Below are 144,179 nucleotides of genomic sequence, written 5' to 3' on the forward strand. Positions count from 1 at the left end.
ATTATTGAATGAGCATCTTACTATTTATTACAATAGAGAATATTTCGTGATTAGTTATTTTAGTGTATAAAAAGAAGCCAAGTGTACAAAGTATGTTTTGGAAACAGGTATATATTTTTGTATAAATTTTCTATCTAAAAGCCATTAAAAAATCACCTAAGAGCATTGCAACATAAAGAGAAATTTTACTTCCTTCAGAAAAATTCAGGTCCGACAGGGTTAAAATAATGGCAAGGGATCACAGATAAACTTCAGAAGCTTTTATAAAGAAAATATAATTGCATTTAAAGCCACCACGGCGTGACACACATAACATCCGTGTACGGAACAAGTGGTACAATAAATCACCTCAAGTGAAAGATTTAAACGAAAAGAATTACGCACGCATGAGAAAGTGTTGTAAAGGGCTCACCACACTATGGTGGATGAATTCAACTGTCCTAATATTCAGATGGATTAATGTAAAACTGATTCTGCGCAGTGCTTTGATATCGGCACACATCATCGGGGGAACGAGTGTATCGTTTTCATATGGATAAGGGCTCATAAAAGATCTAGAAATGCTGTAAATGCCACTACACCAAGTGTTGCACTACAAACCAGAAAACAGGCACACATTTATAACACGACATCTGAGAATGAAGCACAGAAACTGTCTTAATGTCTCAGGCAAGCACAGCAGCGTCTCTGCACACCAACCCATACGGACCGACAGTGTCGAACTAGAACTCCCCTTCTGCATTCAAACTAAAACGTTCCCAGCAGATGACGCGGCGCGTTCGCCGCAGACACCGCCGTAGCCACCTCGTCAGAGTATTTCCTCGTGTACTACTACTGCGTGTGTCAATAACAGTTATGTTTTCACAGATCGATTGCTAGATACAGTAAATACACTGTCCAGTCACATTAATGTGACAACCTGTCACAAGCCCGAAAAACCCACCTTCTGCTGAGAGGACCACTGCGAGACGTACAGGAGAAGAATCAGTGAGGTTCTGGAAGGTACCAACAGGTATCTGGAGCCACGCAGACTCCAGTGTCACGGTCAGGTTTCTCCGCTGACGACCTATGGCGCGAACAAACCGATCGTGGTGGTTCCACACATTCCCAACTGCGGTTCAATCCGGGGAATTTGGTGGCGAGAAGAGTACGGTAGACTCATCCTGGTGCTCTTCGAATCACGCTCGCACACTTCGAGCTGTGTGACACGTCGTATTGTCCTGCTGGTAGATGCCATCGTGCTGATAAGAAACAAACTGCATGCAGGGGTGGAAACGATACCCAGGAATAGATGTATACTTCTTTTGATACATTGTGCCTTCCAGACTGACGAAATCACCCAAGGAAGGCAACGAAAACATTCCCCCAATAATAACACTCCCTACTTGTTTGCTTCCAGCCGTTTCACAACGTACACGGAAACGACTATCTATCCGATGGGGCATAAAACGTGGTTTATCTGGAAAGGCAGCGCATGAGTGCAAGAGCCAGGCGCCTGCTACAGAGGCTCATACACAGGAACGTTGGCTGAATAGTCGTTGAGGACACAATGTTGGTAGCCCTCGGTTCATCTGGGCAATTAATTGTTCAACAGTTGAAAGTCTAGTCGTCCGCATACACCTCCACAACCGTCATTCACCCGTGTCATCTATGGCCCACGCTGCATCACAGTTGCCTCGGTGCCGCTTTCCAGTAGCTCCATTTTATCATGCACGGAATGCTTTAACCACAGTGGCACACAAACAGTTTACAGACTTAAGTCATTTCGGAAATGCTTCCACCCTTGACCCGAAAGCCAATGATCGTGCCCTTTTGGACGTCAAATAAATCGGTCCGTTTCCGCATTACAATGACTACACTGTTTTTCGTGTCCCCCCAAAACACTTTATACGGGTCCGTGGCTCGTGGTCTTGCGGGCGTTCTCGCTTCCCGCGCACAGGGTACCGACTTCGATTCCCGGCGGGGTCAGGGATTTTCTCTGCCTCGAGATGACTGAGTGTTGTGTGTCTTTCATCATCATTTCATCCTCATTCACTCGCAAGTCGCCGTAGTGGCGTTAAAGAACTTGTGGAGCGGCGGCCGAACCGCCCCGCGAGGGGTCTCCCGCCCACCAGTGCCACACGCTCATTATCATTACTTTATACGGGGTGAATGTTAGTAGAACCGACAAACTACACGGATGGATTCTTCATTGGAAATGGAAGAAAAAAGGTCCTAAGAACATGTGTCCGGAAATAGGTGATGTGCGTGCAACGACAACCAATCGTCCCAGAACAAAGTATGGAGCTGCACTGCAGCCACGTCACAACAGATGTCCAAAGTGGCCTCCATGGGACTGCAGGTTACAGGGACAGTACAGCTGTCATGCAGGATACATGTAATCGTACTTTGGTTTGCGCTATGCTGGCGGGCCACTTACCTGGAGCTTGTACAAGGGTTCGTCTCAATATCCTGTAGAACCTGCTCATCCAAATCTGGTGCACGCACAGTTATGGACTGTACCCACAACATCTCTATCGTCTTGGATTAAGTGACACAGGCATATGCACGTGTGGAGAAATCGGCATAGCGGAACACAGCACATTACGATGTGACATTTTTAGACACATACGACCACAACAGCATGACAGTGCCACACGACAAAGGGTAAGACAGCTGAATGACTGGTTAGAACTAAACACCATCACAGACAAAATTTCACAATCACTCCACACAGCATCCATGCAGGATCAACCATACATGAGCCGGAGGATAGGGAATCACCCTACAAGGCAACACAATACATGGGACGATTCTGACAACAACACAACCACTGGCTCGAATGCTTCAACAAACTCAGCTCAAGACAACATGGATATACAGAACAATGTCAAAGTAAATAATAAAACAATGAAAAAGATAAAGGTATATATAGAACACTAGCCAAAGATAGGAGATGTATAAGGATTGTAACTATAAGTAAGTAACATGTAAATGATTGCTAAGCTTAATTTCATAACAGTTTACATTACAGAAATACACTCAGCTAAGACTTCCAGGGGATGTGAGGCTCGAAGAACGTCCGAGGCCCTCCACCCACAAGAAAAGCCATGTCATTGCCAGTAATTATTCAAGAATGTCATATTACTGTCAAATGCCTTCTGATGTTGATGATGATGATGATGTTTGGTTTGTGGAGCGCTCAACTGCGTGGTTATCAGCGCCCGTACAATTACCCAATCTTTGCTCAGTCCAATTTCGTCACTTTCCTGGATGATGATGAAATGATGAAGACAACACAAACACCCAGTCATCTCGAGGCAGGTGAAAATCCCTGACCCCGCCGGGAATCGAACCCGGGACCCCGTGCTCGGGAAGCGAGAACGCTACCGCGAGACCACGAGCGGCGGACAAAATGCCTTCTGAGCTGTAAATTTCCCATAATAGATCATTTTACATAATTCATTACTAGAAATTCCACTATAAAAATAAAATTAATATGAGAAATGTATACTAATTTATTATGTATAGTGAAAAATTTTAAATAACATAATTCAATACAATTTGCACTTAGATCTAAGCAAATTGCTGCTCCGTCTGGGACTGGCTCGAAGTTGTTCCGATGTTCTCCCACCTAGAACAGCCATGTCGTGCATATATTCTATTAAAAACCTCTCTTATCGTCTATTAGCTTCTTCTTCAATAAAACAAATTGTTTCAGTTTCCTTTTTCTCAAATTATGTTCATTTTATAATAATACTAACTCATTATTATTATTATTCTTGTTTTAGTGCTTAAAAAAGTTTGTTAGAAATCTGGAACAATGTACTGTAACATCTAAAATGCTGCTTTTTAAAACAGGCAACGGGTTTCGGTATATGCAATAAATGAAATGTACGCACATTCCACCGCCTTCTTGTGCGTTCGTCTGTCTGGAAGGACCCATGATCACTCAAACGCCCAAAAAGGGCTTGGAATATTGTGTGATGTGGTTAGTGTCTGTGAGGGTACTTGTTTGGTATAACCTTGCTGTCTCTCGACCGTTTCCATCTGCTTAGCCGAACACAAACACCATCCCGGCTCGTTCCCGATATGAATACCGGTCCACTCTGCTGCTTACAGTACGCTGCGTGAATCACAGCGTGCAACACGCAAGGAACACACGGCACGTGGTCAGAGGAACTGTCATTCTTCAGCGCCATCTGTCGCTGCAACCATGCATTTCCGTGCACATGTTCGTAGGACCCTTTTTCGTCCATTTCCTGTCAGGAATTCGTCCCTGCAGTTTGTCGGTTTTATTGATGTTCATCCTGTATACCTTCCACTGCTAGTGCTGCCATCTACCGTCTGTGAGCGGTTACTACATACTCACATCGATTATGGCGGCGGTCACATTAATGTGAATGGACCGTGTGTCTTCGCAGGGTGCCCGTGTGTGAGAAAAATCAGCACTGAAAAGTACGATTATGTGTGTGTGAGTGAGTGAGTGAGTGTGCGAGAGCGAGAGAGAGAGAGAGAACGCCAGACAAACTCCTTCTAGTGTGCGAGAATGGGTAAAAAGATAGCACTTTCAGTATATGTCTGACAGAACAGACACACTCTCTCTCTCTCTCTCTCTCTCTCTCTCTCTCTCTCTCTATATATATATATATATATATATATATATATATATAATTTCCGACTATTCTCTTTTAAGAGAGCGATTGAACTTGACTAGTTATGATTTCTTCTTCTTTCTTCGTTCTTCCCAAATTGTCGTTATACGTTCACTGTGGTCTCTCTTGCGTTCTTCCGACCATCTTTTTCCCGTTCTGTTATCCGTGTGTTCTTGTTTAAGAGTGTGTTTCTGTATGATGTTTCTAAACTGTTCTCTATTGTTTATGTTGTCTTGTGTGATCCCCAGTTCTTTAATGTCTTCTTCTGTTTCAGTGATCCAATTTGTCTTGTATTTGCCCTTGTTTGCTATCTTAAAGATTTGCCTTGTGAGCCTGCTTTTATTCATCCTGAGGATATGTCCATAAATTTTCATCCTTCTCTTTCTAATGGTGTCTGTTATTGTTTCTATGTCTTTGTAAATCACTCTAGTTGGCCTCTTCATCCAAATTCCTTCCCAAAACACTGGTCCATATATTTTCCTCAGAATTTTTCTTTCCTGCTTTTCAGTCTCTCTGATCTTCGTATGACCATCAATCACTGTAGTTTTTGCAGCATAAAAGTGCTTCTGGTAGTACTATTGTGTTGTAATGCCTTAGTTTCACATTGACAGAAATAGATTTCTTATTATGGTGATCCCAAGTGAGCTTATATGCTTTTTGTAATCTGGAGATTCTATCTTTATTGGCTATTGAGTTCAGTCCTGATGGTTGGATTATCTCTCCCGGATATCTGAAGTGGGCAACTTGTGCCACTTTCCCGTATTCAGTAGTAATGGGGAGATTATCTTCAGGTTTGCTTTCCATACCCTGTGTTTTCTCGTAGGAGATTTGTAGGCCAGTTTTCTGTGAAATTTAGTGTAGTGTTTCCAATGCAAGTTTGGCTTCCTCTCTATTCTTAGTTAGAATGGAAAGATCGTCCGCGAAAGCCAGACACTTCACCCTGATTGTCTGCTCATTTTTAATCCCAAGATGATTCCTTTTATTTCCTTTTCCCATGTCCCCGCAAGTTTTTCCAGAACCATGTTAAATAGGAGGGGGACATTCAATCTCCTTGGCGATCACCAGTATGGATATGAAAAGCTTCTGATCTTTCTCCCATGAATTTAACTATGGAAGTTGTATCTGTTAATGCCTGTTGAAGAACTGACCTTGTTTTAGTGTCATCCTGAACTCCTCTAAAGTGTGGAATAATGTTTGTCTATCTATTGAATCATAAGTCTTTCTAAAATCGACAAAAGTTACCACAGTATTCCTTCATCTCCTCATTTGCAAAATTTTTTTAAGTTCTATATCTGTTCGAGGCAAGATCGACCTTTGCGAAACTCTGCCTGATACTCCCCTATTAACTGGTCCGCTTGTGTTTCTACTCTGTTTAACAGGGCCTTTGAAAGAATTTTGTATATTACAGGGAGCAGTGAAATTCCCCTGTAATGATTTGGATAGGTTTTTGCACCTTTTTTGTGGAGAGGGTGAATTGATGCACATTTCCACTCTGCAGGTATTTGTTCAGTTTCCCAAATATTTGATATAACTCTGTGGATTGCTTTGTGAGATTACTATCATTTAATTTCCATACTTGTGCTATGATTCCGTCTTCCCCTGGAGACTTGTTGTTCTTCAAAGAATTGATTATTTCCTTTATCTCTGTAAGTGATGGTGGATTTGAATCGGGATTGGATGTGGGTTTTTCGAAATCTAGTTGTTCTGTCGGAGGCTCGCAGTTGAGAAGTGAGTGAAAATATTTAGCTAAAATTTGACAATTCTTATTAGGATTGGTTTTCAGTGATCCACCGGGCCAGCTAAGGCACAAATTAGGTGGTTGATACCCTGTTAGGTTTTCTTTGAATAATTTTGTAAAAATTTCTGGTCTTGTCCTTGATAAATTCTTGTTCAATTTCTTTTAGCCGGCTTGTATCATATCTACGTTTTCCTCTTCGTATTGCCTTGGATGAACTCTTCTGTATTCTCAAAAACTCCTGCCATTTTTCTGTAGTTTTGTTGCTACTGAAAGTTTTTCATTCTTGTATTCTTTCTTCTATTGCTTGATCACATGCGCTGTTCCGCCATCTGATTTTTCTCTTTCTTGGGGGTTTGCCAAATTTCATAGTGTTTTTCGGTACTTCTGCAAGTTCCTTCCAGTTCGTTTCGTTTGATTGCCCAATTTCCTTGAGAATATGCCTCTTGTTAAGTTTAAGGTATTCTGGATCAGTTCTAACTGTTTTGTTCATTGGTGATTTCTTTCTATTAGGTTGAAATCTACTCTTTATTTGCAGCAGATGGTGGTCTGACTCAAAAAACCCCTTTCTTGTTCGTACGTTGAGTATTCCTATGATATTCTTATTAGATATGGCAACATGGTCTATCTGAAATTCACCCAGAGTTGAATTTGGTGATTTCTGTGTTGTAAGTTTGTTTACATGTTTAAGGAATTTTGTAGGCATGATTTTAAAATCCTCTCTCTCTCTCTCTCTCTCTCTCTCTCTCTCTATATATATATATATATATATATATATATATATATATATATATATATATATGGTGTGACGACCAAAGATCCATTCTTTCAGTGTGGATGCACACCAAGCCTAATCTCTTGCGGGAATCAGAAATGGTGAGTAATGGGTTCATGTGTTGGTGATGCTGCTTTAAGGTATAACAGGCTGGGAATTTTGAACGGGTAAGAAGCGTGCTTTATATTTATTGACATAAAGTACCTGGTAAGAAATTATTGTTATATGCTTTAACTTGCTGTAACTATGCTTCATAAAGATTTTACGAAAAACTAATGAAAATAAATTATTGTTGTATGCTTTAACTTGCTGTAACTCTGCTTCATAAATTTTGTAAAGCAAAGTTGCTACCCTACCTTATAAATCACCATTACTGTACAAACGGCGTGCAATGAGAAAATTTTACTGCTAGCGGAGTTACTGGTATGTACACTTTTATGCATGCCTTGTGGTTTTGACGCAGTCGTCTTTTGAAACACTTCAGGCAGGGGAGAGTGTGGCACCTACACAGAGGATAGTGTACCTAGGAACTCAACTTGGTTTTTGGTCGGTACTCCAGCCTAGTGACTGATTTTCGAATCACGTGAAGGAATGCGCATCAGAGACAGCCATCAGCAGTTTCCGCTATTTTCTACAGTTTTTGTTGTTTTTCTAAATATTTCGAGTTGCTACGCACTTAAGTGTTGTACATATATTAAAGCTATTAGGAAAATATTGTTAATTATTCGGTTACAGAATTTTACTGCAAGTAAAATCCTATGTGTTTTTAAAACTAGTTACATAACATGTGAATGAGTGGTCGTTCAGCTGCGGCACGCGGGCTGCATGCGATCCCAGACAAGTCATCGGTTCTTAACTATGTTTTATAATAACATTCTTCTAGAAAATAGCAGTCGAGTTCAAAAGCGTGAACTAGCGTTAAGAGCTTCTTAAGAGTGTGGTTTTCCTGCTCAGTGGCAAACAAAAATACTTACAGAGAAAGTATTATTTTAAGATACGATGCATTTTAAATGACGTTCATGAATTCTGCGGCGACTAAGGAAAAGTGGGCATTTTCCTTCAGGAGCAGGGGGGTAAGTAGCGCTGCTACTGCGGGGTTAGAGGGTGTGAGAAGGGGAATGTCTTCCAGTGTTGATAAATTGTTGGCGTATGTGCCTCGTACCCATCAGCTGACGTGATAGAAATTTCAGAGGAAAGTAACATGGATTCGTGAATGCTTTATTACAAAGACGGTCATCTTCAAATACAGTACAAGTGTATAGCAAGGAATGTGAAATCAAATTAAGTCTCTTGAAACACAAAGCAATGAGTAGAAAAAAATGACATGCAAAACATTTGGCAAACGTTTGTGACCGTCTTGCATAATGCATTTAAGTATAAGCACAATTACTGTTATAAAAGCTTTGACTGGCAGTTCTGTGAAATGACGACACGCGAAAATTTCGATGGACTGTTGCTTCTGACAAGTGGCGGAGTACAATTTCTACACCCTTTAAACTCGAAACCACGTATGTTGACGAGCTCGATCAGTCTCCACTGTTTCTAAAACAGCCGTTTGATGTATGAAGTTCAGCTGCTGGAGAGTGGCAGTCGTTCAGTGCGTAAAGGAACGAAATACACGGCTTTACCTTGTCCTGCTGACGACGACATTTCGAGTAAGTTGGAGCAAGATTTAGTTAGCAATGGTAGGGAAGGTGACAATATCGAAGATTCAGGTGGTGATCCTCACGTGTGCAAGGAGTGCCGTGTCAAACATCAAGTGAGAATTTCTCGTTGTGATTTTGTAAAACGTTCACCGAAACATTGAGTTCTTTTCTGTTTCTTCGTTTTCTGAACAATGAAACATTTTTTTTGTATAGGCAAACAGGAAAGTCTGCAAAAAAAAAATAATAATAATAATACATACCATTGCACCTAGTGCAAAATACGCATGTGCAAGAAGCCTTGTTACAAAGTCTATCACACATAAGAACTATACTGTACCATGTGAAAGATGTGCGTAACAACTTACATATATAAAATAGTGAAGAAGTAGTGTCAAGCTTTCATAAAAGGTTAGTATCACAGTTAAACGTTGACTAGTGTTCTTTATAAAACACAGTGGCGCAGAGTCTATATTTCGCAGTGTCTCTTAAGTTCGATGCAATATTCCTTCAGACACTGCTGACGATTGACAGCCATATTAAATTATGAAATATATTCGCAAATTGCGAATACTATTGTACATCGGCTATACGATTTACTAGTAGCAGACGAAAACTTGTGTCGGCCAGCCCCAAACTTCGGCACGTCCTAGTGTCTCCGTTCCATAGTGCTAGCATACGAGTCGTATGATTCCCGCACAGGGAGAGACATTGCTTTTGCTAGTCAGATTGCCTTGCTTTGACATGAGACACAGTAGGGTGCTGTCTGTATTTCGTGGCAATCTGACGAGCAAAATCTGACTATGAGTCGTGCACGGACTGCCAAAGTGGTGAAGGAGACTATTCGCGTAAATCAGGTTCGACACAAATTTTCATATGTTACTAGTAAATCGTATAGCAAGTCTACAATTGTATTCGTAATGTGGCACTACATTTCATAATTCTTGATAAAGATAATGAAAAATTATAACGATGGCCGGCATCCTAAGAAACGGCAAGGTTTACGTGGCCGGCAGTGAAAGTGTTATTAATCATCCGCTTACACAGGTGGAACAGCAACAGTTCTTCAGGCAATTATAGTGTCGCAACTACGGGGCCGCTGAGGGTGGTACCACTTTGAAACAAGACCGACTTAACGATCAGTACGTGGGGACCGGCGGCCGGCTTCCCATGCCCTCAGTACAGCTAGTCAGTCGATCACTGATGTGGCCGGTCCTGCACCATTTTGTACCTTGAAACAGAAGATCTTTTACCATGAGATTCTGCAACTTACCTGAGTTTCATTAATGCCTTAACAATTTTACTTGTCTTGAAAATATAAATTTATGTTAGTTTCCAATACCTTCGATATCAAAGTGTATTTATCTTGTAACTGGTTCTCGATAATATTTCTGTTTAATTTGATTTCACTTACTGATTGTCGGTGTGTGGTAGACTAACGATGTGACAGACGACTAATTACAGTACTGACACGATTTTCTCGATGGAAACGCTTTTAATTTTCAAATTGAATATTTGTTCCTACGTACATGACCACGTCGTACCTTGGAGCATATCCTTTCATTTGGGAAAACCTTAATTTTCCGGAGCAATTTTTGTAAGGTTCCTAGTTTTGTCCCAGTTCCATAGTATATTATATCACAGAGTGAGCCACTTAATGACATATGTACCAAGTGTGAGTCAGTTTGCTCCAAGCGCTCTACAATTATGCTTCACATATCATGCGATGCTACCGCCGCCTCCACCCCTAAGGTTAAATGTCAGTAGTATTGTTACCAATCAGCCCAGCGACCCCGGAAGACTATGGATCTTACTCTATAGTAGTTGGTTTTCAATTATTTCTACACGTCACCCCATTCTCATCTCTGTCCCATCCCTTAATATGCTAGAGGATTGATGGTGTGCTTCCGGTCGTTCAGTCCAGTTGCTAGTTCCATTTGTATGCACAATATTTCGACGATGGACCCGGACGTCTTTTCCAGCTGCTGCGAACTGTGTAGTTGTGTGTAATCGCTGCCTGATTTCCAATCAGACTGAGGCATGTATACGTAGTTTCTGTACTTTCGGACACAAAATATATCTAATTATGGCGAGGACGGCCAATGATCACTTCATTACGGATGTACACCAAGATCGAACTCTTACGCAAACCGGCGAAATGCCGCGAGTAATGAGGATAATGGGCAAGGGGCATTACATTAGTAGTGTGTGGATAAGTTGACCATTTTTGTCTGACGGGAACTACGGCCCTAATTTTTCCCGAGGGCATGCAGCTTTAAGTGTCAGGAAGTCGTTTCTGAAAGTATGTGTATGGAGTGTAACCATGTATGGAAGTGAAACATGGACGATAACTAGTTTGGACAAGAAGAGAATAGAAGCTTTCGAAATGTGGTACTACAGAAGAATGCTGACGATTAGATTGCTAGATCACATAAATAATGAGGAGGTATTGAACAGGATTGGGGAGAAGAGATGTTTGTGGCACAACTTGACTAGAAGAAGGGATCGGTTGATAGGACATGTTCTGAGGCATCAAGGGATCACCAATTTAGTATTGGAGGGCACCGTGGAGGGTAAAAATCGTAGAGGGAGACCAAGAGATGAATACACTAAGCAGATTCAGAGGGATGTAGGCTGCAGTACGTACTGGGAGATGAAGAAGCTTGCACAGGATAGAGTAGCGTGGAGAGCTGCGTCAAACCAGTCTCAGGACTGAAGACCACAACAACAACAACGGGAGGTGTGGTAGGATAGTCCGTACAGTTGTGTTGACCTTTGCATGCGGATGGGTTAGTGATTAGAGCATCTCCCTAGTAAGCAGAAAACCCGTTTTCGAATCCCGGTCCGGCGTCAAATTTCAACTTTCCCCATTGATTTAAGTCAGTACCCACCAGAAGTTAATGTCTGTAATTCCTTTGTTGCCGCGGCTCTGTTTATAGCCGAGTTCGACTTCCGGAGCTCGACTCGGTCTTCGACGCTCATTTGTTTTTTCTGAGCCAACGCTATTATTCCGTGCAACGCGCTTTCTCTCAGCGTTTTCCATCTCTGGTGCATGAATAGCCGATGAGATTTTAATAAAATGAGTGCCAGATGCCATGCCTTGTTTAAACTGAAACCTCCGTTCCTCTTCATTAGGTTTTCCAACATCTTTATTTTGATAGACTCCTCAATCACGCTGTCCCAGGAACTTGACGTTTGTACCACGACGAACGCAAGAGATTATATACTAGAGGATTCTTCATCCTAACAGTATATTTTTTGAGATAGTCAACTGACATTAATATATCACTCGGTGTTAACTATTTACTTATTTTTACGACATTCTATTTCCCACTCCTGCCTCCCCAACAGCGGTAAAAGATAGTCGTGACTATTACCAGTCAACTACTCCCACGAAGGCTCTTGGATGTGACACTAATATTAGTGATTTTCGATTGTTTCCCATGTCACCCTGTTCCAACGCCCCCTCTCTCTTTTACTCAGTCAATGTAACGTGTACTATTCAGCTTTTCAATGCCAGATACCATGGAATCGACACTAATATTCGTCGCTTTCGATTATTTTTATGTCACATTGCCATCGCTACCGCCATGTTCACTAAACCTTTAGGGGTGAAAGATGACCAGAACTGACACTTAACTGCCTAACAACATCAATATCTACGGATTAGACACTAATATTGGTAGTTTCCTTGATTTAACATGTCACCTCCATCCCACGCCACCTCTACTCCTAACGGTGCTACGGGTGCCTCCCCTGAACCCTGCCCTTCAACTCTGTATCCCCCCCCCCCCCCCCCACAGTAGGTCATACGTACCTGCACAAAGTTTGGTAGAAATTGATTCAGGCGTTCCAGAGATAATCCCCACACGTAGAGGTGCCTTACTCACTCCTTTTTTTCTCAGATGGTAAGCCATATGTGTACCAAGTTTGGTTGAAAGTTCTCACTGTGTCCTAGACCCATACTATTTTCGTTCAGACAGTGTCATTTATGTACGAAGTTTGGTTGAAATTTCTCCCATCTTTTCGTATCACCCATTCTTGCTGCCAGCTTCATACCTAGGGGTTAAATGTCATGGTGACTACCATCAGTGAGCCAAGTAACCCCAACAATTACGGATTCTATACTAATATGGTTCGTTCTCTATAATTTTACTTGTCATCGCTCCACACCTTCTTCATACCCCTTCTACATCCTGAAGTGTTTTAGGGACGTCTTACCTGTTTTTCTATGTAACATGTTTGGATGAAATTGCTTCAGGCGTTACAAAATCGTGCTTAGATGTCACCAGTTTCTCACCTCCAAAAATATGGGTACTTGGGGGTTTATTAACCGCATGGTAACTGTATCATAACATTAAGTCAGAGGTGTATTAATTTTGGTTGAAATTGCTTCAAGTGTTCGAGAGCTATGTTGTGACATATACGGGAACACGTATATCTACTTCTATATACACAGACGGGTACTTAGGAATTTACAAATACACTTTAATGTGTTAGCTAACGAAAGGAATTTATTGAGCTGAATCAAGAGCTATGCTGTGACATGTACAGAAACACATACATACTTGTCTATGTACATAAATAAGTACACTGGAATTTACAAGTACACTCTATTGTGTTAGCTAAAAAAGGGGATTTGTTGAGTTCAATCAAATAAATAATGTATAACTGTATCTCAATTGTTCCTGTGGTAGAGAGATTCCTATTGTCTCATTCATAAGTGGAAAATATTTAGTAATGAGTAATATTTAAGATATATGCAGCTCATAACATGAGTATCTGATACATTAAGTACTGATAATACCTTTAGTACGCTACAGGGTAGCATTACTAACGCAGTACTACTCATCTGAGACTAATAACAATCAAACCTAATAGAGTATATCATTAAAGAGTAGTGGGTAGCTAAAACTATTCTTTGGTACTATAAATGTCGTGCTACTTTTCCAAGTGATATCTTCTTCATCCTATTTGCAGCTGTTCAATGGTACCACAATACAACACTACAGATAACAAGAGAAGAGATTTGTGGCTACACCTAACAACGTTTTCATTTTAGTACAATGCAAGTAAACTTCATTATATTTCTTAACATTTGAAGCTGAAGAGGTGTTACAATTCAGTTCTTTCACTTGTCGTAACCGCTAGAAAATAACATTTACAAAATTCACTAGAAACTCATAATTAACGATGACGAGTGTTACCAACGACCACATTCTGGTTTCCTCGCGGGTACTAGTCCAGCGAGTAAACCAGGGTAAGCCATTTTAAGATTTCACTTACTATAGCCGAGACTTTTGGAATCCTACGTCATTTTACTAAGGCGCACTAGTGACGTCACTGAATTTCTGCCGTGATTTGACATAGTATCTGCTCATCATCTTCAAGTGATGATGTCAATAGTTGACATCATCGCCTGAAAAAATATTTTGTATATATCGGTATATATTTATTATTACATATTTCATTTGTCATTACATATATGAATATACGTATAACTATAGCACTGTAATGTTTACTGTTAAGTTTTACGAATAGATTTAGACTAATGATAATAAAATCGTTGTTTTAGGGCAAGGAATTGCCCTTTTAATTGTTTCTTTTGTGACAAGACGTAAGACACAGCTGAATTTAGAAACCACTACATTTTCAGTTTTTCTTATGATCCTGTCGCAACACTATAATTCTCGTGATAAAAGAGGATGCCAACGAATTTCAGGCTTCGCTGTTACAAACGAGTGTTTATAAACTTGACATTAAGCACAATTCGTGATAATTGCACTGCTTCCAACAGGTTTCACACTGAATAATGAGATCAAAATAAAGTAAGTTAATAAATTAATAAGCTGAGCAAGGAAGATTACTTTCAAGTAACAGTGTATCTTTCACAGAATAGTATTTATGACACGACAGTGTGCATTAGTAGTAATCTTTTCTGCTGATCGTCTACACAAAAAGTACACCAAACGCTAAAAAAAAGTTAACCACTTGTTTCTGCAGTAACCTGGATAAATTTGAACCTTATTTAATGGTTGCTGTTAATATTTCTCACAAACAGTTATTGTATTAGTCACTTTAAAAGGATAGCCTGAAGCTCAAAGGACTGCTTTATATTATTAGTATGTTAAGCGTGACAACCGTCAACACCACAAGAAATATTCACTTTGTAGATTTATGCTGTAATACAGCCTCTTATATACTGTTTCGCGCGTCGTGATGAATCTTTCTAGAAAAGAACACGATGAAACTAAATTCACTGGCAGACACTCCTTCTCAAGATTGTTATGTTAATCAGAGCAGAGTACACCCTCCGGAATCCTTTTTCTGCACTTAAATTATTTACATTGCCCTGTCGAAACTAAATTCATGCAGATGTATTAACTCCCTTTGTGTTTCCTCACTTTACGTTATTGTGGCATAACTCCCACCAAACCCAATGACACTCTGCTTACAATACCGTACTACACTGGCGACTAATAACAAAGATTTCAAAATGCGGAGTGTCTTGTCAAATCAGTAATAGCTTCGAAAAGTTGGTGAATGACAGTATCCGGTACGTATAATGAAACGTAGACGTCCATCGGAAACAATGCCAACATCGGGTGCATCCTAAGGACGCATGATAAAATTGCCAATGTGCTCCGTAAACGTAAGGGTTACCACCACCGTCGGACTGTTCGCTACCGACGCAGTTGTCTAAAATAATCTTGTTGGATGTTTGGTAAGACACTTTAAACATGGATTCATACAAGATAAGGCATTTAAACAAGTGACAGAACACAACAGCATAAAATTACATTATCATTAATAAGTGTCTGGAGCCTTTTATACCTTCACGGTAAATGATGACAGCCAAAACAGTTGCAGAATAAAGATTTATTAAAATTCTTGACCACGGTTACGGTATATCTAAATATACCTTCATCAGAAGTAAAATAAAACTGAACAGGAAGACACTTTCATTAGCAAAAAGTTAGCATCGGAAATGAGAAAGAAAAAACACTATAGCTTAAGTAACCGTAAAATTACCAGAATATTACAGACACAAAAACTTTTAGTCACTTACTAAAATTACATCCTGCAATGGAGATTAATAAAACAATCATTGCAGGATGAAATTTTAGTAAGTGACTAAAAGTTTTTGTGCTTGTAATACTCTGGTAATTTTACGGTTACTTAAGCTATAGTGTTTTTTCTTTCTCATTTCCGATGCTAAGTTTTTCTTAATGAAAGTGTCTTCCTGTTCAGGTTTATTTTACTTCTGATGAAGGTATATTTAGATATACCGAAACCATGGTCAAGAATTTTAATAAATCTTTGTCCTGCAACTGGTTTGGCTGTCATCATTTACCGTGAAGAATTTCAACAGTTGCTGTTTCAGACATGTTTAAAATCTTGAAACCATGTTTAAAACACTTACCTTTTATACCTTTTAAATACTTCAGGACAACACTAAAAAGCGATATGAAAAGGAACGAATACCTGAGATAAGTAGTATGAAGGTAAATTTGAGACTACGAATTGATGAAACTATGCTTGAAAAGCGCAGCACATTGGTTAAGGAAGCGCATAAAATACAGTAATGCGAATAATGCGTTTGACGTCTTCATCAAGTAGGACTAACGAAAGACGCAGAGGAATACAGAAATGCTCTACTAGGAGGTCGTAAAAGTTCGATATAGTAATGAGTGTCAGAGATGTCCAGAAACTTAAATGGAACTCATCCGAGAACGTGACTTGTTTCGGCGAAAACCTGAGTAAATTTAGAAGTAGTCTACACCTCTGCCGTACTCTGTATACCGAGTAGGTGCCCCTAGAATGAGGAGAAAGAGCCAAGGATGGACAATGATATTTAATTTCCCTCGCTTCCCAGGATAAGAAGTGACTAACGATGGTATGTGGCATCTCCCGAGAAGTGACTTGTGGACGTAGATGGTAAAGAAGAAACGTTGCTTTGTATTTAAGATTGTGATCTCTGGGCTAGTGCATGAGTGTGACAAATCATTTCGAACAGGTGAATGAGCCCTTGCTATGTTAGGAAGATCTTAATAATCTGTCACTACAAATAATGACAAAATGTTATTATAGAAGTAGTCCACAAAACGCTATGTACCTCTGAGAATTAAATTTAGGCCGTGGTCCAAGTCTTATTTCTGTGCCTAACTTTTAGTTTTCCAATGCTGAAGACAATACCAGATTCCATAAAGTCCCAGATATCAGTCTCAAACTTAAACAAGCTCACGAGGGAAGGTCACGGTAGTTGTCACGAAGCGTAGAACAAATATCCTTTTGTTTTGTTATTGATTAGAAAGAAAACTCTAAGTAAAGTTTTAGCTACTATGCTGCAACGGTACTGACAGGAAAGGGAGAGAAAGGTGGGTGGTAATAGGTTTCCCTCCTCTCTACCAAAGCCCTCCATTTACGTATCGCTCTGTGTTTGTGTCTGTGGATCAGATGATGTTTGTGGCGTGGAAGCGTATTTATAGAGTTAGTAAATGTATTACCGTGGACACCCTGGACAACGAAACAGACAGCAACTGTGAAACTGTTGGTAGAGTACTTTGGCATTGCAGAAGAGATACTTACAGGAGAAGAGCGTGTTATTTATGAACAAATAAAGTAACAGTTGACAAAAGAGGCTGCTGCAATAGCAGAGGTTACTACACTTTTCATATACGAAGAGGCATTAGATGAAGAGACATCAGATCAAGAGAATGATTGGGCCATGGCAGTGAGGGATGAAACAGTGCCACCAATGGCGGATTTCCAAGGAAGCAGCGGTTCATCTTATAGGACATAAGCTAGAAGAAAACGAAAGAAGTTTCCAGAAGGATATCTGGCTGATGCGTACAAGATATGGACAAAACAACCAAGGGAAAAAGATGGAAACGTTGATCCTCCCCGTCTGTAATTGCTATGACACCGCGCCTCTGTATTACAACACTGTTGGCACAGAAAAGGAAAATTAAGAGCAAGGCTGTGTTACAAGACCTCGAAAACACGTTAAAACAACTTCATTAGTCAAGCCCAAAAATTATGCTGGATATGATAAATCGTGCATTACGTAATCATTTTATAATAGACAGAATAACGCAGTAATAGATGACTGCACATTGACACTTTTGGCAGTGAAAATAAAGAATAAAATTGACCCTCGCATTTCATTGCAGTTCAAAGCTTTCAACTCGTGCGTAAAGAATTTTAAATAGAGGAATAAGATTGTCTGTCGCAAAATAACCCACAACGTTAGCAAGTGATTGATTGAAGGGGATACAGATATTGAAGAAAAGGTTTGTCAAGTCGTGAGAGAAATCACGTCTATCATTGAGGAAAAAGTCTGTCACCAGATCAAATAATTAATGCGGTCCAATCAAGATTTGATCAAGAGTTATGACCTGGACGGAGTCTCGCATTGAAGCGAAGTATTTGTTTGGTGCAGTTGGATCCTTAGCAGGACTCACACGCTCTTATGTGATAATGGCCGGGATTGTGATAGATGGTACGCTGCTACCCCATTTGTATGTCCTTGTATCGGAGCCCACTGGCCATGTTCCTGCAAATACGAATGTAAGTTTACTGACCATCAAGGCGTTTGCCAGAAAATCTGCTAATATGACGAAGAGGGATTTAAAAGTTGTCCTGGAAATGTGGCCAGATATACAAGAAAAAAACTAAAGCCCTTCTAATGATTAACTACTGGACAGGCATTAGAGATGACGAACTATACAACTCTTGAGTCCCTTAAAGCGTGGAATTCATCAAGAAGCTGATTCCAGCAAAGTACTCTGGCATTGTGTAACCTACCGACGTTTTCTGCTCACGTAAACACAAAAAAATTGTGAAATTTGTCACAGATACAACTATGATATCTCCCGATAATGACATTAACATATGGTATAAAGACCACTTCTTGTGCCTTCAAGCGTTTGTGTATTTCCAGTTCTCAGCGGCAAGATCCTTCAACCTAATCAAATTTGCATTTCTTCAGCACGGCTACACCAATGACTTTCCTGGTGAATCTCAAACACCCTTGTAGTACTGCTTCGAAGAAGGATTAACGGAAGAGTGTTTACATGAGAACTGCCATCAACCTGCTTACATCAGATGTGCACACTATGAGACCTCTCTATACGTTGACCGTGCTGTTATTGCTGACTTGCATAATTTTTACCTAAACAAGTAAATAAACTCTATTACAGAGTGTTTCATGTCATATTATTGACTATCTGTCTCAAATAATCTATTTGGGTAATAAATCATTCCTACTTACAGTATTCTCATCGCAGCATTGACGATTGATATTTCCTATTCTAATAATCCATAGCAGCTACAATTTTTATATCGTATATATATTTTGTTGCTCTATGAGCTGCGCTATGTATGAATATAATTTGAGCGAGAACATGTGAGCCATTGTGAGCAAGCCGAGCTGTTAGTACGTGTACACAAAGCTATCGCTATGACACCGCTGCTTAAGATCGCGGAGTCGTGCCGACGTCTCTTACCAAGTTTGTAATGGGGAAGTGTTGGCTCTGTTTAATTTAACAATAAGGCCCACAACTTGTCTAATTTCAATTCTTCTTCTTTTCTGTAAAGTTGTTTTGTGCTTTTGAATTTCTATGACCTCTCTAAACGTCCTAGCATTGTAATGGCTGGATATCGATAAAACCGTAGCGTCGGTGAAACAAAGTCGGTGGTTACCTACCTGTTCCCATTACATGATCTGGTACAATCCATTTATCCGTCTTTCCCAGACAACTGCTCCTGCATTCCTGAAGTCGAGTGTTAATGCTTCTTTTGTATTTCCTGTGTACACTTGACTGTATGTGCAAGGAATTTCGTATATTCCTGCTGCGGCAAGCGGCAGGCGAAGGTCCTTTGCAGTGTTCAAATATTCGCGTATCTTCCGAGTGGCAGTTTTAAACACTGCGTCTCTTCTTGGTACTCGCACTATGCTCATGCGGTATATGACAGTTTGCACGAATGTGAGGAAAACTTTCTCTTTAGTTGGTTCTTTTTCACTAAAAGCTCTAGATGTTTTAGAGAGTAGTGCTCCGGTTTTCTTTTTGTCAGAGTAGCCGTTGCTTCTGAAAGCAGTTCTTAAATTATCGAGCTCGTCCACCGGGTACTGTGATTCACAGATTCTTTTAGCCTGGTCCACCAATGTTTTGATGACTCCTCTTCTTTGTTTAGGACGATGGTCGAATTTTCTGTGAAGGTATCTATACGAGCTCGTCCACCGGGTACTGTGATTCACAGATTCTTTTAGCCTGGTCCACCAATGTTTTGATGACTCCTCTTCTTTGTTTAGGACGATGGTCGAATTTTCTGTGAAGGTATCTATACGTGTGAGTTGCCTTCCTGCAGACTTCGTAGCTTAAAGTTCCGTCGGGTTTGTTAAGCATCTGCTGAATTGTAGTTTCTAGTGAAAAAGAACCAACTAAAGGGAAAGCTTCCCTCCCATTCGTGAAAACAGTCACAGATCACATCAGCAGATAAGTGTGAAGACGTGATATCGTCACAGTGTTTAAACTAACAAGAAAGATTTGCGAATGTTTGAATACCGTGAAGGACCTACGCCTGCCGCTTGCCACAGTAGGAGTATATACAATCCCTTGCGCATGCGGCCATGTGTGCATAGGATCTGCAAAAACAAGCATTAAAAACAGCCTTAGGGAACACGAGAGCAATTGTCTGGGAAACAAGGATAAATCAGTAGTACCAGATCATGCAATGGAACTAGGTAACTACCAAATTCGTTTCTCCGATACTATGTTTTCATCTATACACAAACACTGCTGTGTTAGGATGTACAGAGAGGCCATAAAAATTCAACGGGAAAGACGAAGGACTGAAATTAGACAAGTTATAGGCCTTTAGTGCCAAACAAAGCAAACAGCGAGAACTCTTCCCCAATACAGACTGCATAACACACCTCGGCGCGATTCTGCGATACTTGGCTGCGGCCCGATGAGGTCAGAAACCGACCGTTGCGTTTACGTTTTTACTGCTATCTGTGTCTTTATAGCCTCTGATGATGGCTTCTGATCTGGAATACGAAAAGTTAGATAGAGAAATATGCCTTGTACCTCGGCCTAACACCCATAAAACTAAAATCACCAAGGTTGCAAAGTAGTATTTATTTTGAGGGCAGTTCCGAAATGTCTTAGATTTGATTTTCAGATTTAGTGATTTATATCTGCTATGACCTCCCCGTCTCGATAGCTTATCAGTGGCTCAGTTTATGTCAAGAAGGTCTATCGTGTTTGGAAAGCTTTAAGTAAGCAGGTATCGTTTCTAAAATAAGTGGAGAAAGTGAACAATTCAGTCTGAAATGTAGTCTTCCGTAGACTTAGAATGTGACAGTTTGAATTTATTTGGCTTTTGGAGCACTGGACAGATATTATGAAGAAGAGTGGACTTTTATGATAAACTCTGAAGGCCTGTGCCTAACTTTCCAATACTTTGTCAGTCATACTCGGAGTCAGTTTCGTACTGAAGTTTATTCAGGAAAATTGCATTCCTGATCTCGTACTCGTGAAGCCGACGTGCCCCTGAATTCTTCCAACATGTCAATGAAGTCGCATGTCTAAATTGTGCAGCTGGCTGTGACTGTTGCTCAGGCAGTGTTGTATTGTGTTGTGTTTTTACGGCTGAATATGGCACATAACTTTCTTCTCCTCAATAGGTCCGAGGGTCCCAACACGACAAACCCCCTAAATCTATTAGAAGCTGGATGCGAAATAAAGAAAATTACTGCATAGTCTGAGGTGCAAGCAACCTTATCATCTCGACTATGGCAGCCAAATTCTGGTGACGAAAATTTCCTCCACCTCTGGGATGACTGCCACCACACTAGCGAGCTTCGCTAAGGAGGCGGTTTGTACGGGATACCTCTTCACATTTCCCCACTGTAAAAATTGCTCTTATAATGGAACTGAATTTGTGACATTCTTATGCCATTAAAGATAGAGGTGAGAAAGCAATAGTGAGTGCATCCTATATTCAAAAGCAGCAAATTACGGACGTTTAAGTTAACTATTCACGGCATATAAAATGTATGCAAAGATAGTAGGCGTAACAGCAAAACCAGTTATACTCGGCATATAATGGTACTGGGCAAGGAAATTCTGCAGCATTTAGTAAGAGTAATACAAAGTATGTATGTTAGTACACATACTAACATTTTTAATGGGATGGCGTAATCTGAAATAAGACAAGGGTTTTGACAAATGTTCCCTCTGTCACCCATTTGTGTGTTGTTGCTGTTATAAATAAATGGCAAAAATTGTTACCGAAGGATATTTATCTTACATACACATCAAACGATGACGTGAGTATTAAGCTACAGAAATTCCAGTACCTATGTGGCCCAACCAAACGTGATGTTAAAAAAAGCAGAAGAGATACACTGCTTAAACTATGACAAATCAAAGCAGTACCAATATTTTTGTACGGTTGTTAATGTTTGACGCTTGCTATACTACAGGTCAAAAGTACAGATGAGATTTCTGGGAGCAGCAGCAGGCCAAACATTAATTAATAGGGAAATAAATAAAAATCTGGAGAGCGAATTAAACTTATTTATTCCGAATGAAGAAATAATTAGGTACAGGAGGAAATGGGAAGAGCATGTAACAAGAATGCAAGAATTCAGAACACCCAAGTCTCTGTTGAATTATAAACTAAAATAAGGAAGAAGGAAGACCGCTCGTCTATAGAAAATATGGATAGGGCAAAGTGCTCGAGAGCAAAAGAAAACCAGAGTTAGTGTAATACTTGATGCCGTCGATGATAATGGCGACGATAATGACGTCCCGTGTTGCATGTGTAAGTATTTATCTACGCCAAAAAAAGACAAAAGGGAAACATGATTTGATTAAAAACAAGTGTCTAGCCTGCGTTGGATAAGAGGTCTTGCCCTTACATGTGAACTGAGCGCACTAATGAACGCTGCGGCCATATTTGACTACTTTGTAGTCAATTACCCCATCCAAATGGCAAGAAAATAAAGAATTTTCGTAACTTTGATTTTAACCTCTGTGCTTACCTTCCCCATACGGGCAATTCCATTTCAGTTCAGACAGCACGAGACCTTGCATTTTTTGCAGGATTCAGTCTTCTGTTATCCAAAGTGGATCTTACGTTAATATATTTTGGAAAGTCGCAGCAGTGATAAACAAATGCTTCCGGATTTTCTTAGTGGTCAAAATTACCATAACTCGCGATTCTGAAACCCGTAGCTCGGAAACTATTCCGTGTAAAATCCTTAAATAAAATTCAAAATAAAGATCCTATTGTACATTTTTAGTTGGTATTTATGAGGTATTTTTATAAGACAAATATTATGTGGTTTTCATCATGTCTCATATTTTTACTGGAAAACGCCATTTTAAATGAAATAAAAACTATGCCATATCGTACAACACTTGATTTAAAAACCATAATAGTAAATATTTTTGTGGTATCTTCAATGTGGAGCCGTGGAAAAAATAAAACGCAAATAGAAGAAGTTGCAGCCCAGCTGGTTGCGCTACATCTTGTGAATCATGACGAAGCCACAGCCGATCGCCTGCGGTTTATGCTTCACGTCAGCCCATAGCAACCTAAGCATAGCCCGAGCTTACATATTTATAATTCAATTATTTTTTTCCACGTGTCAGATTATGGCTTCCATAAAATTTAAAATAGGAATCAATGTACAATAAAAAGAAGTTCAAGCCTCTGTAACTTTAATCTTTATGAAAATGGTTTTATGCTTAATACACGAATAAATAGTTTTTGAAAACAGTATTAATTATTTTATGTTATTATTGTATACGACAATCAACAACAGACAGTCAGCCTCAAAATGAAACGCAGCTCACTGAAATTCGATAAAATGTTCATGAGTTATGCGGCAGACAAAATGTCGCGTTCGGAAAATAAGGAAAATTTTGCCGAATTTTAACTCTAAATGTTGAAAACATTAAGAGATAACGGTATGAAGGGTGTTTACCTTTACAGTAAATGTCACATGTAAAAATATTAGGGATTTCAAAAAATATGAGGTCAGTTTTCTCATTTTTCGTCCGATTTGAGATGTAATAGCCCACCCTCGACAAGTACTTATTCACGGCATATCGGGAGAGGTCATTTTTACGTTCTGCTACATACGGATCGAGCACTGTATTGCTCCTAGATGTCTGGAAGTCACATCTAATCTTACTCTACTGTACATGAATCACCTCAGCGAAACCTGCGAACAGTTGAACACGGTACCGTCTCCGGATACCAAGGAACTTGTAATTGGTTGAAAACTGGGACTATACGGAAGATCAATCGTACAATTATGAGTGCTGGACAGAACATATTGCACACACCTGTACCAGTGTTAGTTTCATCTTACTGCACTTTCGGAAAATCATACCATTGGAGAGTCAATTGCTGTTGCCGTTTCTGAGCAAACCTACTGAGAAATCTATCTGGAATAAGCGAATTCTTAAAATTTATAACTATTTATATTTAATAGTTTGTGATGCGATGCACTCTGAGACGAAAATAATAATAATCTGTAGAACTACAATTTTGCAAGTACTGTCGAAATTTTTATTTTTAAATATGGTTGGCTGATCAGTATCTTTTCCGCAGTTTGATGTGTGCAGCACAGCAAAATTGAGCATAAGACTCCTTTTGAAATAAATTCTGTGTTAAAGAAAACTCAATAAAATGTCTTCATTATTAAAATTGTGGTCTTAAGCACAGAAATTGTATGGATCGCAATGTTTTTGGTATTGTCCATATTCATAAGCAGATTTTAGAACAGATCTAAAGCACAGATATTATGAAAACATCAACTGTACTGTGCATTGCTACTGTTTAAATGATATATTGTAGGATTTTGGAACATACATTGTGTCCGGACATTACGAAATACCTCGTAGAAAACTATCCGTTCACACATTGAGTCGATATTTCCAAAAGGCTTTTGACATTGTTCCTCACAAGCAGGTTCTAAACAAACTGAGCGTCTCTGCTGTGCTGTCGCAGTTGTACGACTGGGTTCGTGACTTCCAGTCACAAAGCTCACAGTTCGTAGTAACTTAAATAAAATCTGGTGTTCCACAAGACAGTATTATAGGTCCTCTGCTGTTCCTTATCTATACAAACGATTTGGAAGACGATTTGAGCAGCCATCTTACATTGTTTGTAGTTGATGCTGTCGTTTCCTGTCTAGCAAAGTCATCAGAAGATCAAAACCAACTGCAAAATGATATAGACAAGATATCTGTAACGTATGAAAAGTGTCAATTGACTCTAAACAATACAAAAAGCGAAGTCATCCACACGGGTACTTAAAGGAATCCGTTAAGTTTCGGTTACACGATAAATCACACAGGTTTAAAGGTCGTTGATTCAGCTGAATACCCAGGGATTATGATTACCAACAATTTAAATAGGAACGATCTCGTAAAAAATGTTGGCGGGAAGGTAAATCAAAGAATGCGTTTTACTGGCAGAACAGTGAGAAGACGCAGTAGGTCTACTAACTATACGGCCTACATTACGCTTGTCCGTCCTCTACTGGCGTGCGGTATGAGATCCGTAGCAGATAGAGCTGACGAAGGACATCGAAAACTCCAGAGAAGGGCAGCTCGTTTGTATTATCGCGAAATAGGGGAGAGAGTGTCACGAAAGTGTTTTGCGATCATTAAGACAAAGGAGTTTCTCGTTGCGGCGAGATCTTTTCACGAAATTTCAGTCACAAATTTTCTCCTCCGAATGCGAAAATATTTTGTTCACTCTCACCTACATAGGGAGGAATGACCATCTTAATAAAATTATTGAAATCAGAGCTCGCACGGAAAAAGTTAATTGTTCATTTTTTCCCCTTTCATTCTGAAAATAGTTGGATAAACCCTCTGCCAAGTATTTCAGTGTGAATTGTAGAGTGATGATGTAGGTGTATCTACGCTTCAGGTTTTATTTTGACCTTATGATGGCTAAGACCGAAACGACTCACAAGGAATAATAAAGACATTGCGATCGAGACCAACTGCGTGTGTAAGTGCAAAGCACGATCGGCGACCTGCATAAGAATCTGTCATATTTGACGTGAATTATGGTCTTCACACCACATCCGCCTGCAGTTTGTGGATTAAGCTCATAGGTTACTACCACTTATCGTCTCCTAGCTCAAGACACTAGAAGTGCTACTTCATCTGCACGCTACTTTTTCAGCCATTTCGGTATCTTTGCTTCATTGTTTGTGAAGCGCCACACGACGTCAGTTAAAATCCTCCCTTCAACACTTACATAACGAAAAAGATACTTGATGCGAGTAAGATGTGCGGCTTGCAGAAATAATTCTCTGAACCCCTCTTAATATTAGCAACATATATAACTTAACTATTTACTTGTTGGTGAAAGTTTGTTTGTACATGGCTTACTTGTCTTCGCCTCACGCAATAGCTGATGGGCATAGTTCCTAGCAGCATGATTAAAGTACCTGAATAGCGAGTAAAGGTCCAAAATCACAATAAACATTGATTTTGTCTATCCAAATACTTCAAAGTAGGGGTAAAACTGAAGTTACTCCTTCATGAAAGTCAAAATGAGATAAATGTAATTTTACTTTGTCAGTAATTTGTGACAAGTATTTTGGACAGGTCAGGAAAACTGCTGGTGAATCCTGTGGATGCCTTGGGCAGATGGAGGGAGTATTTTGAAGAGTTGCTCAATGTAGGTGAAAATGCGATCAGTAATGTTTCAGATTTCGAGGTTGAATGGGATAGGAATGATGATGGAAATAGAATCACATTTGAGGAATTGGAAAAAATGGTCAATAGATTGCAGTGCAATAAAACGGCTGGGGTGGATGAAATTAAGTCGGAACTCATCAAATACAGTGGAATGTCAGGTCTTAAATGGCTACACAGGATAATTGAAATGGCCTGGGAGTCGGGACAGGTTCCATCAGACTGGACAAAAGCAGTAATCACACCAATCTTTAAACATGGAAACAGAAAAGATTGTAACAACTACAGAGGTATCTCTTTAATCAGCGTTGTAGGGAAAAATCTTCTCAGGTATTGTTGAAAGGAAAGTGCGAGTATTAGTTGAGGACCAGTTGGATGAAAATCAGTGTGGTTTTAGGCCTCTTAGAGGTTGTCAGGACCAGATCTTTAGCTTACGGCAAATAATGGAGAAGTGTTATGAGTGGAACAGGGAATTGTGTCTATGCTTTATAGATCTAGAAAAGGCATATGACCGGGTTCCTAGGAGGAAGTTATTGTCTGTTCTACAAGATTATGGAATAGGAGGCAAACTTTTGCAAGCAATTAAAGGTCTTTACATGGATAGTCAGGCAGCAGTTAGAGTTGACGGTAAATTGAGTTCATGGTTCAGAGTAGTTTCAGGGGTAAGACAAGGCTGCAATCTGTCTCCACTGTTGTTCATATTATATATGGATCATATGTTGAAAACAATAGACTGGCTGGGTGAGATTAAGATATGTGAACACAAAATAAGCAGTCTTGCATATGCGGATGACTTAGTTGTGATGGCAGATTCGATTGAAAGTTTGCAAAGTAATATTTCAGAGCTAGATCAGAAATGTAAGGACTATGGTATGAAGATTAGCATCTCCAAAACGAAAGTAATGTCAGTGGGAAATAAACATAAACGGATTGAGTGCCAAATAGGAGGAACAAAGTTAGAACAGGTGGACGGTTTCAAGTACTTAGGATGCATATTCTCACAGGATGGCAGCATAGTGAAAGAACTGGAAGCGAGGTGTAGCAAAGCTAATGCAGTGAGTGCTCAGCTACGATCTACTCTCTTCTGCAAGAAGGAAGTCAGTACCAAGACTAAGTTATCTGTGCACCGTTCAATCATTCGACCAACTTTGTTGTATGGGAGCGAAAGCTGGGTGGATTCAGGTTACCTTATCAACAAGGCTGAGGTTACGGATATGAAAGTAGCTAGGATGATTGCAGGTACTAGTAGATGGGAACAATGGCAGGAGGGTGTCCACAATGAGGAAATCAAAGAAAAACTGGGAATGAACTCTATAGATGTAGCAGTCAGGGCGAACAGGCTTAGATGGTGGGGTCATGTTACACGCATGGGAGAAGCAAGGTTACCCAAGAGACTCAATGATTCAGCAGTAGAGGGTAGGAGGAGTCGGGGCAGACCGAGGAGAAGGTACCTGGATGCGGTTAAGAATGATTTTGAAGTAATAGGTATAACATCAGAAGAGGGACCAATGTTAGCACTGAATAGGGGATCATGGAGGAACTGTATAAGGGGGGTTATGCTCCAGACTGAACGCTGAAAGGCAGAATCAGTCTTAAATGATGATGATGATGAGTAATTTGTTTCAGAAGCTAGCATCTGTCGTCTGAGTTTTATTTTTGCGCTTTTATCAATCTTTTTATCCTTTGTGAGGTCTAAATTTATTTAGAAGACGGCCGTAAAACAAATTATAAATCGTAAACAGCTTGACGCAGTATTTGTTTGTTGACGACGTGTCATTTGTCAACCTATGTCGACTTGACGGAAGAGTTGCTCAGTCAGTAGACCGCTTGAATACAAACAACCAGGCCGGCGGGGATAATCTTTCTGCCTCCAGTAGCATCTGAACATCGAACGAATAGTGACCACATTGTACTAGTCAAGCGACTCGGAGAAATAAGTTTTCTGAGTATTGAGCAATGGAAATCTGGTGCAAAGTGAAATATTATGGGTGAGTGGGAATCACAGTTCATTATTTGGAAACGATTTAAAGCAGAATAATTCACATTGTAAATGTATTGTAGATGCCAAGTTTCGGGACAGTACAACACTTTCTCTCAAAATATGTGTATTCTCTGGAAAGGAAAAGAAAAATTCAGTACAGCGCGTTGACAACACACCTTATAATCATTCAAATATTACCAAGCATCTTCGGTGGGAAGTTCCGTTGTTTGATAGCTTTAATAAAGAAACGTCGAAGAACGTGGGTGTAACTTTGGATGAGCACCTGAGCCAGGAAGAAAATATTGTCGTTATGTCCAAGAAGAATTTTGATTGCCTTTATGCTCTGCATAAGTTTCTGAACATACTTCCACATGACAATGCCGGACCTCCACTGTCACGATGTATCCAACATTGGCATAATGGTGGTTAGGTCTAACGATGTAGTTGTATCTACAACATCCACCTATTTGACATTGTGCGTGTGTCGTACGCTCATTAGGGCAGTTGCCGTCAGTGAAGTTAGTGACTGCCTAACGATGCGTATGTCTACTTCATTGCCTCTCCAGTCTGGGTGTATTCCAGTACTTTGTACCACAGTACCACAGTTCATATACCTATCATCTCACAATAACTGCAAGAAAAAGTTTCTCTTACTTAGTATCCTATCTCTGCCCAGTCACAAAAGAACAACTTTTCCAAATCCCTTCTCCATTTTGCTGCTGCCCCACTTCTGCAACAAGGTACTTCACATCCCGTGTACAATTCAGCGTCCTGCTGTTTTAAGAAAAATCGGAAGCACATAATTTTGTCAATATCAGAACTACACCTTAAACAATAACATATGGTTACATAGTCATTTCCCTTTGTCAGACAGCAAAGCAAATATTCACATCTTCTCCTAGTAACGGTTATTTCTCTCTTACTTTCTCTTTCACTTCCTTTCATACACTGTTCATTACTTCTGTTGTATCACGTTTTTCTTTCACTCCCATCTCCCACACCTTCATTCAGATCCACTGCTGCCAGAGCCCACACTTTAAATCTACCTGCCTTTATCTATAATATATGAGTGTTCATAGATGAATGTAAATTCTGTTTCCTGCTCTAGCTATTACTGCTTTCGCTGTTTATGTTCTAACTCTTTCCTATTGATAGGCTCCATATTATATGGGAGACTATTTATAACATGTGCATCACAATGAATACATTGTATGAAGAGTGTGGTTAGATGCAAGGGGGGGTCTAATGGTCCTAATCGTGCCAGGATAAATAAATGAATAAGTAAATAAATTAAATGATATAGTCTTGTATTGCCTTCAGGTATCCTTGTTACCACACTGAGTGGTCGCGCGGTTAGAGGCACTATGTCACGGATTGCGCGGCCTCTCATGCCGGAGGTTCGAGTCCTCCCTCGGTATATGAATGTGTGTGTGTTCTTAGCATAAGTTAGTTTAAGTAGTGTGTATGCCTAGGGACCGATGACGTCAGCAGTTTGGTCCCTTGGGAATTCACACACATTTGAACATTTTTTTAATCTTTGGTACTGGTGTACGTGCGTTAGTCATTTCAACGATAATTGCTCTGGATGTAACACTGATTATGGTAAACGTGAGTTAGGGGAAAAATCCGGTGTCCAAGTTCCTCTCCTCATATCCGAAGAGTCCAGAGATTCACTCGATAGCAGGGTGGGTGAGTCGAGCCCACTCGGATTGACGCGCGCGGCTGCTGAGCGGGTGAGACGGCGTTAGTTGGCGGCCACGTGCTTCACCTGGCGCACCAGCGAGTACGGCAGGTAGTCGCGGGGAGTCCCCGCCGAGTACAGCGGGGAAGCCCCGCGCGCACAGTCGGCTGGCGCGCAGACTTTGGCGGCGGCTGCGCCTGCACCGCCACCCACGCCGCCTGTCAGTAGTTCGCTCATGAACGAGATGTACGTGATGGCCAGCCGCAGCGTCTCGATGCGTGACAGGCGTTTCTCGTACGCGAATGTCGGCACCTTGCGTCGCAGCTTGTCGAACGCCTCGTTCAGGTTGAACATGCGACGTCGCTCTCGGATGTTGGCGGCTCTGCGTTGCGCCATGGTGGCCACACGCCGGCGAGGTTTCTTGTGGCTACCCGTGCTAGCTGCTGTGCCCGATACGGCCGAGTGAGACCCGAATCTGCACATAACACGAGAAGGCTGGGGGTGTTATTTGCACAATTATAGTTTCTGAATTAAGTAATTACAGGACTGAGTGGAATTTTCAGTTTAATTACTTTTGACATACTGGCTGCTGGCTTTTGTCTCAGGATCTTCATCTGACATCTGTTTAACGATTTTTATAACGTTTCGCGTGCACGAGTAGCTGGCATTGTAACTGGTTCATCCTTCAATTCTGGCGGCAGACGACACGTTGAAACGAGCTTTCTTGGTGAGCGAATTTGTGTGACACGGGAAGTCCAGTCCCCCACCACCAATGGAGGGAGAACCTTAAATAGTGCTAGCTACTCGTCCTGGCGAAACGCCAGAAAATATTGAAATAAGCATCGGCCGAAGATACCGAGACAAAACCCGACAGGCCAAGTGTCAACAAGTGGCATCCTTGTAAGCCTCAACAGTTTTGTAAAATAAGTTTTATTGTAAACTACTGAATATAATTAACGATGCATAATGGAAATACGCACTGAAAATAAAAAGACATGACATTTGCTTAACTGATATTTTGGTATAAAAAATTGCATTAGACACTGAATTTCGAGATCTGCCAATAAATTAAATTTGAGATTTTCAAGGAACACCATTTCACACAAACTTATCAATTTCCTTTAATTTAGGATTCAATGTAGGATATTTCTGGTTTCTCATCAAAGTTTCTTGTAGAATGGCTGCAGTGGATGACGATGATGTAATGGCGTCTGCTTAGATGATGTTTAGCATTAAGAAAAAAAACACGTTAACTTTTGAAATTAGCGGTAATAAATTGGAGATCTTGAGGGGCAGTCGTTTCACAAATGAACTTGTAAATTTCTTTTGATTTATAGATCAATGTACAATAAATAGGATTTAAAGAACCCACTGACGATTGCGATATTGTCGCTGAAACTAGTTTGGGGTATAAATAAGTAAACAAATAACAAAAAGTGTTTTGCGTCAAGGCGGACTCACAATCCCCATATCGTTGTCTCAGATGTTACCGAGGTTCTTTCGAGTACGCTGCACAAGTTTCGGTGGGAAGCCCTTACACGTCCTCCACACAGTCCCGATCTCTCCTCACACTTTTTTTTTGAGCCTGGAAAAAGACGTTCGTGGCCGCAGGTTTGTTTCGGACGAAGAGGTGCACGCACAGGTACAATCATGGTTCCGTAGGCAACAGAAAACATTTTTCCACTGGAAGTATTGACCGTCTTGTCTCAGAGTGGGGTAAATGTATTAACAGTTACGGTGATTACTTTTGAAATAATAAAGAGTCCACTTTTTTCATCTGTCTCGTTTTCATTTGACTACCCCTTATATTTACTGAGGCTGTTGCTCCTTATTTGACAAGGCGAACGCCATTTTTTATGCGTGTAACGCGAAAAGTTTGTGTTCTGTTTAAGTAAGGAAGATTTAAGGCGATCTAACGTACTGCTTTCCGGGCGGGAAGGCGTGCCGGTCCCCGAACCGCACAATAATCCTGGGTTCGGTGTGGGATGGCGGTGGGGTGAGTGGACTGCTGTAGCCTGTTGTGTACCACTGCGGGCTACGGCCGGGACGAAGCCTCTCGTCGTTTCTAGGTCCCCAGTTCCATACAATACAATACAAGGAAGATTTAACGTGTTACTAATATAATGCGACATCATACTATTTTAATTGCTACTAACTACATTTCAACGTGACACACCTCATGGAAGGGAAGAATCGAAAGTCGGATACCAATTTTGCGCAGTCCCGGTTACAAGTTGCGTCTGAATCCGTTTTAAGAACATGAATTGTGTATAAGAATTGTCTCCCCTAAACAGTTGTTCAGATTTCATGAACACAATGAAGTGAGATTATCAAGCCCTTTGGGATTTTTTAATGCAGAGAGAGTACAATTTCCTCACGAATGTCTGTGAACCCTTTAGGAAGATGTGGGGGAGGAAGAAGAGGTCGTTGAAGGACAGGTCCTTGAAAATCCTATCCACGCCAAATAGTGAGAGCGAAGTTATTTTGTTACACCTACCTACATCACGTGCAAAGCAGGAAAAAGTGCAAAGTGATTACTGCACTCAAACATTTTGGAGGCTCTGAATGGCTAGAAAACTTACGACAGAGTGAAGATATATCCCCATTCCTGCGCACCGAATGAACGTTTGTTTGTTTCATCAGATCATGGTTGTAGGAGAGTCTTGACAACTAAAAGCTGCAGTGGGTATAGCAATTTACGCAGGATATGAAGTTGTTGCCAAGTGGTTAGATTTTTCTAATTTAGTGAATATATCTGTATTTAGGGGAAGGTTACTATCGATGGGGCACCTAAAGAAAATGTGCAACAAAACCCTCGGGTTTTGTAACAAATATTTTATTCCCAATGTAGCTTGAATATTTTTGCATTTCACTATATTAGCCACAGAAGACATAATTATTCACTGTTGATGAAATTGTGAAAAACTTTTGCAAAACAGGTTACACTTAATGACCTTTAGAATGCACTTTTTGTCAATACCCACAGCGAAATCGAGCTAGCCCATCGACAGCAACGTTACCGTATGTATTTCTTCCCATCTAATAAAGATGGCACTTGCTTTTCTTCAATTAAATAACTTCTTGGTCAGTACAGTACATCTTGTTTTCTTTCACTCCACACAAAATCATCTCGTCAATGTTAACAAACATTTTACAAATCGGGTATCCAGTTAATAAGTGAGTCATGGCTCAAAAGAAGCAGAGTATGTGTTTACATAAAGCATAAACCGATTGTACGAGCTGAAATCTGGCAGCCACATTTACAAAAATCGATACTGGAGTGTTTATATGAACCAACTAGAACCTACATTGGAATATCGTTTTGCAGACTATTGGATTTGGGAGTCCATGGAAAGGTTCTCATAGCGCTTAATCGAATAATATTCCTAGCTGATCTGTTTCAGGGAGGGTCCGCCTCGAGCAGAACACAATTTTTTATTTTTATTTTTATTCCCCAGACATGCTCCGCTGTAGTTTCAGCATCATCAGTGGGCTTCTATAAAACAGGAAAATGCTTTTCAGTACTGGTACAAACATAAAGTTGAGTTTTTAAAGACAGTATTTACATATTAGAAAATCAGACAAAAATTTGTTTATATACCTTGTCATCACATGCTGTGGATTTCCTGGATTTTATGTAATTTAATGCAGTTGTTTTGTTTCACGGTTTGTCATCTGCAAACGATATAGAACTTAATTTAGAACAATTATTTACTTCGAAAATTTATGACTGGACATGTTATGGTTAAGCCTACCATTAACTTATACAATGTGGAAGATTTTGTGTATGTGTGTGTGTTTGCGTGTGTGTGCGTGTGTGTGTTTCAGTTTTTCTTCAGATAATAGGGAAAACAGACGAACTAAGTGAAACATATTGCAAACACACACATGTACACACACACACACACACACACACACACACACAATCTTCCACATTGTATAAGGTAATGGTAGGCATAACCATAACATTACTACTGGTACAAATATAAATTTACATATTTGAAAAACAGACATAACTTTTTATATATACCTCCTCACTACATATAAAAATTATGTCTGTTTTTCAAATATGTAAATATTGTCTTAAAAAACTTAAATTTATATTTGTACCAGTATTAAAAAGCATTTTTCCTGTTTTATAGAGGATAAAGACCTACCAATGTTGCTGAAACTTCAGCGAAACATGTTTGGACAATAAAAAGGAAAATAAAAAATTGTGTTTGCTCAAGGTGGACCCTCTCCGATAACAAATCAATGTGTAAGCCAACACGGACAGAAGAGCTTCACGCTCAAGATGAATATTCCTAGTTATTGCGCTAATTTTATCGATTTTTATATATCGCCTCTAGAGTGTATTTGTGATCTTCTACCCTATTTGGAGTTTTACGATGGGCCAGGCACGTGATAAGATGGCTTTCGCTGAGTGTTGATTTTACTCTCCATTTCCGCCCCAAATTTTCAAGCTGACTGACATTCTGTGACAGCTTCAGTAGCTTTAATTGAACGTGTCGCTGAACACCATCAGCGTAGAGATTGATGCTTTTCTGTTAATTACATGTTGCTTAGATCATTTGCACGATTTTTATCGAAATGATATGGAATGAGTCAGTTTACAGACTAGGTATAAACGGTTGTTGTTGTTGTCTTCGATCCGAAGTCTGGTTTGACGCAGCTCTCCATGCTACTCTGTTCTGTGCGAGCCTCCATTTCCAAATAACTACTGCACCCTACATATTTCTGAATGCGCTTACTGTGTTCATCTCTTGGCCTCCCTTTACGATGTTTAGCTCCCACACTGCCCTCCATTACTAAACTGGTGATCCTATGACGTCGCAGAATGTGTACTATCAACCGATCCCTTCTTTGGTCAAGCTGTGCCACAAATTTCTTGTCTCCCCAATTCTATTCAGTACTTCCTTAATAGTTACATGATCTACCCATCTAATCTCCAACATTCTTCTGTAGCACCACATTTCGAAAGCTTCTATTGTCTTTTTGTCTAAACTGTTTATCGTCCCTCTTTCACTTCCATACATGGCTACACTCCAAACAAATACCTTCAGAAAAGACTTCCTAACACCTAAATCTATAGTCGATGTTAATAAATTTCTCTTCTTCATATATGCTCTTCTTACCATTGCCAGTCTTTTTATATGCTCTCTACTTCGGCCATCATCAGTTATTTTGCTGCCCAAATAGTGAAACTCATCTACTACTTTAAGTGTCTCGTTTCCTAATCTAATTTTCTCGGCATCACCCGATTTAATGCGGCTACATTCTATTATCCTTGTTTTTCTTTTGTTGGTGCTCATCTCATATCCTTCTTTCAAGATACTGTCCCTTCCGTTCAGCGGCTCTTCCAAGTCCTTTGCTGTCTTTGATAGAATTACAACGTCATCGGCAAACTTCAAGTTTTTATTTCTGCTCCCTGAACATTAGTTCCTATTCCAGATTTCTCTTTGGTTCCCTTTACTGCTTGATCAATGTACGTGCTGAGTGATATCAGGGATGGGCTGCAACCCTACTTCACTCACTTCGCAACTACAGATTCCCTGTAATGCCCCTCGATTCTTATAACTGCCGTCTGCTTTCCGCGCAAGTTGTAAATAGCATTTCGCTCCCTGCATTTCACCCCCGCTACCTTCAGAATATCACAGAGAGCATTCTAGTCAACATTGTCAAAAGCTTTCTCCAAGTCCACAAGTGCTATAAATGTAGGTTTGCCTTTGCTTAATCTGTCTTCTAAGATAAGTCGTGGGATCAGTATTGCATCGCGTGTTCCTACAGTTCTCGTTAATCCAAACTGATCTTCTCCGAGGTCATCTTCTATCAGTTTTTCCACTCTTCTGTGAAAAATTCGTGTTAGCGTTTTGCAACCATGACTTATTAAACTGATAGTTAGGTAATTTTCACATCTGTCAGCAACTGTTTTCTTTGGAATTGGAATTACTACATCCTTCTTGAAGTGTGATGGTATACGCAATACAGGCTACTAAATAGTATACTGGGGTAAGTTTAATAAGGGCAAGCAGAACCATACCTACTGACAGACTTAAATTTGAGAACGACTCCTTATTTCAACCTGTTTTTCAGCTAAGCATGCCACCAGTTTTTAATAAATATTTGTCTGTGAAACAGGGTTTGTTCAGAAGAAATGAATTAGGCGAGATTTAAAATTTTCTTTGCTGCTTGTCAACAATTTTATGTCATTGGGGAATGAATAAAGGTTGTTACGGCTGCAGACTGAATCCCTTTCTGAGAAACTGACAGCTTTAGCAATGAGTAATGCAGGTCATATTTTCTTCCAGTGTTGTAGCTGTGGACATTAATTAATATTCTTATGAATTGTGACTGATTATTTAGGACGAATTTTATTAGTCAATATACAGATTTTGAAGGGACGGTTGAAATGCCCAACTACTTGAAGAGGCGTCTACAAGATGACTGTCGGTAACATCACATGTTACTCCTGCTGCTCGTCTCACTTTTGTGCTATCTGTACTTTCGAGCTAAATGGTGAGTTGCCCCAGATAATATCAGAAGACAGTGAGTGGAAGTATCCACAATATGTTAAAACGTTTACTTGTTTGTTTCTAAAAATAGCAATTATACGAAGAGCAACGACTGCTGAACTTGGATGTTTGAGCAGCGCAGTAATACGATTCTTCCAATGCAAATTATCATCGATATCTACACCCAAACGGTTGTGACGTCCTGTCCTATTTACTGATTCCTGCTCATGTGCTACATCAATTTCTTATGCTATACTAGTGGTTTAACAGAACCAAACAATACGAAGTTCTTTTTTTTTTTTTTTTTGAAAATAAAAAGAAACGGAAGAGTCGAGTTACGGTGAAAGGTTTTCTAATCATTTGAAAAACATTATTAACAGTTTCTTCTTGTTGGTTTCTCTCTAACAGGATTAATTTTACCGCTTATGTAATCGTAGTCTTAGGAAGTACTAATTTTATTCTATGTACGGCAACTAGAAAATTTATTAACGGAAACTCTAAGAGAAAAAAGGAACGGAAATCGGTTGATGTGATGTACACGACTACAGTTTCGAAAAAAAGCCATGATTTCTTGAAGAGAAAGAAGAGCTTCACAAACTGAACAAGTCAATAACGCGTTGGCCCGCACCTGGCCTTTATGCAAGCAGTTACTCGGCTTACCATCGATTGATACAGTAGTTGGATGTCCTCCTGAGGGATATCGTGCCACACTATGTCCAACTGACGCGTTAGATGGTCAAATTTCCGAGCTGGTTGGAGGGCCCCGCTCATAATGCTCCAAATTTTCTCAACTGGGGAGAGATTCGGCGACCTTGCCGGCCGAGGTAGGGTTTGGCAAGCAGGAACACAAGCAGTAGAAACTCTTGCAGTATGTGGGAGTGCATTTTCTTGCTGAAATATAAGCCTAAAACGGCTTACCATGAAGGGTAACAAAACGGGACGTAAAATACCGTCGATGTACCGCTGTGCTGTAAGGGTGACAGCCCAAGAAAATAAATGGCACCCCAGACCATCATTCCTGGTAGTCTGGCCGTGTGGCGGGTGCCAGTCACGTTGGTATCCCGGGGTGTCTCCAGAAATGTCTTCGCTGGTCATGGGGCCTGAGTTGGAGTTAAGACTCAGCCTGAAGACAATGAGAATCCAGGCCGAAGAGTGTCTGAAGATGCGCAGGGCAGCGGCGGGACCCCAACCTGACTGTTTCCAATCCTACAGCAGTGACGGTCTGAGGAGCCATCACGGGACTCCGGTTGTCATCCACGGCAACCTTCCAGCACAACGGTATGTCGATCATATTCTATGCCCCATTTTGTTGCCGTGCTAATCCATCCTGGGCTTATATTTCAGCAACATAACGCCCACCTGCTCACAGAGTTTTTAGTACTTGTCTGGGTGCTTCCAGAAACCCAGTTTGGTCGGGAAGGTCGTCGAATCTCTCCCCAGTTTAGAGCGTTTGGAGCCTTATGGACACGGTCCTCCAAACAGCTCGTCATTCTGACGATCTAACGCCCCGACTGGACAGTGTATCGCCAGGAGGACATCCAAATCTCTATCAATGAATGCCAAGCAGAACAACTGCTTCAATAAGGGCTCGAGGTGGACCAACGCTTTATTGACTTGCTCAATTTGAGACGCTCTTTCTCTCGAATAAGTCATCCAATTTTTCCGAAGTTGTAATCAGTTTTTTGTCTATACATGTACATCACGTCTATCCCTTTCAGACCCTTTCGGATAATGCCTTAGTGGTGTGTCTCTCTTTTTTTTTTTTTTTTTTGTCTTAGAGTGTATACAGGGTGCTACAAAAAGGTACGGCCAAACTTTCAGGAAACATTCCTGACACACAAATAAAGAAAAGATTTTATGTGGACATGTGTCCGGAAAAGCTTAATTTCCATGTTAGAGCTCATTTTAGTTTCGTCAGTATGTACTGTACTTCCTCGATTCACCGCCAGTTGTCCCAATTGAAGGAAGGTAATGTTGACTTCGGTGCTTGTGTTGACATGTGACTCATTGCTCTACGGTACTAGCATCAAGCACATCAGTACGTAGCATCAACAGGTTAGTGTTCATCACGAACGTGATTTTGCAGTCAGTGCAATGTTTACAAATGCGGAGTTGGCAGATGCCCATTTGATGTATGGATTAGCACGGGGCAATAGCCGTGGCGCGGTACGTTTGTATCGAGACAGATTTCCAGAACGAAGGTGTCCCGACAGGAAGACGTTCGAAGCAACTGATCGGCGTCTTAGGAAGCACGGAACATTCCAGCCTATGACTCGCGACTGGGGAAAACCTAGAACGACGAGGACACCTGCAATGGACGAGGCAATTCTTCGTGCAGTTGACGATAACCCTAATGTCAGCGTCAGAGAAGTTGCTGCTGTACAAGGTAACGTTGACCACGTCACTGTATGGAGAGTGCTACGGGAGAACCAGTTGTTTCCGTACCATGTACAGCGTGTGCAGGCACTATCAGCAGCTGATTGGTCTCCACGGGTACACTTCTGCGAATGGTTCATCCAAGAATGTGTCAACCCTCATTTCAGTGCAGATGTTCTATTTACGGGTGAGGCTTCATTCCAACGTGATCAAATTGTAAATTTTCACAATCAACATGTGTGGGCTGACGAGAATCCGCACGCAATTGTGCAATCACGTCATCAACACAGATTTTCTGCTGCTAGAACATGTGCCTTTACAAGTACGACACAACATGTGGTTCATGCACGATGGAGCTCCTGCATATTTCAGTCGATGTTTTCGTACCCTTCTCAACAACAGATTCGGTGACCGATGGATCGGTAGAGGCGGACCAATTCCATGGCCTCAACGCTCTCCTGGCCTCAACCCTCTTGACTTTCATTTATGGGGGCATTTGAAAGCTCTTGTCTACGCAACCCCGGTACCAAATGTAGAGACTCTTCGTGCTCGTATTGGGGACGGTTTGATACAATACGCCATTCTCCAGGGCTGCATCAGCGCATCAGGGATTCCATGCGACGGAGGGTGGATGCATGTATCCTCGCTAACGGAGGACATTTTGAACATTTCCTGTAACAAAGTGTTTGAAGTCACGCTGGTACGTTCTGTTGCTGTGTGTTTCCATTCCACGATTAATGTGATTTGAAGAGAAGTAATCAAATGAGCTCTAACATGGAAAGTAACCGTTTACGGACACCTGTCCACATAACATTTTCTTTCTATGTGCGTGAGGATGGTTTCCTGAAAGTTTGGCCGTACCTTTTTGTAACACCCTGTATAAGGAATAGGAGTCGACCAAAAAACAAGCCCTGCGGGACTTCCTTCGTGGTTTATTACCAGCCACTGCTATTTTCTTCGGTTAAATCATTGAATTATTCAGAAAAAAATTTTGTACTCTTTTCTTCCTGTTCAAACCAGCTACGTGCAATACAGTCAATTTGATAAATGTAAGCATTCGGAAGAGAGCGGATGACTGCAGCGCCTACACGCCCGTTTGGTGGTGGGCGCGAGTAGTCACCTCTGCTGCAGCATGCACTGCGCGCGGTGCTGCGGCGCGGCCGACCACAGCTCGGACGCGAAGCCGATGAGGTCAGGGTGCGCGCCCGGGTAGCCCACCATGGCCCCTGGGCCTGCCACGCCCGCCGCCCCCGCGTGCCGGTGGTGGTGGTGGTGGTGGTGGTGGTGATGGTGGTCCCACAGGCTCGAGTACGGTGCCAACTCCCCGTAGCTCGACACGCCAATGTCTGCGGCCTGTCACACACCGGACATAAAAGTAAAATCTGCTTCTTTTCGGTCACAGATGCTTCGCACTGCATACAGATAAGGTGGCATTTCAACTTTCTCTAGATGATCAATCGTATTACCCTCTGAGCTTAATCCAAAAACTGTAGATGATTGTGATAACCGTAATTTACACTACTTAAGATAGCAGATCCTTACAGAGGTCACTGGTCGTTTTCGGCCCTTACACACAGAACTGGTCTCGAAAGCAAAGTCTTTATAATTGGTCAGCCGTGTGGCTCGCGTGCGGGCACTTTGTGCTATCTGTTGCCCGTCTAGCGCTGCTGGGAGGAGCGGCTCCCGGTCGAGAGGGTGGCGAGCGGACACCCATGACCAGCTCACCCTGCACAAGCTGGCGTTGGGGACAACTGCCACTTTTCGTGTCATACAGAGATTTTATCTAACAAGGGGAGGCCGCCAATTGTGAAATTCAGATTCGATTCATACTGCGCGTAATAGAAGCTCATGGCCAGAGGTGTAATGTGACAAAGCACCAAGATGCACTTCTCAGCCGTTGTCGAGAAAATCGACAGTTAAAGGAAACCGTTACGGTGAAATACTCTCTACGATTAATAATTTCCTACAGCGCCGTGACGCAGCGGTAAGCGCTCGGGTTCGTAATCCGAAGGTCGTCGGATGGAATCTCGCGCGATGCAACCTTTTTTTTTAGTATTTGTTTTTTGTAATTTAAATGTACACACACACACACACACACACACACATATATATATATATATATATATATATATATATATATATATATATATATATATAATTCCCGGCAATCAGTTGCAACAATTATGCATATAATAAGTTGTTGAAAGTCGTTTGTCGTGGAAAAACCGCACACAAAGTTGTATTTCACAAATGTTATTAATTGTCTTCATAATGTTAACCACGTATAGTTAACGGAAGACGTAGAAACGATATTCCGAAACGAATACGTATAGCGCAAGTCAAACCTTCGAATTAGAATAAAGACCCCACGAACACAAATTTGCTGTGTCAGGTATGAAATATAAATTCCGTTACTCGCTCGTTACACTTGAAGGACAGATGTTGAATGGGCCGAAACGAGCCGCCGCATAACTTCGAAAGAAGGTAGATGCAGTCCCTAGCGCAACTTATAACATCGTCGAAAATCAGTGCGGACGTGAGAGCTTTGGCACACACTGTTAAACAAACGGAAAAATGGAGGCGGTACAATTGGAGAGCGATCCGCCTTCACTAACATGCATAAGTAATTCATTAATAGTTTTTATATATATTACAAAAAAAACTAATAATACAAAAAAATCGCATGGCGCGATATTCGATCCGGCGACCTTCTGATTACGAATCCGAGCGCTTACCGCTGCGCCACGACGCTGTAGAAAATCATTAAGCGTAGAGAGTATTTCACCGCAACGGTTTATTTGAACCGTCGATTTTCTCGACAACGGCTGAGAAGTGCATCTTGGTGCTTTGCCACATTGCACCTCTGGCCATGAGCTTCTATTATGCGCCGTATAAATCGAATCTAAATTTCACAATTGGCGGCCTCCCCTTGTAAGTCATTTTACAATTTTTTTTATCTTCTGATGACAAACGACAGTATAATCTACAAACAATATACGTTGGCCCACCCAAATCTTTTGTAGACATCAGCAACAGCAAGGGGTCCGTATCACTTCCTTGGGGAACGCCAGATATTACTTCCGTTTTACTCAATTACTTTCCCTCAGTCACTACGAATTGTGACCTTTTTGGCAGTAAATCACGAATCCAGTCGCACAACGGATAGATACAAAAAAAAAAAATGAAATGAGCGTATGGTCTTGTTGCCTGGGAGGCCCCCATACGGAGAAATTCGGCCGCCGAGTGCAAGTCTTATTTCAGTCGACACCGCCCTGGGCGACTTGGGAGTCGGTGATGAGGATGGAATTGTGAGGGCAAAACAACACCGAATCCACGAGCGGAGAAAATCTGCAACCCGACCGGGAACCTTACCCGGGCCCGCTGCATGGAAAGCAAGCACGTCACCACTCAGCTAAACAGGCGGACTACAGATACGTCATTTGATTAGAAGCCGCTTGTGAAGAGCGGTATAAAAACCTTTTGGAAGTCCAGAAACATGGAATCAATTCGAGACCTCCTGTCGATAGCACTCTTAACTTCACGACAATAATGTGTTGGACAAGAACGATATTTTTCAGAATCCATGCTGACTATTTTTCAATAGATCGTTTCCTTCGAGGTAATTCATAATGGCTGAATACAGTACACGTTCCAAAATCTTACTGCAGATCGACGTCAGTGATATGAGTCTGTAATTCAGCGGATTTCTGCTGTTTCGTTTCTTAACGACAGGTGACACCTGGAAATTTTCCAGTGTTTAGGCACGGATCTTTCGTCGAGCGAATGGTTTGTAACACCATTATCGATTGTAAGTAGTTCATACAGTGTTATTATCTGTATTTAACTATGAAGTGATTGTTCTGTACTAGTTAAGATCTTTGAACTGTCAGAGGGAAAGTGGAAGTTTATGATGTATATATTGTAAAGATATAATAATGTTTAAAAATATTGAAACTTCATAAAATATGTATATACTCATAAAAGAGAAATTGTACTTTGAATACTGGTTCATACTCAGGGAAGTCGTATTATATAAAGGAAAAGGTGTCGGCAACCCCCTCCGCTGCGGAAGGGGCTTGGCGCGCGGGAAAAGGTGGCATTGGCGGTCAATCCGGGCGGCAAAAGAGAGAGCAAATTATATAGTCAGTGGCCAGCAGTTGTACAGTCAACACCGTAGGTACCAAGTGAGGCATTCGGAAGCCGATTTATGTTGAAATTGCCTCGGATATGGTTTCGGCTGTAATATGGTGCTCTTGTATTACGGAATGGCTCTGAAATGACTGATACGTCGCCAAGAAGAAATCTGAAAAGAGCCTTAAACTGCAAGAAGTGAGGCCAGATGGCCACCACGTGCTTGCCACCACTATTGCGGCACTGCTCGGCTAACTTCAGGAAAGCCCGCATCTCGTGGTCGTGCGGTAGCGTTCTCGCTTCCCACGCCCGGGTTCCCGGGTTCGATTCCCGGCGGGGTCAGGCATTTTCTCTGCCTCGTGATGGCTGGGTGTTGTGTGCTGTCCTTAGGTTAGTTAGGTTTAAGTAGTTCTAAGTTCTAGGGGACTGATGACCATAGATGTTAAGTCCCATAGTGCTCAGAGCCATTTTTTAACTTCAGGAAATCAGATACGTATTTTAGTATGGACCAGAACATTTGTGTGTGTTTTTTTCAATAATAATTTCAGTGATAAAAATATGTGTTGGAACGTTGACCTTGCCCAGATCATGGACCCTATGCAGGGTCCTATCCTAAACGTGCTAAATACCGAGTATCCTGTTTCTGACTAATCAGTGATTTGTTCCTACTTTGAATGTGCCAAAGTTTCAGTGCTAAAGTGTATAAATGATACTAGTTAAACCACCTGCTTCACAGGTAATGAAAGAAGCACATAATTTGAACTTTCATGAGACTTTACTTTGTTGTAGCTATTACTAGGAACTAATTTCTGAAGTTTTATTTGAATATATTACTTGAGTAAATTGTTATATGGTGTTGAAATATAAACCAATTCAGGAGGGGTTAGAAATCCACATTAGTGTAATGCAATTGTCTCTGAAGTAGTTACAGAATTTACCTATACAGTAAATGACAGTTTATGGGCCCCCACTAAATTCTTTTCCACTGTAAGAAAGTCAAACTAAAGATAGTTTTTTTTGGTCGCTATTAAAAGAAACCTGTGACATTGGTAATAATGAAGGCATAATAAGTATAGGTGTAGGATTATTTAATTTAATTTGTGGTATGTATGTGTTAGCTGAAATCATAACTCTTTCCATGCCCAGTTTCAGTCCAGTGTGTCTTTAGTAACATCTTAATGTTGAATTAGTACTGAATTAATTAATGTTTGCAATAGTAACTTTTATTACCATGAATGAAGTATTATGTAGTTCCCTACGTTTGCTGATTTGTGTAAAAAGTTATCTACTGCTGCCCACTATGTAGTTCGTACGTTAGTTGTGTGTATCCATTGCACTGTTTAAAAGGAGCATTAATGGAAGTCTCTTCAGCAATCCACGTTTATTTTTCTTCAAACTTAATCTTTCAATGTATTATGCCTAATTAGGCTGGCAACCGTTTCGTATTTCATTTACGTGAAGTTTGCTACTTTCATTACTTACAAAATTAAAGTCTTTCAGCTTTCTATTAACTGCCATAGTCAGCAATCCTTGTTCGATACCCTCTGTCCATTAGGTAAACACTCAGTCAAACTTCAGAATTACTTGAAGAGAGTAACACTTATTCTATGTTAACGTCATATTTGGCACAAAGTACGTACATAGGTGTTATAGGTTGTATATGATCAGTAAGTATGAAGATATCATATCTGCATACTGTGAAAGGAATCTAACTGGTGCACAATCTGGACCGGAAGACTTGCATTTATTAAGTGATTTGAGTCGCTTCGTTACACCGAGGATATCTATTCTAAGTTACTAGTGTCAGCAGCAGTTCCTGATTAGAAATAAGGAATATTCCCTTCGTCTTCTTTGGTGAAGAAATTTCGGAGAACGGTATTTAGTAACTCCACTTTTGTGGCACTGTCATCGCTAACGCTACCATCGCTATCAGGCAGTGAAAGTAATGATTGTATCTTACCGCTGATGTTCTTAACATACGACGAGATTCGGATTTTCCGCAAGAAACTATTAAAAGCATCTCGCAATGAAATCTGCGATGTATATCGAGCTTCTGTAAAACTTCGCCAATCTTGGGGATTTTATGGTCTTTTAAATGTGGCATGCTGTTCTCGTTGCTTTTGAAGTGTGTGTGTGTGTGTGTGTGTGTGTGCGTGTGTGTGTTTACGCATAGAAGTGGGTGTCATTGTAAATGTTAAATTGCCTTAAATACGTGTAGTTTAGTACGTCTCATTGAAAATAAACGTCCCATTATTTCTTAGTAAGCCATATTTTCTCTGACAGCGTTATGCCAGCTTTCAGTTGGCTGTAATAAATATAATTCTCTTTAATTTTATCCACAGCTAGAGGTCGCAGACGCAATTCAATAATTTAAGAAAATATTCCGGCTCAGTCGCGACCCTCCTGGATAGCCGATATTACGAAATCGCACGCTTCCGGAATATGAGTAGGTGAGCCAGCCCCAGATCGAAATCACCTCGCAGATTAACGACGATGGCCAGCCTGGGTATGACTTTCAGGCGCTTTTCCACCTGCTACTAGGTGAATGACGGACTGGTCCTCACGCCCCGCCTCACATACACACAACGCAAACTCCTATAAAATGTTATTACACTTGAAAATGACATCTACACTAGACACCGACAGATGGAGGTCCAAAGATTCGTCCGTGGGGGATGGGTGGCGGGCGGGGGGGGGGGGGGGGGGGTGACGACAGGAAGAGCACCCGGCCACCAAACATCAGTAACCCTGCTAATCCGATACAACATTACCGAAACAGTAGAGGCACGGGAAAAGGCAAAATGAAAAGAAGAATTCCGGATCAACTACACTTTTAATGTTAATCACCTTAGAATCTGATAACCTTAAAACTGACACGTTTCGGAAGAGCAAGCTTCCAATTTCAAACACACCATCATAAGAATCAGAATAATTTATCTAATGAAAGTTACAAATCATTTCATAAATTTAAAAAATTTAAAAATATCGGATAAGTTGCGTTCGTTTCTACGTCAGCAATAAGTCTGCCACGGTAAGTAAGAGAAGAGCGACCAACTTCCCTGCTGAAGCCATGGGACTGCAGGATCGAGATGTGCATTGCTATCTGGTCGCCTTCACAATCTTATAAGACGATTATCATGTGCCAGACAAATTCTGCAGTTACTGGTGAAGAGAATCCCTTGCCATTGACCAGGTTCATTTGCTTATGTCCTTCGCGTAACACGGTGCTGCGGGTAGTTTGTACTGTTGCTCGTAATCGACACGTAGAAGACAAACTGACTGTGTGGAGATGGTTGCGTATTGATTGTCTCATTGCCTCTAAGAAGGCGGAGCTCGGTTCCTTTACCTCGGGGTACATACGGGCCGTGAGTTCTAGGCGGCAGGCAACTTCCCATGCTGGTAACCCGCCCTGCCGTAAAGTGACAATTTGTGAACAGTCTGATCTCGAAATGACCCTTCGAGACAAGTTGACAGATTGAACAGAGTACATAAGCCACATTATCCCGCTCACAATACGAGGCACAATGAAAATTGCAATGATAATGCTAGTTTACTTTCAACACCATCACATGTGTGGCTATAGATAGCAGTTTTTTGTGATCAGAAGAGTATTGAGAAAGAGGTTTCTGATCATAACTAAGCAAGTCATGAGAGTCATACAAAATTTATTTTGAACAGTTCATGTTGTATCCTCCAAATGTACAGTCTTTTTATTATGTACCAGCAGCGTGCTTTTGGTACTTCTTACGAGTTGCTACTGCTTTTCTCAACAGTCACTGCTTTCTCTTTGCCAACCTCTGCAACACGGCATAAGGTTCCGTAGGATCCTGCGAGGTTGAAAAACACGACAGAGCGTTAGTGGAGTAGATCTCCTGAGTACGAGACGTTGCACCAGTTCCCGTGCTTGTGATCCATACCCTTGCCATTGCCTAATGGAGTGAGACCGTGAGACACTATTGACGATGATCTATCGTACCTATGAGTACGCTACAGTCTGCAGCCTCCGTGGTATTACTCGAGAACTGATCAATACACTGACCCGGGGGCTCGTTGTGAGTACTGGGGCAACCTGCATATGAACACACTCTGCATTGTTGTCAGGTGTATCCACGATGGCGGCAATGGCGGGAAAGTGCCACGCCCCCCTCCCCCAGAAAAATGGGGTGAATTTCAAATTCAAACAGGATAATGCATCACACCACGGTTATCTCTACTAAGCTAAGAAAATTGCAGGAAGATAGGTCACTTCGGCTACCCACACTAGCCTAAGTCACCCGACCACCACTTCTACCTATGAAGTGGCGGCAAGTTTGAATATTGGTGGTAAAGAAAGGTCAATTCGCGTATCTCTACTAAGCTAAGAAAATGGCTCGAAAGAAAGGACACTTGGACTAACCTCAGTCACCCGCCCACCACCTCCTCCTAAGGATTCGTGGGAAAAGGACTTGGACATAAGTCTTTATTTAAACAATTTCGTGCAGCACAGCCATCCCGTGTGTTCACTACGAGGTCCGGACTCCAACTGACTTAGTACACAGTGCCACCACCAGAGGGGGCTCTTATCTGTGAGATAATCCAAGATGGCGGGAAACAGTGTATTTGCCAGGAGGTCCAGACTCCAACTGACCTAGTACACAGCGCCACCACCAGAGGGCACTGTCGACAAGGTGGCAGTCGTGACATCAGCTGATGACGCAAGTACAGTTAGACATGTGACGTCACAGACACACTGATAGGGTTCCCACCCCAAATCCAAGATGGCGGTGGCATGAAATACAAAAAGTGATAGGCACCCCTCCCAGGTGGGAAATTCAAATTTTGTCATATTTTCGCCAGTGCTATGCCCACCTGGACTTGGAAGGAAATAGTTAGTCTCCACATGACATGCAGAAAACAGAGCAAACGCTGTCCAAATGTAGGGGTGACTGGATACAGTCGAGTACAGTGCTATATTACGCCTCCCGATCAGTGCATTTGGGCTAGGTGTTCGTAGCTGTGCTACATTTACAGGCAATTTTAGAACACAGAACGAGATGTCATGATTGCATGGATAGATATGACATAAAATCGATAGAATTGCGAAAAATGATGAGCGAATAGGCATACATTGACCAAATATACACCAAAATGTGGGGAAATTGAGTAAGTACTTGCGTATCTTCTGGTTCACGCCAAACAAATTGTACATGGGAACAAGTATGCCACAACAAGAGGAATCCGAGGAAACGTCGACATCGAAACGAAGGGAAGCAGGGAGGCAGTCAATTTTTTTCCTTCGAGGTAGCATTATACTGTATGTCTATTTAGATACCAGTGATACACGCTACTTGACTACTGTATTTGATGCTTTTCAGGTGGACAGATAACCATTCACCTCTAAACCTATTTGCATCTGCGTTAAAGGATAACAGGGAGTGAACAGCGTGATCGATTGAGATGGAGCTGTAACGAGGTATGATTTAATGGTTGACTGACGCATTCTAGAGAAGGAGAAGTTGCTGCAGGTCAGTTTTTCCAGTGTTCTGTCTGGATGCATCAGTCGCGTGACATAGCCTGCGTTCATGTACAACCTGGTGTTCTGTATGTGGTTTAAAGCAGTGTCATAACTAAGTTAGCGATAGGTGTTTGTGAGGTGCTGTAATCCCCGTGTACACATTTGCCCGACAGATGTGCTGTTTACAGAGTTAGTGACGGAATGACTTGTAATTTTCACATGCTGGACGCTGCTGCTATGAGTTTATCTGTTTCGTTGTAGGAGGTATCCCCCGCTACTAAAGATCATTTTATATAGGCCTGATGCAGGCATCATATAATTTCTGAACCATGATCGGACGTGAACAGTGGACACCATACGTCTCCAAATAGCTATACTGTGCTCGTATCACGCAGAGCAAGTGTTTTAGAGAAGTAGTTTTTTTCCGATTTACGGTTCGATAACATCGTTTATCGTAGAGAAACTGGGAAGAAGGATGTGTGTCATACGCTTGAAATATACTTCTCACAATGAAATATTAACAACGCTACATTCCATACAACTGATAGGTCGGAAACGCAGGTGATCTAACGTTATAGACCGTTTTAAGTGCAGAATGTTGTAGCCTTAGGAATGCATGTGTTTATGTTCTCTCTTGCCAATACCTTCCAGGTACCAATCCTAGACTCTAGAACAATACTTTAGAGTTGATAGCTTGGTTGATTTACGTAAAAATGCGTCGAACTCCATCCATCTGGAGCTCCATCGCACATAAAAATCATTAGTTTCTTGTTCTTCTTAACTGTCTGCTATTACATTATGACACTTTGAAATCTGTTTCTATACATCGATAAGGAGTGCTAAGCTCCTCAACATGGACCCAACTCGATATGGGTGAGGACTCGAAATGGACGTACTGCACTGTCATCTATCCATGCTCGAAATGATACTCACAGAGTGGAGAAGGGGTTGTTTAGCTATGATACTGAAATTGAGGAAACATGCTGTCACATCATTGGCCTGTGTTGAAGTTACTGTAAAATTACTAAAATTGTTCGCGTTATCAACTGTGATGCTTATTATTAGAGTACATCGATGGTGTCTTTTCCTCCCATCTGTACACTGGCATGCTGATGGTTACCACATAATGATTGACTGATGTCGCTTGTTTGAGTTAAGGACAGTTTTGCTGGATGGACAGCACCTTCTAGAGTGGATAGCACTGAAACACTGATCGCGCACATAAGTGCAATGTGAGGAATCAGTCGAAAGGGAACGCAGATCCATCAGCTATTCCATCAGTGTGAGAGACAAGTCTAAACGTGGAGCTCGTGAATCACTTTTGCACTGTTGTTTGGAAACCTACACCAACGCTGTAGAACTCTTCTGGTTTCCTTATGTTGTAACTGTCTTTTATTTAATATCAGCCAATGTGTGGCACGTTATGCTATCCACCATAAGAACATTATTTACACCATGCAACATCTAGTTTCCTACATAATGCCGTGGGTCGGAACTTCTTAATGTCAATTTAAGACCACGCACAGGCCTTGAAGTCGTGGTAGAAAAACGAAATGTTTGGCGTTGTACAAAAGCGTGTTAGAAAACAGTGTCTCAAGCAACTAAACAGGACCAGAGGGAGCGTCTCATGCGATTTAGTATAGCCTGTGGGATACGATCATTCACCTAGAGTATAGGTGACCAAATTCTAAAGGGCCTCTGCAGTGCCTGTATATTTAATAGGATCGTGCCACACAGGCTGTCGTAGCAGCAGCAGTTTGAGGTGAGGGACGGGGTATACAGTTAGGAGTGCTTGGAGGGCTGCACACTGCACTTTTCTGGGGAGTGTTGCGAAATCTCTTTCTCCGCGATGGACCACACTGCAGTTATGCGTCATTGCGCCAGCATCAGTGCCTAGGTGACTTCTATGTCGGGTGAAGTAAGTGGGGCATTTATAGTTCGTAATTTTTCTCTGTTGGGGGTAGAGAATAACAATGATAGTATGTCGGGCTGATTGATTTGAATGGTCGCGGATCTGCTTCGGACTGTAGTATTTGTATCTAGTTTGGATATGTACCACATTATGCGCATTTTTGCCGAATGGTCAAAACACGGTCCTGTTGCACTAACTCTGGTCGTCCTGTTTCTACACAGGTTGCAGAAGGTGGTGGATACGACTTTCTCCGACTTCTGCTCAGTTCCGACTAAAATTTGAACGATCACATGTTCAAAGCTGTAGAAATGAGATCAATTGCAAGATGCGTAGGGACTGACTAAAAGCAGGTTGTAATTTGACTGTAGCAGACAGGTTCAAGGAAGGTGACTCGTTGCAAGATATGAGAGTGCCAGAAATATGGTTGAGTAGTGGTTGTAATCATTAAAGCAATTCTCAATAGGAACCAACGCAGGTATGTGCTTGAATGGAAAGACCTGATTCCAAATCATGGACATCATTTCTAGCGGATAGTGTAGCACTAGAGATCTGAGAATCTAGTGTACATTTTCTTACGACCTCAATCAGAACGTCATCTACTACTGCCGTTTGTGTTCCTTCTCAATCAGTCATTGCCTATAACTTGGTGGAAATATCGCGGAACCTCTGATATGGTATCGAGACAGAAGGTGCTATAAATACTATAGAATTATCTAGCTGGGGTGGTGTGAGGGAGTCGCAAATGCCCCTTACATACCACGTTTCTTAGCTGAATCACTTTCAAAATGCGTTAAGTTTATGACGAGGTTGCATCATGGGCTATGTGTTGGTCTGATAATACACATTCCTACGATCATCGTCACGATATTTGTCCAGAAAAAACCAACTCATTCAGAGGTAATGTCGTACCTCGATTTGTAGAGCGGTTATAGCTTTTAACATGGATACTTGCGTGCAGCTGTAGAACCAAGACTGCTTGTGATGGTAATATACAGTCGTTGTTGCGATCGGGTTTTTCAACATCTGGCCGATTACGTCTCTCTTTCTAAGACACAGTGGTAGCACTCGCAAGAAAAACCTAAGAGACATGCCCACCCATCGTTGATTTTCGGTCATCACTATTTTGCAACGTGTGGAAACATTTATTGCTCAAGTATTATACTTAGTAGTAGTGGGGGGGGGGGGTTGCGTGATATGGTCGCAGTTGAGCATCAGGCTTATAATGTATGTGTTTGTGTTCCGATATGTGTAAAGGAGATGACTATGTCCAGTAGTAAGGAAGGTACAGATATTTCCATTTCCAGAGCCACAGCCTTCAGCAGGGTGTACTTCTGATACTTCGCTCATATCCGAATGCCGTTCAATTGAGACCGCGATCGTTGACAGAACGTACATGTGACCAGTTTTCTAGAATGATTCCATGCTTACATGGCCTGTGGTGGGAATGATTCACGTTTCCTCTTAATGGCAGCAGCCATCCGAATGCAGAGGTCTGTTGGAGTGTAGGAATGTGAGTTAAGTTTTCCGTCGCCTAGAAGACTGAATAACGAACTAATACTTAGTATGTGTTGTGCAGCTTTTGCGATCAAGTGGAAATTTGAGAAGATTGTGTATGGAGGTGCGTTTGCGCTGGACCGTTATTGCCTCCCATGTAAATTGTTTGGTTGAGTGCTTCCGCACATTTCGCGCCTCTATTTAGTTGAGAGAAGATCGATTGTGGTGTGTGCTTCTAGCATGTGGAAGACACATTTGCCTGTTCTCTAGACATGGGAAAGACCTTAGTTGGCTTGTAAATTATAGGGATGATTTGGAATCTGTTACAACATCGGTATCGGTATTCGAGAGTGGAAATATCAGTTTCCTTTGTTTGTTTCTAGTTACTCAGTGGTTTACCGCACGCTGCACGCCACTAAAGGTTGGGTTTGTGGAGAAATAATTTCCAGTGTATCTCTTGGGAATTATGTTACGCTAGCGATTGGTAGGATGCTGCCTAGTGCTTGATATCGAGAAGTACCGCGAAAATGGTATAATATTATGGCAAACCATGCGAAAATACGTGTGTTCTTGTAATCCTCGAGTCTGGAGATATGCGTAGAAAAGCAAACAAGGAAGGAAGCAGGTTTGGAGCAGAAACAGTAACGCGTTTGTGCCACGGGGAAACGATCCCGAATTTGTAGAACAGTTCTGAGAGCGACTTCGGTCTGCTGAAGGGTGCGCTGATGTAAAAGGAATGATTTTGTATGGCATAGGATATAACTTATGTTCACTACATCGACACAGTACGCGGTGATATATTGCTGGGTTGGATATCAGTTTCACTTTCTAATATCAAAGCTCCTGTCCTCAGTGGAAGAGCAGTGTAATTGAGTAAGCGTCTTTCCATATTTTTTGCGAGGTTTAGTTGTCGGTGCACTATGGTGATCAGTGTAAAATAGTTTATTGCCGCTGAATATCACGTCTGAAGAAAGAAAGAAAATTTTTTTGGGTGCTGTACAGATATAAAGGATAATTACACTGTTTGTGTAAAATGTGTATATATTGTATTGTAAAGTTACTGTGGCTTACATTGTGTAAAATGTGTATATATTTTATTGTAAAGTTACTCTGGTATATGATACGGTATGACTAGAGAGGGTGACTGTGTCCTATCGTGAGGGGCATATAGATTCAGCACATCGATAACTGCGAGAGATTTTTTAAGTGGAAAATTACGTGCGCTTCAGATACTGAGATTCGTTCTGGAAGCACAGTCAAAAACATGGCTCTGAGAACTATGGGATTTAACTTCTGAGGTCATCAGTCTCCTAGAACTTAGAACTACTTAAACCTAACTAACCTAAGGACATCATACACATCCATGCCAGAGGCTGGATTCGAACCTGCGACCATAGTGGTCGCGCGGTTCCAGACTGTAGCGCCTAGAACCGCTCAGCCACCATGGCTGGCAGAAGCACAGTCGTCAAGAGGAGACATTACCTGTACATCGATTGGTGTCAGACTGTAGCAGCAATAGTAATATTTAATTGTAGTTACACTGGTAAATACCTTCCTGGCTTCCAATATTCTTGTGAGTCTCGTATGTATTTGATGATCTGTAGACAACTTCGTGGGTTTAACTGTCAGTGCAATTTAGCGATCTGTGCAAAATAATTTACCACTGAATGTCTCATCCGCAGAAAGAAAGAAAAGGTGGATGGTGTTTCGATACCGGCGGCAACAGTAATTCGGTGGGTAAATTCGATAAGAGCCAATCATAACGCTCGATTCATTCACATCCTGTGTGCTGGGATATAGGAGCTTCTACATAGCGGAGGGAACATTTGTGTGTGTTGAAAGCAGGAAGGGTAACATGTGATGGAGTGGGTAGCACGTTAGGTCCACGAGGAAGACTGCATTCGACGTTATTCTGCGTTATTTGCGTAACCAGGTTCTGTTAGGGCAAGAATTTTCATGCACACAAGCTGAGACATCAAGAAAGCGAGCGTTAACTATTTCTGGGGCACTATACAATTTCTGTGAGGTCGACTCTGTTCTCATATTTTAGACAGTGATGTGACATGAGTATAAGATTGAGAACCTTGTTAGATGCGTTTGCGAAGGTTTGTAACTACTCCATCATCAACAGTAAAGACAAGTGCTGCCCAGAGGTGTCTCGCATGTGGGGGCTGCGTGAGCTCACCTTGGAGTTCTGTGACGTCAGTATAACAGTGACTGCATACTCGAAAAAAGAGGCAACTTTCACCTGTGTCCGGCGCCTAGGTGATCACTATTTTGCAAGGAATTTCTCAGGTGTCAAGTATGGTAGGGACGCCACCATCTCATGCGTGTGGGACACTAACGGGCGTCTGTGTGTGGTTTGACAGCTGACGGTTGGGTCACTTTGCAGGGGCTGCCATTAACCTCCTGTGTGGTCTAGTGTACAGGTGATGGCAGAGGGTGGTTGCACGCATCTGTTGGATTATTTTGCGAGCAGGTCTGTAGGCTATGCTATGCGTTATTTGGACAGTTGACTACATCGTGTCTGCACATCAATGTACTGAATTATATAGGAGCGGTGGAACAGTTTATGTATAACACGTTCTGTGAAGTCCACACACACACACACACACACACACACACACACACACCATGAGCGGTGGAACAGCATCATCTGTGACGTCGGTATCCACGTATCAGAGGTGTCCTGTTAGAATGATGATAGAGAGAAAGCAGTTGAACGGATGGGCGGGATGACAGTGAGCTCTGATCGTGGTGCTGTGCACTAGGTCAGTTGGGCAGGACCTTGTGGTGAACACACTGGATGGTGGTAGTGGCTAAAATTGTTTAAATAAAGACAGGTGTATGATTTCGACAGTTGACGATTAGCAAGAATGTTTGCAGAGTCTTCTACTGGTTCACATGACTGTACACTGTGTGACATGTCCCCAAGCATGTCCGAGCGTGTGTTTTGTATCACTGTAATAAATATACTCCATCCCTAAATAAATTATTATAAAATAAATAAAGAACACTTCTTCCTCTCTCCACCAGCCTAGTGCAGGCTGAGTCCTTCTCCCACGAATCCCTAGGAGGAGGTGGCGGTCAGGTCACTTAGGTTAGTGAAGGTAGTCCAAGTGGCCTTTCTTTTGTGCCATTTTCTTAGGGTAGCAGAGGTAGCCCAATTGACCTATCTTCCCATCAAAATTCAAACTTCTCACCAGGGGTGTGTGGCAATTGCATCATCAAATGACGTCACAGCCGCCATCTTGGATGACGTCATGCACTGAGCACATTAGTACATGTTAGTGAATATTAGTACACGTTAGTACACATTACTCTGCCAACATGGGTTGTTAAGGGGACATTGTGGACGGTTGAGGACCATGGTGGTGACTTTAACTATTTCCTTCCAAGTCCAGGTGGGCGTGGAACTCGCAATAATATGAAAAAAATTGAATTTCCTGCCTGGGAGGGGGTCATATCATTTTTTGAATTTTCCACTGCTGCCATCATGGATTTGGGGTGGGAACCCTACCAGTGTGTCTGTGACGTCACAGGTATAACGATAGTTACATCATCAGCTGACATCATGACAGCCACCATGTCGACAGTGCCCTCTGGTGGTGCCACTGTGTACTAGGTCAGTTGGACCTCCTGGCAAACACACTGTTTCCCGCCATCTTGGATTACGTCACAGATGAGAGCACTCTCTGGTGGTGGCACTGTGTACTAAGTTAGTTGGAGTATGGACCTCGTGGTGAACACACTGGATAGTACTTGCATCATCAGCTGACATCATAGACGCCATCTTGGATGACGTCATGCGCTGTTGCCAAGTCTACACGCCGCCATCTTGGATGAAGTCATCGCCGCCATCTTGGATACATTTGGCAACAATGCAGAGTGTGCTCGTACGCATGTTGCCCCTATGATATCATGTGCCTTCTCCATTACTGTTACCTACAACGTTACCACCAAAAAGCTGTAGTTACGATATCATACTCATCTTAGCTAACGGTTGCACTTAAGTATTAATTTTCTTATATCACAAAAAGAATCTGCCATCGTGGCTACTTTTCCAGTTAGGTCACTAAACAGGAGCTCCCTGCCAATAATGCCACATGATGCAAGACCAGTTCTGCAGGTGTACTGCATGATATTATCTTCAGCAAATCGAAGGTGGAAATCTCCGTAATTTTTTTAGTTTTGCTAATCTCCAGAACAACTAGTTCCTTGGCAACAAAACACGAGTCCGTTTTTGACAAGAACTGTGTGTGACAAGAACTGTGTGTGATTCTTCATGAATCGTCTAAACGTCTTCTCAGCATTCTCTCATTGTGAAGTGGAGCGTGATTGCTGCTACAAATCTTCATCACTGTTCACGGACCACATTGATCCGGCTGAGGCGCTTAAATCGTTAAGCCCGTAATGATGAATCATTGTATCGTCATGTTTATGTGCATTTGAAAGGAAGGACTGGCACTCACCAGGAGACATAAACGGCAACCGCAAGCTACTCCCTATACAAGCCCTGTGGTATTCTATGCATTAATCTATGTACTTTTCAAATTACTGTGTAGTACATGGCAGAAGGTACTACTTATCAGTGTACCATATATTAGAATTTATTCTCGTTCCAATAGGATATTCTGTACGCGCTCTGTAATTAGTCTTATCTATCTTTGCAATACGCAGAGGGCTGTCATGTATTTCTAGATTACTGACTTAATAATCGTTCTTGAAAATTTGTAAGTAGGCTTTCGCAAGATTGTTGGCCCCATTGTTCCAGCGTCTGCCCGTTCAAGTTTTGAAACATTTCCGTGATGCTCTCATGCGAGTCAGAGAAACGCGTGATCACTTGTGCTTTCCTACTTTGCATACGGCCAATAAACTCTGTTAATCCTGTTTATTATAAAGTATGTCCTACATACTTGAGCAATGTTCTAGGACATGTAGAGGGTGTGGGTGTTCTCTGGTGGAGGTTGGTGAGGCAGGATGGCCACAATCAGCTCGATACAGGTGAGCGCTGATTGGTCGGCTCTCGGCGGCGAAGAGTTGTCACGAAGATGGCGACATTTGCTACGCCCAGCTCGTCTTGATGGTGGGTCAATCTTTCTAAAGTAGGATTTCTGGCCGGGCAACGAAGCTGTGCGAGGCGGTAGTGCAGGAGACTGGTACGAAAGCAGGGCGTACACCAGCTGTGTCGAGTCACGGCATCCAGAGTGCGAACCGCGGCATCTGGCGCTGAGGATGTCAGTTGGCCCCTCGGTCCATCAGTGCTGCAGCTGGACCCTCGAGCAAGCAGTCCTGTTACGATTCCAGTGGACCAAAGGCTTTGCGTAATACTGCGTCACCGTGTTGCGGAAAGTAGCTCTCTTTTGGCAACGAGCCCTTGCTTTTGGCTCGAACCACTACGAAGGTAGAATGCCTGTTTTGAAGGCAATTTCTTTTGTAGATGGACTGTAGTTTCCCAGTATGCTCCCAATGAACCAAAGTCTGTCACGTGCTTTACCTGCGTTTGAGCTTATGTGAATATTCCACTTCAATCACCACAAATTTTTACACCAGGATATTTGTTTCATTTGACAGATTCTAACTGTGATTCATTAATGTTATTTTCATGGGACAGTACGTTTTTGCATTTCCTGAAGTGCATAATTTTAAGTTCATGAAGTTATAAAACAAGTTGTCAGTCATTTAATCCCTTTGTAATCTTGACAGCACTGACGGATATTTGCAGCCTTTTCTGAAACTTTATTACAGACACATTTTTGATACAACACCCCCGCCCATGACTTCTGACAACCGGACATTAAATAACAGATGCAGTCAGGGCAACAAAGCACAATTTCAACTACTGTGAGCTTCAAAATAAACAAACACATTGTAATCCTCGGCACGTCTGCCGTCACCCGTTCTCTAAATGAGTTCAGTAGGCCAGAAGTTAGCCACCACCTTAATGTAAAAGGCAGACTCAAAACGGGGACCTTACACCGCTTGCTAAGGGACTAGTGTCTTATTCTAACCTGTCAACGATGAGTCTGTATCGTGCTGCACTAGCTTGTGTAATTTAAAGAAGTAGAGAGGCTATATAAAGAGTAATTCAAATGGTTGTGCACAAAGGGTGCTGACAGAGGAGTCGAAATAAAACAGCTTTGGAATACGAACATATGGTCCAGAAAGTAATCCTGAACCGTGAAAACTTTGGAATTTCAGAAACAACAAGGGCAATTAATGCCCATGCACCTTAATATTTCAGTAAAGATGATGTACTATTTACTCAGCAATATTCTACATTACTGAAGGTGCTCAAAATGACGACCACCACAGTCAGTGTAGGTATAAAATCTTACATACTCTATCAAGTATCCAGACATCACACGAACCTCATTACAAACTAGTTATACTCCGAGAAGCGTTTCTCCGTCGGCAACTGGAGTTACATACGTGAGGATTTTGAGATGTCTCCACAATCAGAATTAATAGTTGACATATCAGATGAGCAAGATGGCTATACAATTGCACCATCCCTTCCGAGCCAAGGCCTGGGATATATGGCACTGAATACGCCAAGTACTTGTACAGACAAGTCTGCGCCGGCCGGTGTGGCCGAGCGGTTCTGGGCGCTTCAGTCTGGATCCTCGCGACCGCTACGGTCGCAGGTTCCAATCCTACCTCGGGCACGGATGTGTGTGATGTCCTTAGGTTAGTTAGGTTTAAGTAGTCCTAAGTTCTAGAGGACTGATGACCACAGAAGTTAAGTCCCATAGTGCTCAGAGCCATTTGAACTAGCCACAAGTCTGCGGGTTCTCTGAGATGATGATGATGTTTGGTTTGTGGGGCGCTCAACTGCGTGGTTATCAGCGCCCGTACAATTATCCAATCTTCGCTCAGTCCAATTTCGCCACTTTCCTGGATGATGATGAAATGATGAGGACAACACAAACACCCAGTCATCTCGAGGTAGGTGAAAATCCCTGACCCCGCCGGGAATCGAACCCGGGACCCCGTGCTCGGGAAGCGAGAACGCTACCGCGAGACCACGAGCGGCGGACATTGCTGCGGGTTCTCTGTCTAGTTGCATCCAACCGTAGGTACACAGAAACTTAAACCGCGTTTGCGTTATTGTTGTTGTTGTTCCTGACATTCAAAAGCTTTCACTGGCTCAGGATTACTTCCAGGGTCATATGTTCTCATTCCAAAGTTATTGTATTTCGACTCCTCCATCAGTTCCTTCATTTTGCACACAACTTTTGGAATCACCCTTTAAGGAGGGACGTTAATGAAAACGACGGAAAATTTCAGTTTCCGTTTATTTTCTGTTTATAAGTAGAACTCGTGGACAATAAGTTCGCAAAGTTTCAATGGTGAAATAGCATCCGAAGTGCTTGAAAAACAAAGGTGTGAAGCGACCTTCCTGCCACACTCATTTTTTAAAGCAATACTTCAATAGGTACAGGCTCAAGGAGAGGCTTCCAAATTGAATCCTGCATGTTGTCAAATCGACTAACAGTTTTCTGGCCGATCTTTAACTTTTAAAACAGTATGTTAATGGCAAAACCCAGAATCCAAATGAGTCTCTAAATTCAGTAAGACCGTCAGAGAGAGTAGATCGCTAGTTCCTGCTACTACTAAGGCGAGTACAACGTTCGCTTTTTACATATTTTTACGAGCTTCAAACAGGAGCGACTTATTTTCAGTTATCTGTGTAGTTACTAGTTTATTTTTGTAGTGTCTTGCGTGTTCGAGTGCTTACTAGGCACAACCTTTTATTTCAATAACAGTGTAGTGTACAGTACCGCTGTTGCTATCGACTGTTGTATCGACTCTCGTATCGTGCAGGCTTTTGTTTGTTTGGTTAGAACAGCTCAGTGTCAGTTAGACCGTCAGAGAGAGCGGGTCGCTAGTTCCTGCTGCTAATAAGGCGAGTACACCGTTCGCTTTTTACATATTTTTACGAGCTTCAAGCAGGAGGAGTGCAGTAATGGATAGGAAGTGTAATTGTTGTGTACAGATGCGAGCTGAGTTGGCGACCCTTCGCTCACAGCTCCAGGCTGCTTTGGCTTCCGTCACACAGCTTGAGGCTGCTGCCAAGGGGCGTCACTGAGGGGGATCGGACGCGGGGATGCGAGGGACGTCGAGCACGTCCCACGTGTGCTCCGATCGGTCCACTGCTGTGACCTGCACTGAGGTCGAGTGGGAGATCATTCCAAAGTCTGGCAGGCAGCGAAAACCTTTCCGTGGGGCCGATCGTAGGGCCTCCCCGTTTCGTTTGACGAACAGGTTTCGGGCGTTACCTGTGGCTGACGATGTCTCTGAGCCGGATGTAGTCGTCCACTCCGTTCCAGAGGAAGCTTCTCGGCCCGCAAGGTCTGGGCATTCACAGAGAGTGGGTTTGCTGGTAGTTGGGAGCTCCAACGTTAGGCGCGTAATGGGGCCCCTTAGAAACATGGCTGGCAAGGAGGGCAAGGAAGCCAGCGCGCACACTGTGTGCATTCCGGGGGGAGTCATTCCGGATGTGGAAAGGGTGCTTCCGGATGCCATGAAGGGTACAGGGTGCAGCCAACTGCAGGTGGTGGCTCATGTCGGTACCAATGACGTGTGTCGCTTTGGGTCGGAGCAGATTCTGTCTGGTTTCGGGTGGCTAGCGGAAATGGTAAAGACTGCCAGTCTTGCTTCCGAGATTAAGGCGGAGCTCACCATCTGCAGCATCGTCGACAGACCCGACTGTGGTACTTTGGTGCAGAGCCGAGTGGAGGGTCTGAATCAGAGGCTCAGGCGGTTCTGTGACCGTGTAGGCTGCAGATTCCTGGACTTGCGCCATCGGGTGGAGGGTTTCCGGGTGCCGCTTAATAGGTCAGGGGTCCACCACACACAGCAGGCGGCTACACGGGTAGCGGGGGCTGTGTCGAAGGGACTGGGCAGTTTTTTAGGTTAGAGTTTCTCGGGAAAACACAAGATGGGCCTCAGTCACAAAGGTTGCAGGCTGAACACAGGAAGAAAATAGATACAGGAACCATTGGTGTAACAGTTGTAAATTGTCGTAGCTGTGTTGGGAAAGTACCAGAGCTCCAAGCGTAAATGGTTGCGAAAGCATACTTGACCTTTTAGCAACAAATAATCCTGGACAAATAGTGAGTGTTGTGACGAATACAGGGATTAGCGACCACAAGGCAGTTGCTGCTAGGCTGAATACCGTAACATCTACAACCATAAAAAAGAGAAACAAAGTATATCTACTTAAAAAAGCTGATAAAAATGCTCTTAACGCCTTTTTAAGAGACAGTCTTCACTTCTTCCGATCTGATCATGTAAGTGTAGAAAAGTTGTGGAATGTTTTCAAAGAGATAGTATCAACAGCAATTGAGAGGTATATACCACATAAATTAATAAGTGATGGTACCGATCCCCCATGGTACACAAAACGGGTCAGATCGTTGTTGCAGAAGCAACGAAAAAAGCATGCCAAATTTAAAAGAACACAAAATCCCCAAGATTGGCAAAGTTTTACGGAAGTTCGAAATATGGCGCGTACTTCAATGCGAGATGCTTTTAATAATTTCCACAACGAAATTCTGTCTCGAAATCTGGCAGAAAACCCAAAGAGATTCTGGTCATACATAAATCACACCACTGGCAAGTCTCAATCAATACCTCCACTGCGCGATAACAACGGTGGAGTCACTGATGACAGTGCCACTAAAGGAGAGTTATTAAACACGGTTTTCCGAAACTCCTTCACCAAAGAAGACGAAGTAAATATTCCTGAATTCCAATCAAGAACAACTGCCAAGATGAGAAACATAGAAGTAGATATCCTCGGTGTAACAAAGCGGCTTAAATCACTTAATAAAGGCAAGGCCTCCGGTCAAGATTGTATACCAGTCACGTTCCTCGCAGAGTATGCTGATAAAATACCTCCATATTTAGCAATTATATACAACCACTCGCTCACAGAAAGATACGTACCTAAAGACTGGAAAATTGCTCAAGTCACACCAATACCCAAAAAGGGAAATAGGAGTGATCCGCTGAATTACAGGCCTATATCACTAACGTCGATTTGCAGTAGGGTTTTAGAACATATACTGTATTCGAACATTATGAAGTACCTCGAAGAAAACGATTTATTGACATATAGTCAGCACGGATTCAGAAAATATCGTTCTTGTGAAACACAACTAGGTCTCTATACTCATGAAGTAATAAGTGCTATCGACAGGGGATGTCAAATTGATTCCATATTTTTAGATTTCCAGAAGGCTTTCGACACCGTTCCTCACGAGCGTCTTCTAATCAAACTGAGTGCCTGCAGAGTATCGCCTCAGTTGTGAGACTGGATTCGTGATTTCCTGTCAGAAAGGTCACAGTGCGTAGTAATAGACGGAAAGTCATCGAGTAAAACAGAAGTAATATCCGACGTTCCCCAAGGAAGTGTTATAGGCCCTCTATTGTTCCTGATCTATATTAACGACATAGGACACAATCTGAGTAGCCGTCTTAGATTATTAGCAGATGATGCTGTCATTTACCGTCTTCTAAAGTCATCAGATGATCAAAACGACTTGCAAAATGATTTAGATAAGGTATCTGTATGGTGCGAAAAGTGGCAATTGACACTGAATAAATAAAAGTGCGAAGTTATTCACATGAATACTAAAAGAAATCAGCTAAATTTCGATTACGCGATAAGTCACACAAATCTGAGGGCTGTAAATTGAACTAAATACTTAGGGATTACAATTACAAATAACCTAAATTGGAACGATCACATAGATAATATTGTGGGTAGAGCAAACCAAAGACTGCGATTGGCAGAACACTTAGAAGGTGTAACAGGTCTACCAGAGAGACTGCTTACATTGCGCTTGTCCGCCCTATTCTGGAGAACTGCTGTGCGGTGTGGGATCCGCATCTGGTGGGACTGACGGATGATATGGAGAAAGTACAAAGATGGGGCAGCTCGGTTTGTATTATCGCGAAATAGGGGAGATAGTGTTACAGATATGATACGTGAATTGGAGTGCCAATCATTAAAACAAAGGCGTTTTTCGTTGCGACGGGATCTTCTCATGAAATTTCAATCACAAGTTTTCTCCTCCGATTGCGAAAACATTCTGTAGGCACCCACCTACATAGGAAGAAATGATCATCACGATAAAATAAGAGAAATCTGGGCTCGCACGGAAAAACTTTAAGTGCTCGTTTTTCCTGCGTGCCGTTCGAGAGTGGAACGGTAGAGAGACAGCATGAAGGTGGTTCATTGAACCCTCTTCCAGGCAGTTTACTGTGAATTGCAGAGTAATCACGTAGATGTAGATTCACTCATATGGGAAGAATGCCCAGGAACTACATTTCTATTTGCTACAGTTGCAACTTGTCTTGCAGTACTTGTGTTTAATGATAGGAACATAGGGAGGACGAAGGTATTAGAAAGAAGGGGTTTAAGATAGGTAATTTGACTTAAGACATCTTGAGAAACAGATTTACAGCGCCTCTCTGCAGCTGAAAAGTCAGTTGGAGAACTGTTGAAGGAAAGAGGGCAGAAAAAGAGAGACCAGAAAAGAAGTCTTGAAGAGAAAGAGGACCCTGAGTACGAATCTGGGGCCTTCTGAAGAAGTGACGTAAGAAGAAACGTTAGGTTGAACTTGAGGGTTAGAACTATGAAATTTGTTACACTTATTTCTATAAACCCAACAAATGAATTTTCTAGAGTAAATTTTGAAATTCTGAGTAAGATGAGATGGGGCAAAGTGCTCGGAATTTTATATGAATTTTGTATTGTACTTACAGAATTATAATAAAAATTATTAAAATTCTCCTATTCGATATTTTCAAAAAAACCTCATGAGAGAAGTTTACTATATTCAAACGGTTAAAAGGAGAAAATTTTGTAGAAATTTCTTCAATAGTTTCCGAGAAAAAGGCACATACATTTTTTTCGAAAATAAAATTCTCAAATTCCATAAAAAGTTAAATATATGTATATAACCTAAGAAACTTAACAGTAAATGTAGCAATCTCATATAAAACATGGTACAAAATTTCGTTGCCATATCTTCAAAATTGTGTATGTGGCGCATCTTTTAAATAGTGTGTTTTTCAGTAACGTCCCTCCTTAAAGATAGAAGCTGGGCGATGGTGATACCGACGCTGATTAGCTGAGAGCTCAGGATGCCATTTTTTCCTTCTGTCGTGTTAACTGTGATGGAGTTGTGTGCACAATGCTAGCGTACACCGATTTTAACGTCCCAATACCTGTTGCGCGGCATAATTATTTACAGGTAGAAATTCAGCACGTCTTGGTGCAATACTGCAAACCGTTTGTCAGCTCTTCAGGAGAGAAATCAGTGCAGGAAATGATTGAAATCTATGTTTATTAAAACTTTGTGCCTGTTGTGTCTCACATTTATTGACCAAAGACCATGAAGTTCGGAGGAGAACTATCATCCGGAGGCTTCTTCAGAGTTTCGGAAATGAAGAAGACTAGTTTTTGATGAGCTTGTGGCATGTGGTGAAAACTACGTCCATCGCTGTAAGCCTAAAACAAAACGCAGAAGTGTGGAATTGCCGTCCGCAGCTCGTGGTCGTGCGATAGCTCAAAAAGTGGCTCTGAGCACTATGGGACTTAACAGCTGCGGTCATCAGTCACCTAGAACTTAGAACTACTTAAACCTAACTAACCTAAGGACATCACACACATCCATGCCCGAGGCAGGATTCGAACCTGCGACCGTAGCAGTCGCGCGGTTCCGGACTGAGCGCCTAGAACCGCGAGACCACCGCGGCCGGCCGTGCGGTAGCGTTCTCGCTTCCCACGCCCGGGTTCCCGGGTTCGATTCCCGGCGGGGTCAGGGAATTTCTCTGCCTCGTGATGACTGGGTGTTGTGTGACGTCCTTAGGTTAGTTAGGTTTACATAGTTCTAAGTTCTAGGGGACTCATGACCATAGCTGTTGTTCCATAGTGCTCAGAGCCATTTGAACCATTTTTTTTATGGAATTGCCCTATTGGGATTCGCCATCGAAAAACGAACCAATGACAGTGCGGTCCGTTGGAAAAATTATGGGCAGCGTTTTCTGGAATGCAGAAAGCTGTCTTTTGGGGCATTGTCTTGAATATGAACGTGCCATAAATATTGTCTGCAACATTCAGACACTTCTGAAGCTCCAACGTGCCTTGCACGAAACGTGCCTGCGGTAGATCATCCTGTGGCACTATGGAGCGCGGCCTTACACTTCGCAGAAAATTAGGATACATCGGTGGCAAAGCCTTCGACAGGTCCCCCTACAGTCCCATCTCCGAATGCCACATTTTCGCTTTCGTGAAACAATAGTTACGCCACCACTATGAGATGCTGACGGACATCCAGAAAGTGGTGTATCAACATCTTCCGGCAGCCGCAACGTTCTTCTTCTTTACGGAAAGTTCAAACGTATAAATGATGGGAAAATCTGTGCAAATAAATGGAGACTATTATGAAAACTGACAAAAAATTATGCCACTTCAGATGATGTCCATGGCTTGTCTAAAAAGCAGTAATCAATATTTTTAATAATAGTTGGCTCATGACTTTTCGTTTGACCCTCGTATGCTATTGTTGGACGCGCCTCCGCAGATGAAGTCACTAACGCGCGATGTTGCGTCGGTACCTGAGCAAGAGACCGCCGTCTCGAATCATGAAACTGTAAGAATCTTCAACTTTCAAAATTTGAACGAAAGAGAGGAGTGGTGTTGATATTTACATCAGTGTCTGGTCACCAAGGTGTACATCAATGTCTTGAATTACAGAGTGTGGCCAACGCTCAGGCGCCGCCATATCTTTTCAGACAGCACGCGCCTTGGACAATTAGCGTCTTAACGGTGGAATTCAGTCACCTACCGAATACAAGACGTGGATCTAACAACTGACACCAAAGCAACACTTCAAGCTTTGCTATGTAGCTAAAGCTAATATTATTCCAGCATTGTCATACATTTACTGTGGAGTAAACTCAATAGTCTGGTATGAAGCAATGTACGTGTCTGACGAAAGCAAAGACTCATGAAATATTAGTAATTTACTGCGCTTCTATTGGCGTTCTAAAAATAATGGGAATCGACCAGAAAAAGATTCATACGCTTTCTTTCAGAGGCTCTGAAGTGATAAAACTTTCGTGCTGGAATACTCATCGTTGTTAACCTGCAAGTTTTTAATATATATTTTTCTTCCCCGCACAAAATATATTCGATGATTCATTGTGGATCTAATAGCTTTCTTTTATACAGAGGAAATCCAGAAAACGTTTTTCTGTACTGAAACGTAGAAACCGCAAAACAAAAAATCGGAAAAAACTGTTTCACAGTAGCTGATTTTTGAAAACGAAACATTTACACTTTCTGTACTGGCATAGCAGTAGTACATAAAAGGTAAATTGTTGTCTACGTTTTACTGGTTGGCCTATTTATATTTATTGCTATTCACTTTCCATTGCCAATAATTTGCCCTGGGACTGCGAATAAACAGAAAAACGTAACCAGTCTATAAACAAAAAAAAATGCAGTTTCTAAGTTTGATGTATTACAACAGTCATATCCTGCACGCTGCAAGTCAAACTTTTCGCATTAACAGATCACTATCAGAGATAAAGGAAGTGATAGAATAGAATGTGGAACCGACTGATGACTGGACCTGAGACCTACATAATCTATACACTTAAAGACAAGCTGTAGTTTAACGTTGTTACCAAAAATAAGGAAAAATTCTTCACCGATTTACTTCAAATTTATACAAGATACTGTAATAGACGTTCGAATGGCGATGGCGATAGGCTACATATATGGTTCATATATATGTATGTAATACAGAAAGTGGAAACTTTGTTAGTAAAAATCTCTAAAAGTTATTGACCAATTTATTTCCTATTTTTACACGACACTCCAACAAACTTTCAGACGGACGTAGGCTATAGATTTTTAAATGTATATGGTAAACAAATATATATATATATATATATATATATATATATATATATATAAAAAATCAGGTAAGCGGGGAACGTTGTTAGTAGAAACCTCAAAAAGTTCTTCAGCAGTTTATTTAAAATTATAACACGATGCTACAATAAACATTCGGACAAACCCTGGTTGTACTTTTTAAGTGTATGCAATAAATAAAAATATACTTAATATATTAGGAACAACGTTGTTAGCAAAAATCTTGAAAAGTTCTTGACCGTTTTACTTCAAATTATTACACAATACTCTGCTAACTTTCAAACGGACGTTGGCAATATATTTTTTTAACCAATAATGTACAGAATTTCTGTTAAAACTGGCTGCGAGAAAGAAACTATTACGCTATGAAAAAGTGCAGTTTCACTTCGTTTCTCGCAGTCCATTTTAAATTAGATATGAGGCCATTTAATACATTAGACAAATTGTTTCTTTCGCATATATCGTTTCTCTTTGTGTACAGGGTGGATCGCCTAAAAATTGCACCGCAGACATTGCGGACATGGAGAGTGCTATTGATGTGCGGTTTTCACAGAGTGGATTGCTAGTCAGGGCCTCGTATTGTTAATCAACAAACAGATCGTAATAATACTTAGAAAATGTATTTTTCATGCAAACATACACTTTTTTAAATGGAACAATACCTATTGACATCAACAAATTAAAAACGGATAAATTGGAAGGTCAGTGGTGTTTGTTGTAAGGTTCTAGTGCGAGCCGTTTATGAAATATCGTATTTTGTAAGTTTCCACACCGACACGTGTTTGTACCATACAGCATGCGTAGTTGCGAGGTATGATGATGTTACTTTTGCTTACAGTGTGTCTGTGTGTTCATTGAGTGCGTTGCGACTTGCTAGTCAGTTAGTGTCTGACAGTCCAAGCAATAGTTCTTGAGTGGACGATGGGAATACCAACGCAGAAAAAGCCGACATGCCCAAGGTGTATGTATGGAAAGCGTAGGAAGAATGCAGTTCATTCATGTAGGGCGTATGCGGAAAGATAACCCAATAGTCAACCATCTCGGCAGTTATCTGTCAACCTCTTCAATCAGTTACGTGGATGTGATAGTATAACACCTAAACAACATAACAGAAGGAAACAAGTGACGACTGAAGAGGGCGAAATTAATGTTGTTGCTGCTGTTGCAGTTCATCCGCACGTTAGGAAGTGGCAGAGTGGGCAAGTTTGTTGTAGGGTTCTAGTGCGAGTCAACGTAAGTTCCATCCCCGTCACATCTCTCTCCATCAAGAGCTGCATGGAAACAAATTATGGGAATCGTGTTAACTTGTGTACATTGGCATTAAGACAGAATACTCCAGATGTATCTTATATCTTTTTTAGTGATGAAACCACATTTTCCAATCACGGAGAGGTAAACGAGCGAAACATGCACTACTGACTATTCAGTTCCCGCTGGCTTCGTCAGGTGGAACTTGAACGCCTATGGAGTTTAAACGTGTGACGTCGGACAGTGAACTATCAGCTCATAGGTCCATTTTTCATAGACAGAACACTCAACACGCAGCCTCCTATCATATCACCTTAGACGGATGCCAGAAGACTTGCCTCTGGAGAGTAAGAGGAACCTGTAATACTAATATGATGGCTGTCCAGCCCACAGTGCACCAACTACTACAGCATGTCTTCACGAATTGCTGGATTGGACTCAGAGGAGCTGTACCTTGGCTGGTCTGTTCCCCGGATTTGACGCCTGTACACTTTTTTCTGTGGAGAAAGCTGACAGACGCTGTCTACAAGGACACACCAACCACACCCGATGACATGCAACGACGTATTACTTCAGCCTTCTCGGACATCTCCACTAAAATGCTAGCACGAGTGTAACAGTCGTTCCATACCGACTGGAATCGTGTAGTGCCGCTGCCGGTGGTCATTTCGGACAACCTGTGATGGTCAGTTGTCTCGTTACTGGTCAGAATACACATAACTAGTGTATGCACTTGTGTGCTACCACAGGTATCGTACAAGTGTCGGTGTGGATATCTCGTAAACGACCCTCACTGGAATCCTGAAACAAACACCACTGACATTCTAATTATCCTACTTTTAGTCTTTTTGTGTCAGTAGCTGTTGTTCCATTAAAAAACGTACATTTTCTAAGTATTGTTGCAGCTAGTTTATTGGCTAACAATACAATCTCTGAAAATCGCACACCGACAGCACTTTCCATTCCCGCAATAACTGCCGTGCAAATTTTAGTGATTCGCCCTGTATGATATTAAACAAAAACTGTATACGAAACAGTGTGCAGTTTTGTTTTCTCCGTCGCAGGCAGCATTAAGAGGAAAGAGGAATGTTGTATCTACGGCTTATTGACTTGCGATTAGAATACTACTGTAGAATCTGGATCACACGAAACTTTGTAATCGTACCCGTTCACAGATTAAAGCTATGAGAAATATTGCCATTGAAATTACTATCCTCACAGATCCAGCAGCTAGGGCGGTCTCTCCTATGTCCCTTATATAAATGATCCCAACCGATTTACTCTTTCATTTTAAGTGACTATGTTTTCCAATCGAGGTTTCGTTTGCAGTAACAATAAAAAACTCTAAAGGTCAAAGGGAGGGTGGAAGAATAGATGGAGGGAGTGGGTGGGAGGTGGGGATGGACAGAGAGAGGGATCAGGAGGTGATGGAGAGAGATTTGGGAGTTGCGGGAAGCTATCAGGAGATGGACAGTGAGAGGAGGGAGGAGGAGAAAGAGATGGATAAAGAGAAGGAGAAGAGGAGGAGATGGACAAAGAGAAGGGGGGGGAGAAGACTGACAGAAAGAGGGGGAGAAGGAGATTAGGACGTATATGCAGTTCCCATACATATTTAGCAATTACGAAGCATTTCCGGGTTCGCTATGATTAATAAAACTGGTTACAGTCACGGAATAAGAGCAGTACTGCTGCAGTTGGATGCGTTTTCGTATCTTGTGTTCTTTGACTCTAGTTATAAGAGTATATAGTTATGTGCAGGGCCAGTTTAAGGCCCAAGCGACTCAAGCCTCCGCTTAGGGTGCTATATACTCAAAGGGGCGTAAGAGACGCCACAGCTTAGTGACTTCCGTACAGGACGCATCGCAGTTAGTAACAGTCGCTTGGGGCATCAAGCTGAGAGGGTAGCTAAGGGTGCATAAGCGTAAGATTTATATACAGTGCGCATCACAAGTAGTCGCGAAAGGTGACTCGGCTCAAAGTGTGCGAGAGATAATAGGGGCCGCCAAATGACAAGTCGCTTGTGTGGAAATACGTTCTCAAACCTGCCCTTGCTGTGGCAATTTATTAATAACCTTACGCATCTTGTAGTTTGTCCCTGGTAACATCAGATTTTCTGACCTTGAGAGTGCATAAAGCTTTCTACAGTTACCGACGCGAGATCAATACAGGGGGGCGACTGATCGTCCTTAAAGGAAAAAACGGGGAGATGTGGGGGCTAACTGAACTGAACGCAGATGAAAACTGAACGCATGAAAACAGGGAGGTGTACTATACTGTAAAAAAAATATATATAAACAATGCACGGTCCATGCTCAACAAGGGAAATACTCAGCGTAACTAAACAGCGATGGCGTCGTGGTCAATTGGTGACACTGGTGGACTGTGAAGCGGACGAAACGTGTTCAGAACGCCATGTTATGTATTTTATTTTACAACGTTATGAGCTCTCCGTCCGGTCACTGAAATGTTTGTTCCCTTTCTATACTCCTGGCAGTTGTCATACGATACGTCGGTTATGGAGTATGAGTCATGTGGTAAGAAAATGTTACCGTCGCAAGTAAACGTGATGAATAGCGAGAACAGAAATGAAAAAAAAAACGAATACAGAAAAGGAATTGAAGAGCCAAAACTTCCAAAACGGAACGCAACTTCAAAAACGTTAAAAACATATGTTTTCACAGAGGACAGAGAAACTGTGTGACTGCGAAACTGTTGCAGATTATGTGAAAAACTATTATTTTCATTTTCTTGGGATTGATCACATTCACATACCTACGAACATATAAATCTGACAGAGAGGCAAACTTACTTACCAGGCGTACAAATTAGGTGCAGCAGTAAGAGATTCCTGTCATATGACACTCGTACTGTCCCTAATGTCATGTATGACACGCCAGACGTGTTTTCCGGTGGAGGATTCGGTTGATTTGTTGCCTTGTCATCAAATTTTTGCGATTCCCATTCGAAAGCCACTTCCTTTCGGCAGCTAATAGAGTAGTTGTGCTGAAGCAATTGTAATTATAGCTCCCTTCCTTACACCTTGCTGTTGCAAATGGACGTTACACCTCGGCACAGACAAATTTGAATACAGCGAACAGCGGAAAAAAGAAAAATATGGCATTTCAGTCTTTGATAGCTATTTTTTATTTTCATTGACCGGTTTCAGGCTAGCTGCCCATCTTCAGATCTGTTAGACAAAGTTAAAAATATAATTAACAAGATAGATACATTTACTGATAGAAATATCTTAGTTTACAAAAAGAAGAAATTTTGGAATGTATTAAATGCCAACATACCATATATTGCAGTTACAGAGTAACTTGTCAGTACAGAACTATCGGTTCACTGTAATAACTGAAGTAAATTTTAATCTGTTAAAAGCTTATATCGCAGTTTTGGAGAAACCTGACTGGAAACAGTAAAAAGTGCCCTCTACCTATAAGAATTGTGCATCTTATTTTCTCACCGTACATATTAATGGCGAATATACTTTTTAATAAAACAATTTTTTTCTTTTTTTGAGTGGGCCATGAACCGAAATAATTTACACTAATGTAAAAATTTTTTATAAAGAAAATTAAAAATATAATTAAAATGTAGATATTCTTTCGAGAATTATTAAGCAAGTTGCAGCAGGTAATGGATACAGGACACAAGATGTTACACGTATGTTTAACAAGATCAAAAACAAATCCGCGGGTATCAATAATGATTCTAGGAAAATTAAAGTTAAGAAGAAGTTTGTCACCATGACATACAAAGGGTGTGTGTCGGAAAGAATTGCTAAATGCTTTCCAAAAAACATCGCTGTGGCATTCCAGAATGAAGGGCAAATGGCACATAGATTAAGACATAAACCAGCAACGACAAAACAAATGAAATACAACAAAATAGGACAGAGAGGATGGAATTTTGAAATTCGATACAGGGAACATTGCAGTCATAGCGATCGGACAGCATTTGGAGCACATGTAAAAGATAGTAAACATTAAGTGAATAATATAAACGAACAAATGGAGGTGCTACATGAAGCTCCAAAAAGTCTCTATCTTAACGTGCTCGAAGAGATTGAAATATACGCTAATCAAAGAAAAAACCCAGATCTACTACTTAATGAGCAAAGTGATTTTATACATAGAAGTTATTATGAGATTTTTAAAGACCTGGCCGGCCGTGGTGGCCGTGCGGTTCTAGGCGCTCCAGTCAGGAGCCGCGCTGCTGCTACGGTCGTAGGTTCGAATCCTGCCTCGGGCATGGGTGTGTGTGATGTCCTTAGGTTAGTTAGGTTTAAGTAGTTCTAAGTTCTAGGGGACTGATGACCACAGCAGTTGAGTCCCATAGTGCTCAGAGCCATTTGAACGATTTTTTAAAGACCTGTTTTACGCGTACTCCTGAATGCAACAGCACGCTCCAGTAAGAACAAGCTGCAGCGGAACGGCCCTCAGCGTACTGGCGGCGAGGTGAATTGGGCGCGGCGGAAGAGGACTGGACGTGCCGTTGTATGTATTCTGACGTTGGGAAACCCTCTCCTCCACCAATCAATACAAAGAAGAGGAAGCGCACATTCTCGAAAAAATATCTACATTTTAATCATATTTTTAATTTTCTTCATAAAAGAATTACATTAGTGTAAATTATTTCGGTTCATGGCCACTAAAAAAAAAGAAAGAAAGAAATTGTTTTCTTAAAAAGTATGTTCGTCATTAACATGTACCGTGAAAAAATAAGATATGCACAATTCTTATAGGTAGAGGGCACTTTTTACCGTTTCCAATCAGGTTTCTCCAAAACTGCGATATAAGCTTTTAACAGATTAAAATTTACTTTAGTTATGACAGTGAACCGATAGTTCTGTACTGACAAGTTACTCTGTAACTGCAATATATGGTATGTTGGCATTTAATACATTCCAAAATTTCTTCTTTTTGTAAACTAAGATATTTCTATCAGTAAATGAATCTCTCTTATTAATTATATTTTTAACTTTGTCTAACAAATCTGAAGATGGGCAGCTAGCCTGAAATCGGTTAATGAAAAAAAAAAAATAGCGATCAAAGACTGAAATGCCACATTTGTATTTAAAGAACGGTCGCGGAAATCCCATTAAGACAATCATGTCTAGCTTTGAAGAAAAAAGAAAAAAAGGCACACAGGAAGTTTGATCACGGATTGCCCGTCTATCACCATGGCTACTGAACCACAACACTGTCCATTAAAGCCTGCTCCATATTGCATTTCTTGGGCCGTTCATTGTTTCTATTTGCTTTTTTTCCACAGTTTAGTACGCCTTCTTCCTGTTTTCACACTTGATTTGTGTTCAGTTTTTGACGAGCTGTCCACTAGCCATCTTACCACTAAATGTGAGGGGGGTGGGGGCTGTGATGGGGAGTTTCCCTTGTAAGTAGTGCAAGTAGCATAGAAACAGAACTCTGGCACGGAATGCAATGAATCACTCAGTTTTTATTTTGAGTCGAACAGGCTCGGTAAGCAATCGCCGGTTACCTAGTGTCGCAAATCCGACGGAAGAATGCAAGGAAATTGGACTATGTTACACTTTGAACTATTTCCAACGCCTAAAAATCATAAGTACAGGTGTAAGCCATATGTCGGCATTGCACAGAATGTAATACTTATAGACAAATGCGAATTTCTGCACCTACCTTTTTCTACCAAACCATAACACACGACAGGTGTGTGAACTTTTTGCACCGAACTAACGAGAACTTTATTGGAAGTTGGTATAACATCACGTGTGTTGGACTGCTGTTGAAATTGCTCATCAATAGTTTATTAAGTTTTAGTCTTCAGTTACTTATTTTAAAGTTTATTTGTGTTGTAGCGGCACCACCATTTAAGAAAGGAAAAAGTTAGATTCGGGGCAATATTTCTGAGCACACGAGTTACAGCCAGTCGCGGGCCTCTTGACAGTAAGTTGCTCTACCAGCGGTTGCAAAGTAGAATGGAGGCCACAGGGCTGTAGACCTGCTGAAAAGAGTAAACGCAGCAGTGTGCATGGCACAAGTTACAGGCAGTAGGGTCCCACTGGCCCACCTAGGTGTTATAAGCACATGACTCGGAGTGGTGCATTAGCAAAGCAGAGGTGCAGACGGGGCGCCAGCGTTCCAGTTCACGGCAGGTCGCTGGTTCGACCGTCTGAGTCCAACACGGGGTCCACAGCCAGCCAGTGGCGGGTCACGCCACGGCTCGCTACTGCAGGCAGTCTCGTTGGCTCCCGACACACGCCGGAGGCATCCCGAGCCGAGGGCCGCAGGTTCAGATGCTGGATCGCGGGCGCTTGTTGTCGCTGCAGTCTTAGTCAGGTTGGCGGGGAAGCGTACCACGGGCACTTTGCAGCTCCCAAGCTCCAAGTGGGCGGCGCTGAGGCAGCAGGGACGGAGACCACTGAGTCAACTGCGGGCGCAGCCTGATGTCGGCCCAACTCCACGGCCGCACAAGGCCGACACACAGCAGTGCGCTGCACGGGTCGCTGAGGCAGCCATTCCGCGCCGAGCCATTTCACAGACAGAAAAGTGGTATCCTCAGCATTGTGGGACCTGGTGACTCAGATCGAGAGGAATGGGGGCACTGTAGCTGGAAATAATAAATCACTTGGGAAACTCGAACGAGTTTTAACACGCCACATCCTGACAGTTCCCATCCGTGTCCAACACACCATCTACAGTGTTAATATATGCTGTAGAAGTGACTTATTAGTGGATTTTCATTAATCTCAGTCTTTCTTCCTCTGTTGTTTATTCGAGTGTCCTTACTATTTGCGGCGTGCAATGGCACCTGTAGCACTTATAAAGCTAAGTACTGAAAAAGTTTTTTGTGCACTGTTATACAGTTATTAAATTTAATAGTTTTCTATAGTGTTTTGTACTGTTTGTGGCGAAATAACGCTTTAATAAATTTTTGGAAACGTTCACTCGCTGTGTTTTTTAGAGTTCTCTGTGCGTTGAAGTCATTTAGTAATTGCGTGCTTTAGTTTTCAGCTGGCGTTTCTTATAGTTTCTAGTGAAATATTTCAGTAAATTTTTCACGCAGTGTCTTAACTTCGTTGGGTGTTCCAGTGGCTGCTTGAATTTTTGGTTTCAGTTAATAATTTTGTGAAGTTTTGTTGGCATTGGTATTAGTTGTGGTTTAGCAGTATTAATTCAAGTAGTGGTTTTCGTAGTAGAGAGAGAATTTCGAGACCAGTATTATTAGTTCTATAAATAGTTCTGCTGATGGAACTGAACTTAGATGTAGATGTACAATTTTTTGCAATAACTGTAAAATTTTACTGTGAGTGAGAAGTGAGGGCTCTGTCATAGGTTTGTGAGTGGTGGGTTACGGAGTGGGACTTCTTCAAAGTATTTTCACTGGGGGGAATGCAGTGGGGATGCCAGTGGGTATTCTAGCCAGATCCTCTCCTGGGCATGCAGACTCTGCAGTAGAAATAAGTTGAGAGAGGAGCAGGAGCGTAGGATCTGTGCCCTTCGGGTGCAGTTACAACACGCAAAGGAGGAACTACATAGGTTGAGGAGGGTGAAGGGTGGTGGAGAGTGGGAACTGGCAGTTGACAAGAAGGTAGCTAGGAGGAGGAGGTATTCAGACAGTTATACTTTGCATATATGCAATAGTTTTGACCAACTGTCAGAGTCGAGTGGAGAGGAGCCTCTTGTAGCTGTGGCTATACGTGTAGGAAACATGCAGCAGTCCTCAGAAGTTGGGAGGCCTAGGCCAAGTGCAAAGTCCAACAGAAAGAAGAAGGTTCTGATGCTAGATAGTTCGCACAGTAGAGGTGTGGGCCAGCAGTTCCAGGAAGTGTTGGAGAGTGAGTACCAGGTCACCAGCAGTGTGAAGCCTAGTGTAGGGTTGGCTCAGATGACTGACAGCATAGGGGAGTTATGAAGGAAGTTTACGAAGGAGGATCAGGTAGTGATAATGGATGGAGCAGGGAACAGTCTTGATAGGGATAGGGAATATGATGTAGGTGGTGACCTGGTAAAACTAGCTACTCAAACTGGTGGCCATAATGTGCATTTCCTGCAACTGTTTCAGCATCATGGTCGACCTCATCTTAAAAAAATGGTTCAAATGGCTCTGAGCACTATGGGACTTAACATCTATGGTCATCAGTCCCCTATAACTTAGAACTACTTAAACCTAACTAACCTAAGGACAGCACGCAACACCCAGTCATCACGAGGCAGAGAAAATCCCTGACCCTGTCGGGAATCGACCTCATCTTAATGCAGGTGTTAGCCACATTAACACGGGGCTGGAGAAGTGGTGCCAATCGAGTCCATCAGTAGAATGGCTCTGAGAACTATGGGACTTAACTGCTGAGGCCATAAGTCCCCTAGAACTTTGAAGTACTTAAACCTAACTAACCTAAGGACATCACACACATCCATGCCCGAGGCAGGATTCGAACCTGCGACCGTAGCGGTCGGGTGGTTCCAGACTGGAGCGCCTAGAACCGCTCGGCCACTCCGGCCGGCCCATAAGTAGATCGGGTTCCACTAGGCATGGCCGGCACCGTAATAAGTACGGGAAGGGGGGGCTGGCAAAGCTTATAGGTCACAGTGTAGTGGGTGGTGGTGGGACCATACATGGAAAAAATCCTGTAGTAATTGGTGTTAGATCTGCACCTTTTTTAGACTGAAGTCAGCTGATAGGTATACCAGCTTAAAGAAAGTCCCTCTAACTAAGGGCTCGCCTTCAGAGGAGGTCATGTTTCCAAGTAGAGAAGGCATTAGCATATTTAATCAAAATATGAGATATTAAAGATAAAGTTAGTGAACTGCTTATAGAAAGAAGAGTCTGAAACTATTGGTATATCGGGGCATCACTAAAATAATTTGACAATTCAGAGGCTTCCTTTACCAGGATACATATTAGCTGGTTGTTTTTCAAGTAGTTCCTTGGGGGGTGGGGGAGTGGCCATGTATGTAAAAAACAGTATTCCATTTGAGTCCATGGACGTATCACGGCACTGCACTGAACAGATATTTGAATGTTGTGCAGGAGCAGTTGAATTTAGTGAAACTAAACTTCTAATTTTTGTTGTTTGACTTCTGAGCATTTCTGATCAAGCTAGAGAGGGTTCTTGATTCACTTTATAGGAAGTACCGGAAATTAATTATATGTGGTGACTTCAATATAAATTTTGTATAGGATTATGCAAGAAGGACGATGGTAGATCTCCTAAATTCATATGATCTGATGCAGACTGTTTTTTCCAACTAGGATGCAGGGGAACAGTAGCACAGCCATAGACAATATTTTTATTCATTCTTCATTACTAGACGGTCATTCCGCTAGTAAAAGGGTGAATGGCCTTTCAGACCATGATGCACAAATTTTAACACTAAATGGCTTTTGTACTCAACCAAGTGTCACATACAGTTACTAACTATGTAGGAAAGCTAATCAAATGGTAATAGAGAGTTTTTCAAACCTCGTCAAGGAACAAGAGTGGCAAGGATGTTTATAGTGCCGATAACATAGATGACAAATATAATGCTTTCCTGAACACATTTCTAATGCTCTTTGAGAGCTGCTATCTATTAGAACATTTTAAATGGGATACTACTAATAGCAGTGAAAGGCAGCCCGCGTGGCAGACTAGTGGAATAAGAATATCATGTAGAACAAAGCAGGAATTATATCAAAATGTTAGTAGCCACAGTCAGGCTGCAGTAGTCCATTACAAACATTACTGTAAGGTGCTTAAAAATGTTATTAGGAAGGCAAAGAGTATGTGGTATGCAAGTAGAATAGCTAATTCACAGGATAAAATTAAAACCATATGCTCAGTTGTGAAGGATGTGTCTGGCCAGCAGCACAAGGCCGACGACATAAAGTCAGTTCGTAGTAAAAATATTTGTTACTGATAAATCAGATATATGTACAGTATCATTTTCTGAGCACTGCTGGTGTATTAAATAAAAATTTAGTTTCTACAGGGAATCATATAACTTCCTTGGCAAATGCCTTTCCGTGATTGATGTCTAAAATCACTGAAGACTAAGGCCTCTCATGGTTATGATGGAGTGCCTGGCAGAATATTAAAGTATATACTGTGCTGCACATGTTAGCCCTGTATTTACCCATATCTGTAATGTTTCCTTTAGGAATGGTCAGTTTCCTGATCGATTAAAGTACTCAGTAGTAAAGGCGCTTTATAAAAAGGGAGAAAGGGATAATGTAGACAATTTTAGTCCTATCTCTACGCCATCAGTGTTTGCTTAAGTTATTGAAAAGGCTGTGTATGTAAGGTTAATTGATCATTTTATATCACATGATTTACTATCAAATGTACAGTTCGGCTTTAGAAGTCGTTTAACAACTGAAAATGCTATATTCTCTTTTCTCTTTGAGGTACTGGATGGGTTTAATAAAAGGTTTCAAGCGCTAGGCATATTTTTTTATTTAACTAAGGCCTTTGATTGTGTTGATCACAAAATATTGCTCCAAAAGTTGGACCATTACGGAATACAGGGAGCAGTTCACAGTTGGTTCAGCCCTTACTTTAGCCACAGACAGCAAATAGTCATTATTCATAATGTTGAGAATGGATGTGATGTGGGGTCTGAGTGGGGTGCGGGCAAATGAGGGAGGGGTGTGGGGGTGCCCCAGGGATCAGTATTGGGGCCACTCATGTTCCTTATTTATATAAATAATATGCCCTCTAGTATTACGGTAGCTCTAAAATATTTGTTTGCTGATGACACTAGCTTGGTAGCAAAGGATGTTGTGTGCAACATTGGCTCGGTTTCAAATAGTGCAGTTCATGACACACGTTTATGGCTTGTAGAAAATAAACTAACGCTAAAGCACAGTGAGACTCAGTTTTTACACATTGTAACACATAATTCAACAAAACCTGACGTTTCAATATCACAGAATGGGCATATGATTAGTGAAACTGAACAGATCAAATTTCTAGATGTTCAGATAGCTAGTATACTGTCGTGGAAAGCCCACGTTCAGGATCTTGATCAAAGACTTAATGCTGCCATTTTTACTATTCGAACGGTATCTAAGGTAAGTGAATGTTCGACACGAAAATTAGTTTACTTTGCTTATTTTCATTCGCTTATGTCGTATGGTATTATATTCTGGGTTAACTCTTCCCATTCTAAAGCGGATGTTTTTGGCTCAGAAACGGGCGATTCGGGTAATAAGTGATGTAAGTTCACGAATCTCTTGTCGACCTCTGTTCACGAGTCTGGGTATTTTGACATTGGCCTCTCAATATATATATATTCCTTACTGTCATTTCTTGTTAACAATAGTAGCTTATTGCCAAGAATAAGCAGCTTTCACTTAGTTAACACTCGGCAGAAATCAACATGCATTTCCATCGGACTTCCTTAACTCCTGTGTAGAAAGGTGTGCAATATACTGCTGCATCCATTTTCAATAAGCTACCACTAGATTAAAAATCGTAGCAGTAATCCACGTGGTTTCAAATCGAAACTGAAGAGTTTCCTCGTGCGTCACTCCTTCTATTCCGTCGAGGAGTTCCTTGAAAAATTAAGCTGATTCTTGTTGTATGTTGATTGCGTTTACTTAAACTTATAGCTTGACTTTTTCGAGGTTCATAAACATTTCATTTTTATCTGTTATTACTTTTATGTTGTAATTTCATGTACTGTCACGTTCCACGACCTTGGAGATTTGCTCCTCAATTTAGTCCTACGGAACTTGACGCGTAAATAAATAAATAAAAAAGATTTAGCGTCGTAATATTGTTACATTCACGTTGGCAATAAGTGTTCCTGAATTGTTCAGTATGAAGTTACCATAATTAGGTTAATTGTTAGTTCTCTGAGGAAAAGTTACCCCATATTGTTTCCATAGCTATCATAAATTGTGGAAAAACATCAGCCCAGGAATTCGTGTTGCATTAGTTGCGAGGCGCACTCCTGCTTTTAAATTATGGAGAGACTTGTAACGCCGGAAATGCATATCCTCCTATTTCCATCTATTGTACTATAAATTTTTTTCCTTATTTTGTTACTTGAAGATATGACATTACTGTGTCTTTATATATTATAGTTTTTTTACTATTTGTATATATATGCATTTATGTCGATGTATAATTGGTTTGTTTTGTAAATATTATTTGTATTTTTATGCTGGGTCTGGCCTAGGGAAAACTATGCTATCGAACGAATACATCGATAGGTCGTGTGGAGAACCAAAGTGTTTAAGATCTTTGGTAGTGTTAACTCTGCCGCATGGAGCGCGGACAGAGGGAGTCTGGCTGGAATAGGGCGGTGGAGCGGGTGTGTTGTGTGACGCTCCCGCGAGTTGCCGCGCTTTCGGGGTTTGGCAGCATGTAATTGCGCTTGACTTGCTATGATAGTTTCTGACACGGTGTCGCGAACGGGAAGCATTAGCTGGCGCACATCAAGAGCCCGTTTCGCCTGATGACCGTGTCGAGAAGAAGGCGCGCCAACATCCAGCTTCTGCAACAGCGACGGCCGACAATGAGTGACTGTCGCCACCTCCTCGATCGACGACTTCAAACCTTCAATCAACTAGCAAGGAAGACTGGAAGCATGTAAAAGTTTTAGAACTGTATGGCTGACCTCAGCTTTTCAAACTGTTCAATTTGTCTCCAAAAAATTACAGCAACGTAGCATGAACCTTTGTTGCTCATTGTCCCAATTGCATTACCAAGCAGGGTCCCTTCCTTTTCCGGAATGAACCCGAGTGTCATTGAAATTCAAGCGCCAGCATTAAAGTAATATCATTCGATTTCACTGCTTTAATTTCAAAGTTCAGTTAAGGTATTCATAGCTGGCTACAATATTTAGATTACACAAGCACAAATTAAGAGTGCGAGTTTTGTTACCATATTTTAGCTTACCTGTGGCTGCAGCTCAGCTTGGTACGTACTAAATTTTACTATTGTTAAATGTTCAGAATCATTTAATTCAAGTTCAGAGTTAAATATCTTATTTCTAAATCGCGTAGATTCAAGTAGCTTTTGAAATGATTGTTGAGGTAGCCCAAGACTAACCTTATTTTATTGAATTTTGTAGTGCTTCAGAAACAAAGTTCACTATTAATTTCAGTCACTAAATTAACTTTCAATTTTCCGGTTTTATTAATTCTTTTGCTAAATTAAGTCAGAGTGTAGCGAAATTTATTACTTCTGACAAGCATTCAGTTTTCACACAACACGTGTCAACCTTCAGTTGCCACGCTTTTAGTGCTAATTATATGTGCAATAACGTTTCCTTTTCAGTTATTATAGTAGTTGTCCATAGGACTGGCGACCGTAATTTTCCCCAAATCTCAAATATCTAATTAACGGCAATTAATTGTTAGCGTGACGACCGCACATTTACTTTCTTTATTAACTTTACCCCTTTTCAAAATTAATTTCCACCAATTCCATTTGCATTTTTCCTTTAATTTAGATGTAACCCTTTCCTCCCTCTTTACCGACAGATTAACTTCGGTGACGATTGCTTTTCCCAAATTTCCATTAGGTACACGCGGTTTAATTTTACACTGTCATTAAGGTCGATAAGTGAGGGGGATGATTATTTTCAGAACTGCAACGTCGATTGCGTTGTGATATCACGTATTACTGTAACCATGCTTCATCAGAGGGAAAATAAACGGCGTATCAGGATCAAGCAGGAGCTGCAATAGCTAGCTGCAGCACTGACGGAGACCAACAGTATCTGAATTGGACAGTCAAAGTATTAGCGTTGCTTGCTAAGACTTCAGTTTGCGTTTGGATGCTGCTCCGTTAGCAGATGCAGCTGACAGTCCAGTGCGAAGTGCTAAATGGCACAACGATTTTTCGGAATTTTTTCCTCCAAAACTGTTCTTGACTCTCGTTCAGCTATGCCACCTGCTAATACCAGAGGACTGTTGTGGTCGGAGCCTCTCTTGTAATAATCACCGTGCAACGCCGGACACAGAATTGTGAAACACTGTGTAAAGAGAGCTGCCTACGTCTACATAACTACTCTACAAATCACACGACAGTGCTGGGCATAGGGTTCATAAAACGCCTTTGAGACTATTTCTTGATCTTTCCGCTCTCGAGCAGCACTTGGAGAAAATGAGCATCTAAACCTTTCCGTGTGAGTTCTGACTCAGTTACGATGGTTATTTCTCTCTATGTAGAAGAGATGAAAAGAAATATTTTCATAGAGAGAGGAGGAAGTAGGTGATTGACATCGTGAAAAAATATCACCACAACGAACGACGGCTTTGTTTTAATTATTGCCACCCCCAACTTGCCTATCACACCCGTGATATACTCTCCCATGTTTCTCGATAATAAAGAACGAACTATCTTACTTTGAATTTTTTTTTCGATGTCCTCCATCGATTCTTTCGGGTTATCATCACATACCGTGCAGCAGTACTTCACAAGAGGACGTATAACCGTAGTGTAAATGAGTTCTTTAGCAGATTTGTTGCATTTACTAAGTGTTCTGCCATAAAACGCAGTCTTTGGTTCTCCAATTGTTTTCAATTTAAGTTGTTTGTATTTGCAATACCTAGGTATTTCGTTGAATCTATAACTTTCAAATTTGTGTTATCGTTCAGTCGAAATTTAACTAAAGACTTATAAACTTATAAACTGTCAGAAATCGGAATGGTGTAAGAGATAGTAATTTATTAAATCATTACCTGATTGATTTTAGGCAGTGAGCGATGACTTTTAGTTTAGTACATTAAATGGATTCGCAATTGCGAACGAAGACAACCATCAGCTATAGAATGGACTGGCGACAATGAAAATTTGTGCCGGAGCGGGACATATTTTCATTGTCATTCCATTCTACAGCTGAGGGTTGTCCTCATGAGCAATTGCGAATTCGTGTAATGTATTTCATAAAGGCCGTAGCCGCCGCAGTGCCTGTTCCTTTGAACTTCCATCGTAATCAGAACAACACAGGCACTGCAATATCATATTAGTCTATTCGTCCAAATACTGTGAATCAAGATGAAATCTACAACAACCAAAACCATTGTACATCTACATCTACGTGATTACTCTGCTATTTACAATTAAGTGTCTGGCAGAGGGTTCGATGAACCAGCTTCAAGCTGCGCCTGCGCGTGAAAAACGAGCACTTAAATTTTTCTATGCGAGCCCTGATTTCTCTTATTTTATCGTGGTGATCATTTCTCCCTATATAGGTGGGTGCCAACGGAAAGTTTTCGCAATCGGAGGAGAAAACTGGTGACTGAAATTTCACGAGAAGATCGCAACGAAAAACGCCTTTGTTTTAATGATTGCCACTGCAACTCACCTATCATGTCTGTGGCACTATTTCCCCTAGTTCGCGATAATACATCTACATCTACATCTATACTCCGCGAGCCACCTTACGGTGTGTGGCGGAGGGTACTTATTGTACCACTATCTGATCCCCCCTTCCCTGTTCCATTCACGAATTGTGCGTGGGAAGAACGACTGCTTGTAAGTCTCCGTATTTGCTCTAATTTCTCGGATCTTTTCGTTGTGATCATTACGCGAGATATATGTGGGCGGTAGTAATATGTTGCCCATCTCTTCCCGGAATGTGCTCTCTCGTAATTTCGATAATAAACCTCTCCGTATTGCGTAACGCCTTTCTTGAAGTGTCCGCCACTGGAGCTTGTTCAGCATCTCCGTAACGCTCTCGCGCTGACTAAATGTCCCCATGACGAATCGCGCTGCTTTTCGCTGGATCATGTCTATCTCTTCTATTAATCCAACCTGGTAAGGGTCCCATACTGATGAGCAATACTCAAGAATCGGACGAACAAGCGTTTTTTAAGCTACTTCTTTCGTCGATGAGTCACATTTTCTTAGAATTCTTCCTATGAATCTCAACCTGGCGCCTGCTTTTCCCACTATTTGTTTTATGTGATCATTCCACTTCAGATCGCTCCGGATAGTAACTCCTAAGTATTTTACGGTCGTTACCGCTTCCAATGATTTACCACCTATGGCATAATCGTACTGGAATGGATTTCTGCCCCTATGTATGCGCATTATATTACATTTATCTACGTTTAGGGAAAGCTGCCAGCTGTCGCACCATGCATTAATCCTCTGCAGGTCTTCCTGGAGTACGTACGAGTCTTCTGATGTTGCTACTTTCTTGTAGACAACCGTGTCATCTGCAAATAGCCTCACGGAGCTACCGATGTTGTCAACTAAGTCATTTATGTATATTGTAAACAATAAAGGTCCTATCACGCTTCCTTGCGGTACTCCCGAAATTACCTCTACATCTGCAGATTTTGAACCGTTAAGAATGACATGTTGTGTTCTTTCTTCTAGGAAATCCTGAATCCAATCACAAACCTGGTCCGATATTCCGTAAGCTCGTATTTTTTTCACTAAACGTAAGTGCGGAACCGTATCAAATGCCTTCCTGAAGTCCAGGAATACGGCATCAATCTGCTCGCCAGTGTCTACGGCACTGTGAATTTCTTGGGCAAATAGGGCGAGCTGAGTTTCACATGATCTCTGTTTGCGGAATCCATGTTGGTTATGATGAAGGAGATTTGTATTATCTAAGAACGTCATAATACGAGAACACAAAACATGTTCCATTATTCTACAACAGATTGACGTAAGCGAAATAGGCCTATAATTATTCGCATCTGATTTATGACCCTTCTTGAAAATGGGAACGACCTGCGCTTTCTTCCAGTCGCTAGGTACTTTACGTTCTTCCAGCGATCTACGATAAATTGCTGATAGAAAGGGGGCAAGTTCTTTAGCATAATCACTGTAGAATCTTAAGGGTATCTCGTCTGGTCCGGATGCTTTTCCGCTACTAAGTGATAGCAGTTGTTTTTCAATTCCGATATCGTTTATTTCAATATTTTCCATTTTGGCGTCCGTGCGACGGCTGAAGTCAGGGACCGTGTTACGATTTTCCGCAGTGAAACAGTTTCGGAACACTGAATTCAGTATTTCTGCCTTTCTTCGGTCGTCCTCTGTTTCGGTGCCATCGTGGTCAACGAGTGACTGAATAGGGGATTTAGATCCGCTTACCGATTTTACATATGACCAAAACTTTTTAGGGTTCTTGTTTAGATTGTTTGCCAATGTTTTATGTTCGAATTCGTTGAATGCTTCTCTCATTGCTCTCTTTACGCTCTTTTTCGCTTCGTTCAGCTTTTCCTTATCAGCTATGATTCGACTACTCTTAAACCTATGATGAAGCTTTCTTTGTTTCCGTAGTACCTTTCGTACATGATTGTTATACCACGGTGGATCTTTCCCCCCGCTTTGGACCTTAGTCGGTACGAACTTATCTAAGGCGTACTGGACGATGTTTCTGAATTTTTTCCATTTTTGTTCCACATCCTCTTCCTCAGAAATGAACGTTTGATGGTGGTCACTCAGATATTCTGCGATTTGTGCCCTATCACTCTTGTTAAGCAAATATATTTTCCTTCCTTTCTTGGCATTTCTTATTACACTTGTAGTCATTGATGCAACCACTGACTTATGATCACTGATACCCTCTTCTACATTCACGGAGTCGAAAAGTTCCGGTCTATTTGTTGCTATGAGGTCTAAAACGTTAGCTTCACGAGTTGGTTCTCTAACTATCTGCTCGAAGTAATTCTCGGACAAGGCAGTCAGGATAATGTCACAAGAGTCTCTGTCCCTGGCTCCAGTTCTGATTGTGTGACTATCCCATTCTATACCTGGTAGATTGAAGTCTCCCCCTATTACAATAGTATGATCACGAAACTTCTTCACGACGTTCTGCAGGTTCTCTCTGAGGCGCTCAACTACTACGGTTGCTGATGCAGGTGGTCTATAGAAGCATCCGACTATCATATCTGACCTACCTTTGATACTTAGCTTAACCCAGATTATTTCACATTCGCATTCGCTAATAACTTCACTGGATATTATTGAATTCTTTACTGCTATAAATACTCCTCCACCATTGGCGTTTATCCTATCCTTGCGGTATATATTCCATTCTGTGTCTAGGATTTCATTACTGTTCACTTCCGGTTTTAACCAACTTTCCGTTCCTAATACTATATGCGCACTATTTCCTTCAATAAGAGATACTAATTCAGGAACCTTGCCCTGGATACTCCTGCAGTTTACCAATATTACGTTAACTTTTCCTGTTTTTGGTCTCTGAGGACGGACGTTCTTTATCAACGATGATAATGTCCTCTCTGGTAAGCCGTCAGGTATTTTATCGTTTCGCCCAAGGGGGGGGGGGGGGGTTCCCTCTAACCTAAAAAACCCCCGTGTGCACGCCACACGTACTCTGCTACCCTAGTAGCTGCTTCCGGTGTGTAGTGCACGCCTGACCTGTCTAGGGGGGCCCTACAGTTCTCCACCCAATAACGGAGGTCGATGAATTTGCAACCATTATAGTCGCAGAGTCGTCTGAGCCTCTGGTTTAGACCCTCCACACGGCTCCAAACCAGAGGACCGCGATCGACTCTGGGCACTATGCTGCAGATATTAAGCTCAGCTTGCACTCCGCGTGCGATGCTGGTTGTCTTCACCAAATCAGCCAGCCGCCGGAAGGAACCAAGGATGGCCTCAGAACCCAAGCGGCAGGCGTCATTCGTTCCGACATGTGCTACTATCTGCAGCCGGTCACACCCAGTGCGTTCAATAGCTGCCGGAAGGGCCTCCTCCACATTACGGACGAGACCCCCCGGCAAGCACACCGAGTGCACACTGGCATTCTTCCCCGACCTACCCGCTATTTTCCTGAGGGGCTCCATAACCCGCCTAACGTTGGAGCTCCCTATAACTAATAGGCCCGCCCTCTGTGACTGTCGGGACCTTGCCGGAGAATCGGCCACTGGCCCAACAGGCGAGGCATCCTGTGGTGGCTCGGAAACGATGTCATCACCACTAGGAAGCACCCCGTACCTGTTGGAAAGGGGTAAGGCAGCTGCCACGCGGCCAGATCCCACCTTCGCCTTTCGGCCAGGCACGCGCGAGCCCACCACTGTCCGCCATTCACCCTGGAGTGATGGCTGACCGGTAAGATGCTCACTGCCGGAAGACGCAGCGACATCAGGGGTTCCATGTGATTCCAAGGCCACCGAAGTAGGCATAGGTCTCACCACAGTTGCCCCAACGCCACTACGAGCCGACGCCTGCGCCTCGAGCTCGATGAGCCTAACAGACAAAGCCTCCACCTGCCCCCGAAGAGTGGCCAATTCTCCTTGCGTCCGCTCACAACAACCACAGTCCCTACACATGACTATGTTTACCCTACCCTATACGGTGACAAATTCCCAAGATAATCTTCTGATGAGCTACTCATAATACAAAACGAGCCGCCCTTCTGTGAACTTTTTTGATGTCATTCGTCAGTCACACCTGATGCAGATCACACACCGCACAGCAGTACTCCAGAATAGGGCGGCCAAGTGTGGTGAAAGTAATCTCTTTAGTAGACCTGTTGCACCTTCTAAGTGTTCTGCCAATGAATCGCAGTCTCTGATTTGCTCCACCCACAACTTTATCTATGTGATCGTTCCAAATTAGGATATTTGTAATTGTAGTCCCAAAGTATTTAGTTCAATTTAGAGCCTTCAGATTTGTGTGACTTATTACGTAATCGAAATTTAGCGGATTTCTTTTAGTAATCATGTGAATTAACTTCATACTTTTCTTTACTCAGGGTCAATTGCCACATTTCACACCACACAGACATTCTAACTAAATCATTTTACAATTCGTTTTGGTCATCTGATGAATTTACAGGACGGTAAATGACAGCGTCGCCTGCAAACAATCTATGAGGGCTACTCAGATTGTCTCCTATGTCGTTAATATTGATCAGGAACAATAAAGGGCCTATAACACTTCATTGGGGAACGTCGGATATTACTTCTGTTTTACTCGATGACTTTTCGTCTATTACTACGACCTGTGACCTTTCTGACAGGAAATCACGAATGCAATCACACAACTGAGGCGATATTCCACAGGCACGCAGTTTGGTTAGAAGACGCTTGTGAGGAACGGTGTCGAAAGCCTTCTAGAAATCTAAAAATATGTAATCAACTTGACATCCTCTTCCGGCCGGAGTGGCCGAGCGGTTCTAGGCACTTCAGTCTGGAACCGCGCGACCGCTACGGTCGCAGGTTCGAATCCTGCTTCGGGCATGGATGTGTGTGATGTCCTTAGGTTAGTTAGGTTCAAGTAGTTCTAAGTTCTAGGGGACTGATGACCTCAGATGCTGAGTCGCATGGTGCTCAGAGCCATTTGAACCTGTAAGCAGGCTGTTTAGGTTTTTATGTTGGTAACGCCACGTAGCGCTCTGTACGAATATCACTGGCTGTGCTGTGTGTAGTCTGTGGCTGTTTTTGATTTTGTTCCATTGGGTCTAACTTTTGAAGATTTTGTTCCATTGTGTCTAACTTTTGAAGATTTTGTCCCATTTGTTTCTGATTTTGTTCAAGCGTTGTGTCTAACTTTTGTAGCCTTTGTCCCATTTGTTGCATTAACTGTAATAACAATGCACTAGTGTCTGAAACATGTTCCTCAGTCCTATTCGGCTGTGCATCTGAACCGGCAATATTCGCATCTTGAAAAGCAGAAAATATGTCTTGACTTATTTGAGAAAACGGTGAGGATGCAAAACCTGACTCTACAGTATTTGTAAGATTGCGTCCTGTCATTTCGGATTCCTGAGGTGAGCTGTTGCCGACCGATCGATCGATAATGCTTCCCTGTTCACTAATTGTTTCACTGGCTACACCATTATTTGCCGCCCGCTCCATTTCCAAATGCACAATTACCAAATTACTACTTTGAATGTCTGTTAATTCATTACACGGTGGTGCCGGTAAGTTACGCTCGTCGTCACTATCATTTCTCAATCTACTTTGGAGCCTAGTATTACGTTTTTCACACGCCATTATTGTCGCAATATTTCATACGATAACACAGAAAAGCACAATTTGAAGAGCAAAATAAAAAAAACACGTTAACATAGCACTGAAAATAATATCTCGTTAATTGCTAGTGACTTCACCGCTGTTAGCGGGCAGTGAAGGTATTGATTGCGTCTTGCCACTGGTGTGCTTTGTATATGACCAGAATCTCCATGGATTTCTGCCAGATTCCGAGACAGAGTTTCGTTATGGAAATTATTAAAAGTATCTCAGATTGAAACACGCGCTATTTTGATTTCTTTTAAATTTGGCATGCTTTTTTCGTTGGTTCTGCAACAGCGATCTGACTCGTTTTGTGTTCCATGGGGGATCAGTACCATCACTTATTAATTTATGTGGTATATACCTCTCAACTGCCACCGATACTATCTGTTTGAAATCATTCCACATCTTTTCTACGCTTACGTGATCGGATCAGAAGGAGTGGAGATTGTCTCTTAAAAAGCATTTTTATCAGTTTTTTTAAATAGATATACTTTGCGTTTCTTTTTAATGGTTGTGTGTGTTACGGTATTCAGCCTAGTAGCAACTGCCTTGTGGTCGCTAATCCGTGTATGCGTCATGATACTCCCTATTTGTCCAGGATTATTTGTTGCTAAGAGGTCAAGTATGCTTTCGCAACCATTTACACTTCGAATGGGCTCATGAACTAATTGTTCAAAATAATTTTCTGAGACAGCATTCAGTACAATTTCAGTGTCGTTTTATGCCTGCCGAGGGCTTTAAACGTATAATTTTTCCAGCATATCGAGATTAGATTGAAGTCGCCACCGACTGTAATTGTATGAGTGGGCTACCTATTTGAAATGAGACTCAAGCTTTCTTTGAGCTGTTCAGCAACTATATCCAATGAATAATTTAGTCCGATTGTCAGGTATAACCTCTGCCCAGGAACTATCTACTTCAGTTTCACTACAAGGTAAACTATTTCTGGCAGCAATAAATACACCAGCACCAACATTATTTAATCTATCCATTCTGAACACTGTTAGGTCGTTTGCAAAAATTTCTGCTGAACTTATTTCCGGCCTTAGCCAGCTTTCCGCACCTATAACTATTTGAGCTTCAGTGGTTTCTGTTAGGGATTGGAGCTCTGGTTCTTTCCCTACACAGCTACGACAATTTACAACTACAATACCTATCGTTTCTACAACTACCTTACTGTTCAAATGGTTCAAATGGCTCTGAGCACTATGAGACTTAACATCTGAGGTCATCAGTCCCCTAGAGTTAGAACTACTTAAACCTAAGGACATCACACACATCCATGCCCGAGGCAGGATTCGAACATGCGACCGTAGCGCTCGCGCGGTTCCAGACTGAAGCGCCTAGAGCCGCTCGGCCACAGCGGCCGGCTGTTTCCACTCTATCCACTTCACGGATCGGTGGTTATGATTCAGTAAATCGTTATGTTTATTCAGCATACAGTACACAAGAAAGCAATGTTAAGACACAGCCATGCGTTTCGAGAGCCACGGTTTATCATGTGGCTGCCCGTGTTTAAATCATCAATCAGACATACTTGAACATTTATGAACATACATTCTTTAACGTATTTACCTTTACTTAAAATTCCTCCCTTGTTCATATTTTTAGGTGCAGACTTGAATTTTCAACGCAACCCGGTTTCCGTATTTTAGTGGCCGACATGGCAAACGTCGTGATTATGAGTTAGGCGTGTCTCTAAACTAATACTGGGTAAAGCGTGTATTCATGTGATTTTTGGGACATACAATGCTCCATACCGTTACTTTTTTACTTTTGCAATACTCTGTGTTCATTTGCCGCAGTAATTGACGGGAAGTGATCTAGTGAAACGAAAGTGACATCTGGAGTTCCCTAGCGAAGTGTTGTAGGCCTGCTGCTGTTCTTGCGACTACATCCAAATTATAAGAAAAACCGCAACAAATATAACGCTGTGTTCCCCATTTTTAATTAGCCTTGTTGGAAGAAGCAAGGAAAGGTGTTTCTGAAACAACAATTGCGGATAACATAAACTGTACAGAAAGTACCAGGATTAGGGATGTAGATGACCTTCACCGCAGGATCCAAAAGGTCGACCTTGAGATTAAAACTGCAGCTTCGACTTTGATTCTGGCTACGATAGTTTTGAAACTTCATTCTTGAAAAACGAAAACTCATACAGGAGCAACGACGTTATCAGTCGTATACCCTGGGCTGTAGGGGAACGTTGCTGTCTCCCCAGCTGTCATAAATCGCCTCGTGATTGAAGAAGTTTAGAGGAATTTCATATTCTTACACCCTCGGTATGAAACCAAGCTCTCCAACGAAGCCGTTGTAGTAAACTTTCACTACCGTATTCATGTATTTGATTGATATCCAAAAGCTAGTAAGAATAGGATCGTCTAGAGGTAATACAGTAGAAGCTGCTGAACTAAGAAACAGTTCGGAAACGGTGACAAAAAGCGGTAACATAAAAGTCCAGGCGTTGTTTTATGATTTGCGATGAAGATAATGATAACACTACGGCTAATGAATATCTTGTCGATAAATTAGTTTTAAAGTAAAGCTTTGAGTATAACAGAGTACTGTAGGGAAGCAGCATACTCACGCCTTATAAAAGTCACATCAGTCTTTCCATTGTGTGCCAGCCTAGTCCGCTGTAACTAGCTCTGACGTCATAAATGTTGCGCAATACTTTAAAAATCAAGTAAATAACCTGAAACGTATCTAGCATGTCAGGAGTAATACTAAATCAAAATGTGTTGAATATCAGTTCCATAACTTTAACCATTTTCGAAATTTGGACGTTTTTCTGTAAAAATCATTGGCGCAACAGAAAAGAGCTAGAAACTTAAAAATTTATATTTAGATTCCTTTTGCATAATAATTTAGTAGAAACAGTATTCTGGATCTCACAAATTAAAATTTTAGTTGAAATTCATGATTTTCTGCTTTTTGTCTTAGAAATTAAGGAAGCAAGATAGATTAAGTAGGCGAATAAATAAAGCTAGGATGTTTAAATTTAAGTAGAAGGGAGATCCGCTATAATCATAAAGATGTGAGAAGTTTCAACTGAATAACTATAAAACTATAGCAATAGCGTATCTCCAAAGGGCAAGTTCAGAGCTCGTCTACTGCGTGTAGTGTAATTAAATTAATTCACTCGCCCAAAATATTTGACTTAGCCACATCAGACTTTTATTATGATTACTTAACTGTATGCTGATTGCACATTTAAATTGAGAGCTTCATCGGCCATCAGCAAAGGAAGCAATGATTTATTCGATAACTTAAAGAGGTGCATTACTAGCTCAGCGGCTAGTCGGGAGAGCAGATTTGATCAGGCGTTCCCTTAGCCGTCCGCACCGCGGCTTTATGTGTAAGAACGCTGCGCGAGGGAAGAAGGCCTCAGTTCTCTCCAGACACTGATTAGCGCACCACCTATGCCGGGAGTCGCGTCGCGTCGGTATCGTTGATATAAACAGCCTCAGATGCAGTAATAAGTTACTCGGGATACGCGTAACCACGAAATCGTTTTCGAGTGAAGTGTTAATTCTGGGATGACTTTAATGATCTATCTTCAGTTTGCGTATGTCGTATTTTCACATGCCGCGGCAGGACAGACATTCTACCATTATTTAGCGTGGCGTTTGATGAATATTTTCATCAAATTATGGCGAGCATTCACTTAAACATTTAATTTGAACAGTTATAGTTGCATCAGCGCATTAGACTCTGAACTGCTCTGGTAGTTGGATTGTGTGGATTTTTTTTGGTCTGTGACTTTCAGAATATAGTGAACATTTTAGAGAGAATTGTTTTTGATTATGAATCCCAGACAATCTCCTAATTCCTCACAGCTATAAACTGTAGCTATAAATGTATTTCTCAGATGAAGTGGGCACTAGGAATTCTAATTACAGGCTTCACGTTTTGCTAATCACTTTCTGGTTGCCAATATTGTAGTTAGAGAGCCAATGTTGAGAACGGCAAACAACAGCATTAAATAAATAATAGGAACATTTAACAATTATTCCACCTGCCGCTCCACAGTACGACATACACTCCGACAAAAAAAAAAAAAAAAAAAAAAAAAGAAAATAAAACCAACGCACCACGAAGGAATTATCAAAATGGTTCAAATGGCTCTGCGCACTATGGGACTAACTTCTGAGGTCATCAGTCCCCTAGAACTTAGAAATACTTAAACCTAACTAACCTAAGGACATCACACACGTCCATGCCCGAGGCAGGATTCGAACCTGCGACCGTAGCCTAGAACCGCTCGGCCACCCCGGCCGGCTAGGAATTATCCGAATGGGACTTAAAATCGGTACATGTGATGTAAATGTACAGATAAATTATTACAGTTCCAGAAAAATTGGATGATATAGTCAAGAGAAAGAGTTTCACAGATTGAGCAAATCAATAATACGTCGGTACACCTCTGGCCCTAATGCAAAGTTGTGATTCAAGCTTTTGACAAGTGGTCACATTAATGCGACTAGGCAGTGCGCATTTGAACGTTGTTTGTTTGTGATAAAATCGTGTTATGCCTCGTGTAACAAAGAGAAACGTTTAGCAGCACGTGTCGGTATTCAACAGCGGCGGGATCGCCCCCGGGCGAGACTGCAGTTTGTCGTAGTTACGCTGCTCGCGTTGGTCGGGGTGCCACGACTGTCATGTAAATATCAAAAAGATTGGTCCAGGAGTATCATACTCTACACGATGCAGTATCTCAACGGCACCACGCAGCACCCAAGAGGACGCAAGTTTTGTTCGCTCTGCCGTGCAGGATCGTACAGCAACGCCACTTACCACGAGTCAGCATCACGAGACAAGTATCCACAGGGACAGTCCGACGGTGTCTGGACTGACAATCACGATGACGACTATTGCATCTTCCTTTGACACGGCAGCAGGCAGCAGAGACAGGCGCACTGGCAGTGATCCGCGCAGCGACAGCACGTCGTCTTTGAGACGAGTCCTGGCATCACGAAGGACGTTTCCGCCTGGAGGTTCTGAGGAGAACAAACGTTGACTTCATTCGTCGTCGTCGTACGGGCGTGATAGTATGGCGTGCCGTTGAGTACACAAGACGATCACCCCTGGTTCGGATGATTGGTAATTTCAGCAGGAAGCCATATACTTCTGATAAGTTAATGCCAGTGGCAATGCCTATCTTCGTGGTCTCCGTGACGTTAATTTTGAACACGATAACGCATGTTTCCCGTGCTCTCCTGACCCACCTCCATTCAGAGGGCGTCCAACTTCTGCCAGGTAAGCAAGTTCTCAGAACTCTACCCGCTGGAAACGTCTGACAATATGTTGCCGAGAGACTGGCACGCCTCAACTCTGGTATAGAACTGAAGCAGCATGGAATGACGTACCCCTACCTCTCATCCAAGCTCATGTCGTATCGATGCCCCAGTGAGATTAGTATTACTGTTGTTTCCAGGTGTGGGCGTACTGTGTACTTTTGTATTTTGTGTGTTTTCCATCCTGTATACTCCAAAATCTGCAGATTTATTCTCGCATTCTTCCTGTTATACTGCAAACACACAATAAGCAGAATTTCAAAACTGCTTATCCTTCCCGGTGCTGTAGTTTTAATGGCCAGCAGTGTACCTTGTAATTGTTAATTCTTCTTCTTGCATACGTATTTTTTCAGTAGCGTCTCCATGTTCGCATATGACTCCGACAAAACAATTGTGCAGCCATAGACTCAGACTTCGGTTCCAATCGAGTCACCTGCCTCACATCTCGTCGTACCGCTGCAGAGAAGCAGTACCACTTTCTAAATTCTGTGGTGTTTAGAGACAAGGTGTCTAAACACCACAGCTGAACTAAGTATTCGTACATATATCCCTTTCACCTGTTGCCAAATCACTGGAAAGGTTCTCACCAAAAGCATGTCATAACGGTGTCCCGCAGCATCGAAATGTGCTGATGTTTCGATAGTGTGACTAGACGAGCAGGTAGATTTGAGCATACGGTAAAAGCATCTACCTTTACAGCTGAACACACAGCAACACTGGAGGGACTCAGTTACGATAAAGAACTCTCGGAGGGCAGGATTACGGTATGATCAGACTCAACAAGACTATTGTAGCACCATACTAACAAAAACGGAAGTATTTATTGTTTATAACTATCCCAGAAAACTCACAGAACGTTTCAAGCCAGAATAAAACCATCATGTTGTGGATGAAACTCACAGTGGAATTAAGGTCAATGAAGAAGTCAGTGCTTGGACTAAGAAAGCAGTGTACTCTGGATCAATGATGTACAAGAAATTACCACCGTAAAACTTCCAGTGCACCATCAAACCCAAAGAATAAATCAGTGAAATGACGGCTAAACCTATTACACGAAAGTACGAGAAGAGATTATGCAGCATTTGTCCCTATTTTGCCACATCCTGGGTATGATAAAAGAAACTGCAACAGTATTTCCAAATGACAACGTCGAGCCTTAGATATAATCACGGGAGATTCAGCCCGTATACCGACTCAATACGGTTCCATTTCCCTACTATGACTGAGACACCGAAGAAGCCCTGAAAGATGTTTATTTTGACTGTCTCCTACGATACCATAAGACCAAGAAATTACTGCAGAATATGGTGCCTTTGGGAAACGAACGACTAACGAATGTGGCAACCTTATTAGCGACAAGCGATATAACCACACGCAGATACATAAACAACTTCTTGTTAAAGTATCCAACAAAGGCATAGGCAATACTTCAGATTCGTAAATCGCCAGGTGATTAGCGCGTACCAGAATATTAGTGCTGAACTATGACGCTTTAAGTAATAATAGTTTTATGTGTTGAGCTGCTCATTGTTAAATAAGGGCCGATCAAAAAGTTTCCTCTCGAAGCTCGTACAGTTCAGTATCAGTACGCCAATTGGGGAAAATCGCCGTGAGCATTGAGACAACTGTCCCATCGACGTACCAGGCAGATGATACCCGCACGGTGAAACTATGTGCTCTGCTGCAGTGAAGATGTCCGTAACTGCCTGCTGCACATCGTCGTACGACAGGAATCGTCAACTCTTCGAGGCCTTTTCTAAGGACCGAAGGAGTGATAATGAGGACTGTACACAGTAGAGCGGATCCTCCACTGTGTCCCTCGTGTAACTTCTGCTTTACGACTTTACGACGTGCGTTATCATGAAGCAGCAGCACATCTTGTCCCGCACCGTTCCACAACCCTGGTTTTCGACAGACATGCTGGCCCATACACTGTCTTCAGTTTCCTATGGATGTCTAACGGTGTTTGTCCTGCGGCATACAGGAAAAGCGTAACTAAGTGCACGTTGATCCTTCTCGGATGCATTTCGTAATAACGTCGCCATAGTTGATGTTTCCGTATTTATCGAACTCTGGTCGGAAAGACACGAATGCCACGCTAATCCCTTACCTACACGTTGGTGCTTGTATACCCGCTACGCTGCAGCAGCGCCCTCAAACGGGAACTTTTTGCCGCCCCTTCTACTATATGCCTTCAGAGGCACACTAACATAAACTGCCTGACAAAAAAATTGAAAGACTCAGAACGGGAGAATAAACGTAATGAAACTATACATACTGAGACGGCATCTGACGTAATTTCAGTGATTACAAATTAGAATTTATAGTATGAGTCCATTTATCAGTACGGCGTTGAACCCACTCTCGCCTCGATCCATAAACTAATTCGGTTGGCAAGAGTGTCAGAGTGTCGTAAAGCTATTCTACCCTTTCCTAAGGCAAGCTAGGACACAACTGTTGTAACAGGCCCTTGATATTTTGTATACTGGTACTGGAACAGCGTTAATGTCAGAGCTGGTCTCAGTCAGGTTCTGTTGGGGACAGATGTGGGATCAGATGGCCGGAGGAGTACTTCAGCATCACACTGACTATTTATAGAGGCATGTGCCGTGTGTGGGCGGGCATTGTCCTGTTGAAAAATAGCACCGCGGTATTGTCTGGTGGGAGTCTGTGACGAGCCGTTGTGTCGTCGAGAGTTCCCAGCCGAGACCCGACGTGATACTCAGAGGCTCCCCAGAAGTAACATCGTGACAACGGGATCTCTTCCCAGGTCGGCGCCACGGTCACTCAGGGTAGAGCACAACCGCGATTCATTGCTGAGCACGATACGACGCCGTTCATTAGCAGTTCATGTTTCCCACTCCAAACTGTGGTTTTAACGGCAGCTACGCATGGGGCGGTAATTCCCTAGTCCGGCTGCTACCATTCTCCGACCAATGTTGCTCTGTGACACAGAATGATGCAGGACGTTTGCTGATGGCAAACGCTGATGTGAAGGGGTTACGATGTACTTGCTAGTTGGTACTACATCTTCATACATATTCCCCAAATTACCTCATGCTGCATTGCAGAGGGTACCTTGTACGACTATTATTCATTTCTCCTTCTGTTCCACTCACAAAGGGAACGAGGGAAAATGACTGCCTAAAAGCTCTAATTTGTCTTATATTCACGATCCTTACGTGAAATCTACGTTGGCGGCAGTAGAATCGTTCAGTCGCCCTCAGATGCCGGTTCTCTAAATGTACGCAGTGGTGTCTTGCCGAAGGAGCATCATCTTCTTTTCAGGGATTCCCATTTGAAATCACGAAGCAGCTCCTTAATATTTAAGTGCTCATCTAACCTACCGGTAACAAATCTAGCTGTCAACATCTGAATTACTTTGATGTCTTCCTTTAATCCGACCTGGTGGAGATCGCAAACACGCGAACAGTACCCAATAACGGGTCACACTAATAATAAAAAAATAACAATAAAAAATAATAAAAAAACTGATTAAGTTAATCCTTTTTGTGAGGCAAAATCGTTATTGGATGATTTCCACTCACAAGGGAATCATATACTCAATGGATCACAGACTTTGCTCCTCTTTCGCACCGTTTGTTGTAAGAAATGGTGCTGTAGTACGATACGCTTCTCAGTCGTTTTCCAGAAATCGAGTTCAATGATTTAGGCCCCTGTAGAATACTAAGACACTAATTTTGTGACTTGTGGGTTCTCAGCTACAACGAAATTTTTAAGTGACAACGTGGTTCAGAACTGACTGAATTTGTAATCTTTATTTGTGTTGCTGCCGAAACTACAGTAACTTAAATTAAAGTTGAAAATTCAGCTAGTTGTGGAACCAGGATCTCATTTAGAGCGCCTGTCGTCGGGGAGCGGCGTTAGTGCAACCGTCTAATGCCGAACACTACAGATCTGCCTGCACTGCGTTCGAATCTCCCACCAAACACTTGTGTGGCTGCAAACGAATCGTGCTTCTTCGGAAAGGGACAATAACAATAATAATGATAATCGTTGTGGTTGATTCACGGTGACAGGAAGGTGCAGGGCACACACACAACGCGGACCACAGTCTGCTTCCGTCTTACGAACGCAAACACAATGCTGTGCACAAATTAAGCACGAAAGTGACTTTCACACGATGTGTCGCTACAGCATTGCTCGATGCAACTTGATTCGTACATAGGAATAACTGCTAAAGTGTGTTACAAAAGGTAATTGAAAGAAATATGCAACGAGACAGTCGGAAATGACACTTTTTATTCGAAGGCAATAATTACACTGAAATCACCGCGATTCCTGGTGGTCCCCAGAACACTGCGAACGGCGGTACACGGTTTTAAGAGGGTGTGTGATCACCACGGTACATGTGGACATGCTGCAATACATGTCCTCATCGCATTCCACAAAAGCTCGCTGGGATTTAAGTCGGGGGAAGTAGAAGGCCAGCCCATTCCCTCAATATCTTTTCGTTCCCAGAGGTCCTCCACCTGCGCCGTTCGATGCGGTCGCAGATTGTCGTTCACAAAAGTTAGGTCAGGGCCTAAAGCATCCCTGAAGAGAAGGAAAAGAGTGCAGCGTCAAAGATGTGGATGTCAGTACGGCCCTGCAACAGTATGCCTCCCACACCACAACACACGAACCATCAAAACGATCATGTTCGGCTATGTTCCTGCGTGCATTACTACCCTCATACGACGAGAGGTGAGAACAAGTAATGCACCGAGGAACACTTGTAAGTAGGCTGTTTAGATTTTTATATGGGTAATCCCACGTAGCGCTCTATATGAAAATCACTGGCTGTGCTGTGTGCAGTATGTGGCTAGTTTGCATTGTTGTCTGCCATTGTTGTCATGAACTGCTATAGCTGGATGTGAACAGCGCGTAGCGTTGCGCAGTTGGAGGTGAGCCGCCAGCAGTGGTGGATGTGGGGAGAGAGATGGCGGAGTTTTGATAATCTGTAAGACTGGATGTCAATTATGAATATTAAGGTAAATACATTGTTTGTTCTCTATTAATATCTTTCATTTGCTAACTATCCCTATCAGTAGTTAGTGCCTTCTGTAGTTTGAATCTTTTATTTAGCTGGCAGTAGTGGCGCTCGCTGTATTGCAGTAGTTCGAGTAATGAAGATTTTTGTGAGGTAAGTGATTTCTGAAAGGTATAGGTTAATGTTAGTCAGGGCCATTGTTTTGTAGGGATTATTAAAAGTCAGATTGCGTTGCGCTAAAATTATTGTGTGTCAGTTTAAGCATAGTCTTGTATAATTTGTTCTAAGGGGACGTTGCACACTGTCGAACGTGGTCGTTTCGGTGGTCCAGTTATTTTGGTGTAGGGAGGCACAACGCTGCATGGGCGCAGCCACCCCGAATCCCCGAACACAGTACAGTCACCAGTAACGAGACTGTGACACTGTACTCCCTCCCCAAGTGCGTGTTTTCAGGGGTGCATTAGGCCCTCACTTCATTTTTATGAATGAGAATGCGCGTCCGCATCGATCAGCGCAGGTGGAGGAGGATATTCGGCGAATGGACTGGCCTGGCCGTAGCCGTGGGGAGACGTCCACATGCAGCAACGACCAGCCGGCAGTTACCCACCACCCTGGTGGAGGCGTGGAACACTCCACCCCAAGAACTCCCTGTGGCCAGCGTGGGATGCGCTGCCATCTCTGGTTACCACACACCCCATCGTCTACCGTCTTTTGTAATATCCAGGGGGACCATCATGAGTTCCGATGTTTTCAGGCAATTGTTATCTTTCCGTAAATGCGTCATTTCTGTTCGACAGATTGCGTATTTCCTTCACATACCTTCTGTACTACACTGTAGGAGTTCTTTCTACGTATGGTCCAACTTTCGTCGAGCTATGTGACTTGACAGCGACACATCATGTGAAAGTTACTTTCGCCCTTAAATTTGCACGCCATGGTAGTTGAAATGTGGACATCCTTCTGCCAAATCCGGATATAAGTAGACGCAAGTCTCCGCTCAACAGTATGTATAGACGTTTAGTTCGACAGTGTCAACACTGTGCCTGAAGATAGGATCACGATTTACCTACAGTCGTCCCCAGAAGAGGCCAACTGAACATTGTACTACGTAGTTACGTTAGCTATTGCTCATTGGACTCAGGACTAGGCCAGTGTTAAGAAGTAGATGAGTGCAAATGAACACTGTAGTGCACTGACACAGATCCCCTTCACACTCACGATACGGATGTATAATTTCATTTACTAAGCTGTTTAATTGTCGCTAATCGGCGTTTCCGTAATTTTTACCGTAATTTGCCTAAACGTATTTTGCCTTGTGGAAAGGCTTCGTGCAAGCGATCCACCTCAGTAAGAGCAACTACTTCTCTTCTTGCCACATTCATGCTGGATGTCAGTTGTATTTGGTGTATAAAACAGTAGTCTTGTTGTATGAGATGTTTTACTTCCCTGAAGATTCCCACTCTGCGGATCTATGCAACAAAAAGTATATCCATTCTAATCTAAAGCAGTCACACGCGAATGGCAGTAAATTCATACCAGGCTAGACCTGCTTTCAATAATGTACACTCTAGTTGCGATATACACTTGATAATATCGATAAACAAATATTAATTTCATCAAGACTCTTTATTATACAGCACCACGAATGTACCAAAATGACTATCATTATTGTTCCGTTCCGAAGGAAAATGATTCGTTGTAGAGATGCAAGTGTTTGGTGGAAGATTAGGAAAAAACAGTTGAGAGCAGTACGCGTCCAGTTTTGAGAGGGGGAGGGGGGAGGGCTCTTCTAGCATATGCCAAAGACGTTTGCCAACACCAATCACATAATTACCTAATTAGGCCTATAAGACAAAGTTAATCAGCATATTAGCTTTGGATATTAAGTACTTGTCGCTGGCAATGTGGAGGAGGCGGAGGAAATTAATGCTTACCGTGCCGTCGACAACGATGTCATTAGAGAGGGGGCGCAAGCTCGGACTAGGAAATGATGAAAAAGGAAAGCGTCCGTGCCCTTTCCAAGAAACCATCCCAGCATTTGCCTTAAGCAATTTATCGAAATGACGGAAAACCTAAATTAGGATGGCCGGACGCGGGTTTGGTTCAAATGGCTCTGAGCACTATGGGAGTTAACATCTGAGGTCATCAGTCCCCTAGAACTTAGAACTACTTAAACCTAACTAACCTAAGGACATGACACACATCCATGTCCTAGGCAGGATTCGAACCTGCGACGGTAGCGGTCGCGCGGTTCCGGACTGAAGCGCCTCTAACCGGCCGGCTACGCGGGTTTGAACCGTCGTCCTTCCTAAGGCGAGTAACCACTGCGATACTCTGCAATGTGCTTAACATCAAAGATATTGCTTGAGTTGTTTATTTCATAGCGTATAGTTAGTTACATGTTCCATAGTTCATTTCAACGATTCTTTTATCGAAATGATGTGGAACGAGTCAGTTTACAGGATATGTACACATGTTTACTCTTAACATTAATTAATATATTATCATTTTATTCTTCATCGTGCAACTACACTTAAAAACAAGGTTTTTTCTGCCTGCCAGTTTTTAGGTAGAAATTCGTCAATAGAGTAGGAGGAGTTGTCCAGGAGAAATAATTTTAAATTAGATTTAAAACTTGCTTCGCTACCTGTCAGACATTTTATATTACTTGGAAAATGATCAACAAATTTTATTGCTGCGTATTGAACTCCTCTCTGAACTACTGACACCTTTAACAACGGGTAATAAGTCATTTTCCCCTCTAGTGTTGTAGGTATGTACATCATCGTTCTTCTCAAATTGTGATGGATCTTTACGACGAATTTCACTAGCGAAATTATATAACTTTGTTTCAAAATTGTAGCTTATTATCTTTGTTAACGAAGTTTCTAACAAAGAATGTATTTCTGCACTAAATATTTATGAAAATATTGGTGAAATTTTCGACAAACGTATTTTTTAGTTCGGTCTGTCCGTTGTAAGTAATGTTAGGATGTTTCGTCAAATATGTGAAAATTTCTATTTCTTCCAGAAAACTGCTTACTGTCCATCCTACATCTATTTTCTCGCAGCTATGTCTTATAGACACGAGAATGGGTGAATTTAGAGAAATGTTGTAGGAAATAGCTAAATTGTAATCGTACTGAGTTGTGTGTTATGAAGCTTTTTCTCAGGTCGGTTTCTTGAACCGCAAGTCTCATTTTACCTGGCAATTTTCTCTGGTATTATATGACCGTGAGTAGAGCTTTTTGGTTATCGTGTGGTTTTTGTTAGGGTAATGCTTTAACATACCAAGTCCGCAGCTCGTGGTCGTGCGGTAGCGTTCTCGCTTCCCACGCCCGGGTTCGATTCCCGGCGGGGTCAGGGATTTTCTCTGCCTCGTGATGACTGGGTGTTGTGTGATGTCCTTAGGTTAGTTAGGTTTAAGTAGTTCTAAGTTCTAGGGGACTGATGACCATAGATGTTAAGTCCCATAGTGCTCAGAGCCATTTGTACCATTTTTTTTTTAACTTACCATAAATTTGTACAGCATTCGCCCAAAAAATTGATTTCTACGTGTGCTAAGTAACTGATTTAATAACTATAATAGCGACAAACTCTCACACTTTGACATCTTCCTAAACTACAAAGTATAAAATAGTAACGTGCACTCACCACTTGCAAAATTTCACTAACAAGGGCACATTACCAAGTGTCAATAACCGATCTTGATGAAACTCGGCGCGCGTGTACAGAGGGCAAAACAGTGAAATTCACAGTTTTTGTTTGAACACAGTTTCACTTTTAAGGGGTAAAACATACCCAGAAAGGTAATTTGGCATTTTAGGTTTAGAGGGATATCATCGAAATGATGATATATAAAAATGTTTTCCACATAAAAATTGGTATTTAATTAATGTTCTTGAAAACTATAATCAGCTTTTATAATAATTTGAAATTTTGCAAGATATTCCATCACTATTAAATAATTTTAGAAAATGAAAACTTTTGTTACAAAATAAATTACAGCAGCTCTCAAGCCTCATTACACCGCTTTGTAATAAAGTTGGTTTCTGAAATACTTTTTCGGAAATTGAGCTGTACACAATGTGCTACCGGAGTATTTTCAACAGAGCTAATTAAAATTTCTAAACATTCATTACTCTTATAATTATTTATTTTACTTGTATTTGGTTTGTGTTTTAAATTGTTATTTTGTTTTGCATTCGTTTTTTTAGTTTATCGTTTCACATGCATGTATTTTCTTAATTTAAAATAATAAGTACTTCGTTGTTAGGATAGGAAATAATTACAATAATGATGATCTGTAAGGATATACTTAAAATATAATGTTCTTTAGACCATGCACATAAAAAAACGAAATTTCTTCATGTAATATACACGACAGAGAAAACAATATAAAATAAAATTCAGCAGGATTTCAAATTATCAAAGGTGATCCTCTAAACATCATGATTTGTGTCAGTCTTACTTTAGTACAGCGTTAAGCCTTGGCGAAGGGAACTGATTATGTACTAGTGACTTCAACTTGATTGGATTGTTCGTCAATTGGAGACTGACATCATAATCATTTAACATGAGTAAATCTGAAAATCTTCTCACAAAAATCTTGCAACATCGAAAGCCGTATGTGTTCCAACGCTCTACCTGTACCATCAAGCCCTTTGGGATCAACAGATGTTTCTTGTCCTCGGGTATGACGCTCAAAACGATTTTTCCTCACACGGACCATCCGCCTTTTCATAGTTTTAAAAGAAATTAATGGTGAGTTTGGACCGACAATCTGGGAATCGCTTTTTGACGCCCTAAATATCCTTGGCAGCATCGGGATCTGGTAGACAAACACCTGACCAGGTCAAAAGATATGTGAAAGATGTTTTTTTTTTTCAGTGAGTGAGAATTGTCTGTATTATTATTAGATTCTTGCGGTGGTCAATGTGAAAGAACCGTTTAGAGCATCGTATCTGAGGACAAGGAACTCGTTCGTCTGGTAATCCCAAAAACCTCGACGGAGCAGGTACAGCCAAAGGACGAATACAGCTTTTGATGTTGGAAGAACTTTGTGGGAAGACTTTCAGATCTAGTTCTGCTGAATACTGTAATTATGATTTCAATCTCCACTTCAGATATAATATAATTAAGCTTTAGTCATAATAATGACATTATTTTTAATTAACCAAATACACGTTTGTAAACAGTAAGCTAAAAGAATATGAATGTAAAACGTAAAATAGTAATTCAAAACACCAGAAAAATACAACTTAACTAAAAAATTAGTATTGCAATGAATGTTTAGATATTTTAATTAGGTATGTTTAAAATATTCCTACAGCACTTTGTGTACAGATTATTTTCCAAAAATGGTACTTCACAAACCAACTTTATTACACAGGGGTTCATGTGCCTTGAAAGCTTCTTTAATTTATATTGTAACACAAGTTTTCACTTCCCAAAATTAATTAATGGTGGTGGGGTATTTTGCATTAATTACATATCAACTTACATGTAAAATCATTTTTTTATGGATCATCGTTTCGAAGATATTCTCTCTAAACCTAAATTGCAAAATTACCTTTCGGTGTGTGTTCTACTCCTTAAAATGAAACTGGGCACAAAGAAGAAAATAGGTATTGCACTGTTTTGCTTTCTCTACACACCCGCGAAGTTTCATTAAGATCGTTTATTTACATTTCGAAATATTCCCTTCTAAACTCAAGGGTGGTGAACACATGGGTGCTGCCTATAGCCGAGTGAGCATGTGAGAGGCTGTTTCCTTCAGTCGTTTTCGCCTACAATTGGGAAAGTCAGTGCTTCTCGTGTGGACTCACGAAACGTATCGGGTTTGCTGGTTGTGTCCGCCTGTGATCGTGCGCCTTTTTCACTTAGACTGGTCTCCGCAGACGGTCAGGCCACAACCCTATACAGGTGAGCAGGCTCTCAGCCAAACAACTGGACAATAACCTACGCTAAACAATGCTTGTCATTTTCTAGTATCTTTGGCACTTTCTAGTCTCCTAGCTTCCACGTTGTTTTATTCTCCGACAGTTGGTGGGGGAAATTTGGAAATTGATACATTACGGGAAAATATAAAGGCCATTAGTAAAATTTACGGTCAAGGGGCTCACCTACGGGGAGACCTGTAACCTACTGGATGACACTGCTGCTCACCGACGCCCTCCCGTGTGGTGTTCGACACGCTCGTATAAATTTGACCCTCGATTTCTAGAGTACAATAGAGAAGCTGTCGTATTAAAGCAGCATTAGTAACATCTAAGTACGTGATACGTCGGCTGAGTCTAAAGAGGAAGAAGTGCAACTTACTCACCGCGATCTGAGCGTTGCCGGTGGCCGCAGCTATTTCCCAGAGAGGCTGTTCGGAGCTGGCGGCGAGGCCGTGTACGAATCCTGACATCTCATTCGTCCCACGTGGCCGCAGTCGCAGACGGCAGCTACATGGCGAGTGCCGCCGCTGCCCGGCCCGGCGTCGCACCGCCCCTCCGTGGCGCCGGCGCCTCGGCCGCCCAACCGCGACGCGCCGTCCCGACAGGCCACGCCCCCTCCGCCCGCCGACATTGATCCTCCAGTGCCGACACAATCTGCACCGCTTTATGTGACAACTCTCCTCTAATTGCGTGCGTGCTCTGCAAACCAGTGTGCACTGCGTGCAGATGGTGCTTCTCTGCGTACCAAATATTACGGTTCCTTCCCGTTGCTTCGTGGATGAAGTACTGGAAGAATTACAGTACAAATTCCTCTGTGCACAATGCGAAATCAAATAATAAGACGTACAATAGTTCTAATAGACGTACCATATTACCCTATACAGGGTGTGCCAAAAGTCGCGAAGGCGATAGACCTGTGAATAACTATTCGGGTTACCATTAGTTTCCATTGATATTTCACAGAATGAAAGGGTGGGAGATAGAAAACACGCGTCGAATATAGTCTCGTGTAGCTTCCGCCATTAAAGTGGGGCAAGATTGCGCACTTAAGGTTTAAATAGCGATATACTGAAGGAAACGTCACAAATTACAGTTATATTTTAACTGGCATTTCATCTGAATTTTGCCTGTTATATGACAGAGTCCGAAAGTCGTAGAAACAATTTAAACTGTAATTCGCAACTGTAATACCCCGACCGTGGGGTAAGAGTGCGTTTCTAATGGGATAAATTTGCGCATTATTCTCAAATGAGAAAAACATATGTGTCATTTAGTTCTTCGTCTTTTATTTAATTTATAGCGTACATAAACGTAATATACCTTATTTCTCGGCATATAATAGTTACTGTTGATACAATATTTGACCTAATGAACAAATCTGGGCCTGTCATCAAAAACATGCAAAAATATTCCTGTCGGGCGAAAATCTTTTTAACAGAGATCACAAATGAAGTGTCCAGAACCTTCATAACAAGAGCTGGATTCATGCCACCACTCCTCGCAAATGAGACATTGAATCCAGCCTTCTGTTGGTGGATTATTGTATTTTTCAGTGCAACCTTCCTTGGTTTCTTTATTTCTTGTTCTGTTGATTGGGATTCCAGTTGCTTCTTGAATTGGGTCTCAGATACTATTTCTGACTCCTTTCCTTTCTTCTGTCTTTTTTGGAAATCTTTTCTTCTCGGCAAAGGAATTATTTCTTTTGGGGAAACGTAGGTACTTGGTCCTGGTTGTGGTTCATTTGTAGATGTCTCTGAACTTTGGCTATGGAGACTCAACTGTGGATGCATCATTAAATTTGTCACTTTGGTCTGTAACAGTCGAAGGCAGGAAATATTCCTCGGTGAATATGTGACGATCGATTGGATAAATGCCACATGTCTCGAACGCCTTTGTTGCCTTCGTTCATTGTGGCCGTCCTTCGATAAGCGTTTCCAAACAATTCAGCGATAAATTCTTGCGTAATTACATATCCAGGGTGGTTAGTGAGCCACTGGTCGCATTCCTGTGAATAAAAGTCCTGCAGTGGCTTGAGAAAGCAGCGATCCAGTGGCTGCATTTTGTGGCTGCTGTGTGGAGGAATGGTAAGCACGTGAATGTTATGACCTCTGCAGTAAAGAACGGCGTTCAGACTCAAATGTGGCGAGTGATTGTTCAAAATTAACAAGACTGGATTATCTTCTGTTGGCAGTGTATGTTTTTCAGAAAGGATGTAGCCATGTGAGATACAAATCTGGGTTGATGTATCTAGTGTCCGAACACATCATTAGTGACCCAGGAGGGGCACCGTTCTTAAAACTCTCCTTCATCCATTTCCGAGGAAATATTATTCCTGGAGGGATGTAACTCCCCCCAGTTCCCATACAACATACAACCGTTATCAGCTGACCCCTTTCTGCAGATGCTATTTTGCCTATGTGCTTCTTGCCGCATGTTGCAATCACTTTCGGAACTTTGTTAGGAACAGTTGTAATTCCTGACTCATCCACGTTATATATGCGATGAGGTTCAAATTTATATCTCTCCATCAGCGACGAAAGATTATCAAAGAAGTTGCTCGTTTGCTGTTTGCTGAACCACATCACACGTCCGAGACCAGTTTTCTGTGGGATCCGAGAGCTAAGATTTCGTCTCTGCAGGAAATCATAAGCCTAGTCCTTTTCGGCCATCTTAGTGTTTTTGTCAAATTTTGTTGTTATGTTATTCCTCTCAGAGTAGTCATGAACTAATCTCCTGAAATCTTTCCAAAGATCTGCAGTGTTCGGCGAGTTCCAGTTCATGTTCATCATTGAAAGTTCTTCCGAATCTTCCCAGTTTGTTTACCCCAAAACCCTGAAAAAAGTGGGGGTGCGAGTATTAATTTTAAGCTTATCCCTACGTAGGCAAAAGTTTCCAAAATAAAAAATATAGAGATAAAAGTATACTTGCAAGGGCCTCGTACCTCTTTAAGGCTATTTCTGAGGGCAGCTTCACTTATTCCAAGCTCCCTCGCTATTTGTCGTTTAGACTTGCCATTTTTCAAGCCCTCTTTTGCAGCTTCCAGCATTTCTGGAGTGCATGGTTTCCGTTCGATTTTCCTTTTGTAGATGCTAAAATATAAAAAAGGATTTTTAAGGGACTACTGTCGATGTATAATATCCACGTCAACGTTCATAAATATTTCTAGGTCTATGAAAAAGCTGATAATTATAAGGCATGGGATAAGAATACGCACTGCGCAGTTTTGCCCTACCTGCAACGCGTAAACTTGCCCCGCACTACGACACTGCAGCTTTTGACTGCACATGGAAACCCTTTGTATGAATATACAGGGTGTTTCAAAAATGACCGGTATATTTGAAACGGCAATAAAAACTAAACGAGCAGCGATAGAAATACACCGTTTGTTGCAATATGCTTGGGACAACAGTACATTTTCAGGCAGACAAACTTTCGAAATTACAGTAATTACAATTTTCAACAACAGATGGCGCTGCGGTCTGGGAAACTCTATAGTACGATATTTTCCACATATCCACCATGCGTAGCAATAATATGGCGTAGTCTCTGAATGAAATTACCCGAAACCTTTGACAACGTGTCTGGCGGAATGGCTTCACATGCAGATGAGATGTACTGCTTCAGCTGTTCAATTGTTTCTGGATTCTGGCGGTACACCTGGTCTTTCAAGTGTCCCCACAGAAAGAAGTCACAGGGGTTCATGTCTGGCGAATAGGGAGGCCAATCCACGCCGCCTCCTGTATGTTTCGGATAGCCCAAAGCAATCACACGATCATCGAAATATTCATTCAGGAAATTAAAGACGTCGGCCGTGCGATGTGCCCGGGCACCATCTTGCATAAACCACGAGGTGTTCGCAGTGTCGTCTAAGGCAGTTTGTACAGCCACAAATTCACGAAGAATGTCCAGATAGCGTGATGCAGTAATCGTTTCGGATCTGAAAAATGGGCCAATGATTCCTTTGGAAGAAATGGCGGCCCAGACCATTACTTTTTGAGGATGCAGGGACGATGGGACTCCAACATGGGGCTTTTCGGTTTCCCATATGCGCCAGTTCTGTTTATTGACGAAGCCGTCCAAGTAAAAACAAGCTTCGTCAGTAAACCAAATGCTGCCCACATGCATATCGCCGTCATCAATCCTGTGCACTATATCGTTAGCGAATGTCTCTCGTGCAGCAATGGTAGCGGCGCTGAGGGGTTGCCGCGTTTGAATTTTGTATGGATACAGATGTAAACTCTGGCGCATGAGACGATACGTGGACGTTGGCGTCATTTGGACCGCAGCTGCAACATGGCGAACGGAAACCCGAGGCCGCTGTCGGATCACCTGCTGCACTAGCTGCGCGTTGCCCTCTGTGGTTTCCGTACGCGGTCGCCCTACCTTTCCAGCACGTTCATCCGTCACGTTCCCAGTCCGTTGAAATTTTTCAAACAGATCCTTTATTGTATCGCTTTTCGGTCCTTTGGCTACATTAAACCTCCGTTGAAAACTTCGTCTTGTTGCAACAACACTGTGTTCTAGGCGGTGGAATTCCAACACCAGAAAAATCCTCTGTTCTAAGGAATAAACCATGTTGTCTACAGCACACTTGCACGTTGTGAACAGCTCACGCTTACAGCAGAAAGACGACGTGCAGAATGGCGCACCCACAGACTGCGTTGTCGTCTATATCTTTCACATCACTTGCAGCGCCATCTGTTGTTGAAAATTGTACCTACTGTAATTTCGAAAGTTTGTCCGCCTGAAAATGTACTGTTGTCCCAAGCATATTGCAACAAACGGTGTATTTCTATCGCTGCTCGTTTAGTTTTTATTGCCGTTTCAAATATACCGGTCATTTTTGAAACACCCTGTAAATGTGTTAATATACCACAAGGCTGACAATGCATCGTAGTACACAATGGAATAAAGTTAACATTGATAATCCCATTATTGCCTGAGTTATAGCTTATTTCCGGAACATGAAATATTATATGAAAATAACGTAAAACAGTTCTTACCGCATTGCGCAGCCGTTAACACCAGGACACTACGGCAATTAAGGGCCAGCCACAGAGGCTATTTCGTGCCCTGCAGAGTAGCCAATTGCTGCATTACTAAAACTGAGATACAAGCTTTGCGCAGTCTTACCCGCCGCGCAATCTTACCCCACTCTACTCTACTGGTCCTGAGTAGTACGTGATTCGTAGCAGGGGTCAATACTTCCGGTCCAAGTACCCGCATTTCTGCACAAACATTGACTTTCAGCATCTGCATCGTTTGTTGTCTCCTCACATACTCTGTTTCATGTAGACATCCTAAATACAATGAAGTGACAAAAGTGATGGGATACTTCCTAGTATCGTGTAGGATGGTTCAAATGGCTCTGAGCACTATGGGACTTCTGAGGTCATCAGTCCCCTAGAACTTAGAACTACTTAAACCTAACTAACCTAAAGACATCACACACATCCATACCCGAGGCAGGATTCGAACCTGCGACCGTAGCGGTCGCGCGGTTCCAGACTGTAAGGCCTAGAACCGCTCGGCCACACTGGCCGGCTATCGTGTAGGACTTCCTTTTGCAAGACGTAGTGCAGCACTCGACGTGGCACGGACTCAATAGGTCGTTGGACGTCCCCTGCAGAAATATTGAGCCATGCTGCATCTATAGCCGTTCGTAATTGCGTCAAATGTTTCCGGAGCATAATTTCGTGCACGATCTGATCTCTCGATTATGTCCCATAAATGTTCGATAGGATTCGTGTCGGGCAATCGGGATGGCCAAACCATTCGTTCGAATTGTACAGAATGTTTTACAAACCAATGGCGAACAATTGTAGCCCCGTGACATGGAGCTTTGACATCCATAAAAATTCCGTAGTTGTTTGAGAACTTGGAGTCCTCGAATAGCTGCCAATGGTCTCCGAGTAGCCGAACATCCAGAGGATCCAGTGTAAACACAGCCCTCACTGTTCTGGAGCCGTTACCAGCTTGCACAGTGCTTTTTTTACAACTCGGGTCCATAGCTTCGGGGGGGGGGGGGGGGGGTGCGCCACAGTCGTACCCTACCATCAGCTCTGACCAACTCGTCTGACCAGGCCACGGTTTTCCAGTCGTCTAAATACAGAGAGGCGTAGCAGGCGATGCCGTTCTGTTAGCAAAGGCACTCGTGTACGTCGTCTGCTGCCATAGCCCATTTCGCCGCACTGCCCTAACGGATACTTTCATCGTACGTCTCACATTGATTTCTGCGGTTACTTCACGCAGTGTTGCTTGTCTGTTAGTACTGACGACGCTACGCAAACACTGCTGCTCTCGGTCGTCGAGTGAAGGCCGTCGGCCACTGGATTGTCCGTGGTGAGAGGTAATACAGGTACCTGAAATGTGGTATTCTCGACACGCTATTGACATTGTGGATCGCGGAATATCGAATTCTTAACGATTTTCGAAATAGAAAGCTCCAACTACAATTCCGCTTTCAAATACTGTTATTTCTCTTCGTACGGTCATAATCACTTCGGAAACCTTTTCTCGTGAATCACTTGAATACAAATGACAGTACCGCCAACACACTGCCAATCTCGTGTACGCGATACTAATGCCATCCGTATTTGTGCCTACTGCATACCACGACTTTCGTTACGTCACTGTAAAATAAAGTAGGGGAGTGAGGTCATGTGAACTGTTCCTCAATATGATGCGATGCTGCCTCGTATCTTCCTTCCAAGAGCTTTGTGGCTTAAGATGCTTTTCCAAGGACCATATTTTACTGCAATGTATGACTGAAATAGTGTTACCATCAACACTGCTACAGTGTGGATGCAATACATGGCAATATTGTGATACGGTAGGGTAATATTTATGATGTTACCGGCTGTTGCTGGTAATTACCGACCTATTGTCGAGGTGTTATCGGTATTGTCCACCAAGGACGGAGAAAATTACGCCGGCCGGAGTGGCCGTGCGGTTCTAGGCGCTACAGTCTGAAGCCGAGCGACCGCTACGGTCGCAGGTTCGAATCCTGGCTCGGGCATGGATGTGTGTGATGTCCTTAGGTTATTTAGGTTTAATTAGTTCTAAGTACTAGGCGACTGATGACCTCAGAAGTTAAGTCGCATAGTGCTCAGAGCCATTTGAACATTTTGAGAATATTTCGGATGGCCAGGCTATATTTTTGTCAGTCCTTGTCTGCATACGCTTTCCTCTCACTCCCAGCCTTGCTTCCTCTTTGTCTACGTTGACAGTGCTGAAGTGCCAAGCCACGTGAAAGAATGTTATTTCACTTCAGGTCGAGAGTTGAAGCGTGTACACAGAGACGCTTGATTTGTTCGTTTTCTACAGGAACGTACAGGGTGGGGGAAATAAAAGCGGCCAGGAGAACAGAGTTCCAGGGTACAAAGAAACATAGCAGAGGAAAGGGAATAAAATACTAGCCCGATTGTCGCAGATGTTGAAATTGACCACCATTCATCTCTTGGCACTTTGGGGCCCTGGTCATCAAGTTGCTGAAGGCGGAAAGAAGCTGGACCGCTGGAATTGCTGTAATCTCATTCGAAATGTTCTACTGCAGTTCTTGAAGACTATGAGGGTTGTTACAATATACCTTAGACATGAGGGCTCCCCACGCAAAGTAATCGCACACTGACAGATCACGTGACCTCGGTGGCCAACTAGGGCCGCGACCAGACTGGCCTTTGCTAACAACTCTGTCAGGCATGAAGATTGTGTAAATGTGATCCAAGCTTCGGCCGGCTGTGCGAGCAGTTGCTCCATACTCTTGCAAGTAAGTGTAGGTCTTTTCCTTCTTCGTTAATGCTGCCACAGATGGTTTCAAGATGTTGGCAATGTAACGCGCCGAAGTCAGCGTCAGATGAAAGAAGATGGGACCAATAATGGGCGTGGAGACACTGCACACCAAACACCAATTTTCTGGTCATGCAATGGTGTTTCGTAGAAGTTATGCGGATTATCCGTGAGTTGACATTACTCAGTTGAAACCAGTCCCCACCAGACGTAGAGAACAGATCCATGTCCAAGCCATTCATTCAAAAAATGGTTCAAATGGCTCCACACACATCCATGCTCGAGGCAGGATTCGAACCTGCGACCGCAGCGGTCGCACGGTTCCAGACTGAAGCGCCTAGAACCGCTCGGCCACTCCGGCAGAGCCCGGAAGGCCTGGTGTCAAAAACACAGTACATGGTCATTGGAACAGTGGTCCCAGGTTATGTTCACGGACGACTCCAGGTATAGTCTGAACAGTGATTCTCGCCGGGTTTTCATCTGGCGTAAACCAGGAACCAGATACCAACCCCTTAATGTCCTTGAAAGGGACTTGTATGGAGGTCACGGTTTGATGGTGTGGGGTGGGATTGTGATTGGTGCACGCACACCCCCACATGTCTTTGACAGAGGAACGGTAACAGGTCAGGTGTATCGGGACGTCATTTTGCACCAGTATGTCCGCCTTTTCAGGGGTGCAGTGGGTCCCACCTTCCTCCTGATGGATGATAACGTAAGGCCCCACCGAGCTGCCATCGTGGAGGAGTACCTTGAAACAGAAGATATCAGGCGAATGGAGTGGCCTGCCTGTTCTCCAGACCTAAACCCCATCGCTGCACATCTTCAAACCACTACGACACTTCAGGAGATCCGACAGGCAATGGTGCAAGAATGGGAGGCTATACCCAGCAGCTGCTCGACCACCTGATCCAGAGTATGCCAACCCGTTATGCGGCCTGTGTAAGTGTGTATGGTGATCATATCCCATATTGATGTGGGGGTACATGCGCAGGAAAAAGTCGCGTTTTATAGCACATGTGTTTCGGGACGGTTTTCTCAACTTATCACCAATACTGTGGACTTAATAGATCTGTGTCGTGTGTGTTACCTATGTGCCTATGCTATTAGGGCCAATTTTCTGTAGTTCCACGTTGCGTGGCACCACATTCTGCAGTTATCATTCATTTATGAGCACGAGTGCACTAGAGATGAGAAATGAGCTGAGTAAACTTGCCAGCGGACCGTATGACGCTGTCGCTGTTTCTGTATGCTCGGAGACCAGACTCGCCGCTCTCCGCGGCTGCCGCTTTAACCGAAAACTCGTCGCTTTAACTTGTTGTCGGTTACAAGTGGACTATACCAACGTGGAAAGGAGAGCGAGTACGCGAGTTCACAAATCTATCCGAGGACTTGCGGCACTGAAGCTACACACAGGACGTTTGGGCACCACGATTACCTATAGATATTTTGAAGTTCCCGCAGTATTTCGTCTGTGTATGAAGGCTAATCTCAGGAACTATTGTAGTAATTTTAACACGAAATAAGCATCAAACGAAAAAACTACAAAGGACGAAAATCGCCTAGCTTGAAGGGGGAAACCAGATGGCGTTAAAGTTCGCCTTCTAGATGGCGCTGCGTTTTTTAAAATAGGAACCCCCATTTTTTATTACATATTCGTGTAGTACGTAAAGAAATATGAATGTTTTAGTTGGACCACTTTTTTCGCTTTGTGATAGATGGCGCTGTAATAGTCACAAGCGTGGTATCACGTAACATTCCGCCAGTGCGGACGGTATTTGCTTCGTGATACATTACCCGTGTTAAAATAGACCGTTTACCAATTGCGGAAAAGGTCGATATAGTGTTGATGTATGGCTATTGTGATCAAAATGCCCAACGGGCGTGTGCTACGTATGCTGCTCGGTATCGGGTGGACGACATCAGCCAAGTGTCCGGACCGTTCGTCAGATAGTTACGTTATTTAAGGAAACAGGAAGTGTTCAGCCACATGTGAAACGTCAACCACGACCTGCAACAAATGATGATGCCCAAGTAGGTGTTTTAGCTGCTGTCGCGGCTAATCCTCACATCAGTAGTAGACAAATTGCGCGAGAATCGGGAATCTCAAAAACGTCCGTTTGAGAATGTTACATCTACATCGATTGCACCCGTACTATATTTCTATGCACCAGGAATTGCATGGCGACGACTTTGAACGTCGTGTACAGTTCTGCCACTGCGCAAAAGAGAAATTACGGGACGATGACAGATTTTTTTGCACGTGTTCTATTTGGCGACGAAGCGTCATTCACCAACAGCGGTAACGTAAACCGGCATAATATGCACTATTGGGCAACGGAAAATCTGCGATGGCTGCGACAAGTGGAACATCAACGACCTTGGTGGGTTAATGTATGGTGCGGCATTATGGGAGGAAGGATAATTGGCCCCCATTTTATCGATGGCAGTCTCAATGGTGCAATGTATGCTGATTTCCTACGTAATGTTCTACCCATGTTACTACAAGATGTTTCACAGCATGACAGAATGGCGACGTACTTCCAACAATATGGATGTCCGGCACATAGCTCTCGTGCGGTTGAAGCGGTATTGAATAGCATATTTCATGACAGGTGGATTGGTCGTCGAAACACCATACCATGGCCCGCACGTTCACCGGATCTGACGACCCCGGATTTCTTTCTGTGGGGAAAGTTGAAGGATATTTGTTATCGTGATCCACCGACAACACCTGACAACATACGTCAGCGCATTGTCAATGCATGTGCGAACATTACGGAAGGCGAACTACTCGCTGTTGAGAGGAATGTCATTACACGTGTTGTCAAATGCATTGAGGTTGACGGACATCATTTTGAGCATTTATTGCATTAATGTGGTATTTACAGGTAATGACTCTGTAACAGCATGCGTTATCAGAAATGATAAGTTCACAAAGGTACATGTGTCACATTGGAACAACCGAAATAAAATGTTCAAACGTACCTACGTTCTGTATTTTAACTTAAAAAACCTACCTGTTACCAACTGTTCGTCTAAAATTGTGAGCCATATGTTTGAGACTACTACAGTGCCATCTACCACAAAGCGAAAAAAGTGGTTACGTACTACATTAATATGTAATAAAAAATGGGGGTTCCCATTAAAAAAAAAAGCAGTTGATATCCGTTTGACCTATGGTAGCGCCATGTAGCGGGCCAACCATAGCGCCATCTGGTATCCCCCTTCAAGCTAGACAAGGTTTCGTTCTTTTTAGTTTTTTCGTTTGACTCTTATTTCGTGAATATTTGGCCCGGTCTCGTTCAATGGACCACCTGTATAATGTGTGTGTGTGTGTGTGTGTGCGTGCGTGCGTGCGTGTGTGTGTGTGTGTGTGTGTGTGTGTGCGTGAGAGAGAGAGAGAGAGAGACAGAGAGAGAGAGAGAGAGAGAGAGAGAGCACTTCAGTAAAACTTTTTCGAAGACTGTTGCAAATTTATTTTGATATACGCGCTCTATTTAGAGAAAGCCTTACAATTATGTTGATATATACAGAGTCTGTGACGACAGTACAAGAAGACAGGACACGAAGATGAGGTGTATTTTCTGAATAGCGGTTAAAGATTAAAACAAATTTACAGCAGTCTTTGAAAAATTACAGAAATTTATGATACGCTATTAGCCTATAAACGCAAGTTATCATGACAATAAGAATACAAAAACTTACGCACTTGACTTGCTAATGTACAATAGCAATCTCGTTCCATTACTACTGTGCATAGCATTCTACCTTGCGTAACCACAGAAGCTGCTAATAAGGCAATTCCCAGCTGCGTGGGTTGATATTCGGAACTTCAATATCTGCCGCAGTATGCAAGTAAATAAATATTTCTTTTAGCTGAAGAATGTAATTTTTAAGGGCAATCGATAGTTCATTAAATAGGAAGTGGTGTGGGTTTGCAAAAACAGAAGTGACGAAATTAGGCGTTTACTTTTTACAGAGCATGAGCTTTTTCATAATCTATTCTTCCGTCGTTTCCTCTGCTCCTTGTTTAATAAAACAGTTTCATGATTCCGTCACAATTACAACTGCATTAACATATTAGCGAGATCATTCTTTGTAAACTGTTCTGAGCTTTGCTAAAAGACGCAAATTTCAACATAACAAGAACAGAAGTGCAGATGCTACTCAAACCTCGCCACTGATGACACACTCCTAGATGTTTTGCACATAAGACAGAGAAAATGAAAGAAATAGCGAACAAAAGCAAGCAGAAAACTTGACTAGTGCATGATTACTTCATCAGATACCACTTGTTACAGAAATGCAGTTCATTATGTTCACAAGCCGGCCGCTCTGGAAGAGCGGTTCTAGGCATTTCAGTCCGGAACCGCGTGACCGCTACGGTCACAGGTTCGAATCCTGCCTCGGGCATGTATGTGTGTGATGTCCTTAGGTTAGTTAGGTTTAAGTAGTTCTAAGTCTAGGCGACTGATGACCTCAGATGTTAAGTCCCATAGAGCTCAGAGCCATTTGAACCATTGTGTTCACAAACACCTACGTACCACAGTAAAGCACAAAAGTTTTTGTAGGTATTTCGCCGTACCATTACCGGCGTCTAACGGTAAGTCATGACACTAACTCTACTAACAACGCAAATCCTCCAGCGTACAGTCTGAACGTCATTCCTATAACATTACGGTAAACAGTTTTCCTTCTACACCGGCTCAAGTAGCGAACGTTTAATTACAACCACCATGTACTTGTTGCCGTGACTTAATGATTCTTAGAAATAATGTGACTGGTTGCTTTTTTCAATACCCAGACATTACCAGGCATACCAGCTACATTTCACTTCATAACTCGACACCTCTATCCACCACACTAACGTCAACACACATAATTTGTGACACTGTATTTTAACTTACTCCTCCTGAAGGCTTTAACCCCGATCTGTCGTTACTTTACATTTAATTACGACAAATTGCACCAACACGAACGCGTTTTAGAGATTATCGGTATTGAAACAACATATGAAGGGCTTATTTCAATAGTGGTACAAGTCCATATTTGTTCCTTTTGAGATGCAGAGTCCTAAAGTTAAATGAGCGCTGAGAAATCTGCAGTTGAGATACCAGAAATATTCAAGCATATGGCTTCTTGCTGGAGATGAGCCTTTCTTTCTGTTTGTTTGGATCATTAATTTCAGAAGCATTATGGGCAGAAAAGTGGAGGTGATGGACTTGTACCACTATTGCAATAAGCCCTTCATATATTCATAGAAAACAAGTTATAGTATAAAACTAATCAAATATGAGGTTCATCTGAGACAGCGAAATCCAATATGTCGTCTTCTCAAAACTCGATACGACCACGAAAGTCGATAAACATCCCAAACGGTCGAAAGTGGACCTGTACAAGTGCTAGTAACGTCAAGAGAAGTATGACAGCGGAGATCCAAAAGCCGTCGGCACACGCTCCGTGTATTCGGACGTCAACGTTGCGCGTGCCGAGATCAAACGTGCTGCGAACGCTTAAAAACGATGCGGCTTGTGCATACGGTACGTGTTTCTCAATGGTATACGCGATCGCCGCGCGCTCCAGCGGCAAACATTTGCTGTATCTGGCTCGCAAACCAAACAGTTTACTAAATGGAGGGGTGTAAAATTTCTGTCAGCTCTATTAAGACGCATATTTCCTCCCTTGTCCATTTGCTAATCGTGTTGTTCTGTCTGTAGTTTAGATAAATAAAAACGTCAATATGCGTAAACATATTGTTGTTGTGGTCTTCAGTCCTGAGACTGGTTTGATGCAGCTCTCCATGCTACTCTATCCTGTGCAAGCTTCTTCATCTCCCAGTATCTACTGCAACCTACATCCTTCTGAATCTGCTTAGTGTATTCATCTCTTGGTCTCCCTCTACGATTTTTACCCTCCACACTGCCCTCCAATGCTAAATTTGTGATCCCTTGATGCCTCAAAACATGTCCTACCAACCGATCCCTTCTTCTAGTCAAGTTGTGCCACAAACTTCTCTTCTCCCCAATCCTATTCAATACCTCCTCATTAGTTACGTGATCTACCCACCTTATCTTCAGCATTCTTCTGTAGCACCACATTTCGAAAGCTTCTATTCTCTTCTTGTCCAAACTAGTTATCGTCCATGTTTCACTTCCATACATGGCTACACTCCATACAAATACTTTCAGAAACGACTTCCTGACACTTAAATCTATACTCGATGTTAACAAATTCCTCTTCTTGAGAAACGCTTTCCTTGCCATTGCCAGTCTACATTTTATATCCTCTCTACTTCGACCATCATCGGTTATTTTACTCCCTAAATAGCAAAACTCCTTTACTACTTTAAGTGTCTCATTTCCTAATCTAATTCCCTCAGCATCACCCGACTTAATTTGACTACATTCCATTATCCTCGTTTTGCTTTTGTTGATGTTCATCTTATATCCTCCTTTCAAGACACTGTCCATTCCGTTCAACTGCTCTTCCAAGTCCTTTGCTGTCTCTGACAGAATTACAATGTCATCGGCGAACCTCAAAGTTTTTACTTCTTCTCCATGAATTTTAATACCTACTCCGAATTTTTCTTTTGTTTCCTTTACTGCTTGCTCAATATACAGATTGAATAACATCGGGGAGAGGCTACAACCCTGTCTTACTCCTTTCCCAACCACTGCTTCCCTTTCATGCCCCTCGACTCTTATAACTGCCATCTGGTTTCTGTACAAACTGTAAATAGCCTTTCGTTCCCTGTATTTTACCCCTGCCACCTTCAGAATTTGAAAGAGAGTATTCCAGTCAACATTGTCAAAAGCTTTCTCTAAGTCTACAAATGCTAGAAACGTAGGTTTGCCTTTTCTTAATCTTTCTTCTAAGATAAGTCGTAAGGTCAGTATTGCCTCACGTGTTCCAACATTTCTACGGAATCCAAACTGATCTTCCCCGAGGTCGGCTTCTACCAGTTTTTCCATTCGTCTGTAAAGAATTCGCGTTAGTATTTTGCAGCTGTGACTTATTAAACTGATAGTTCGGTAATTTTCACATCTGTCAACACCTGCTTTCTTTGGGATTGGAATTATTATATTCTTCTTGAAGTCTGAGGGTATTTCGCCTGTCTCATACATCGTGCTCACCAGATGGTAGAGTTTTGTCATGACTGGCTCTCCCGAGGCCATCAGTAGTTCAAATGGAATGTTGTCTACTCCCGGGGCCTTGTTTCGACTCAGGTCTTTCAGTGCTCTGTCAAACTCTTCACGCAGTATCTTATCTCCCATTTCGTCTTCATCTACATCCTCTTCCATTTCCATAATATTGTCCTCAAGTACATCGCCCTTGTATAAACCCTCTATATACTCCTTCCACCTTTCTGCCTTCCCTTCTTTGCTTAGAACTGGGTTGCCATCTGAGCTCTTGATATTCATACAAGTGGTTCTCTTCTCTCCAAAGGTCTCTTTAATTTTCCTGTAGGCAGTATCTATCTTACCCCTAGTGAGACAAGCCTCTACATCCTTACATTTGTCCTCTAGCCATCCCTGCTTAGCCATTTTGCACTTCCTGTCGATCTCATTTTTGAGACGTCTGTATTCCTTTTTGCCTGCTTCATTTACTGCATTTTTGTATTTTCTCCTTTCATCAATTAAATTCAATATTTCTTCTGTTACCCAAGGATTTCTATTAGCCCTCGTCTTTTTACCTACTTGATCCTCTGCTGCCTTCACTACTTCATCCCTCAGAGCTACCCATTCTTCTTCTACTGTATTTCTTTCCCCCATTCCTGTCAATTGTTCCCTTATGCTCTCCCTGAAACTCTGTACAACCTCTGGTTCTTTCAGTTTATCCAGGTCCCATCTCCTTAAATTCCCACCTTTTTGCAGTTTCTTCAGTTTCAATCTGCAGTTCATAACCAATAGATTGTGGTCAGAATCCACATCTGCCCCAGGAAATATCTTACAATTTAAAACCTGGTTCCTAAATCTCTGTCTTACCATTATATAATCTATCTGATACCTACTAGTATCTCCAGGATTCTTCCAAGTATACAACCTTCTTTTATGATTCTTGAACCAAGTGTTGGCTATGATTAAGTTATGGTCTGTGCAAAATTCTACAAGGCGGCTTCCTCTTTCATTCCTTCCCCCCAATCCATATTCACCTACTATGTTTCCTTCTCTCCCTTTTCCTACTGACGAATTCCAGTCACCCATGACTATTAAATTTTCGTCTCCTTTCACTACCTGAATAATTTCTTTTATCTCGTCATACATTTCATCTATTTCTTCATCATCTGCAGAGGTAGTTGGCATATAAACTTGTACTACTGTAGTAGGCATGGGCTTTGTGTCTATCTTGGCCACAATAATGCGTTCACTATGCTGTTTGTAGTAGCTAACCCGCACTCCTATTTTTTTATTCATTATTAAACCTACTCCTGCATTACCCCTATTTGATTTTGTATTTATAACCCTGTAATCACCCGACCAAAAGTCTTGTTCCTCCTGCCACCGAACTTCACTAATTCCCACTATATCTAACTTTAACCTATCCATTTCCCTTTTTAAATTTTCTAACCTACCTGCCCGATTAAGGGATCTGACATTCCACGCTCCGATCCGTAGAACGCCAGTTTTCTTTCTCCTGATAACGACGTCCTCCTGAGTAGTCCCCGCCCGGAGATCCGAATGGGGGACTATTTTACCTCCGGAATATTTTACCCAAGAGGACGCCATCATCATTTAATCATACAGTAGAGCTGCATGTCCTCGGGAAAAATTACGGCTGTAGTTTCCCCTTGCTTTCAGCCGTTCGCAGTACCAGCACAGCAAGGCCGTTTTGGTTAATGTTACAAGGCCAGATCAGTCAATCATCCAGACTGTTGCCCCTGCAACTACTGAAAAGGCTGCTGCCCCTCTTCAGGAACCACATGTTTGTCTGGCCTCTCAACAGATACCCCTCCGTTGTGGTTGCACCTACGGTACGGACATCTGTATCGCTGAGGCACGCAAGCCTCCCCACCAGCGGCAAGGTCCATGGTTCATGGGGGGGGTAAACATATTACAAGGCAAAAATGAAAGCTCTATGTTCAGCGAGTAAGGACATCGGGCTACAAGAATTCCGTTACAAATAGTGCGATAGAAATTTACGATAGTTCTCCACATACGATAAAAATGATTCCATTATGCCCTCTTTTTAGTAAAATCCTAAGGTCATTCTTATTTTATAGCTGTTTCTATTCAGTAGCAGAATCTTTAGATGAAGTGAAATACGAGACTAGGCAAGTACAAAATATCTTACTGTAAGGAGTGCAAGCTCTCTGGTAGATAAAGTCAATCGAACACGCACACTCCTGAGAGCGAGTGCGCTTACATTTACAAAACATCAAATATTATAGAATACGTTTGAATTAAATTAATACGAAAGTCTCAGAATGTATTAGGAAACGCGAAGGCGAATAAAAGACATGTGGATGTAGTGGGACGTGACCTTGCAACACTTCAAGCATCGTGTTTACCTCTGCGTCTCTATTCATTAAATTACACTGAAATACCGTAACATGCGATCTTGTCTTCTTTGTTACCATGTCCTGAAGGCTTTGATCGCAGATACGCCATTAACTGACGTTTAGTTATAAGAAATCGTACCAAGAAAAATGTGTTTTTATGGTTTGTTTTGAACGTCATACTTACGTAGCATACAAGTTACAATCCGAAAATTATTTAATCATCAATATGACGTTTCCCGTCATTTTCTCACAACGATTCCTCAAATAAACGACGCCTTTTCAAGACATAATTTGCTGGTGCTTTAAAAAGTCTTATATCCATAGGAGGTAGTTATAATATAAACATCCCAAACACGGGCTTCAGCTGAAAGCTCATATGATCTCTACAGGCTCTTCACTGAAAAAGAGGTTGCGTGCATGTGACGTAGGTGGCGTTTTTCCATCTCTTTGGCCTGCATTCAGACGCATGTTCAGAATAGGCCTATCTGTGATGCTTGATATTGCTCTACACCAGTTTTCTCAACCTTTCTGAGACTACTACCGCTGAGTGCAATGAGATGTTGGCTAACACCCAACCCCCTCCCCTCCAACAACATTAGCGCGTAACCAAACTTAAGAATGAAAAAGAATTTTCTTTGAACGCTTTTATTTTTTATATGATGGAAGATTGATGATATTTGGTTTTCGTAGGTGTCTTAATAAACCCAGAAATAATGAGTCCTTGAGACAATTGGTACCGCTTAATTTTAACAATATCTTATTGATATTTATAGATTGATATAATAATTCTCGGTGCATCGCGAGTGATATCTACAACTTCTCCTCTGAAAAGAAAGCTAGTTATCCACATTGATGGTAGATACCCTCTCTACAGTCTCCTTCTGCCTGTGTACCACTAGATTCCTGGACTCCTTATCTCTCAAACGGTACAAATTGGAAGACTTTAGGCTGCCAGTACTTTGCGTCTGACTGCTCCCGCACAGCAATGCAGTGGCATTACACAATTACAGCTATGTTGTGATCTCAATTGTAGTGAAGTGGATAATGAAGCAATTTAAAGTCCATTGTGGGAACTACACAGAACTCGTAGAAGGCATTTTTTATGAGATATTTAAGCATATATCTATCAATTTTACTGTCACAGTGTATATTTGCAGTAGGTGGACTATGTGAGGAACAAGGAAGATGTTCATACATTCGTTTCATAAGCTGTAACCTCCATCGCATTATCTCACTCGTTAATACTTGTATTTGGAATAAAAAATGTAATTATCTGTAACTTATGTAATGAGTATTAACTTTTTACGAAATAGTGATGATAATAATGATGTCCGCAGCTCGTGGTCTAGTGGCTAGCATTGCTGCATCTGGATCATAAGGTCCCGGGTTCGATTCCCGGCCGGATTGGGGATTTTCTCTGCCCGGTGACTGGCTGTTTGTGTTGTCCTCATCATTCGTGTCACGGGCTGGCGACAGGAAGGGCATCCGGCCGCCCCTTAAATTAACCGAGCCAAATCCTACCCTAACCGTGCCGACCCTGCGAAAACTGTTGGACAAAGACACAAGAAAAAGAAGAGTGATGATAATAATAATGATCTTTTGAAAACAGTTTCGAGACACAAACACTATTGAACCCTTCTTTTTACCACTTAAGAAATTTCATTTCACCCCTCGGGGAGTAATTACGTCCAGGTTGGGAACCAGTGCTCTACACGTTCCGAAAGACTCCCCAACGTGTTTTTTTTTTTTTTTTTTCACGCTATGACGTCAGAAACTCGGCACACTCAACGTTGACATTGGAATGCACGGCCCGTGTACCGACGGCATGATGTTTCCCGACGATCACGCAATGAGCCGTCCTTATGACGGGCTACTAGTGGCTCCGGCCTAGGTCGCTTGCGTCGCGGAGGGTACTGATCGTCTCTCCAGCTCGGTCTCCACTGTTGTTGCGGAATAAAGAAAGGACTAATTCAAACAGCATTGTTTTCATTGAGGATCGCCACCCCACACATGCCACCATTCCACTGCAGCCACGCCCGGGGACATGAACTACTATACATCCTGACCTATCACAGCTAGTTTCCGCTTCCACCGTAGCGGTCGGTCACCCTGGACTCCATGATTTATTATTTACTGATTTTTGGTTCAAATGGCTCTGAGCACTATGGGACTTAACTTCTGAGGTCATCAGTCCCCTATAACTTAGAACTACTTAAACCTAACTAACCTAAGGACATCACACACATCCATGCCCGAGGCAGGATTCGAACCTGCGACCGTAGCGGTCGCTTGGTACTGATTATTACTGGAGTTAACGCAGTTTTAAGGAGGTCATGGTTTTCGATATTTCTAACGGGGAAATTTAGAGTAAAATTCGCTTAGCTGTTGCAATAACGACTTCCAGAAAATCAGCTTTCCGCCTCACTACCTCGTGTCAGTGATTTTGTTACCTCCGTTTCATCTACATTTGTTTCAAACGATAACTTCTATCAATCTATAGGTTTACTAAGTATTTGAGTAATTCTGCAAGAAGGAACGGAGTTAAAATAACGGGAAAAGTAGTCGGTAATATTTTTGTCAGGAAACTGATGACTGAAATTTATCGTGAAAAATTAATACTTCAGTTGCTGAAAATTAAAGCCATGCATAAAATAATAGTCCGTAGTACCTAAATGATTGATATTACAGGACCGAACGTATCTTTGATTCAGAGAAGTCAGTATGTGTGAAAATACCACGCGCTGCATCAAAACCCTGAACGCCGTGGTGTGTAATCAAAGAGGGCCACGAAATGTTGAAAAGAATTTTCACCACACATTTGGTGTGGAACGCGCAAATGTACAGTCTTTAGGTCTCGATGATATCAAAAAAAGCTGCACGCGCCTCAAATTCCTACAATTCCGTGAGCAACACCTACAACAGAAGAACAAGTTTATATACCTATTAACTTCGTAGATGATGAAGGCACTAAAATAATACCCGATGAGGTAAAGTAAGTTATTCAGAATGTTGAGGGAGACGAAATTGTAATAATGGTGAGGGGAAAGGCAGAGAGGGAAAACAAGGAGAGTATAGACTGGGGAAAAGGGATGAAGGAGGAAGTCGCCTGGTAGAATTTTTCACAGAGCATAATTAAATTATCTCTAACAATTGGCTTAAGAATCAAGAAAAAAGGTTTTATATGTGAAATAGACGTGGGAACACTAGATAGATTATACGATGGTTAGAGATTTCGGAACCAACTTTTAATTTTTTAGACATTTTTAGAGGCAGATGTGGACTCTGACTACAATTTATTGGTTATGAACTGCAGCTTAAAACTGAAGAAATTGTAAAAAGGTTGGAAATTAAGGAGATGGGACCTAGATAAGCTGGATAAACGAGAGGTTGTTGGGAGTCACAGGGAGCATTAGGCAACGATTGACTAGAATAGACTAAAGGAATACAAGATGAATGGGTAGCTTTGAGAGATTAAATGGTGAAGACAGTAGAAGACCAAATAGATAAAAAGACAAATGGTTCTAATGGCTCTGAGCACTATGGGACTCAACATCGGAGGTCATCAGTACCCTAGAACTTAGAAATACTTAAACCTAACTAACCTAAGGACACCACACACATCCATGCCCGAGGCAGGATTCGAACCTGCGACCGTAGCAGTCACGCGGTTCTGGACTGAAGCGCCCAGAACCGCACGGCCACCACGGCCGGCGATAAAAAGACAAGGCCTCGTAGAAATCCTTGGATGTCACATGTGATATTGAATTTAACTGATGAAAGGAGAAAATATGAAAATTCAGTAGACGAAGCTGGTGTGAGGGAAGCCAGACGTCTAAATAGTGAGGTTGACAGAAAGTGAAAAATGGCTAAGTAGAAATGGCTCTAGGACAAATTCTAGACTGTAAAAGCGTACATAACTAACGGAAAGATACATCCACCTCTAGGAAAATAAGAGACCTTTGGACATAAGAGAAGCAGATGTATGAATATCAACAGGTCAAATAATAATCCTTTGTTAACAAGGGAAACTCCTCATCGCATCGCTTCAGATTTCGTGGTAAGATGGCGCAGTGGATGGCCCGTCTAAAACTGAACACAGATTAAGCATGAAAACAGGAAGAAGGTATACCGAACTCTGAGAAAAGAAGCAAAATCCAAACAGTGAACGGTACGAGCTCAAGACGTGCAACATCGAGGCGAACTCAAATAGCCACGGCGTCGTGGTATGTGGGCTAGGCTTTGAACTGCGAAGGAGGGGATCCGTGTTCATATCTCCCTTGTGCCCCATTTTTTCACAAAATTGTGAACTGTCCGTCCGGCCATCGAAGTGTCTGTTCTCTGTATTCAAATCTGTGTGTGTGTCGTAGTGTGACGTCTGTTTGCAACAGCGAGGTGTAAGGAAGGGACCTCCAAAGGTACGTTCTACACAAGTACCACATATTATGACTCTTGCTTTCCGTTTTAGAAGTTTCGATCCTTGAATTTCTTTGTTGCAACATAGTTCACACTATTTTATTTGTTGTTTTCATTTCTGTGAGAGGTCTATGCGGCATCTCGCCTACACTCACTATTCATCACATTTACTTGCGAAGGTAATATATTCTTACCTCATGACTCATATTCTATAACCAATGAATAGGATGACAATTGCCAAGATTATATAAGGACAACAGACACGTCAATGACCGGGCGGAAAGTTCATAACTATAAAAAAAATCGAACACGAGAGAAAGATATCTCACGCCTTGTAGTACAACACTGTCACCACACAAACACTGCATCGGGATTCTTGCAATTCGCTCAACGTTGCACATCTTGAGCTTGGACCGTTCACTGTTTATATTTTGATTTTTTCCAGTTCTACGCCTTCTTCCACTCTTCATGCTTGATCTGTGGTCAATTTTTGACGGGCTGTCCATTGGGCCATTATACCAATAAATCTAGGGAGGTGCGTGGTCTAAGGCGCTGCAGTCATGGACTGTGCGGCTGGTCCCGGCGGAGGTTCGAGTCCTCCCTCGGGCATGGGTGTGTGTGTTTGTCCTTAGGATAATTTAGGTTAAGTAGTGTGTAAGTTTAGGGACTGATGACCTTAGCAGTTAAGTCCCATAAGATTTCACACACATTTGAACATTTTTTTGGAGGTGCGATTGGACGTTCTCCTTGTAAGCAAAGAAGCGAAAGCTGAAAGGTGGAATGAACATATAGAATGGCTTTACAGGAGAAACGAACTTGAAGACAATATTAGAGAAATGGAAGAGGAAATATATTAAGATGAGACAGGAGACATAATACTACAAGGAGAATTTGACAAAATCAAAATGGTTCAAATGGCTCTGAGCACTATGGGACTTAACTTCTAAGGTCATTAGTCCCATAGAACTTAGAACTGCTTAAACCGAACTAACCTAAGGACATCACACACATCCATGCCCGAGGCAGGATTCGAACCTGCGACCGTAGCGGCCGCGCGGTTCCAGACTGTAGCGCCTTTAACCGCTTGGCCACCACGGCCGCCTAGAATTTGACAGTGCACTAAAAGATGTAAGTCGAAAAAAAGGGACCTGGAGTAAACGACATTCGCCCAGAGCTATAGAGGTCCTTCGGAGAGTCAGCCATGATAAAACTGCTCCAACTGGGGTGCAAGATATGTAAGAAATCCAAAACAGTCGCAGACTTAAAGAGCGATGTAGTATTTCCACTTTCAAAAAAGGCAAGTGCTGACAGGAGTGAATATTACCTAACCTTCAATTCAATAATTCATGGCTGCAAAATACTGACGCGAATTATTTACAGAAGGATAGAAATACTGGTAGAAGCTGACATTAGGAAGATCTTTTTGGGTTCGGGAGAAATGTACGTACACACGCGGCGTTTCTGATCCTATGGCTTATCTTAGAAGACACGTTGACGAAAGGCAATCCTACTCTTATATCATTTATAGATTTAGAAAAAACATCTGACAATGTTGGGTGGACTACAATCCACGAGACTGAAGCGGCAGGGACGGACAAAATACGGGGTATTCACAGCTTGTGCGTAAATCAGGCTGCAGCTAGAAGAGTCGAAGGACATGAAAGGAAATCTGTAGCTGTTGAGAGACGGTTGTTGCCCGATGCTATTCAGTCTGCACATTGAGCAAGCAGTAAAAGAAACGAAAGAGAAATTTGGAAACGAAATAAAATTTCATGTAGAAGAAATAAAAACTCCAAGAATGGCTGATAGCACTGCATTTGGTCCAAGACTGCAAAGCGTTGGAAGCGGAAGTTGAACGGAATGGATAGTGACTAGTAAAGATGTTAAAGATGAACGGCAACAAAAGTAAAACAATGGTAATGCAATGTAGTCGCATTGAATCAGACGTTGCCGAAGGAGTTAAATTATGAAATTAGACATTAATACTGTCGATGAGTTTTGCTATTTCAGCAGCAAGATAGCTGATGTTAAAAGTTGAGACGATATAAAATGCAGACTGGTATTAGCGGGAAAAGTATTACTGAAAAAAGATATTTTCTAACATCATTTATCGATTCAAGTGTTAGGGAGTCTTTTCTGAAAGTATGAGTCTTTGTTTGGAGTGTATCCCCATACGGACGTGAAACATGGTCGATAAACGGTTGGGAAAAGAAGAGATTAGGAGCTTTTTAATTACAGAAAAATGCTGAAGATTACGTGAGTAGATTAAATAATAGATGAGGAGATACCGAGTCGGATTGGGGAAAAAAGAAATTTATGGCTCCACTTCACTAAAAGGATACGTTGGTAGGACACATCTTGAAGCGTCAAGGAATGGTTACTTTGTTAATGGACAGAAATTTATATGTGGGTGGGGGGAAGGGCGGGGGCTAAAAGTTATGAGAAAGTCAACACTCGTATACATTAAGCAGGTTCAAATGGATGTAGGTTGAAATAGTTACGCAGAGCTGAAGAGGCTTGTACAGGGGGGACTAGTGTCGAGAGCTTCTTAAAACCAGTCTGCTGACTGAAGACCACAATAACAACAGTCTTCTGTGGCTAACCCGGAGATGTGTGGCAGGTGCCCAGATGAAAATGGCGACTGACTGCTCCACGAAACCTCACCGAATACTGGTATCAGAATGTATCGCCTTGTAATCTATAACTTTCATAATGTGAATAACAACATGCGCAGGGCTTAACATGCTATTCTTTTACATTCGTAGATCTATATCAGAAGATTACCCGTCAGAGTTTAAATATGCACATAACATGCTTGTTGGATGCAGACTCGTATACGTTTTACAACAAATATTTCTTAAACCTGAAAGATGGTTCGCTATTGCTCTAGAAATAATATGCGTGGTTTACGTATTTGATGCGCTTACACTACGTGGGTTTAAGAAACTTTGCAATTGTTGACTTGGTTATAACGTGATCAAATGCGTATTTATAAAGTAAAATTTTATATCGTCGAAAGATATATCAAAATGAGAATGTGAAAACAACACAAAAGAATAATCTCTAATGTGATTTAATCACCTGTCATATGTGTATACTGGCTGAACCGAAATTCGCCACACCACGATACCTTGCATACTGACGGTACAAAAACGCCTCTAACAAAAAATTTTCCCGTGGAAAATGGACGTCAAAAAAAAGTACGTTGCAAGACTGTAATTACATACACTACGAGTATCTTTATTCTATACTCTGCAGTTATCCTGCCCACTTAGTGCAGTGGGTATAGTTTTGCGTTAGTGTGGTGTGCGTACTGTAAGACCTTCGGTACACACACCATCAGATTATTTGACTTGTCGCTCTAACGAAGTGGTCTTATCGTGGCGTGTTTATCTTCTGCCGTTAGGTCAGACGATAGAAATGCCACTTGCACGCTTAGAGTAGCAGATTGACGGTGACCAACTTTAAACAGAACTTGATTAATTTTCACACACATTTATTAAAATAATAAAAATCATAGATATTACGTAACTTGATTCTGGATGCTGTTTACAATTGACAATCTGAAGTTCCTTTGGTCTTGGTACGTTAATCTTATTCTCACATATCTCTGATACTTGACCAAGTGTCTATACATTTCTCTTCATGGCTATGTACTGGAATATGATAATCGTATTAGGCGCAGACTGAAACTTGACTATAGACTGGTACAGAATAATGTAGACTGGTACAGACAGGTGCAGATAAATGCAGACTAATGCAGACTGACTAATCGGAGGTCTGTACACTCGTTATAATACCTCGAGCGTTCAGATATCACCGCACGAGAGTGATCCGCGAGGAGAAAAGGTTCTACGTTAGCAGCAATCTCATTGGTTGCGTTACATATTAATACGCGGATCGGCGGAAGCAGAATCTGGTCCGTCTCTCAGACAGCGCCATCTCGTAGTGCGGAGACGGACGAGCGCTGTACCTGCGCTGTTGTGCTTAGCGGGGCGCGCTCTAGTGGGAAAGTTGTGTACGCGCTGACTACGCGGAACTATGTACACAACGGTTAGAATACTGGCTTTCGAGGGATTGATACTGGTGCAATTTTTTGCTTCATAATTTTAGGCTCCTTGATATTGGACCTGGCTTCGTCATCGTTATATAGCAAGCCTAATGTAAAACACACACAATTACATATTACTAAAACAGAAATGAGAGCACAATCGTTTCTATTACGCCATTCTTAAAGGCGTATTTTTCCTTTAAACGTTTGATCTGTTTCTTCCTCACACTACACCACTCCTACACATTTTTCAGTCCATTATTAGCAATGAAACAAATAGTCACACCACGGCTCAAGTCCTTGGTCCACCCCTGGTTCTTTTATCCTTGGTGGTTCCTCTAACCACAAAAATTACATAGCCATGTTGTCTATGTGTAAGGTTTCACACTACTTCATTGACTGCACTCCAACCCAGTTTTCGGTATGTCGCCCTGCCATTGGTGCTATTCATTAATACCAACTATCACGCTTCCACTTTCATGTCCGTTACACTTCTTCAACAGAATGTAAACCAGAAGGTCTAGCAACCCGCTTCAAAGGTAATTACCAAACTCTGTTACATCCGAGGAATGGAGAAGGACCGGTAGCGCACTTCCATGCTCCTCTTGTAACTGTGCATTGAGTTACGCGAAGAGTTAGAGAAGCACGAAACAGCGAGTCGCTACATGTTAGGAGATGTAGGGTGCATCTGCTCTGAGGACTGTGTATGGTTTCTCAAGGACTTGCTGTCATTGATAGTGTATTCAAAATATTACAGCTGGCCCCTGTTACTGAATGTAGTATGTGTATCATGTTCACAGGGTTAATTTTTATAATTTTTGCTGTCGTATGACACTTAATTTACACTGTATACTGGAACAGGCATGCGTATTCAAATACAGAGGTATGTCAGCAGTCAGAATACGGCGCTCCGATCGGCAACGCGTATATAAGACGACAAGTGTCTAGCGCAGTTGTTAGATCGGTTACTGCTGCTACAATGGCAAGTTATCAAGATTTAAATGAGTCTGAATGTGGTGTTATAGTCGGCGCGCGGGCGATGGGACACAGCATCTCCGAGGTAGCGATGAAGTGGGGATTTTCCCTTGCGACCATTTCACGAGTGTACCGTGAATATCAGGAACCCGGTGAAACATCAAATCTCCGACATCGCTGCGGCCGGAAAAACATCCTGCAAGAACGGGACCAACGACGCCTGAAGAGGATCATTCAACGTGACAGAAGTGAAACCCTTCCACAAATCGCTGCAGATTTCAGTGCTGGACCATCAACGTCACTGTGCGAATCATTCAACGAAACATCGTCAATATGGGCTGTCGGTGCCGAAGGCCCACTCGTGTACCCTTGATGACTGCACGACACAAAGCTTTACGCCTCGCCCGGGGCCGTCAACACAGACAATGGGCAGTTGATGACTGGAAACGTGTTGCCTGGTCTGACGAGTCTCGTTTCAAATTGTATCGAGAGGATGGCCGTGTACGGGTTTGGAGACAACCTCGTGAGTCCGTGGACCCTGCATGCCAGCAGGGGACTCTTCAAGCTGGTGGAGATTCTGCAATGGTGTATGGCGTGTGCAGTTGGAGTGATGTAAGAGCCCTGATACGTCTAGATACGACTCTGACAGGTGATATGTGCGTAAGCATCCTGTCTGATCACCTGCATCCATTCATATCCATTGTGCATTCTGACGGACTTTGACGAATCCAGCAGGACAATGGGACACCCCACACATTCAGAATTGCTACAGAGTGGCTCTTCTGCGTTTAAACACTTTCGCTGGCCACCAAAATCCCCAGACATGAACATAATTGGGCATATCTGGGATGCCTTGCAATGTGCTGTTCAGAAGAGATCTCCACACCCTCTTACGGATTTATGGACAGCCTTGCAGGATTCCCTCCAGCGCTACTTCAGACATTAGACAAGTCCGTGCCACGTCGTGTTGCGGCACTTCTGCGTGAATTTTTTACTCATTATTTTTCTTCATAAACATTGCTCACATGTCTGAACAATAACTGTTATGTTCACTGTTAAAAAATCTGCTGTGTTATGATATGTATCGTTTAAGAAAAAGTGTATACTACAGCATTATTGCGCATACCATTGTTGAAAAAAAAGCCCATACCCGTTCTCCAAGTCATGTAGTCTAACGAAAAATGGTACACACTGCATCAACTGGGCACGACAATTACACAGCATTGAATCAAGATATTCATCGTGCATGTGATTACAGTGCTGGAAAATTGTTTCTTTGACGTCATTTTTCTGCCGATAATATGCGAGGAGCGTTCGAAAAATAATGCAACACATTTCTTTTTCTCGGCCAATTTCGATTGCAAAAATGCGGAATTTGTTGTAGGACATGGTGGAATATTTCAGCATCTGTAGTTTCATGAAGTTCCGATAGGTGGCGGCGCTATATGTAGCCTTCAAAATGGCGCCTGTAAGGAAGGTGTGTTCCAGACAGAGCTGTCATTGAGTTTCTTGTGGCGGAAAACAAGCGCATCGCAGATATTCATAGGCGCTTGCAGAATGTCTACGGAGACCTGTCAGTGAACAAAAGCACGGTGAGTCGTTGGACGAGGCGTATGTCATCATCGCTACAAGGTCGCGATACCCTGTGTGACCTTCCACGTGCCGGCCGGCCGCACACGGCTGACTCGTGCAATGGTGGAACGTGCGGACACTCTCATTCGAGGTGATCAATGAATCACAGTCAGCCACCTCACTGCGCAATGGACATTTCTGTTGGCATTACTGACGCACTCGTCCACTCAAATGTGTGCACCCTCTGCGTTCCTCAGCGCCTAACAGAGGACCATAAAAAACAACGAAGCACAATCTGTGCGGAACTGCTTGCTGATTGTGACAATTTTTTGTCGAACATCGTCACAGACGATGGAACGTGGGTCCATCACTTCGAACCGGAAACAAAACGACAATCCATTGAGTGGCGCCACACCACCTCTCCACCCACAGCCAGTGAGGTCATGACGACGATCTCCTGGGACTCTGAAAGGATGTTCTCCCTCACGGTGGAACGAGCAACCAGGAAGTGTAGTGCGCTATCTTCAGGAAATTGAAGAAATGACTTCGGAGTATTCTTTGCCACAAAAATGCAAACGAACTTCTCATTCTCCATGACAACACGAGGCCTTAAACAAGTCTGTGCACCCGAGAGGAGTTCACAAAACTTGATTGAACTGTTCTTTCTCATCCACCCTACAGCTATGGTCTCTCACCTGCCGACTTCCAACTGCTTGGCCCCATGAAGGAGGCACTCCGCGGGAAGCAGTTGGTGGATGACGGGTAGGTTATTGATGCGGCAAGACGTTGGCTCCGACCTCGGCCAGTAGAATCGTACCCTCCCAGCAAATTGGCGTTAGGTCGTCGCATCGAATGGAGAGTATAATTGAAAAATAGGGTTTTGTAGCCTAAAGAGTGGGGAATAATATAGTGTATTAAAATCCTGAATAAAACCAACCTGCTATTAGGAAAAGTGTGTTGCGTTACTTACTGAAGGTTCTTTGTATATGGGCTGAAATTTTGTTAGAATTTTTTTATTGTTGTGTGCAAGGAATCACGCTGTGGCGTCCTTGTAACATCCAGAAGGGGTGGAGCAAATTAAATAAAATTTCACGGCTTGAGAGTGCGTATAATGCTACTGCAATGATTACAAAATCGAGTCAAAGTTGTAAAGAACTTGACAGTATCAGTCCACTTAGCAGTATGCCATTGTATCCCCACTGTCCTGGATGCGTGCACTGATTCGATAGGGAAGGGTGTCACAAAGTTGCATCCTCTCCGCAGGCAAGCTGGTCGCTGATATCCCAGATACGTGCAGGGGGAAGTAGTAGTTGATGTTCGGGGTGGTCCCACATCTGTTTCGTCCGGTACAGACCTGTCAATCTTACTGTTTGTGTGGACGTGCATTGATCTGTTGAAAAATGACACCACAATATTATCGCATATGAGGTAACACAGGACGACGCAGACTGTCCGTGATGTAAAGTTGTGCCGTGAAAGCTCCCCCAATCACTACCAGCCGTGACCTGAAGTCATACCGATGGCTCGTCACCCTTTGAAGCCGGGAGAAACAGTACTTTGCCTCTCCAAAACACTGGAAGAATGAGATCTCTCCCCATGTCGCCACCGTACTCGCTGACAATGATATCCGGAATACTGCAGAATCGTGATTCATAGCTGAACGTAATGCGTCTCTGTTTATGTTGTGGTGTTAACAGCAGCCTACATATGGCCCTATTCAGATTGCTGCTAGTTTACGACACAGAATGTTGCAGGGAATCCACCGCCTGTTATCGGATGTCGGGCAGAGATGCGCTCGGTGCACAATAGGGCGATCTCCCCTAACAGTGGTGAACCGGACACTTGACGACGAGTATAGCCACCCTCACAGTCCAACATGGGGCCACTGTCACATCCAGATGCCCCACCAATCTGCATATTGCAGCATTTACAATGACACCCCATTCAAACTGTCAGGCTCACACGAGTTCTCGGCGTCTCTGTATCCTTCACATTGATCACTCAACATATGACGCTGTTCACGTCCTTATATTTCCTACTACGCCTGGTATAAGCTCTGAACACGAACAACACTAATGCTCTTGGGTGGCCGTTCTACTTGTCATAGCGAACTGCAACTCTTATCATTTACAGATTGTGTGGACGTGTACGAATTTACAGTGACATCCGACCATTTCTTGTGGGTGCTGCACTTTTTTTGTCAGGAAATCTACATGTAATTTAAAATAGTAAATGTTACCATCCCTTACTGCCCAACAACTTGTTGAACCTTCGAGGGACGGAGAAGGTGGTGTGTCGACTTCTCTTAATGCTCTCCTGTACTGCGAAAACATGATTCCGAAGTCTCTGAAGTACGCTCCTGACACAGCTTTCAGTTTCGAACCATCAGTGCCAAAACATTCCCAGTTAGATATACGTGTGAAGACTTCATGGGGCATTGCGACACTGAAAATACTACAATTTTTGGTTGTTGTTGATGTGACATACTGCTGTTGTCGCTCACGAATGGGATGATTTTAATTTCTTCTATATGAAAAAGGGATCGATCGATTGGCAACATATATTCTGCTAAAGCGATAGTGTAGCCCTCCGAGTCAATACTGAATCAAACTTCAACCAGGTCTCCCACTCCAGCTGAAATCATCCAACGCGAAACAGCCAAGCTTATCCTTCCATTACTAGGAGCAGAACACTACTCGTGTTTCTCGATGACGACATGAAAAGGCTTTTTGCTTGCAGTCTTGCGGTAACTGAAACCAGCTATAATCGCACTCCCTCCCAGATCGAGATTTATGCACTCTTCGCGATGCAGATATCTACAGTGGCTCGATGATGGTAGCTAGAAGTTGCTTTGCCCTTCCTGATGTTTTGCACGAGCAAAGACCTTCTTTGCCCTCCTTTTCTTATCAACATCTTCGGCGGTTGATATCGTAATAGTAGAGATAGTAATACCGTACTCTCGCATACCGACAATGCGATTCCTAGTCACCTCAGTTAAGTGTGGCACGGATCGAAGAGAATTAATCAGTCCTCGTCTTCATACAGGATGAAGCACAATTCGTACTGTCGGACTTCGCAGTTCGATTTCTTGCACGGTAACAATGCAAAATTATCTGTGACGAAAATGGACGTGGAAGAGTGGCAGTTTGATAACAATGAAATCACATGTATGGCAAGTATCCTCACTCAAGACATTAAAAATGAAATACGTTGTTAATAGACTGGGGGTCAGAATATTTAAGGCGAAGACTACTTTCCAGTTATAGTCACGTTAGTTATTATCTGGTAATTTTATACTGGGTAATAACGTGTATGGCTTCTTCCTTATTATGCAGCAATTACAGCACATCTTTTTACAAACTACGTGCAAGTAATGGACACTAACACAGAAACTAGTGTACAGTTGTTTTCAATTATTCCACTTTTCGATGTGTATTTTGCCTTGAAGCGTCCATCTTTTTTGTTACCTAATGCTACAATTGTGTAGGCTTTCCTGTCCAGTGTCGGCGTTGCTTATGGGTTTTCCTAAAGTAAAAAACACCAACCCTACTAATATTATTCTTCACCTTGCGCTGATTCTCTTGCTCTCTACTATTGAAATCATATTTTCTTAGGTAGGTCGCTTTAAATTACAATTATCACACAGCCACGCGATTTTAAGCGTTCTTTTTCACACTAATTCATCTGATACATAGGATTCCAGCGTCCGATACGTCTTAAATGAAGATACTTGCTGTGCATTTGCTTTCAGTGTTGCCAAACTGCTTTTTTGACGTCTATTTTCTACTGGAAATTTACACAGTTTGAAATTTGGAAAAAGCAATTTTGTTTTGCTAGTGTGCTAGGGATCACGCTTTGAAGTCAGAATGCGCGATTTTTTCTACAGCATGTATAGCTGTCGACTCATCACACACGTAATACTTGAGGAAGTCACTCCATACAATGCTGGAAGTACTGAGAACCAAGAGAACGCGTTTTTTAACGAATCCGAGCAATAAGGGCTGCGCAGTCGAGATTTAAACTACTTGTCGCCGAAAGATACCTCTGTTCCTGACTGCACGATGGTTACCTTATCGACGAGTTTCTAACTCTTGTCAATTATCAGTACAGCTTGATAATTATTTGCCACCGTTGACACTGTAACGATATGGTTTTGATGTGGAAGCGTACGCCGCATTGTTTCCAGCCGGGAGTATTGATCTCAAACAGGCACCAGCACTCCATTGGCGTAGGCATACGAGCAGCTGCAATGTGAATAAAGTACTTCTCTTCAGAGCTACGGCTTCAGAGATCTCACTTCGAATCATGTGCAATGGCTTTTTGTAACAGAAATCTGAATTAAAATACATGCTGTGAGTAATTTCGAAATGACACGAAAGTGACTGAATGTAAAATATTGTATAATGTCAAGGATTTTTCAGAATGCGAATACCAACTTGACATACGCGAATGATAGCATTTTTTCTTTCAGTGAATAAGAGTGAACAATAGGGCAGAGGTTGTTCTCTAAAGCTAAGCGAAATGGTACCTGACGCCTATTAAATCAGATGAATTTCTCTCTTTCGTGAATTTATTTGTGTATGAAGTTCAGTTCCGAGTAATGCTGTGATGTAAAAGAAATTGAGAATATACATAAAGTTCTGCAAATGTGCATAGTACGGTGTTAGGTGACAACAGAAACAGAAGGAGAAATTGCACACTTGTTTTTATTTTTGACACAATCGCATAATGCGATAACAATCATAACCAGTTATGGCTATACGTTGGCCACCATATAGTTTCTACGTTACAGGTGGAATACGGTGAACAAAATGTTTTCAAATACCACTTATGACGTATAGAATCCAAAGATGGCCATCGTATGAATGGAACTGGTTATGATTGTTGTCATATTATGTGGCTGTGTCGAAAACAAAAATAATTTGATAATACGCCAGTCCACTGTTCTCTATGGACAGATTACTTTTTCAACGGAATTTGTAGGTGAGCAACTACAGAAAGAAAACGCAGCAATAAAATTTGCTGCGCGTGAAGTTTCAAATCATTTTTTGGAAATTGGTGCCGATTTCGCTCTTCATGAAACCGTAATTCAAGTATGTAATCCAAATAATTCTGGATCGCTGATGGCCGATAATACGACTGCTGCGAGCGATACATCGCTGTAAATAATTATACTAATCCACAACTAAGTAAATAATGTGCAACGTCCTCAGCGTTATACCATTTTAAAATATGTCTATCTTTTATTTGTCATCGACGTGGCGCACTGAGGTGACAAGTCATGGGATAGCGATATGCAAAACTACAGATGGCGGTAGTACCGCGTACGCAAGGTATAAAAGGGTAGTGGATTCGTAGATTTGCCACTTGTACTCAGGTGATTCGTGTGAAAAGGTTTCGGAAGTGGTTACTGTCACAAAGCGTGAATTAACAGACTTTGAAAGTTGGAGCTAGACGCATGGGACAATCCATTTCGTAGCTCGTAGAGGATTCAATATTCTGGGATCCACAGCGTCAGGAGTGTGCTGAGAATACCAAATTTCATGCATTACCTCTCAACGCGGACAACGCAATGGCCGACGGCCTTCACTTAACGACAGAGAACAGAGGCGTTTGCGGAGCGTTTTCAGTGCTGACAGACAAGCAACACTGCTCGAAATAAACACAGAAATCGATGCGGGACGTACGACGAACGAATCCGTTAGGAAAATGCGGCGAAATTTGGCGTTAATAGGCTGTGGCAGCCGACGACCGACGCGAGCGCTCTTGCTAACAGCACGACATCGCCTGCAGCGCCTCTCCTGGGCTCTGGACCCTAGACGACTGGAAAGTTGAGCCCGATTTGAGTTGGTAAGAGCTGAGGGTAAGGTTCATGTGTGGCGCAGACCCCACGAAGCCATGGACCAATTGTCAACAAAGCACTGTCGCGTGGGCTGTGTTGACACGGTATGGACTGGCTCCTCTGGTCCAACTGAACGGTTCATTGGCTGGAAATGGCTATGTTCGGCTACTTGGAGACCACTATCAGCTGTTCAGGGACTTCATGTTCCCAGACAACGTTGGACGTTTTATGGATGGCAGTGCGCCGTGTCACCGGGCCACAGTTGTTCGAGATTGGTTTGAAGAACATTCTGGACAGTTGGAGCGAATGATTTGTCCACCCAGATCCCCCGACATGAATCCCAGCGGGACATAATCGAGATGTCAGTTCGTGCACAAAGTCCTGCACCGGCAACACGAGCGCAGTTGTGAACGGTTATACAGGCAACATCGCTCAGTATTTCTGCAATGGGCATCTGACGACTTGTTGAGTCCGTGCCACGTCGAGTTGCTGTACTAAGCTACGCTAAAGGAGGGCCGACACGATATTACGGGGCACCGTATCCTATGACTTGGGGCACATCGGTGTATAACTCAGTGAAATCTTTAATCTCAGTTGTAGAAAAGTTTCTTATAGGATGTAACTGAACACGGTGTCATTCAAAGTGAAGCCTTAAACAGTGTTCTGATCGAGCGAAAGAAGAAAGCAGTTAAGAAGTAAGCATTTAATTTTGTGTAAAATGCTTCGCTTCGATATACTGGGTGGTTCATTGATAGTGACTGGGCCAAATATCTCACGAAATAAGCATCAAACATAAAAACTACAAAGAACGAAACTCGTCTAGCTTGAAGGGGGAAACCAGATGGCGCTATGGTTGGCCCGCTAGATGGCGCCGCCATAGGTCAAACGGATATCAACTGCGTTTTTTTTAAAATAGGAACCCCCTTTGTTTATTACATATTCGTGTAGTACTTAAAAGAAATATGAATGTTTCAGTTGGACCACTTTTTTCGCTTTGTTATAGATGGCGCTGTAATAGAAACGTATAAGTACGTGCTATAACGTAACATTCCACCAGTGCGGACGGTATTTGCTTCGTGATACATTACCCGTGTTAAAAATTGTTCAAATGGCTCTGAGCACTATGGGACTCAACTTCTGAGGGCATCAGTCCCCTAGAACTTAGAACTACTTAAACCTAACTAACCTAAGGACATCACACACATCCATGCCCGACGCAGGATTCGAACCTGCGACCGTAGCGGTCTCGCGGTTCCAGACTGTAGCTCCTAGAACCGCTCGGCCACCGCTGCCGGCAACAATATTTTCAAAACAGTTTTAATAAGTTCACAGAGGTACATGTATCACATTGGAACAGCCAAAATAAAATGTTCAAACGTATCTACGTTCTGTATTTTAATTTAAAAAATCTACCTGTTACCAACTGTTCCTCTAAAATTGTGAGTCTATTACAGCGCCATCTATCACAAAGCGAAAAAAGTGGTCCAACTAAAACATTAATATTTCTTTACGTACTACACGAATATGTAATAAAAAATGGGGATTCCTATTTTAAAAAATCCACTTGATATCCGTTTGACCTATGGCAGCGCCATCTAGCGGGCCAACCATAGCGCCATCTGGTTTCCCCCTTCAAGCTAGACAAGTTGCCTTCTTTGTAGTTTTTTCAAAAATGGCTCTGAGCACTATAGGACTTAATATCGGAGGTCATCAGTCCCCTAGAACTTAGAACTACTTAAACCTAACAAACCGAAGTACTTCACACACATCCATGCCCGAAGCAGGATTCGAACCTGCGACCGTAGCAGTCGCGCGGTTCCGGACTGAAGCGCCTAGAACCGCTCGACCACCGCGGCCGGCGTGTAGTTTTTTCGTTTGATGCTTATTGCGTGAGATATTTGGCCTGGTCACGATCAATGGACTACCCTGTATATATTTCCCAGAACATACACTCCTGGAAATGGAAAAAAGAACACATTGACACCGGTGTGTCAGACCCACCATACTTGCTCCGGACACTGCGAGAGGGCTGTACAAGCAATGATCACATGCACGGCACAGCGGACACACCAGGAACCGCGGTGTTGGCCGTCGAATGGCGCTAGCTGTGCAGCATTTGTGCACCGCCGCCGTCAGTGTCAGCCAGTTTGCCGTGGCATACGGAGCTCCATCGCAGTCTTTAACACTGGTAGCATGCCGCGACAGCGTGGACGTGAACCGTATGTGTAGTTGACGGACTTTGAGCGAGGGCGTATAGTGGGCATGCGGGAGGCCGGGTGGACGTACCGCCGAATTGCTCAACACGTGGGGCGTGAGGTCTCCACAGTACATCGATGTTGTCGCCAGTGGTCGGCGGAAGATGCACGTGCCCGTCGACCTGGGACCGGACCGCAGCGACGCACGGATGCACGCCAAGACCGTAGGATCCTACGCAGTGCCGTAGGGGACCGCACCACCACTTCCCAGCAAATTAGGGACACTGTTGCTCCTGGGGTATCGGCGAGGACCATTCGCAACCGTCTCCATGAAGCTGGGCTACGGTCCCGCACACCGTTAGGCCGTCTTCCGCTCACGCTCCAACATCGTGCAGCCCGCCTCCATTGGTGTCGCGACAGGCGTGAATGGAGGGACGAATGGAGACGTGTCGTCTTCAGCAATGAGAGTCGTTCTGCCTTGGTGCCAATGATGGTCGTATGCGTGTTTGGCACCGTGCAGGTGAGCGCCACAATCAGGACTGCATATGACTGAGGCACACAGGGCCAACACCCGGCATCATGGTGTGGGGAGCAATCTCCTACACTGGCCGTACACCACTGGTGATCGTCGAGGGGACACTGAATAGTGCACGGTACATCCAAACCGTCATCGAACCCATCGTTCTACCATTCCTAGACCGGCAAGGGAACTTGCTGTTCCAACAGGACAATGCACGTCCGCATGTATCCCGTGCCACCCAATGTGCTCTAGAAGGTGTAAGTCAACTACCCTGGCCAGCAAGATCTCCAGATCTGTCCCCCATTGAGCATGTTTGGGACTGGATGAAGCGTCGTCTCACGCGGTCTGCACGTCCAGCATGAACGCTGGTCCAACTGAGGCGCCAGGTGGAAATGGCATGGCAAGCCGTTCCACAGGACTACATCCAGCATCTCTACGATCATCTCCATGGGAGAATAGCAGCCTGCATTGCTGCGAAAGGTGGATATACACTGTACTAGTGCCGACATTGTGCATGCTCTGTTGCCTGTGTCTATGTGCCTGTGGTTCTGTCAGTGTGATCATGTGATGTATCTGACCCCAGGAATGTGTCAATAAAGTTTCCCCTTCCTGGGACAATGAATTCACGGTGTTCTTATTTCAATTTCCAGGAGTGTATATATATATATGGGAACGACCTCCTTTGCCTTGAGACCAAAATTGAGGAAGCGTTGGTGACATATTGCACATTGTTGCATGGTCCAGAATCAAGGTCCTTCGAAGTTAATGTTCTTGTAATGTGGGTTGTCAGTTCTGTCTTTGCATTAGCTGCATGCGAAGGATAGAAGTCACAATAAAGAGGGGAAATTAAATGTGGTTAAGATTCGAACTTCTTGGCATATTGAAAGTGTGTGCTAGATAGGTATTCGATCCCAGAACCTTACCTTTCGAGAACATAATTCTAAGACGCCCCTTCACAGCTCCATTTCTATGTGTATTCCCCTCCTATTTTCCAAACTTCACAGACCCTCTCCTGTATATCTTGTTTCTGGCTTAGAGTCCCCGACACGGCTTTAATCTGCCCGAAGTTACAAAATAGTACATACTCCGCTGCAAGGATATATATTGCTTGTGAAATGTGACAGTTGTAACATATTTTTGTCAAGGAGATCAGGACGTTCGTTGCCCTTATTCCAATTTTTCGCGGGATCCAACGTAAACAGAGCAGCCTATGGAGATCTTCCGCTCTTGTCACATTCCGTACGATGGTACAATGCAAATTTTCACGTCAATCACGTGTACGTTTGAAAATGAAGTGACCAGGTCCCTGAGGAGTCTCCCGCAGTGGGACGTGAAGCGATAGGCACAGAAACATCTCGTAGAACACGGCAAAATGGCCTTAGAACCGATGATGTCAGAGATTTAAATATTTGCTGAACTCCTTATTGATGCCAGTAATGACACGTGACCACCTGCGTAAGGTCGCGCTGCCGTATTTTATGCTGCTTGTACAGCAGAAGAGTTGGCGCTGTGTACTTTATGTACCACTAGTGTTCCGAACTTGTCTAATTTCAGTGCTTCTTCTTTTCAGGTAGAGTTGTTTTTGTATTTTGAAAATTCTATAACCTCTCTGTACGTCCTAGCCTAGTAACCTATGTCAGCACCTACATCTATACCCTGCAAGCCATCTTACGGTACACAGCGGAGGACACTATTGGTGCTGCTATCTCCCTCCCCCCACCCCTCCCTTTACCCCTCTTTTTCCTTTTCCAGTCACGAATGGCGCGTGGGCAGAATGATGACTGTCGGCAAAGGTCCGTATGAGCTCTCATTGTAGTCATTTCGTGAGACGTACGTAGGAGCAGCTTACGCTCT

The 144,179-nt window shown here is 42.4% G+C and overlaps 1 protein-coding gene across 1 annotated transcript; it reads right to left on the reverse strand.

Annotated features, from left to right (window-relative positions):
* Positions 1–30,253: 30,253 nt before the first annotated feature.
* LOC126184509 (heart- and neural crest derivatives-expressed protein 1-like) lies at positions 30,254–106,101 on the reverse strand. The gene is made up of 3 exons (XM_049926902.1): positions 105,955–106,101; positions 40,199–40,431; positions 30,254–30,665 (listed from the first exon to the last, which is right to left on the reverse strand). Exons 1-3 carry the CDS (start codon positions 106,099–106,101, stop codon positions 30,254–30,256), a joined length of 792 nt encoding a protein of 263 aa, XP_049782859.1.
* Between the last annotated feature and the right edge of the window lie 38,078 nt (positions 106,102–144,179).

The sequence above is a fragment of the Schistocerca cancellata genome, chromosome 4 (genome assembly GCF_023864275.1).
Source record: "Schistocerca cancellata isolate TAMUIC-IGC-003103 chromosome 4, iqSchCanc2.1, whole genome shotgun sequence".
In the NCBI taxonomy this organism is placed as follows: domain Eukaryota; kingdom Metazoa; phylum Arthropoda; class Insecta; order Orthoptera; family Acrididae; genus Schistocerca; species Schistocerca cancellata.

Excerpts from the sequence above, each read along its gene's own strand:
- LOC126184509 (XM_049926902.1), bottom strand. The coding sequence starts at position 106,101 with ATGTCGGCGGGCGGAGGGGGCGTGGCCTGTCGGGACGGCGCGTCGCGG. Across the intron at positions 40,432-105,954 it reads CCGTCTGCGACTGCGGCCAC|GCCGCAGACATTGGCGTGTC; the intron begins GTGGGACGAATG and ends GGTGTGTGACAG. Across the intron at positions 30,666-40,198 it reads CAGTGCATGCTGCAGCAGAG|ATTCGGGTCTCACTCGGCCG; the intron begins GTGACTACTCGC and ends TGTTATGTGCAG.